The 140,115-nt window shown below is 49.0% G+C and overlaps 3 protein-coding genes and 1 long non-coding RNA gene across 18 annotated transcripts; 3 read left to right on the forward strand and 1 right to left on the reverse strand.

Annotated features, from left to right (window-relative positions):
• Positions 1–15,150: 15,150 nt before the first annotated feature.
• On the forward strand, positions 15,151–52,758 carry CDC16 (cell division cycle 16). 7 transcript variants are annotated; one of them, XR_014303396.1, is made up of 20 exons: positions 16,092–16,228; positions 17,202–17,256; positions 17,368–17,465; positions 18,597–18,635; positions 18,977–19,117; positions 20,820–20,979; positions 21,905–21,996; positions 22,473–22,606; positions 23,691–23,770; positions 25,319–25,368; positions 26,304–26,377; positions 27,018–27,143; positions 34,288–34,440; positions 35,962–36,025; positions 38,414–38,475; positions 39,498–39,633; positions 41,330–41,420; positions 44,447–44,912; positions 52,160–52,298; positions 52,378–52,758. XR_014303396.1 is itself a non-coding variant. In XM_082701155.1 (18 exons), exons 5-18 carry the CDS (start codon positions 19,019–19,021, stop codon positions 44,704–44,706), a joined length of 1,581 nt encoding a protein of 526 aa, XP_082557281.1. In that variant the 5' UTR covers positions 15,151–15,284; positions 17,202–17,256; positions 17,368–17,465; positions 18,597–18,635; positions 18,977–19,018; the 3' UTR covers positions 44,707–44,922. The 7 variants fall into 7 exon arrangements, 3 of the variants coding, with proteins under 3 accessions (XP_082557281.1, XP_082557280.1, XP_082557282.1); XR_014303395.1 differs by having other exon boundaries at positions 52,160–52,758; XR_014303397.1 differs by lacking the exon at positions 52,160–52,298 and having other exon boundaries at positions 52,366–52,758.
• A 375-nt stretch (positions 52,759–53,133) lies between these two features.
• On the forward strand, positions 53,134–72,660 carry UPF3A (UPF3A regulator of nonsense mediated mRNA decay). 6 transcript variants are annotated; one of them, XM_082701166.1, is made up of 10 exons: positions 53,137–53,398; positions 53,789–53,895; positions 55,054–55,160; positions 59,158–59,256; positions 59,381–59,491; positions 62,669–62,724; positions 62,814–62,972; positions 67,544–67,692; positions 68,860–69,157; positions 71,517–72,660. In XM_082701166.1, exons 1-10 carry the CDS (start codon positions 53,192–53,194, stop codon positions 71,667–71,669), a joined length of 1,446 nt encoding a protein of 481 aa, XP_082557292.1. In that variant the 5' UTR covers positions 53,137–53,191; the 3' UTR covers positions 71,670–72,660. The 6 variants fall into 6 exon arrangements, 4 of the variants coding, with proteins under 4 accessions (XP_082557295.1, XP_082557292.1, XP_082557293.1 ...); XM_082701167.1 differs by having other exon boundaries at positions 62,814–62,960; XM_082701168.1 differs by having other exon boundaries at positions 53,138–53,398; positions 68,860–68,972.
• A 7,453-nt stretch (positions 72,661–80,113) lies between these two features.
• On the reverse strand, positions 80,114–93,665 carry CHAMP1 (chromosome alignment maintaining phosphoprotein 1). Of its 3 annotated transcripts, none has more exons than XM_082701143.1 (4): positions 93,377–93,665; positions 91,177–91,242; positions 88,510–88,581; positions 80,114–83,668 (listed from the first exon to the last, which is right to left on the reverse strand). In XM_082701143.1, exon 4 carries the CDS (start codon positions 83,612–83,614, stop codon positions 81,137–81,139), a length of 2,478 nt encoding a protein of 825 aa, XP_082557269.1. In that variant the 5' UTR covers positions 83,615–83,668; positions 88,510–88,581; positions 91,177–91,242; positions 93,377–93,665; the 3' UTR covers positions 80,114–81,136. The 3 variants fall into 3 exon arrangements, with proteins under 3 accessions (XP_082557269.1, XP_082557268.1, XP_082557267.1); XM_082701142.1 differs by having other exon boundaries at positions 88,510–88,628; positions 93,377–93,664; XM_082701141.1 differs by having other exon boundaries at positions 88,510–89,463; positions 89,540–91,322; positions 93,377–93,509.
• On the forward strand, positions 83,667–88,377 carry LOC309849020. Of its 2 annotated transcripts, none has more exons than XR_014303424.1 (3): positions 83,667–85,111; positions 85,646–85,818; positions 87,396–88,377. It is a non-coding gene; the product is annotated as an uncharacterized lncRNA (long non-coding RNA). The 2 variants fall into 2 exon arrangements; XR_014303425.1 differs by having other exon boundaries at positions 83,667–84,723; positions 85,050–85,111; positions 85,646–88,377.
• Positions 93,666–140,115: the final 46,450 nt, after the last annotated feature.

Below are 140,115 nucleotides of genomic sequence, written 5' to 3' on the forward strand. Positions count from 1 at the left end.
TTGTTCCTTAGAGTTAAGAGTCTCTTATGGTCTTTCTCCCTCTCTGGTTTCATCTAGTTTTATTCTTTCCTCTCTTCCCCTATCATCCTCTGTCTTGTTTTGTAAACTCCACATTTGATCAAGATCATATGATAATTGTCCTTCTCTAACAGATTTATTTTACTCAGCATAATACCCTCTAGTTCTATCCACGTCGTCGCAAATGGCAAGATTTCCCTTTTGATGGCTGCGTAGTATTCCATTGTGTATATATACACCACATCTTCTCTATCCATTCATCTGCTGATGGACATCTAGGCTCTTTCCATAGTTTGGCTGTTGTGGACATTGCTGCTATGAACATTGGGGTGCCCGTGCCCCTTCGGATCACTACGTTTGTATCTTTAGGGTAAATACCCAGTAGTGCGATTGCCGGTCACAGGGTAGCTGTTTTCCACTTTTTGAGGAACCTCCACACTGTTTTCCAGAGTGGCTGCACCAGCTTGCATTCCCACCAACAGTGCAGGAGGGTTCCCCTTTCCCCGCATCCTCGCCAGCATCTGTTGTCTCCTGACTTGTTAATTTTAGCCATTCTGACTGGTGTGAGGTGATATCTCACTGTGGTCTGGATTTGTGTTTCCCTGATGCTGAGTGATGTGGAGCACTTTCTCATGTGTCCGTTGGCCATTTGTATCTAACAGGTGATTGATTCTACCTCTGTGTCCCACTTAGTTAGACCTCGTGCTCAGGATCCAGGCTACTACCCATTCTCTGTGACTCTGGGCAAGTTTTAACTTCAGTAAGGCTAACACTAGTACCCAGCTCTAACGGTTAAGTGAGATAACCATAATTCACAGACTCTAAGATATACCACCCACACACACACCCTTTACGGCTCTGAAGTGGGAACACATCTTACGGCATCTGGCAGGGCACGGTTTTGGAGAAGGCAATTTCTCTTTCTCGGTGGCATAGACGGCAACCATGGCAAGCTGTTGTCAGTGAAACACAGTGTGTATAAATGTTCTGAGGATGGCAAGGGTGAACTCGACTGCTCACGCGACTCTGACACGTCTTCCCACACCCACCCAGCTGCTTACACGGCCTGTGCTCCACCCTCCGACAGCCCGTGGGAGCCCCTGCTCCTGCTTCTTCCTCCGACACCTGCTCGCAGCCCTGCCTCCAGCCTTCACATCTCCCACCTGGGCGCCTGCAGCGGGTTCCCATAATTCCCCCCACGCCCCCTCTCCTCTGTTCCCTTCTCTGCAGTGGCAGAGACGTGCCTCACAGCCATTCTGTGGCTTCCCATTGCCCTCCAGGTAAGTCAGAGCTCCTCGAGCTACACCTGGCCCTGCAGAGTCCTAAATGCACTTGCCACCAGGGACCTCCTGCCTCACTCGCCTGCCCCTGTCCCAGCACCACTTCGGGTTGCTATCTCTTCCCAGTGTCCTTGGGAAGCCCTGAGCCTCCCCACCCCGCGGCCCCCAGCGCACTCACTGCACGGGGCTGCCTTTTCTCCTCTGCACCTTCATCGGGTCTTCCCTACCTGCGTTGTGAGGTCGCTGCTCATCTCGGAAGCCCGGCCCCTCCCAAACCCCACACTGGGAGCAGGACGGGCTACCAAACGCGTGTCCAACAAGTGAGCTGAGCAAACACTCCTTTTCTGGGACCCCTGCCGGCAACTGTGGGCACTTAGGCTCAGTGCAGAAGGGGGTTCTGTCAGGATTTCAAGAACCATCTGCACTGCTTTTTGGAGTCTAAACAGGTAGAGGAAAGAAGAGGAACTCCACAGAGTGCAAAGAGAAAACAAAACCACTCTGGAAAGGACCAGAAACCTGAGCCATTGTCACACAGAGCCCAGAGGTGGCAGGAGACCAGGACAGGCTGGCAAGTACCCGGACGCTGGCGGAGGGTGTCCCAGGAGACTGCAGACGTGCACAGTGACTAGGTGCCTGCAGTTTCTGCTTCAGTTTAAATCCGTAGCCACTTGAAATTTGCGTATGCTGCATCAGATTTGTCGCTCATTCGGACTCACTGATTCTTTGCAGTTCTAGGGCATTTTATTCTGTTGTCTGCAAGCATTTGCCAAATGGTCATATCCTAAAAACAGATGGCATGGAACAATGACTCAACTGATGAACACAGCCATTTCCTCACACACAAAAATTATAAGGAGATGAAAACAAGCTCAGCTGATTGATTATAGGTTGAGGGAGAGAGATTTGGTGAAAAGTAATAACTTGGCAGGATAGCATGCATAAAATATCACTAGGAAATCATGTGACAGTCCTGAATTAGCTGTAGCACACTTTGTCCAGAGAGACAGAGAAACTTAATAATTTGAAAAGTTTGCCAGATAATTTAAAAACTAAACTCTCTCTCTTCATCTTATTCTTGCTGCTGGCAAAACCATAATTCTGAACTAAGATAAATAAGATTTTCATTTTATCATTAATTATCCTGTTTATTAATGTCCCAATGAATCATATTACAGACTTGGAAAATCTTCACTTACTTCCCACACCTGTGAGCCACCGTGTTGTGGTACATTTCAGTAGATTGCTTTCCCTTGAAGTCTAGTCAGTTGTAAGACATTGCATAGACACCGAAGTTTAAATAAACACCCTTAGCCCCAAACCCCTGCCCTGAGCATCCCCAGGTCCCACGGGCCCCCAGCCCAATTCCCTCCTTCAAGGGGCCCTGGTCCTTTAGGCAGCTGCTGGCCCCACAGGCATCTGTGTGGGCAACAGTAGGGATGTTGAGAAGTCCCAGCTTCCTGCATACTTGCCTTGGACATGTCCTACACAATCTTGAGGCACAGAGGGAACAAATGCCTTTTCCAAAGATGCATAGCTAGTAATTACTAATTACTGAGGCATTCAGAAAGTCTGTTTTTCAATTTATATTGAAACCCCCAATATTTCATCTCAAATCTTTGTATTTTTTTAAGAATTTTATTTATTTGAGGGCATCTTGGTGGTTCAGTTGGTTAAGCGACTGCCTTTGGCTCAGGTCATGATCCTGGAGTCCAGGGATCAAGTCCCACATCGGGCTCCCTGCCCGGCAGGGAGTCTGCTTCTCCCACTGACCTCTCTCATGCTCTCTCTTTCTAATTCTCTCTCTCTCTCTCAAATAAATAAAATCTTTAAAGAAAAGAATTTTATTTATCTGAGACAAAGATAGAGTGACACAGAGAGTTCACGAGTGGGGGGCAGTGTAAAGGGTGAAGCAGGCTCCTTGCTGAGCGGGGAGCCCCATGTGGGGCATGATCTCAGGGATCATGACCTGAGCCAAAGGCAGACGCTTATCGGACTGAGCCACCCAGGAGCCCCTCAAATCTTTATTTGTAATTATGAGACTAATGTCTGTTTACTGTGAAAAATGAAACATCAAACCGTAAAGTGTGTGAATAAAAGTGGGGATTCTCTCGGACTGAACTTAGAAGTAATCACTGTTGGCTTGCTATTGAGCAGTGACTTTTATTCATTATATTTATTTATTTAAATAAAAATGGGATCATATTCTATTCAGTCCTGGGCCCTTCCTACCGTTTTCTGGGTGCTGCTGCCGCCACTGCCTCCTGTGGTTGATCTCCGCAGGCTCACTTGTTCGATGACGTCACTCTATGCCCAGTATCTGTGCCATTTTATTTCAGGTCTGTGTCCTCAGGCAGAACACTGTGATTTTGCTTTTTACTCTAGTCTCAGAGGCTTTTCCCTCGGTTTCATCCATTTATGTTTATTGATGTAAGTATCCTGTTTGCTCGGTTCTGCCTTTTTCCTTGTTTTGCTTCCTTTCTTTCTCCTCCATTATGTTGTTTTCTTTAGCAAATGTCAAGAAAATGCTTGGAACCTATGTTTCAAATCCATCCTTCATTTATTTGTGTTGACCCTCTTGAAATTCCTCTTTTACATAACAGGAAACAGGTAAAGCCCAAGGGCAAAGGGAGATGTTAAGATAAAGTCAAACAAAGGGAGGGAAAACAGAAGCTCCTAGAAATAGGGTTTCCTGCAGCCCAGAGACCTCACTGTGTTTGAAGTGTCGGCTTGATGCACTGGCTTGATGCTGTCGGGAAACTGGCCCAGGCGCCAAAGCTCTTGGGCTTCTGACAAGACCAGACCCTAGGGATCCAGGCCTCCTGGTGAGGTGATCCCTGCTCTCCATGGAAAGACAAACACGGATAGCTTAAGGAAACAACTCATTGCTTCTGGATCCCAAGTCAGAAAGAACTGTGGTCTGAGTGTCCCAAACCAAAGGAAAGCTCCGTCACAAGCAGCTTGCACCCCGTTTTAAGTTCTCAGAAACTTCAGCCTCCACATGTCTCCGTACAGGAAGAAGAGCACAGGGCAGAGGGAAGGACACCCGCTCTGGGGACTCCTCAGCCAAAAATCCCTCCCCTGCTCTTGGGTCTGAGGGTTTGAAGTAGAAGAACTTTCTCTGAGGGTTTGCTTGTGCTTTTTCCTGACCAGCCCTGCCTCCCAGCCTTGGAAATATTAGGGAATTAGCACGGAGGTGGGGATGGAGGTAGCAGGACACTTTTTATGGGAGGACTCTTTCCTTCAGAAGGAAAACCAAAATCAAGCTATTTGAAAACTGCAGGGTTAGGGAGAAAAGAGCTGTTCCATAGGACCAGAAGGTTAGAAAATGACCCCCAAACCCCCAGTAGCCCTCCTTGACCAGCTGCCTGAGGACACCCCTCCCTAATGTCCGTCAGCTGGGCCTGGGACTCGTGCTCACCTGCTACAGACAGGGAACACCCCAGTTTACCACTGTGGAAATGGGCCTCTCATTGACGTGGCAGAGAAAACTGCTCTTCTCCGGAGAGCCTGCTCCCTTCTCCTGCAGCCACATCTCCTCTGGTAACACTCACCGCCCTAATTCGCTGGATGGCTGCACTGCCAGCCTCCCTGGGAGCTTCAGCATTTTTTTTCTAGTTTAAATATTAGCTTGCAAAATATCTAAAATATTTTCAAGGAAGTATTTCAACTTCCCTCATTCATCCCTAATTCCAAAGAGAAATTACTTAGCTAACTTGGTACTTGTTTTTACCCGGGGAGGATGAGGTTTCTATAAGAGCATCCCATAAAGCTCATTAGCCAAGAAGCAGATTCTTAACTACAGAGAACACACTGGTGGGGACCAGAGGGGAGGTGGGGAGGCTGGGGGGGGGTAGGGGGGAATAGAGGAGGGTATGAAGAGGCACTTGTCCTGCTGAGCACTGACTGCCGTACAGAACTGCTGAACCCCTGCGTTGTGCACCCGAAACTAGCATTACACTCTGTGCAACTAAGTGGAGTGAAAATAAAACCTTAAAAAACAAGAAAACTCATGAGTCACCCTGAAATTTACGGGCACCCTCCACTGACCGGAAGCATGTATTCCTCTAATCCAGTGCTGCAGCCCCAAATAATCACCACACGAGAAGGAAACACAAATGCAACCCACGCCAGGGTCGCGGCAGCATCAGTCGGAAGCTGACACAAACTGCGCAGAGGGGCGTGCTGGGGGCAGGGGGCAGGAGGCGGGCGTCTAATTCGCTCTGCCCGTGAGCCTGCATTTCTCGCCTGCGAGGAGAGGATAGGAACCACTCCCAGAACTCAGGTCAGGGAGAAAAGAGTAACATTTGAAAAAAAATGATGATAAATGGGCCTGACATTTACTTGGCGAGTAGTGAAATACCATTTCTTTCTTTCCTTCCTTGCCATATGCATCTTCACACAGAATAAAAACATTAACTGATAAAAACCCCACTGATTTGAAAATTATTACACTCCCATGGTCACTGCACCATTATTCATAGTAGCCAATACATGGAAACAACCTAAGTGTCCACCAATAGGGGAACAGATAAAAAAAAAATGTGGAATACACAGACACACACACACATCCATACACACATGTACACATACACATAAACACACACACACACACAATGATAGAATATTACTCAGCCATAAGAAAGAATGAAATCTTACCATTTATGACAATATGGATGGACCTCAAGGGCATTGTGTGAAGTGAGACAAAAAAACAAACACAATACAATCATCCTTATGTGTCAAATCTAAAAATAAAACAAAACCAAAAAAATAAGCTAGATGATACAGAGAATAGCCAGGCAGTTGCCATGGTGATGGGGGCGTGGACAGACAGAGAGTCAAAGGTGAAAAAAAAAATAGTAGAGACAGGGCATTTAATATTCCTGCAAACCTAAATTCTGTTCATAGAAAATCATTCAAAGGAACATGTTATAGACAAACAGTATGTTAAGACATTGACTCATCTCAAGGATTTTATAATTTCAGTGTGTGTGTATATGTGCGTATAGACATGTATGTCTGTGTATGGATGTATGTGAGACTATGTGTATATGTGAATGTGTGAGTGTGTGTGCATTTGTGTATACATGTGTGTGTCCATGTATGGGTGTGTGTAACTGTGTGTATGTGTGTGTGTGTGAATGTGTGGATGTGCATGTCTGTGCATGTATGTGTGTTAGAGAAGTGGGTTTGGAAAGAAATGGGATGATGAAAAGCAGGTGTTCTATTAAGGTTATTCAATTTTTTTAAAAAATGTATGTATATGTATGTATGTATGTATTTGAGAGAGAGAGACGGAGAGTGATCATGAGTAGGGGAGGGGGAGAGGGAGAGGGAGAAGCAGACTCCCCGCTGAGCAGGGAGCCCAATGCTGGACTTGGTTCTAAGACCCTGAGATCATGACCTGAGCTCTCAAGGCAGATGCTTAGCCAGCTGAGCCACACAGGCACCCCAAGGTTATTTCTTTTCTTTTCTTTTTTTAAAGATTTTATTTATTTATTTGACAGACAGAGATCACAAGTAAGCAGAGAGGCAGACAGAAGCAGGCTCCCCGCTGAGCAGAGAGCCCTATGCGGGGCTCAATCCCAGGACCCTGAGATCATGACCTGAGCCGAAGGCAGAGGCTTTAACCCACTGAGCCACCCAGGCGTTTCCCCCACCCCCAAGGTTATTTCTATATGACAGAATCAACCCAGGGATAAGGGAACATTTTTACATCAGTAGTAGGAATCAGAATTTAATTACTGAAATATTTCTGCGTCATCATTCAACAATTACGCCTCCAGACCTGGCCATATCACACACTCAGCAGAGCTCCCAGTAGTGACTTCTCAGTTTTGGTTTGCAGTTAGGGGCAGAAGAGAATTCAATAGGTTCTTTTTAAAAGATTTTAACCATTTAAGATATTGGAAAATACTTTAATTTGACTTATTTCAAGCCATAGTGATCTGTTACTGTGTTTATTGAGGTGGCTTTCAACTTACCCTGACTGACTATGTAAGTTCGGATAATCTTTTGTGATCATATTGGCCGTCCCTTGATGGGTTCTTTGCCTGATTATATCTTAACTATATTATGAAATTAAAAAGAGCCATAGGAATTCCACTTCTAGCATTACAGAAGACTTGTGCACTGAAGCCCCACTGCTGCTGCAGGTCAGGGGAATGCAACTATCTCCAGTGGAGGAGGTGGCCTTAATTTTCCCCCGTCCAAGTCCAGACCGTACTACACCAGACTCCAGAACACATAACCCTAAGACCTAAAAGGAATCTGTGGGCCTTGGATGGACGGATTGAGTATTGCCAAGAGTGTCTCTCTGTTATACCCAGAAAAGACCCCTCATCCTGCTCTACAGCAATGAACATCTATCCTATAGTTAATGCCTCAAAAAAAAAAAAAAAAAAAAAGACCGAAAGAATCATACACACTTTGGTAACAGAGCAAGAAACCGTATTCCTCTCTCCCTAAGTGACCCGTACAGCTAGGTCCCACCATTCAGACTTTATCCACAGATGTTTTCCAGACCAGCCTTCACAGAGGATGAAGGAAACAAATGGAAAAAAACCAAAAAACAAAAAAACCCCAAAACCCTGGCCAGTGGTGTCCTGAGACCCGGCGCCACCCATTACCAATAAGCCAATGTGTGTGTGTGTGTGTAGAGAGAGAGAGAGAGAGAGAGAGAGAGAGAATATGTATGGGTCTGTGTGGGTGTTTGGAGGTGTATGGATATATGTGTGTATTTGTGTACAGATGTATGTGTCTATGTATGGATATGTGTGTGGGTACTCAAAGTGCAATTGTGAAAGCACTGATGTGGTGAAAGAGTACTTTAATGCATTTTAGAAAGATATTCAACAACAAAATTAAAAGGATACATGATTATCTGATTATTTAAATAGACGTTACTTTAAAGAAGATGGGCAAATGGCCAGTAAGCCTGTGAAAAGAAGCTCAGTATTATCAGGGAAGTGCAAGTCAAAACCACAATAGGACCTCACTTCACACCCACTAGTTGACCCAGATCAAAAGACAGAAAATAACAAGTGTTGGTGAGGGACATGGAGAAACTGGAACTCATCCTTTGCTGGTAGGAATGTAAATGGTAAATGGTGCAGCCAGTCTAGCTGTTCCTCAAACATAATGTTACCGTCAAGCATAATGTTACCATCTAACCGAAAATTCCACTATTTTCAAGAGAACTGAAAACACATGGCCACACAAAACTTGTATAAGAATGTTCACAGCAACATTATTTATAATAGCCAAAAAGTAGAAACAACCCAAATGTCCATTGACTGATGAGCAGGTAAGCAAGATGTGATCTAACCATCCAAAGGAATATTATGCAACCATGAAAAGAAAAAGACTATATGATTGATTCTAAATGAAATAGAATTGTCAGTAAATTGGAATATTGTATTTCCTTTGCATTCTAGTAAATTGATATTTTACTGTCCTTGCCTAAGGAAAGTGTTATTTCCAATATGTACTTTCAATCCAATGAGAACTGGAACTGATGTTTAGCAAGGCCATGTCCAAGCCTGAACCCAAAGAGTGAAGGGGGCAGGAAGGACTCAAAACACGAACTGAAAAGAAGACAAATGTGACAGGTGTGGTGGGGAAAATGGCAAGTGGCCATGGACTCCTCCAAGTCCTGGTTCTTTTGGGTGCTGGCTAGGTTCTCCCCACTGCTATCACACTGAGGACAGCTGTGTGCATGCGTGACACAGCGCTCCAAGACTACCCCTGACCAGATGATGCAGCAAAACTAGTTTTGTGCTTCTTCAGCTGATAACTGGAAACCAGTTACACAGAGGAGTAATATTGGGAGCTACGGAGGTTTTTCTCTAGCCATGATACTTTATTATCATTGTTGTGCTGTTGGGTATTTGTTTAAAATTCGCAGGTGGATTTGCATAATTTACCTTAAAAATCTGTGATTGTAACTTTAACAAATATCTAAATAAATCAGATTAAAACTCCTCCATGTGAAAAAACTACACCAGACTCCAGAACACATAACCCTAAGACCTAAAAGGAATCTGTGGGCCTTGGATGGACGGATTGAGTATTGCCAAGAGTGTCTCTCTGTTATACCCAGAAAAGACCCCTCATCCTGCTCTACAGCAATGAACATCTATCCTATAGTTAATGCCTCAAAAAAAAAAAAAAAAAAAAGACCGAAAGAATCATACACACTTTCATTTACTCAATAAACTAAATCTAAAATTGAATTTGGTAATGATTGCACAACACTGAAAATAGCAAAACCACTCAGATATATACTTTAAATGGGTGATTTTTATTGTATAAAATTGTCTCGATGAAGCTGCAATTTTTAAAAACGATGATATGGGGGCACCTGGGTGGCTCAGTGGGTTAAGCCTCTGCCTTTGGCTCAGGTCATGATTCCAGGGTCCTGGAATTGAGCCCTGCAGAGGGCTCCCTGCTCATCATGGAGCCTGCTTCTCCCCCTCTCCCTCTGCCTCCTGTTCCCCTGTTTGTGCTCTCTTTCTCTCTCAAATAAATTAATAAAATTAAAAAAAAAAAAAAAGGCTGTCAGATCACTCCACATCGTCAAGAAACAGTTCTCTGTTGGGAAACAGCACAGATCTTCCAACAACATGGTGATTTTGGCTCTTTCCTCTCTGAACTTTGCCCTGAGAGTCTTTAGTTGGCAAATGGGTCTTATTTCACACATGCCTCTTAGGGAGCTTTGATTTTATTTGTATTTTTTAAAGATTTTATTTATGTATATGACAGAGATCACAAGTAGGCAGAGAGGCAGGCAGAGAGAGAGGAAGGGAAGCAGGCTCCCTGCTGAGCAGAGAGCCCGAGGCGGGGCTTGATCCCAGGACCCTGAGATCATGACCTGAGCCGAAGGCAGAGGCCTTAACCCACTGAGCCACCCAGGTGCCCGGGAGCTTTGATTTTAAAGATAACTTGAAAAAGTAAGGTATCAGGTGTGTTTTTAATCCCACATTACACTGTGCATCAAATTAGTTTCAATGTATAGGACTTTGAAATGCTTTACAATCACCATAGTATAATGAGTAGAGATAGTGATGGGTGACAGAGGAGGGGCTGGTGGGGGCAGAGGAGGGGCCGAAGGAGAGGCTGGGTTCATCTGTGCAGCATGCCGCCTGCGCGTAGGGGCCTCCTTCCTTCCTGGCCTTACCTCCCTCCTCTTTGTCACCCAGCCTCTAGCAGCAGTTCCATAATGCAAATGACCATGCGCTGGTTTCTCAAAGATAGTGAGATAGGGGACTGCCAAAAACTCCCAAATCTATTTTGGGACCAGAGTAAATTTTATATAATCCACAAATATACTAAGGGTGAACTACACACAGTACTGACCCTCAAAACAGTGGCTGAAACAGAGAGAACCCTAGGAGCTATTAGTCTGGAGCCTTCCATGATTCTCAGGCTTCTGACATGACAACCTTCTGACATCCCTGGACTGACCAGTCTCCAGTCCTGGGCCAGCCATGGTCCCCTACAGCCCGTGGCGCAAAGCCAAGGATTCATGGAGAAGTGGCGGTCACTAGTGGTGCTCCCTGGTACTGCAGCTCCAGCTCCGGAACCCAGATGCCCAGAGGGGCAGTAGGCTCAAACCACTGGGCACTTCCAAATTGTCCAGGAACCCTCCAGTTAAGATCTTCTCTCTCTGCAAGGGGAATGCTGCTGATGGTCATTTTCCCAACCCTCAAACTCAGCTCCCCAGCAGGATGGCTCCCAAGCAGAGATGGTAATCTCCAGTCAAGTTTCTGTGGGCATGAGTTACTTGGACTCCCACTGACACGGATATGTCCCCGGATCACGTGCCCTGACTTAGGACCATCTGAATAAAACAATCAATGAAGCAACAGTATTCCATGGCTGAAATATGCTCAAATTACGACACCAAACACGCTCAACTGTTAGAGGCCCTGCACAACAAAGAACGAATCAATTCCTCTGTGCTCAAGTGAACACAGGGTCACAGCAGCAAGCGATCAGCAATGTCCTAAAGATTCCGAGATGGTCACTCACCCTGAGCTATTTCCTCCAGAACGTGTAGTTGCCTTAAAGCCACACTTCAGTCACTAACAGATAAAACAACACAAGTCATTGTTGCCCTGAATCCAGCTTTTAGCTGTGGCTTTGTGCGGACTGGCTCTGTGACCTTGAGCAGCAAAATTATCCTTGCAGGGTCTCATTTTCCATGAGAGCCGGTGTCGCAGGCTGTACATTGACTTTTTAAAAAAGTTTTTATTGATTTATTTCGGAGAGACAGCACAAGCATGGTGGAGGGGAAGGGCAGAGGAAGCCACCCACAGCTGAGCAGAGAGCCTGGTTGGAGTGGGCCTGCACAGGGGAGGGGGCTGGGGGCCTTTGATCCCAGGACCCCAGGATCCTGACCTGAGCCAAAGGCAAATGCTTAACAACATAAAACCTCAAGTTAACAAACATTAATCAGACATTACTTATCTACATTGAGGTTAATTTGAAAGACAATTGTTGGGGCACCTGGGTGGTTCAGTTGGCAGAATAACAGCTGCAAAGATGCGGAATTCCTGACCTAGTGAATGTGCTATGCAGGCAGCCTCTAGAATCGGGAAAAGCCAAGGAACTGAATTCTTCCCTGGAGCCTCTAGATGGAAAGCAGCCCTGTCAAACTGTGACACTGGTTTGGGGAGACTCATTTCAGGTACCAATCGAAGGTTAGGAACAAAATTAGAACTCTGCCAAATGTTTGAATGCCGAAGTATGGTTTGATTAATAGAGGAAATTATATTTATTTCCCTCTCCTCACATTCTCCCACAGTATTGGCCTTCAAGGAACACACAGACTACGGGGCAGATGATATGAAAAAGTGAACAGGCAATTACAATCATGTTTCAATGAAGAAAATACAGTGTTACTAAAAAGTGTATGAGGCACACATAAGCTCAACTTGGGGAGCTCAAAGATCTCCTAAATGAAATGGCCATTGTATTAATCTGTTTCCCAGAGAAACTGAACCAATAGGAGAGAGGAGTGTGTGTGTGTGTGTGTGTGTGTGTGTGTGTGCATACATGATTTATTATAAGGAACTGGTTCATACAGTTATGGAGGCTGAGAAGTCCCGAGATTTGCTGTTGACAAGATGGGGACCTGGGAGGGCCCATAGTGTGAATTCCAGCCTGAGTCTGAGTCCCAAGGCAGATCAATGAATGTCTCAGCTTAAGCAGTTAGGCAGAGAGCAAATTCTCTCTTACTCTACGTTTTTGTTCTATTCATGCATATAATGGATTAGATGAGCCCACACTGGGGGAGGGCAATGTGCTTTACTCAGTCTACTGATTCCAATATTAATTCTATCCAGAACAGCTCATGAACAAACCCAGAATCATGTTCCACCAAAGATATGGGTATCCTATGCTCCAGTCTAATTGACATATAAAATTAACCATCACGGACACTCAGGTGTGATCTATAGTGTTAGTTTGTATAGCATCACATCCCAGAGCCTGGTTTGATGAATATAACATGAAACATTTTTCAGTTGTTGGAAAGAACAAAGCAGGTTCTGACAGGGAAAGATCGTTAATGTATACCAGTGAGACAGGCAAATCTCAAAATAATTACGTATCACACCATCGTTCTTTGTAGAAAAGAAAAAGATATTTATAAATGTGTATATGTACATTCAAAGTACAGAAAGGAGAGTATGAAGTGTACAGCAATAGTTGATAGTGATTGTTTCTGGGAAGAGGTGAAGAGAAAGGTATAGGAGAAGAAATTTCAATGTTACCTCTGTGTGTGTGTGTAGAGAAGGAGATGGCAGATTATTCACAAAAGTGCTAAGAAAAGAATTTTTGAGTGGATAGGATTCTTTATGGGAAGTTTTATGTTCTTTTCATTTCTCTGCATTTTCTTTCTTTCTTGGGCTTTTATATTTATAAAGGTTATATCTACCTTTAAAAGGTACTACATGTACATTGTCTGAAATTCAAGGGGTGAAAGAAGACACCCAGGGAAAGTCCTCTCATAGCTTCCAGTGCTCATCCCAGAAGGCATTGCACTGTGGCCAGTTTTTGATTTGTCTTCCAGGGGGGTCGTTTAAAGATCTTATCTATTCGTTAGTTAGTTTCCTGTTTAACCGGAATGGATGCATGTGAGAAACACTTTCCTATATCTTGCTTCCCCCGCCTTAATGTATGTTGGAGATTGTTTTATATCCATACACAGAACTGCCTTGTTCTTCTATTTCTTAATTTCATTTATACATTTTTAAGTTTATGTATTTACTTATTTTTAAGTAATCTGTACACCCAACATAGGACTCAAACTCATGACCCTGAGATCAAGATTTGCATGCTCTTTTGACTGAGCCAGTCAGTCACCCCTGCCTTCTTTTAAACAGCTGCATGGTATTCCACCATGTGAGTACACTGGGAATTCTTGAATCGGTTTCCTATCTGTTGGGTTATTTTTAAAAAATATATTTTATTTATTTATTTGACAGAGACTACAAGTAGGCCGAGAGGCAGGCAGAGAGAGAGAGGAAGGGAAGCAGGTTCCCTGCTGGGCAGAGAGCCCGACACGGAGCTCGATCCCAGGACCCTGGGATCATGACCGGAGGCGAAGGCAGAGGCTTTAACCCACTGAGCCCCCCAGGCGCCCCATATCTGTCAGGTTATTAAAGTGTCCCTAACTTTCTGCTCTGACAGACAGTGCTATAATGACTGTCCTTATGAAGCAGGTCATTCAGCACATGTGCAACATGTATCTCTAGAAGTGGAAACATTAAGGCAGAGTACATCATATTTAGTTTTGGAGACTTTCCAACTTGTTCACCATAGACAGTATACCAACATCACCCACAAAAATAACATATGAGCCTGTTTCCCCCCATTTTTTAAAAAAGATTTAATTTATTTATTTGACATAGAAAGACACAGTGAGAGAGGGAACACAAGCAGAGGAGTGGGAGAGGGAGAAGCAGGCTTCTTGCTGGGCAGGGCTTGATCCTAGGACCCTGGGATCATGACCTGAGCCAAAGGCAGGCGCTTATCAACTGAGCCCCCTCAGGCACCCCTCCCCACAGTCTTGTCAAAAAAGCATCAGCAATTTTTTGACCTTTGCTGATGTTTGAAAAGTGGCACCCCACTATCATTTTAATTTTTAGTATGAATGAAGTTGAGTTTTCTTTCATATGTCTAGACTCTATTTGTATTTCTTTCCTGATGAAGTGTATTTTCAGTAATTTGCTCATTTTAATTCTTGAGCCACTGGTCTTTTTTTTTTTTTTTTTTTTAAGATTTTGTTTATTTTTTTGAGAGAGTGGGAGAGAGACCATGGGGGGGGGGCTGGGGGAGGAGCAGGCGCCCCGCGCAGCAGAGAGCCCCATGTGGGGCTCCATCCGTAGACCCTAACCCAGACCTGGGAGCCAGAGGCAGGTCCTCAGAAGACTGAGCCCCCCGGGCCCCCCGAATCACTGGTCTTCCGACAGTGGCTTTACCTCTGAAGGACCCGGCATGTTATGGTAGGTTTCCCCGTGATTTCTCGGCTTTTGACTTCATTCGCGGTCCGCCCGTCTACATCCTTTTTTCCTTGGTAATGAAGTGCGTCGGCTTTGCTTAAAGAACTAACTTCATCAAGAGGAGGAAAGGCTCAGTGTCATCACTTCTGTGGTCGCGGTCCCCGCGCCCCGTCCGGGACCCTCCACGGGCCGCTGCGCGACTCTCGCACACACTGTCCACCCCGTTCCGCAGGGGCCGCCAGCCGCGCCGCACGCGCCGGGAAACCGCGGGTCCGTTGGGGGTCCTCGTGGCCTCCCGTCCCCTCCCCGGTGACCGCCCGCCCGAGCCCCGCTCCCCGCAGCCGCACAGCCACGTCTACCGCATCTCGCGGGCCGGCCTGGTCTGCGCGGCTCCCGCGCGCGCGGTCGGAGACTCAGAGCACCGGGGGACGCTCGCGCCGGCGGGGGGGTCGTCCGCGAGACCGAGGCCGTCCCGCGGGTGAGGGGCCGCCGCGGGCGGACGAGGGGCGGGCGGGGTCACGGCGGGGCGGGGCTGCGGTCACGGTAGGGCGGGGCGGGGTTCACGGCGGGGCGGGGCGGGGCGGGGCTGCGGTCACGGTAGGGCGGGGCGGGGTTCACGGCGGGGCGGGGCGGGGCTGCGGTCACGGCGGGGCGGGGCGGGGGTCACGGCGGGGCGGGCGGGGGTCCGCCCGAACCCCGCTCGCTGAGCTCCCCGGACCGCGCGCGGCGGAGCTCAGGCTTCGGGTGCGGGAGGGTCGCTCAAGAGGGGCCTCCGGCTCGGACCGCGGGCGCCCCAAGGTCGGCTGGGCCGGACCGCGGGGCTCCGGGCGCCCACGGCGGCTCCGTAGCACCCGCCACCCCCCGCCCGGAATCGGTCTCCGCGGGCAGCCTCCGGGCTTCTCCCCGGGCTTCGGTCGCGGCCTCCTCGACCCGGGGCTTCTGCCTCCGCGGCGGGACGGGGACACGTGGGGCCTCCGGGCCGGCGCCGCCGCCTACACCCCCAGCCCGTCCGCGGTCGCCCCCGCCGGCCGCAGAGCGAGCCCATGAGTGAAGGGCGCACGGACGGCACGACGCGCCCCGCCACCAGGGACCCTGAGGGCAAAGGAAAGGCGTCCATGGCCCCCAATCCGCCGGCAACCCGAGGGTCAAAGAAGCGCCTCGGAACCGAAGGCGCGACCCCGGCTTCTGGCGCCACACGGGACGCGTTCGCGAGCGGCTTCCGGGGCGGGGTCTGGCCGGGAGCGGAAGCTCTGGCGCGGGGCCGGGCGGGGTCGGAGCAGGCGCGGGCTCCGGGCGGGCCCGGCGGGCAGCGGGAAGGCGGGCGCGCGCCGCGGCGGTGGACGGCGCTCGGTCGGGCTCCCCGGCCCCGCGGCCATGAACCTGGAGCGGCTGCGGAAGCGAGTGCGGCAGTACCTGGACCAGGTGGGCGGCCTGACGCGGGGCGCGCGGGAGGCGAGGCGGCTCGGAGCCCGGGCCGCAGGGCAGACTGTCGTCGCGGCCTTGGGGGCGCTTGGTCCGGCCGGGCCTGGGCCTTCGCCCTGGGCTAAAGCCCCGAAGGGACGCGTCCGGCCCCGCGCCCCGCCCGCCCGCGGTGCAGCGGGAAGGACGAGGGACGCCGCGGCGGGCGCCGGCCCCACACGTGCGCGCGGCCCGCTGGGCCGGTGCCCGCGGCGGGCGCGACGCTGCCGCGGGGGACGGCGCGGGGCCGGACTGGAGCCGCCGGGTGGGGAGGCGGCTCGCGCGCGGCGGGTCGGACTGGACGCGGAGCGGGGGCCCGCGTTCTGAGCGTCCCGCTGCCGACGAGTGGCGCGCGCCGGGGGCGACTCCGGAACCCGCGAGGTCGAGCAGGGAGGGGGCCGCGGCGCGCCGGAGCCGGTGCCTCGGTCGGCCCGCAGAACGGCACGGAGGGCCCTGAGCACTTCTCTGGCCCCGGGGACTGGTGAGCGATGAGACGGGCCTGGTGTCCACCCTTGGGGCGCTTAAAGTCTGCAAATTTGAACCCTTCCCTGCGCATTCCTCCTGGCGGACTGACTGGCAACAGAGTTGCAGTTTGCGTTCAAGACCGGAGAACGTTGCTACTGAGGAGATACTGTAAGAGAATCGTTGAAACGGTCTAGTGTTTTAGGGACCTGCTGATAACATTTTTCCGATGTATAAGTTTAAAAAGAAAATCTACCTTCTTGAGCTGTATATTGTCAAAGATCTTACAACAATGTTTTAATTGTACCTGAACCAAGCTCAGCTGAGATGTAAAATGGAGATAGGATTGGTGGACCCCTGCAACGTGCATACAGTTACTGTATTAAGATGTTGATTTACTATATAATAGTCTAATAATATTAGATAATTTGTTTAAAACTATTGAAATAACAGTAATTTTTTTTTTTTAATACAGCAACAGTATCAAAGTGCTCTATTTTGGGCAGATAAAGTAGCTTCACTCTCTCATGGTAAGTGACAACTTCTAATTTTTTTTTTTTCTGATTTTTGTATTTAAAAAATCTTTCTATTTTTCCTTGTACCTATTACTACTTTATGTGATTTTTTCTTTTTCCTTTCAGAGGAACCCCAGGACATTTATTGGTTGGCTCAGTGTCTTTACCTAACAGCGCAATATCATAGAGCGGCTCATGCACTTCGGTCACGAAAACTGGATAAAGTAAGTGTTGGTGTGAATATTAAAGCTTCCCAAAGCTTTTCAAAATTGTCATTAAATGTCAAAATTATTTAAAAGGATCCAGTTTTTCTCACTGAATGTGAAGAGAAATTTTCTTATTCCTAATCTCAGTCACTTTTGCCCCCCCCGCCCCCAATCTAATCTCTAAGTTTTGAAAATTCTTTTTTCTAAATAACCCTGGAATTATGGACATTCCCTTCACTCTCATTACTGCTTATACACGTTGGGTCTTTAATTTGTCTGCTTTCTCTAGAAACATCTATCCATTCTACTTTCCCTCTCTTTTTAACTGTCTTAAACTGTCACAAAATACAGAACCCCAGGCCTGGCTATAGCACTCACAATATCACTCAGTGATCTCTCATCACTTACAGGGTAAAAATCAGATGCATCAGTAGGCACCAAAGGTCCCTTATGATTTCTCTGCAGTCTCTGTGGAACCCACCACCATGACCACCACATGTAACATGCAGCCCAGTCTTGCTGACTACTTGCAGTCCCCTGGACGTGTGACAGCTGTTCATGCTCAGTGCCCGGAATGCTGGCCAACCTCTCAATCTTCTCTCCCTTGCACATGTTTTCTTTAACTGGCTAGTATTTCTCATGCTCTTCTTTCAGACTTTCTGTTGTTTATGTCTTACATATTGCTGTGTTTATGTCTTCCTGCCAAAACCTCCTTGAGGGCAGATCCCAACTCCTTTTTATTCTCAACCATCTTATTGTTTTATTTTGCCTTTTTAAAAAAAAGATTTTATTTACTTCAGAGAGAGAGCGAGCGAGCACACACAAGCATGGGGGGAGTGCCGGGCAAAGGGAGAAGCTGGCTCCCCGCTGAGCAGGGAGCCTGATGCAGGACTATGTCCCAGGACCCTGGGATCATGGCCTGAGGTGAAGGCCGATACTTAATCAACTGAGCCACTTGGGTATCCCTCCTTACTCCTTTTTGAATCATTAGTACCTGATAAACAGATGAATATGAGTTAAAAAAAAAAGACTGTATTTGGATTTTCTGCTAGAGTAAAAGGACATTATGAAAGTAACTTCATTTTATGTTTATAGTTTATAGTGTATATTATCTTGATCTCTTTTTTAATAGATTGATTTCTTTCTTAGCTATATGAAGCTTGTCGCTACCTTGCAGCTAGATGCCATGTAAGTATGCTCTCAGTTGCAGTTTTCTTTGGAAAAATTTAATTATGTGAATGTTACACATCCCTACAGATGTGTAAGGATTCTGATGATCAAGCGTGGCAGTAAAGTAGTTCATGAGGAAATGTTTTCTCTAGTATTGTTTGCTATAAAATATTGATTCTCCATTTACTGGAATCTGACATGCATGAAGAAGATTCTGCTTTAGAATTTTAAATTTTAAACTCTACGTTTTAAATTCAGGTAATGGGTATGATATTATATTGCCCTTTTAAAGTCTACAGTACTTGTGTGTGTACTGTTAGCAGTCATGGGTGATGGACAGGATTTCTGGTTTTACACAGTATGCTGCGAGAGAACATCAGCAGGCTCTTGACATTCTCGACATGGAGGAGCCGATCAACAAAAGGTTATTTGAAAAATACTTGAAGGAAGAAAGTGGCTTGAAAGACCCCTCCAGTGACTGGGAAATGTCACAGTCTTCGGTAAGTCATGCAGTTAGCATGCTGCCCTTAACATCAGTGAGAATTACTCACATGACGTGGCAAACGTAAATCACTTTCATTTATTTCAGTATAACCACATTAAAACAGTTTGGTTCCCAACTTATTTGCAACTGAAATACAAAAAGATCCCGAACATTTCTGTGTCCTTAGTTGGAAGCTGTAGTTATGTCCTCATATGTTTGAATCTGAAAGAGGCTTACCTGAGATCTTTCTTCTCATTTTTGATACCTTAAACCTTTCCCCATCTTACTGTGTTGCAACCCCCCTCCCCCCCAAAATAACCTTGGTTATCTTAGTTTGCTTCTTTGCAGGGAGTGGTCTGGTGTTACTGTGTTATTTAGTATATATTTCAGTCTGTATACTTCATATCTGCCTGAAGTTGTAAATTCCTTGTTGGTGGAGATTATGTGATGTAACATAATAAATAATATTCACAGTTTTTTAATTCGAACTAATCTATTTTTCTTTTTCTTTTTTAACAGCCTTCTTGAGATATCTATGTGCTAAGAAGTGCATTGATTTTTCCACTAAGAAAGATATTTATGAGGGAGCTTGGTGTTAACATTATTATTTTGGACTGCTTATCCATTAATTTCTTGCTAAGAAATCCATGGTTTACTTGTAATGTGTTATTATTTTATGAAATTACTTTATTTTTTTTTTAACAGGTCACAGGGTACTGACTTGGTCTATGTTTAGCTTGTTATATCTTCTAATATTTTTAGGTTTGGAATTCCTGATGACTTTTCTGTGCCTTTCACCCCTTTCAGCTGCCTATTTCTGGAGTTAAGTGTTCCTTGAGGGTCAGAGTCTGGAATATAAGTTGAATTACTCATGTTAACTGTAGTAATGCGGTGTTTACCATTTCTGGATCATCTATAAGTTTAGTTACGTGTTTCTTGAGGGTCAGAGTCTGGAATACAAGTTGAATTATTCATGTTAACTGTAGTAATGCGGTGGTTACGTTGTGAACACCGTAGTATGTGCTAGCTGTGCAGAGAATGATTCCTTCTAGTTCTCAGGCCTTGTAAGTTAGATGGGGAAAGGAAACTTGTCTGGGGTCACTAGTAAGCATCAGAGCTGAGATTTGAACTTAGATCTATCCAGTCCTACAAATCCATGACCATGGTGCTATGTTGCTGCATTTTCCAATATTAACTAAGAACCTTTCATTGAGAGCTGCCTGTCAAACTGCCTGAGTTTAATATTTGTATGCCGTTTGCTATCTAAATCATTACCCTTTTGAGACAGAACAGATAAGGAACAAAGTAGCTGTGGCATGTGCTCTCTAAAAATTGTTAAAATGAGAAGAGCCTGGGAGAAACAGCTTAGAAAATCTTTACTTTGCTTTCCTGTTTCTGTTAATTTATGCCATCTGATGGTTGGGATGGAATAAATCCTTTTAGAGGGTAAGAGTCTCAGTTTTCAGAGAATATATAACTCTTTTTATTTGCACATGGGCGAAAGCACAAGGGTGGGGAGGGTCAGAGGGAGAAACAGACTCTCCACTGAGTGGGGAGCCCGATACGGGACTCGATCCTGGGACTCCAGAATCATGACTTGAGCCAAAGGCAGATGCTTAATCCACTGAGCCACCCAGGTGCCCCAAATAATATATAATTCTTGGTCAAAAGTTAAGCTTAGAAGTATTGATTTAGTGCGTGACTCATTTTCCCAACAGATAAAGAGCTCTATTTGTCTCCTACGAGGGAAGATCTATGATGCCCTGGACAACCGAGCCCTGGCTACCTGTAGTTACAAAGAAGCTTTGAAGCTCGATGCCTACTGTTTTGAAGCATTTGATCTTTTAACATCCCATCACATGTTGACAGCCCAAGAAGGTTTGGAAACTCAGGTGTTTTCATGTTTAACACGATTAATATTGGTTGAATTTTTTTTTCCTCTGAAATCTGTAGAATCAAGAGCAGACTATGTGCAGGTTTAAATGGGTGTATTAACTTCCTTAGCATCTTCAAATGCGGAGCACATTGTTGTCAGAATCTTTAGGGGTTTTGCTATGATGAGACCATCTTTTGGAGAAGTGACTTAAGGTAGTGTAAACTGAGTTCTCGGTATCTGATTCAGAGGTGCCCGACCTGTGTATATCTCAAAGCCCCAAAGGGCTTTGAAAACATCAGTGTGCAGTTCCCAACTCCAGGCAAGTGGAACAGAATCTCTGGTGATGGGGCTTTGGCATCAGATGTTTTAAAGCTCTCAGATGACCTGAAGGTACAACTAGGGCTGAGAGCCATAGACTTAGTATGTGAGCAGTAATAGGAGGAGGAGACATGCAAGAAGCAGAGAGAAAGTGGAGGTGTTGTATGAATGAGGTTCAAGCATAGTTTAGGCTAGTGCCTTGGTTCTCAGCCAGGTTGATTTTGCCCCCTAAGGGTCCATTTTTGATTTTTACAAATTGGGCTTGGGAGTGCGAGGTTGCTACTGGCATCTAGTGGGTAGAGATCAGAGATCCTGCTAACTGTCCTGTGGTGCTAGGACGGCCGACTCTGACCTCACAGAGTGAGGCTGGGAAACCAGCTTGTTGGTCCTTCACCTCGTGATGACCAACATCGCCTAAAAGGCTCCATGGCTCCGCCCTCCAGGTACTTCTCGTCATCTGGGTCTGGAACCATTGTCTTATTTGATCTTGTTATTTTCTCCTCTTGAGTTTGATTTGCTTAGACCAAAAATTATAGAATATTTTTCATTGCTGATGTTTTCCCCCCTATAAATATTGTGAGGACATTCTTTGTTCTTAACATTTTTAAGAAAAAGAACTTCTTGAGTCACTACCTCTTAGCAAGCTCTGTACCGAAGAACAGGAATTGCTACGCTTTCTCTTTGAGAACAAATTAAAAAAGGTAAGTAAAAACACGTTGTTTTTGGTTTATGTAAATATGTCACTGAATTTGGCTTCTGTTCTTTTACTGGTTAAATTTTTAAAAGTTAATTTTTATTAATTTAGCATAATTGCAAGAATAAATTTAGATTACTTAAAATATATGATGTGATTAATAAAAAAGCTTCCAAAACCATGTCTTTCTCCTAGGGACTCGTTATACTAATTAAACTGTCACATAAATGGGATGATGTATGAAAATGAGAACTTTTTCTTATGCTTCCTGAACTTGTAATTTGTAAATTATTTTCTGCCCTGGAATTCCGTGACAAAATTGAGAAGAGAGTTGAGCTAATTGAGAGGAGGGTGGACGGGACCGGAAGTTAGGGCTTCCAGAGGTTCACACTGCCTTGTGCAAGCCCAGGCCCTTGGGCCAAATGGAGTCTGCCGTTTGATATGTACTGCTCACTGAGTTCATGTTTACCTTCTCTGTTGCAGTATAATAAACCTAGTGAAACTGTCCTCCCCGAGTCTGTAGATGGTTTGCAAGAGAATCTGGATGTGGTAGTGTCTTTAGCTGAAAGACATTATTATAACTGTGATTTTAAAATGTGCTACAAGCTTACTTCTGTGTAAGTATTATCTACTCATATCTGTGTGGGAGCATAGAGCCCAGTCCCATTTGTACCTAGGAAGGGTCAGGACTGCTTTCCAAGTAATCTTGAACTAATTGATGATAATTTAAGTTGTCTTTACCTTTTGCTGACTACTAGAGGGTTTCTGTTGTCTTAAAGGAGCAGTTTATAGACACAGGTTTATGCACACTATTGCTTTATTCCATTACCTTGGGAATAGACATGCCCCCATCTGTCTTTTACAATTTGCAAGTTTGGAACTATGATTCTGGCACATAGTCTTATAAAATCCATTCTTTGTTAAAGTAGGGACAGGTGAATTCCTCTGGGTACTGGGTGCTGAGTCAGGCTCACTAAGTAGCCAGTCCATCTCCCCCACCGCACACCAGCCTTTAAGTGCACACGATTCAAGCTTGTCTTTTAGCTAAATTACATATGCTGTTTTTAATGTGTGTGTTGTTGAAGTGAACACACATTTGCTATTTTTAACAGATCTTTGGGGTTGCTTAAAATCCTTGATACCATAAAAATTTAATTGACAAATGCTTATGATCTGTTTATATCTGCTCATATTATTTTTAATCCTTTTAAATAATTGGATTGCTTGTTTTATGTGTTATAGTTCTATTGACTTGAACTAAATACATGTGATAGTATTTATTTCTATTATTAACAAATAAACCAGAATTTTCCCTTTCATCTATAAGATAATCATTACCTTAACTGTGTCAACCTGAAGATGAATAAGTAAAAAAGAGGGGTGCCTGGGTGGCTCAGTGGGTCAAGCCTCTGCCTTTGGCTTGGGTCATGGTCTCAGGGTCCTGGGATCGAGCCCTGCATTGGGCGCTCTGCTCAGCAGGAAGCCTGCTTCCCCCTCTCTCTCTTTCTGCCTGCCTCTCTGCCTACTTGTGATCTCTTTGTCAAATAAATGAATAAAATCTTAAAGAAAAAAAGTAAGGTATTGTAACCCACAGTATTCTACATGATGTTGTAATGAGTATTTAGACATAGCTAATTTTAATGAGTTATGATCTGTTACGAACTGTTTCTGGTGTAGTAAATGTGTTGCATTGACTTTCAGAGTAATGGAGAAAGATCCTTTCCATGCAAACTGTTTGCCTGTACATATAGGAACACTTGTGGAGCTGAATAAAGCAAATGGTAAACATTTTTTTAATTCAAATAATAATTGTTGGGGTGTCTGGGTAGCTCCTTTGGTTGAGAGTGGTTGATGTGCAACTCTTGACTCAGCTCTTGATCTCAGGGTAATGAGTTCAGGCCCTGTCTTGGGCTCTGTGCTGGATGTGGAGTGTACCTAAAACCAAACAATAAATAAAATGATAATTGTTAAGGGATGGTTGGGTGTGGGGTTCCTGGGTGGCCCAGTGGTTAGGTGTCTACCTTTGGTGCGGGTCATGATCCCAGGGTCCTGGGATCAAGCTGTGCGTTGGGGAGCCTGCTGCTCCCTCTTCTTGCTGCTCTCCCATTTGTGCGTGCACACACACTCTCTCTGGCAAATAAAATCCTTAAAAAAAAAATCGTTAACACACAAAAAATTCTGTAACTGGAAGTTTTTCTCTCATAAATCCTGGATAATTGAGATTGCAGGTGACAACATAGTGGAGTTCTTCAGTGAGGGTGAGGAATGAGGGTAAGACAGGCTTATCGAGATGACTGAGGGTCGACCAGGACACTCTCCTTTACCCTTGCCTCGTTCTCTCCAGTGTAGTTTCTGGTTTGGGTCACATAAGCTTTAGAGTACTGGGGGGCAGTTTTCCTTTTGTAAAATCCGTAAGAAAATCGGTAAGACAGCAGGCAGTAACTGGAGGGGGATAGATTTTTTGCTTGTGCTTTCCATATTTTAACATTTCAGGAACATTCAGTTACATTTAGATGCTATTTGCCCTTAAATCTTTTAAACTGAGTAGTGAACTCTGCCAGGAGTTTAAAGAGCCAGACACTCCAGCCCCAAACCCTGCTGCTCACAGCCTGTGGGCCAGCAGCGTCCCGTCTCCTGGAGCTCTCTGCAGATGCCTGCAGATGCTGCCTCTCCTGGTCTAATGAGTCCAAGTCTGCGTGTGGGAAATGTCACCTGGGTGTTTTAGGACTTGGACTTATTTATCAAGAAGTTATCTTGCTGAGTTGGTAAACTGAAGAAAGTTTGGTTATGCAGATTGGTTGTGGGTGATTAAGATGGTCCATAATAAGACCATAAAGTCAGAGACATCAGTTTTTGTTTTTAAGTTTTTTATTTATTTATTTGAGAGAGAGCCTGAGAGGGGAGAAGGTCAGAGGGAGAAGCAGACTCCCTGTGGAGCTGGGAGCCTGATGTGGAACTCGATCCTGGGACCCTGGGATCATGACCTGAGCTGAAGGCAATTGCTTAGCCAACTGAGTCCCCCAGGCGCCCCCAGTTTTTAAGACAGGTGAAGAGCTAAGACCTTTTTAAGCAACATGACAGGCTGTGTCCTGTGCCATTCATCCAGTTCATCCCTGCTCACTTAAGGGGGCAGGAGTGGGGACGGAGGTGAACGAAGCAGCTGTAGCAGCTGCCCTGTGCGGTTCATGTATCTCATTAGGTAGAAAGAAAGAAAAGTATGAAGTTATTGCCGTGAGAACAAAATCTATGTGATTTTGTTCTATGTAACTAGAGGAAAGTTGTATTTTAAAATTCATTGGATGTAATTTTTTTCTTTTTCTCTAATGTAGAACTTTTCTATCTTTCTCATAAGTTGGTGGATCTATATCCTAGTAATCCTGTAAGTACATGTATAATGTATACCTTTTTTTGATGGTTTTTGTTTGTTTGTTTGTTTTCTTTGTTACCTGAACCTTAAAAAAATACTTAATTGGTGTTTAATTAGTAACTTACATTTAAGTTCAAGTGAATAATGTTTCATTTCAAGGTGTTGAAGAACCTCCTAGTGCTATGATAATTAGAAGCAGCATTACATTTTTCAGTCCATGAAGGTTTTTTTTTCTTTTTTTAGATATCTTCAGACAATAACAAAAGACACAAATAAGACAAAAATCTTTTTTTTTTTCTGGTTATGGAAATTATATATACTTCTTTTAGAATACTTGATGTAAGAAAAATAAGATGTTGAAAGTGAAAGTCATATCACCTCTCGCGAGTAATGCTCTTTCATGTTGCACGTGTAAGATACCTAACTGAACTGTGTAGTGATTGAATCTTTGTGTCTCCCACTTTGCTGTGGGTCACAGCCAGGACCCAGAAATTGAAACTGGAATCAGGAACTATGTCTTTAGAGACAGAAGTCAGGGATCAAGGCCTAAGGCCCACATAAGGTACATAATCTGTACCTTAGGCCAGCATGAAAATAATTAAGAAAGAGGCAAAACCAGTGCAAGAGAAGTTAGCTAATGAGGTCGATCCTGGTGAGTGCCTGCTAGAGCCAGGGTCAAGCCAGGGCAGACATGATGTGGACTGGTGTTTGAACTAAGTGTTTAGGAGCCTCATCTTGAATGAATTGAAGGCACTTTGAGGAAGAATCTATTCTTTTTCATCTAGGACTTGATAGATAGCCTGTCTTAGAGAAGTTTCCAACTTGAACTAGAATAACTTGAGCTTGAACATGTGATGGGACATCTAGTCCCATCTCTGGCCTAAATGTTAGAGATTTCCAGTTCCAAGTTAAGCATCTATGGTCACAGTAAATTCTGAATTTTGTAGGTGTCTTGGTTTGCAGTGGGATGCTATTATCTTATGGTTGGTCATAAAAATGAACATGCCAGAAGATATCTCAGGTATGAATCTGTTGTTTTCCTCTGTAATAAGCCTATAGGAACTGAATTTTTGTTCATCCTTTTTAATACAATAATTAGTTAATTAATTTAAAAGCAGTATGAAAGAATGATTTCTTTAGCATATTCAGTTAAGTTATATCAATTATGTACCTTTTATAAGATGTCATGAGGGGAGATCAGTCAGTGGTGTGGACCTTGTTCTCAATAACTTATGATATATTTAAATTATTTATAAATGAGAAGAAATATGAAAGAATAATGTGATTTGAAGCCTGTTTTTTATTTACAGAGATACTGTTAACAGTTGTGAAATTACGTGAAACCACGTGAGATTGGGATCACTAAATGTGACTATAGAACAGAATTCTTGGCATAGTGAGCTAGTTTATAGAAGTATCTGCTGCGTCTTAGCTTTAGGAACTCCATGCAACCCAGTCTAGCTCCTGAACCAGTATTACTCAATTACTGACGTGCAGAAGAATGTCCAGTGTGGGAAGAATAACTGTGGATTTAAGGTTTTATAATAATTGACTTCTTCCATGTGAGCGAAATAGAAAATGGCTCTAAGGGAAAGTGTATAAACTTTGGAGAAAAAATTTTAAGAATGACTGTATGACTAGGATACCATCTCTTGTTTCAGCAAAGCAACAACACTTGAGAAGACTTATGGGCCTGCGTGGGTAGCGTATGGGCACTCGTTTGCGGTGGAGAGTGAGCACGACCAGGCCATGGCTGCCTACTTCACGGCCGCACAGCTGATGAAAGGGTACTGCAGAGCATGTGGTAAAATCCACGAAGGATTGCTTTTGCCCACAGAATGGACATTTCCATGATTTCTGCCACGCCATTGGGTTCCTGAACTAAACAAAAGTACCTTACCTGTGTGTTGTTAGTAGCTTATAATTGTAAAATAACTGGAAATTGAGGGAAAGAGAGGCTGGTGTAGTGATTTTGTCTAGCAGTTCACCTTGACCAGTGCAGAAGGGAACTAGGAAATTAAGCTGAGGGAAGAGATGCGACCCTTCTCCTGCTTATGCAAGAATGAAAGTATTCATATGCCAGTTGTTATTTATGTCCTATTTAAGTCCAAAAGGGATTTGCTGTGGGCTTAGAGGACTGTATTTGCCAGTGTTCTAGATTGATATCAATATTAAGGATATCAATACTCAGTGATGTAAATGTGCCCTAAGAGTATCTTACTTTGGGACGTGAAGTGTTGCTATTGTTCCTGTCTACTCTCTTTGGACTCAGGTGGCCCCAGCCCTAGGCCTGCCGTGCAGTGTTCTTTTAATGTGGGCTGTCTCTGTCTCTGGGGAGGTGGCAGGAGTGCAGTAGCTCAAACTGCTGATCTTGCCCAGTGATGCCCCCTCTCGAAAGACAGATGTAATCGCAGGACCTCCTGCTGGGAATAACTGACAATACGAGTTCCAGACTTTCAGCAACACCTGATGTGCAGAAAGCCCTCGTACAAGTTAGCTACCTTGATTGGTTTGCTGGTGGTATTCAGGAGTGGGGTCATACAGTCATTTGCACTGAATGTTTCCTTGTTAGGTTTGACCCTTTTCAGACTATCAGACTTATTTTTGGTGCCCAGTTTTACATCTAAATTATTAATGATTCCCAGATTTTTTTCAGTTCTGTTCTATTCTGTATGTATGACTTCTATATCTAACTTGTCACCCGTGCGCATCCTGTAAAGGAAGTAGCTTCCTCGCTGCGTCAGTCTCTTCAGACCGCCTTACCAAAGTGCCTTAGACTGGGTGCTTGGAAGAATGAAAATGTATTTTCTCATAGCTCCAGAGGCTGGGAAGTCCCTGGTCAAAGTGCTGGCCCATCGGTCCCTGAATGGGGGCGTCCTTCCGGACTTGCACATGCCACCTTCTCACTGTGTCCTGATGTGGCCAGGAGAGAGCTCTGGTCTCTTCTTTCACAGGGGCACCGGGGGGCCCTTATGTGTCACGTTCCCACCCTTCTGACCTCATTTAACCTTTATTATTTCCTCACAGGCCTTCTCCAAATGTGATCACATCGGGATAGGGTTTAACATGGATTTGGTCAAGGCAGGGGCATATAAATTCAGTCCTAATGCCAACATGTTACAAACAGTCCTCCAGAGACGCCTGGGTGGCTCAGTCGGTTAAGTGTCTGCCTTTGGCTCATCAGGTCATGATCTCAGGGTTGCAGGATTGAGCCCCACCTTGAGGCTCCCTACTCACTGGGGAGTGTGCTCCTCCCTTTTCCTCTGCCCCCCCCCCACCTCAAATAAACAAAATCTTAAAAAAAAAAAACAAACTACAAAACCCTCCAGGTTAAAATTGTTCATCCTGTTATTGATTTACCTAAATGGTCCTTGATATCCCGTCCAGGGTTCTCCGGTTTATCCACCGGGATGTGCGAGGCCTCGTCCGGTGCTTTGCCGAAGCTTGGTTCCCATGTCTACTAACCCCTAATCTGTCAATCTGGTAAATTAGCAGGGAAAAAGTCGCCGTAATGTACCGTGGGTGGTTCCTTACCAGCACAGGCTAGGGTGGTGTGGTACGTGTGTCGTCATCGTCCCCCCCCTCCCCCCGTTCACAGACTCAGTTACTATTGGTTGGTAGTTAATTCCTGCCTAAGAATCAAAACCAATGACAATGTTTCCCAATCTAACAGACTTTATCCAATTAAAATTTCAAATCAGCTCATCAAAATAAGCATTATTCTTTTCTGTTCTTCTCCCTCAGAACAATTTTGCATTCTTTTAACTTGCCCTGTGTTTGGATAAATGTTTGAAATTGTGTAAATATTTTAAAGTTTCCTTTATGATTTTTTCTTTGAGCCACTGGTTATGTAAGAGTATGTTGTTTAATTTCCACATATATGTGAATATCCCACATTTTCTTCTGTTAGGCTTTCTAGTTTGATTCCATTGTGGTTGGAGAACATAGTCCTTTCACATTTATTCAGGCTTGTTTTATGACCTAACATGGTATGTCGTAGAGAACGTTCCGGGTACACTTAAAAATTCTGCTCTTTTTGGGTACAGTGTTGTTGTTGTTGTAATCCCTCGGGTCTGGTTGGGTGATGTGTGGTTCTTACCTTCTGTTTTCTTGTTTGTCTTCTGCCCATTATTCTGTCCACTAAGGCAGGGCGGGGCATTGAAGCCTCCCAACGATTACTTTATGAATTGTCTCTTTTCCCCTCCACTTCTGGCTGTTTTTGCTACATGTATTTTTGGGTCTCCGTTTTTTGGTTCTTGATGGATTGAAGCTTTTATTAGTATTGAAGGTCCTTCGTTGTCTGTAACAGATTTTGTCATAAGGCTGATTAGTCTGATATTAGTATAATCTCACCAGTTCTTTGTTACTGTTTGCGTGGTCTTTTTCCACTCTTTTACTTTCAGCTTCGTGTCTTTGAATCTTAAGTATGTCTTTTCTAGACAACATGTAGTTGGTTCGTGGTTTTATTATCCATTCTGCCAATGTCTTGCCTTTTGATGGAATTTTATCCAGTTATGTGTTAGATAATTACTGAGAAGCTAGAATTTAAATTAGCCATTTTGCTCTGTTTTATATTATATCTTTTTTGTTCTTCCTTGTTACTGCCCTTTGTATTAGATATTTTATAACAAACATTTTAATTCCTTGATTTTTCCTTATACTATGTTCTTTGAGTTGTGGTTTTTTGTTCTTGTTGTTTTTAGTGGTTACTTTGGAGATTACAGTTAACATCTTAAAACAGTCTAGTTTGGATTCATACCAACAAAGGGGTTTACAACACCAACAACCAGTTCTCTGATTCTCTGGACACCAGCTGGGTCCCTAAAAGTCAATTCAGTTCTGATATTACCCAGACTTAGTGGAGACCTTTCACAGGGTGAGCTCGCAGTGCCACAAGACTGCCCCCCCCCCCCCCACTTCAGATGCCAGTGGTAAGTCCTAGGCCACTTTTACTTCTGACTGGCTATGAATCAGAGCTTCCCATGACCCTCTCCTGAGATTTGATGATTTGCTAGAATGGCCCACCAAACTCAGGAAAACATCCTACTTACATTTTCTGGCTTATTATAAAGGATACACTAAGGAATAGCCAGATGGAAGAGATGCACAGGGCAGTGTGTGGGCAGGGGAGCCTACAGCCGTCTGTCCCTTTCCAGGCATGCCACCCTCCCAGCACTGCTTTGTTCTTGCCAACCCAGAAGGTCTGAGGCTCATTGTTCTAAAGGTTTTATGGGGCTCAATTGCCAGCGCTTCCCTTCCTGGGAGGTCAGTGGTGAGGAACAAAAGTTGCAACCCTCTCATCACTTGGTCCTTTTGTAACTGGTCCCATCACAAGGCAGAGCCATACCTGGAGTCACCTTCATTAGCATAAACAGGTATGATCAAAAGGAGTCATGAATAACAAAAGAAATTCCCATCACTCGGAAATTGTGAGGGTTTTAGGTGCTCTGTATCCGAACAAGGGAGAAGACGATTGTCTTATTCTACCATAGCAACTTCCTTCCTGTAGGACGTAAAAACTAATCCCTGTGCAGCTCTGTTCCCTCCTACCTCCTTTCTCCCTTGTACTATGACCATACACATTACATCTTAAACATTGTAAGTCCCTCAACACAAATTAATAATTATTGTATTCAGTTATCTATTAAATCAGATAGAAGATAGGAGTTGCAAACAAAAATACATCTTATGTTTGTCTGTGTGGTCACTTTTTTTTTTTTTAAGATTTTATTTTATTTATTTATATTTTTTATTTTTTTATTTTTTTAAAGATTTTATTTATTTATTTGTCAGAGAGAGAGCGAGCGAGAGCGAGCACAGGCAGACAAAGTGGAAGGCAGAGTCAGAGGGAGAAGCAGGTTCCCTGCGGAGCAAGGAGCCCGATGTGGGACTCGATCCCAGGACGCTTGGATCATGACCTGAGCCGAAGGCAGCTGCTTAACCAACTGAGCCACCCAGGCGTCCCAGATTTTATTTATTTATTTGACAGAGATCACAAGCAGGCAGAGAGGCAGGCAGAGAGAGAGAGGAGGAAGCAGGTTCCCCGCTGAGCAGAGAGCCCCATGCGGGGCTCGATCCCAGGACCCTGAGACTGTGACCCGAGCCAAAGGCAGAGGTTTTAACCCACTGAGCCACCCGGGCACCCCTCTATGTGGTTACTTTTACTAAGCTTTTTTTTTTTTTTAAAGATTTTATTTATTTATTTGACAGAGATCACAAGCAGGCAAAGAGTCAGGAAGGCAGAGAGGAGGAAGCAGGCTCCCTGCCGAGCAGAGAGCCCGATGCGGGACTCGATCCCAGGACCGTGAGATCATGACCTGAGCTGAAGGCAGTGGCTTAACCCACTGAGTTACCCAGGCGCCCCTCTATATGGTTACTTTTACTAAGCTTTTTTTTTTTTTAATGTGGTATTTGAGTTACTGTGTAGTGTCCTTTTCATTTCAGCCTGGGGGACTCCCTTTGGTATTTCTTTTTTTCTTTTTTTTTTTTTTTAAAGATTTTATTTATTTATTTGACAGAGATCACAGGTAGGCAGAGAGGCAGGCAGAGAGAGAGGGAAGCAGGCTCCCTGCTGAGCAGAGAGTCCCATGTGGGGCTTGATCCCAGGACCCTGGGACCATGACCTGAGCCGAAGGCAGAGGCCTTAACCCACTGAGCCACCCAGGCGCCCCTGCCCTGATAAATTCTTGATTTTGCCTTCATTTTCAAGGATCGTTTTATTGGGTATGAAATCTTGGTTCTCTGTTTCTTTCAGCACTTTAAACACTGTCCATCTGCCTTCTTGGCCTCCACATATTTGATTAGAAGTCAGATGTTAATCTCACTGGGCCTCTTGGGTGCTATTAGTTGAGGATTCTCAATGCTTTAAAGATGGGAGGGTCGCCTTTTCAGTGGTCTGTGATTTGTCTAGGTGTGGACCTCTGAGTAGCCTACTTGGAAGGGTTTTTTTTTTTTTTTTGGCTTTGAGGTGTTTGGGCCCAAATATTCTTTGGTTTCAAATATCTTTCTGCTCCTTACTGTTTCCTTTTGCTTTCTGGGGCAAATGCATCATCGTGCATATTTTGGTGTGCTTGGTGGTATCCCCCAGGTCTCTGAAGTTCTGTTCGTTTTTCTTCATCGTTTTATCTTTCTGTTCCTTAAATTGGGTAATCTTCAGTTGATCTGTTTTCATGTTCACTGGCTTTTCAGCTTTTTCAAACTGCTGCCAAGCCCTTCTAGTGATTTATTTTATTTTTCAACTCAAGATTTTCTGTTTATTTCTATTTTCATATTTAAAAATAGGTTATTTAAATTGTTTGTCTAGTACATCCAACATCTGGTCTTTGTCTCAGACACTTTCTATTGACTGATTTCACCCCTCACCTCTGACCCTCAGATTGCTAATTGTTCTGTGTGTCTTTTGTACACGTCAGCTATTTTTCTAGAACAAACACCCCTCAGATTGTTGTAACCCCTTGGTTAACTTCCAGAGTTTTGAAAAAGTTTATTTTGATAATTAGGCAGTGTTCTTGTTTCTTTAATGGAGGAGAGTTTTTTTAAGAGGTCCTTACTTGGCCATTTTGGAAGTACTTTCTCCAGGTAAATCCTTTTAAAGAGTTCATGGTGCGCCTGAGTGGCTCAGAAGCCTCTGCCTTCAGCTAAGGTCATGATCTGAGGGTCCTGGGATCCAGCCCCGCATCAAGCTCTCTGCTCAGCGGGGAGCCTGCTTCTCTTTGTCTCTCTCTGCCTGCCTCTCTGCATCCTTGTGATCTCTTTAAAAAAAAAAAATAAAAAGAAGGGAGTTGAGGGAAATTGGAAGGGGAGATGAACCATGAGAGACTATGGACTCTGAAAAACAGTTTGAGGGTTTTGAAGGGGTGGGGGGCGGGTGGTGGCCAAGTGTTGGGTATTATGGAGGGCACGTATTGCATGGAGCACTGGGTGTGGTGCATAAACAATGAATTCTGTTACACTGAAAAGAAATTAAAAAAAAAAAAGTTCTTCATGACTCTTCTGTAGGTGATACAGTCTGAGTCATGATTTTTTTTTTTTTAAGATTTTATTTATTTATTTGACAGACAAAGATGACAAGTAGGCAGAGAGGCAGGCAGAGAGAGAGGAGGAAGCAGGCTCCCTGCTGAGCAGAGAGCCCGATGCGGGGCTCGATCCCAGGACTCTGGGATCATGACCTGAGCCGAAAGCAGAGGCTTTAACCCACTGAGCCACCCAGGTGCCCCGCTGAGTCATGATTCTTGATTAAAACCGGAGAACATACCATCCAGTTGGTTACTATTTATAGACTTTCTTAGACCCATCTTCAAAGAAATATTATTCTGTTCCTTTTAATGTAATTACTGGTCTGACAAGATGGAGATTCAGTTAAGGGATTGGTACTTAGTTTGTGCCTAGAACTGTTGCAGAGGATGTGAAAATGGGGTATACACGACATACTTCTGAACTCCCTGGCATAGAACTGATAGGAATTGAGATAATAGGAATCAACGCAAGGGAGAGCCATTTAGGTTAGAAAGGCAGAAGCATTTAATAAAGAGGAGTGGAACTTGAACACGTCACAAAGGACACACAGTACCGAATCAGAAGAGGAGAGGAGGGAAGACAGTCCGGGCTAAGGGTCTGACCTTAGCATCATGGAAGAAAACAGGAAGCACACATGCCCTTCTGCTTCAGAGGGTTTTTGATTTTTTTGTTTTTACTGTAGAATGATGAAAAAGATGAATAGGTTGCTGATTGTAGAAGTAGTAGGTAAGCAGTAAAAAACCTGTTAGACCTTGATTAAATATCAATAAAGAAAGTGTTAGAAAAAAAGTAAGCACCTTGTTTTTCGGCTGTGATTAAGTTATTTTGCAGACAGGATTTAAACTTGATAAATTAATTTCTGCCGAATTATAACGTTTTAGGTGTTGAATATGTGAAATTTTCCATTATTTTTAGGTGTCATTTGCCAATGCTGTACATCGGATTAGAATATGGATTGACCAATAACTCAAAATTGGCTGAAAGATTCTTTGGCCAAGCGCTCAGCATTGCACCAGAAGACCCATTTGTTATGCATGAGGTTGGCGTGGTTGCATTTCAGAATGGAGAGTAAGTACCGAGAGGCCCAAAATCCTCCCTTTTTTCTTTTCCGTAAATGAAGTAAAACCTCAGTCACTATTTATTAGATTTTTGTTTATAAATACGTACCATTTTAGGAGATGGAGGCAGACAGTTTGAAAAAAAAGAAGAAAATACAAAGTGTTTTCTTGGATTTCTTTAAATTTGCTAACAGTTTGGTTCCTTTGGACACGGGCTGCACAGGCACATAGTTCCAAAACTGGACAGTTGTTGCCCATGGTGAAGTGACCGTACCCCACGGGGTGGCTTGGAGGCATCCTGGAGCCCTTCTCCTTGATTAGGAGCTGGACTCGTACATTTGAGGAAGATTTCTCACAATTGTGAAACAAAACTGTTGTTGTTCATTTAGTTGGCAGTTAAACCAAAAAGTAAACTAATTAGAATGGCTCAGTCTGAGTTTCCTGGTCACTTGAGACATTACTGTATCCTTGGATATTTGTAGAATAATTCAGTGTCCTACTGTAAAGAGAAAAATATTTATAGTCCTTCGCACTAAATTATACATTAATTTAAAGACAGCGAATCAGTACTACTGTAGTGTTTTTTATGGTGTGTGTGTATATCTTCTAAAAATTGGATGATCTAGTATATATGAAATCAAGTTTGGAGCTGTTTTAATATAATATACAGTGATGATTTAATAGACAGTCTATTGGTTTTGTAAGCCACAGTCAGCACTTTCCTGTTTGCAGACAGATGCACATTCCCAGACGACGCAGAGGTGACATTCTGCTTTCCTATTCGTGCTCTCATACTGTAAATGAGCGTTGTTTTTGTTTTTGTGTGTGTTTTTTTAAGATTTTATTTATTTGTTTGACAGACAGAGATCACAAGTAGGCAGAGAAGCAGGCAGGGAGAGAGGAGGAGGGCCTGATGCGGGGCTCAATCCCAGGACCCTGGGATCATGACCTGAGCCGAAGGCAGAGACTTTAACCCACTGAGCCACCCAGGCACCCGAGCGTTTTGGTTTTTTGCAGTCCATTTTGTGTCACATTTGTCACATTTTTTTGCTTTCTCTTGATGGTGTAACTGTTTAAAATGATCCCAAGCCTGGTATGTGCTGTTTGTGACCCTCCACACAACAGGGCTACAGATGATGAGTTCTGTTGCTGGCTGTGTTCAGTGTCAGTGCATCAGCATGTATGTTAGATAAGGTATCAGTCAACAGAAGCACATGGAAAACAGGTTATATGTTCAGTAGTTGACCACAGGTTTGTAGGAACTTGACCCTACATTCTGCCTGGAGCCATAGTTTAGTATTTGCTAAAAGTGTTCACTGTGACTTAATGGAATATAACTACCAAGAATAAAGAGAATTAACCGTATCTTCTAAAATCTGATGACCTGTGATGTTAATGCTATAAAATTAATCATGTATCTGATTTGAATTTGAATTTTAATAAACTATTTACAGAAATTCACCTCATTTTTCTTACTATGTGTATACTTGCTAATTCTGAATAATCTGCAAACTTTTCCCCTCTATTTTAGATGGAAAACAGCAGAAAAATGGTTTCTTGATGCTTTGGAAAAAATTAAAGCAATTGGAAATGAGGTATTTTGTGTAATATCTGTTACTCTTAAGTGTGTTTGCTGTTGAATGAGAACAATAATAAGGACAGTCTATCTTGCCCAAGACAATGGGCTAATACTTACCCTGGCAAATGGCTTGTTAATGTTGAGATTTCAGGCATTTATCTTGCTACATGGAATAAATTGGGTCTGTTTCTAATTGAGAGGCTAGGTGTCAATTGTTTGCTTCCTAAGAGACTGTAGTTTTGATATGTGGGAGTAATTAGAATATATTTGTTGATTATTTGATATGGGGAGTGTTGTGATCGTGGACACTGGTGGGCACTGTATCCTCTAACATACGATACCCTTCTCTGGAACTGAAGTTGCCCCCTCGTTGATTAATGTGTAGATGGACGGTGCCCAGTGCTGTAGGAGTAGGGCATCCCTTTAGTCAGACCTATCATGGCTCTTTCTTCCCTTGTACTTAAAAATAGATTTAGATCTCTCAGCGTTTGAAATATTTAACTAGGTTTTACCATGTGAAAGATGTGTGCTCACGAACTAACTTTCCAGCTAGCTTGGATGTATAAACCTGGGTATTATTTTGAAATTAACAATTTTAGATACTGTCAGCTTCTGTAGGTAAGGGATTTGCATATTCCTACTCTTCTGGTTCTTGATTCTTCTCATTTACCTCTATTTTGTTTTATTCCTTTCTGACTACCACGTCCCATTTTTACCTTGTTCCTATTGGGGCAGCCTTTTTTGTAGCCCACAATCTTCCTTGGCTGTTGCTTCCTCTACTGACAGACCCAGCTCCCTCTGGAGCCCTGCCAAGGGGCAGTTCACTTGTCCCCATACACATAGCTTTATCTGTTTTGGTCTTTTATTTGTCCCAGGAACTTAAAAACACGGTATTTCTGTATGTTGATACAGTATGTATATAATGAATGTGTTTCTGTTCATACAGGGTTGCCACATGTCACCCTGCCAGTCTTCAGAGTTGAATAGCTTAGAGCTTTGCTGCTCTAACTAGACCAGCTGCCTTAGCATCACCTGGAAGCTGACTAGAAGTGCACAATCCTAGATGCACTGAATCATAGTCTGCAGTTTAGGCAAAATCCCAAGATGATTCTCAGGCACAGAAAGCTTTAAGACACACTATCACAAACCACACTGAGAGTTGAAACTATATTTTTTGATTATCTGAGGGCACTGTGGAGTCTTACAGAAATTTATAGTAATGGGTTTAAGTACAAATGCACAATACTATGAAATTGATAAAATGCCCATTAAAAAGTGAAATGAAGATGGGGAAGTCCTGTTGACTTTAGTTGTTAACTGTAGCAAAGGTCAGAGTAGCCATAGGGAAGCAGTGGTGCCTTAAGGGTCATGAAGGGTGTTTTTTTTGTTCCCATGGGCTCTGGCTTCTGGAGCCAGGCTTGGGGGCTGGAGATTGTGCCTCAGGTCTGTCGTCCTGTTAGCTTAGACTGATCGTGTGTCCACTGTGTGCTAAGCTCTGAGCAAGGTGTTGGGAGCCAATAGGAAACTGGCGTGATAGTTCCTACCCTTAGACCTGTTGGGGATTGTAGATTAAATTGGCAGTAATTTAAAAAATCATAAAAACAGCTGTGATTGAGCAAATAACGGAACCCACCGGGGGCAGTTAACCCAGACTTGAGGGGGGCCAAGAAGGCCTCTTGGGTATGGCATCTTACTCCTCCATCCTAATGCAGGTGCAGACGTCAGCCAGATACAAGTGAGGAAAAGGTTATAGAAGGTTAGAGAACAGTATGTGCCGGCTTGGAGTGAATCCATTACAGCTTGGATTTTAAGTTCATAGAGTTTAAGTTCACAGGATTTACTTCAAGAAATGTGTCAAGAGGGTTAAGTGTTGATCATTAAGGACCTTGTACCTTATCCTGAGGTGGTGGGGCCCAGACAAGACTTGTTACATGGGGGCTGGTGTTACAGTGAGGCAGCTGATGAGCGAGTCTTTGGTGGTTCCTAGGGGTTAGGGATGATGAGGGCACCAGGCACGAGAGGCAGGCGCTCAGAAGGGCCTGAGGTTGGGGAGCTGGGCTGGCAGGATAAGAGTTTAGTGGGCGGTGTACTGGATTTGCAGTGCTTGTGAGCCTTCTAAGTAGGAATATTTAGTAGGCAGATGGAAAGCTCTGAGCTGGAGATACAGAAGTTGAACTTCTTCATGGTGTGGCTCATTAACAAAGTTGTGTTAATAATAATAGTGTCCTCAGAAAGTCTCTCCTAATAGGAAAGAAAGATGGAGAATCCAATGAATACCTCCTTCATGCTGCGTAGGCACTGGGAAAGAGGGCGGCCTTCGTGGGTGTGTGGGATGGTGTGGCTGAATGGGTCCATCTGAAAGGTGGCATTCCTGAGTCATGGGTTTGATGCTGCTGTGTTTCAGGTTACGGTTGACAAATGGGAACCTTTGTTGAACAACTTGGGGCACGTCTGCAGGAAGCTTAAGTAAGTAAAGTAGGACATTTTCAAAAATATTCTCTGTGACTGAAAGTTTACGTAATTTTGTGTAGCCTTCTCCATCCTTTTTTAAAAGATTTTTTATTTGTAATAATCTCTACACCCAGTGTGGGGCTCAAACTAGAACCCCAAGTTCGGGAGCTGCATGCTTCACTGATTGGGCCTGCCGAGTGCTCTTTTCCGTACTTTCATTTTGAGATCTTCCAACTGGGTCCTTTGCTGTTCAGATATAGCAAGCATCAAAATAATTATCTCTAGTGGTTTTTATTACTTCCTTATTTTTATATTCTGGTGATATAATTCTAGAAGTTTAAAGAATTATACTTTTATTTTCTTAGATTAAAAAAATTGGTATTCAAAATTAATTTGGAAGAATTAGGATAGTAGGGTTTAGTTAAAACCATGTCCATATTCTAACTCACTCATTTTCTGTAGGTATGAGTTTTATGGTGTGCTAAACAGCAGCCTTTGAGAAATAGGTTTTTTTGGTTAAATAAGTTTGGGAAACTCTAGGCTACTCAAAATATAACAGGTTTTTCTGTTTCAGGATATCTTGGAGTCTTTACTATTCATTTTGAGCTGCAGCATTTCCCAAACTTTAGTGAACCTTTTTTTCACAAAAGATCTACAGGGCAGGTATTCCAGAGAGCTTTGGGAAATGCTGTCCCAAGTAACTTCTGTGGACCTTTGGTTCTTTTAACCGGTGGTGGTGTGGGGGGTTTTGTCTTGCCATAGAAGAGGCCTTGCAGTGTCGTGGGGCTCCAGCTCCGGCCTGGGTCCCTGTGGGAGTGCCCTCAGCTGGAAGGTCTCTTTCAGGGAGGTGTCCAGGTAGACGGTGGTGGAACCAGCCAGAACTGTTACTCTGATTTCCCAAAGTGTTTCTGATGTTTTTATATGGATGAGTGCTCATCTTAGACCTAGCAAGTCAGTGCTTTCACTGCGCCTACTCACTGTTCCTCTCTTTCTTCCCGCTCTTCCCATTCCCAACTCCCTCTCTCATCCTCTCGCAGAAAGTATGCCGAGGCCTTGGATTACCACCGTCAGGCACTGGTGTTAATTCCCCAGAATGCGTCCACCTATTCTGCCATAGGGTATATCCACAGTCTGATGGGCAACTTTGAAAATGCTGTTGACTATTTCCACACGGTATGTCTAGTTAACATTTACCACTCTTTTTAAAAAAGATCTTTTTTTTTTAAAAAAGATCTTTTCTAGGCAGTGTTGGGGTATTTGTTTGTTTTTCTGGGTAATGTTTATTTTGCCATTTAAAAATTCTTCAGGTGACCTTGTGCTTTCTTCTTTCCTTTGCAGAGAAAAGCATTGTGTGCATTTTGCAGTCTCATCAAATGAGAGATCAATATGAGACTTGTCTTAAATGTACAATGAGACATACATGTATTTGTGATATTTATTGGCCCCGTTTAAACAGAAAAAAAGAAGTTCCACTCTCTCTTTTTAGGAGTTGTAATTAATGCCCTTAGGTCACTTTGGTCAGTGAACAAAACAATCTATGTTCATCACAAGGAAAGAATTTCTCCTAAATCCACATGCCGTATTTTGCCAAATCTAAGACACCATTAATAAGCCAGTGGACTACACACATGCACACACACACTCAACACAGACACACACAAATAAACCTTGAAACTTTACATGATTCTTTTTCTTTTCTTTTCTTTCTTTTTTTTTTTTTTTTAAAGATTTTATTTATTTGACAGAGATCATAGGCAGGCAGAGGGGGAGAGGCTCCCCACTGAGCAGAGAGCCTGATGCAGGGCTCGATCCCAGGACCCTGGGATCATGACCTGAGCCGAAGGCAGAGGCTTAACCCACCTGAGCCACCCAGGTGCCCCTACATGATTTTTTCTTATCTCCCTGTTTTTTGGTACTTGGAAAAAGTGCTCTTTTTGGCCATACTGGGACATACAGATTTTCATCGAGGATGACTGTGGTTATCTACATAAAAAAGAAAATGTAAGTGAAATAGATATTATGGTACTCTATCAGACTTTGGTTCTTCAAAATCACTTGCGTATGACATTGCAGAGCAATGTGTCTGCTCTTGGTGCCGGTACGTAGACTCCGCTCTTGACTAGGTTTCTCCCAAACAAAGACATTGGCTCTGCAGGTCTTAGGCTGCCAGGAAGTGTCCACAACAATGTCAGTTCCCGTGTTTGAGAGTGTTCACGTCTCTATGGCTGCCAGGTCCCGCTGCTCACTGCCCCATCGCAGGGCACTCGTTACGGCTGTGGGCGGCTGACAGCAGTATTAAGCAACCGCCAGCTGTTGGTTGTTTATGACTTCCCAGGTTCCGAAGGGTTACAATTTGAAAAAAATATATGGGTCTTAGAATCAATGAAATCATGGTATCTGGAGAGAAAGATAAAATAGGAGAAAACACACATAGGATCGGTTAAAATGTTCAGGTGAGATCAAGTCCTGTAAGTGCCACTCTGATAACCAGAATTCTGAGCTACTCAGAAGTGTGGACTAACAGCTTTTCCGGTTTGTGTGATCTTTCAAATGTGTGTGGAGATGGGATAATTTGCCTCTCTTATATAATTAACACAGAAGGCTTAGACGTCTCTATGTGGAGATACGGTTTTGAAAATCTTTCTGGACAAGTGGGATTTCAAACATAAAACAGAATGCTGTAATGACCCTCCACGTGGCCATCACCCAACCTCAGCAACATCAATTCGTGGCTGTTCTTGTAGCCCGCCCTTCCCCACTCCTTCTGATTCCCTGGAGTGTTTTGAATTGAGTCCTGCAGGAATATTTTTAAAAGAAAGAGAAGGAAATACATTTTCTTCTAATAACCATGCTGAATCTTTTCTGACAGGCCCTTGGTCTTAGGCGAGATGATACATTTTCTGTCACGATGCTTGGTCATTGCATTGAGATGTACATTGGTGATTCTGAAGCCTACATTGGTAAGATTATAATTACTTTGACTGACATTGTATTCCATTCTTTGGATTGTTGTGTATCTCTGTAAATCTCCTGTAAGGTTCTAAATTATCTATCTAACCATTTAACTCGATCAAGAAACCCCATTTATTTTGTCGAAACAAGTCTGTGGGAATTAAGGACTTACTAAGTATTCATGCATTTTAAAATTGAGCACTTCGTAAATGCAAAATACTGTTATAGAGTATGTGTAAAGTGCTGTGATACAGGAGAATCAATTTAATTGATGGAAAAAATCTTAAAGACTTTTAGTTTCTAATAATTTCTAATTCCTAATAAATGAAAATCTCTGGCCTTAATTCTTCATAAATGGGGTTTATAGGCTATTAATAGCATATTAACTTGTATATTTCAGTGGGATATTAAGCTGGCTTACATTCACATTACAGTGCTCTGTAATTCTTTAAATAATTTTTTTGTAATAATAAGCAAGTCAAGATAAATCTGGATGGAAATGCTGTATTTGGGTACTTACTTAGTTACAAACTTTTTAAGGTAACGAGGGTATAGTGAGGTTAAACCTTGAGACCGAGACATAAAACCATGAGAGGAGAAAAGGGTTAATTAAATTAGCCTTCAATAAAATGAAGAACTTCTGTTTATCAAAAAATCTATAAATCATTAAGAAAAAGTTCAGTTAAAAATGGGTCCATGTTGCACTATATATTTACTAGAATTTAAATAAAAATTTGAAAAGGAAAAAAAAAGGTAAGCCTCTAGCGGGCAAAACACTTGAACAGGAGCTTCAGCAAAGAGATCCACTGATGTTGCAAATGGGTGGGCTCAGTGTCAGTATGCATCATGGAAGTGAGACTAAAACCACACTGGGATGTCACTGCGCACCTGCCACACTGGCTGCAGGTGGAGAACACCAGTAGTGCCGAGCGTCGGTGGTGACACGGAGTAGCCGATACTCTGGTGTATTGCTGCCTGTTAGTGTACTACACTTTGGAACACTGTTGAGCGTGTCTGCTATGGTTAAACAGGCCTGTTCAGTCCGTTATGTGTTGCTGCTTCACAGACTGCTCCAACCCACTAGGCCGTATTATTTCTCAGCGTTCTCTAGGTTGATTGGTGGCCCATTTGCTGGTCTCATTCACAAATGGCAGCCGTGGTCAGCAGACACTTGACACTTGATAGACTGACAAGCCTAAGATGGCCTCATGCATAGATGGGGACCTTAGCTGACACAGCCAGGTTGCCTATGGGTCTCTTATCTCAGGCTTCTTGATAGCATGGAGGTCTCAGGTTCTAAGGAAGAGAATTAAAGCCTCAAGACCTTGAAAGCTGGAAGTGTCACAAATCACTTCGATCACATTCTGTTCAGCACAAGTTCCAGGACTCAGTGCATGTCATCCTGAGTGGGGGGCTAAAGAGGTGTGATTCTTTGGGGTGTTAGGGTGGTGATCTACCATGTTGCTCTTAGGGTGTAGGAATACTGCTTCCAGGTGTGTTCCCAGTGTTCAAGGGCCTCAGGAGGCCAGTGCTCACACACAGGATTCTTTCCAGCAGCTACGTTTGGAATTACACCAACTGGAAATAACTGAATGGCCGTGCATAGGAGAATGGAGAAGGAAATTGCGGCGAGCTCATGCAGTAGAGTACTACACACTTGAAAGGACTATTAAGTCATCCTGTAACATAGATGAATCTCATTTTGACAAAAAGAATATACACTGATTAATACCATTTATGTGAAGATTAGTAATAAGCAAGATAATCAGTGGCGATAGAAAAATTTGAGCAGTGATTACTTCTGACTTGGGAAGGGAAGGTATTCACTGGAAAGGGCACGGGGTGGTTTTCTGGGAGCTGGAAGTGTGTTCTCTTTCGGGCTGGTGGTGGTTATGTGGGTATATGCATATATGAAGATTAGCCCAGTAATGCACACTTTTTAGTGTGTATGTTATAACTCGCTTCCTTAAAGCTAAAGCATAAAGTCTGAACACCCTAAGCTTAAAGCATCCTAAAGACCCTGGGTTAAAATCGCAGCTTTGCCACTCAGCCATGTGGCTTTGGGCAAGTCTGAGCCTCAGGTTCTTTTATTCAAAGAGGATTGTGAGGCTAAATGCAAAATTCCCATAAAGCTAGGGAGAGTCTGGAGGTAGAGTATTGAGTGAGACAGACATTTTGCCTGTTCTCTTGAAGCTAATGGCCTTGCAGAGGACATTCCCGAGTATATCAGTCATCATGTACTATTTTTATTTTTTTTATTCAGGTGAAATTGTCATATTGCATATTAGTTTCAGGTGTATGACATAATGGTTCAGTATTTGTATATACTGTGACATGATCACCTAAAGTCTGGTTAGCGTGCTTCACTGTGCACGCTAGATTAGAAAATGTTTTCTTTTCTTGAGAACTTCTAAAGTCTCTCTTAACAACTTTCAAATACACAGTGCAGTATGAATAATCACCGTGCTGCACTATTTTTATTTTTAGAAGACTTGCATGTCGTCATCTGTCGAAACACCTACTATTGAAAGCTGTTAGTTTGAAAACTGTGTAATCTTACACAGTTCAAACATAAACATACTGTTTATGTCCGAAATGATTGACCTTTGTTGACCTTCTCTGTTGGAAGGCTCTTGTCCATTTGTCTTAAGATTTTGATGTATGGAAAGGGTTTTTCCTTTCACTGTGGTTCCTTTGTGCATAAGGCTTGAGACTGTAGTTGTGCCAGAATGCCGGCCAGCGGTTCTTGGTTCGTAGCAGGCGAGGGCAGGTGCCTGCTGGCTGGCTCCACTCCTGTGTGAGGGCTTTAGGGACAGGCATTGCTGAGCCACTGGGAGCTGAAACCACATGTACTTCTAAGCAAGTCCTCTTGAGAATCAAGGGAAAAGGAAGAGGAGAGTGATTGGCATATTTTTTTCTTCTGAGCTAAATTCATCCTCTTAAAAGTACCATTCGACTAAATGATGGAGGTAGTGCTGTGTAACCATGGAAATGACAGAGTTTATTTTATTCTCCTTGTGTTGTTTCCTTCTAGGAGCAGACATTAAAGACAAGTTAAAATGTTATGACTTTGATGTGCATACAATGAAGACACTAAAAAACATTATTTCACCTCCGTGGGATTTCAGGGAATTTGAAGTAGAGAAACAGACTACAGAAGAAACAGGGCTTGCACCACTAGAAACCTCAAGGAAAACTCCAGATCCCAGACCTTCATTGGAAGAAACCTTCGAAATTGAAATGAATGAAAGTGACATGATGCTGGAGACCTCTATGTCAGACCACAGCACATGACGCAGACAGTTCTCAGCTCCCGTCCTGCGGGAGGTTAGGGTTTCTCACATCCTTGTGCCATCTTCAGAATTCCCCATTTTTTGGCACGAATACAGACTCCCTGCTCCATTTAGGAATGGAGACCTGCAGGAAGAGACCGCAGCAGACACCTTTGCAGCACATGTTTTCTGATCCTACAAAACAGTTCTGTGTAGAGAAATAAAGAGGTAAATTGCATATTATGTCTTTTTTTCCCTTTTTCAATCAGCTTTTCTTTTGGATTGATTTTAGGTTTATGAACAAAAGTTGCAGAGGTAGCAGAGAGAGCTCCCACAGACCCCTCACCGGGTTTCTCCCCATTCACATCTTAAGTGACCAAGGAACCTTGTCATAAAGAAGTGCACGCCGGTACACTACAAGTAATGTAACTGCAGGCTTTACTGGGATTTCACCGTTTTCCCATCAGTGTCCTCATGCTGCCCCAGCGCCCTGTTTAGGAGCCACACTGCACTTGGGCACCTCTCCGCTGTGACCATGTCTCAGGCTTCTCTGGTCTTTCATGACCTAGATGGGTTTGAGGAGGACTGGTCGGCTGTTTTGTAGATTGTCCCTCGATTTGAGTTTGTTTGATGTATTTCTCATATTGGACTAGAGTTCTTGGTTTGGGAAGAAAATACCACCGATGTGGATGATGTACTGTTCTCATCAGGGGTACACAGTACCAACACAACTTACAACAGATGGTGTTAATCTCGATGGTGTCTACCAGGTTTTTCCGCTGTGAGGTTACTGTTTTTCCCTGTCTGTAATGCATGCTTTAGAAGCAAGTCATGAAGTTCAGCCTATCCTCAATAGGACCAAGGGTTTTTTTGGGGGCGGGGGGAGTTAGTTTGTTTATAGAACCAAGGGATTTAAGCTCCACCTCCGGAAGGGTGAATATCTGCATATATTATTTGGAATTCTTCTGTAATGAAAATTTGTTTCCCCTATTTATTCAACCATTAGTGTGGACTTTCACTTTAGGTTCTAATCCTACACAGTATTATTTTAGGGCTTCAGTTTTTTCAGCATTGGCCATTGGGAGCTCCTTCAGCTTGGCTCCTCTGTCCCTGTGATTTACCCCCATCCGTTTTTTTGTTGTTTTGTTTTTTGTCTTTATTCTGGTAAAATAAGCATAACATGAACTAAGGACTTAAGGTAGTAATAATGCGTCATTATTGACACAAATAAACCAGTGCGAGGTATGGATACGGATATGGGCGGGGAGTCCGTGGGAGCTTGTGCTTTCTGTTCCATTTTCCTGTAAATCTAAACTGCTCTAAGAAATTAAGTGTGTGAGTGTTGCTTATGGAGATGGATAGCCATCTTAACCATTTTTTAAAAATTAAAAAAAATTTTTTTATTTATTTGACAGCGATCACAAGTAGGCAGAGAAGCAGGCAGAGAGAGATGAGGAAGCAGGCTCCAGGGAGCCCGATGCGGGGCTTGATCCCCGGACCCTATCATGACCTGAGCCAAAGGCCAGAGGCTTTAGCCCACTGAGCCACCCAGGCGCCCCCATCTTAACCATTTTTAACTGTACAGTTCGGTGGCATTTATTTCCAATTTTTTCTTCATCCCAAACAAATTTTGTACCTGTTAAGCATTAACTCCATATTCATCCTTCCTGCCAGCTCCTGATAACCTCAAATCTTTTTCTTTTTTTTAAAGATTTTATTTATTTGAGAGCAAGAGAGAATGAGCACAAGTGGGGTGAGGGCCAGAGGGAGAAGCAGACTCCCCACTGAGCACAGAGCCTGATGTGGGACTCAATCCCAGGGCTCTGGGATCATAACCTGAGCTGAAGGCAGAGGCTTAACCATGGAACCACCCAGGTGCCCCCTGATAACCTTTCATCTACTATGTGTCTGACTTTGCCTATCTAGACCAGTCCATATAAGTGGAATCTTACAGTATTTGTCCTTCTGTGTCGGACTTTACCTAGGATATTTTTAAGGTTCTTTTACGAGAACTTTGTTCTTTTTTATGGCCGAGTAATATTTCATAACATATACCACCTATATCACGTTCATCAGTGGATGGACACCTGGGTTGTCTCCACCTTTCGACTATGTGAATAATGTTGCTGTGAACAGGAGTGTATAAATATCTGAGCCCTGTTTTTGGTTCCTTTGAGTGTGTACCTAGGAGTGGAATTGTTGGCTCATGTGCTAATTTGGTGCCTAACTTTTTGAGGAACTGGCCAACTTTCTATAGCAACTGCCCATTTTACATTCCCATGACCAGTGCATGAGGTTCCAGTTTCTCTGCATCTTTACCAGGGCTTTTTATTCTTTCTTTGTTACTATAATCATTCTAGTGGGTGGGAAGTAGTAGCTCTTTTAGTTGATTTGTGTTTCCGTAATAACTGGTGATGTTAGCATCTTATCCTGTACTTATTGGCCATTTGTATGTCTTTGGAGAAATGTCTATTCAGATCTTGTGCCCACTTTTAAATTGGGGTGTTTATCTTTTTGTTGCTGAGCTCTTGGAGTCCTTTACCAGTTCTGGATACTCTCAGCTACGTGATTTGCACATATCTTTTTCCATTCTTTGCACTGTCTTTTCACTCTCTTGATAGTGTCCTTTAATACACAAATTTTTAATTTAACGAAGTTTAATTTCTCTCTTATTTTGTTTACTATGCTTTTGGTATTATATTAACAAAACTACTGCCAAATCCAAGGTTATGCAGATTTTCACTTAGGTTTTCCTCTAAGATTTTTATAATTTTAGTTCTTCTTTTTTCTATTTTTTTAAAGATTTTATTTATTTATTTGACAGAGGGAGAGAGATCACAAGTCTGCAGAGCAGCAAGGAGAGAGTGAGGGGGAAGCAGGCTCCCCACTGAGCAGGGAGCTCGATGCGGGGCTCGATCCCAGCACCCTGAGATCATGACCTGAGCTGAAGGCAGACGTCTAACTATCTGAGGCATCCAGGCACCCTTCCAACTTTGTTCTTTTTCAGAATTGCTTTGGTGTTTTGTGGTTTCCTTCAGTTCCATATGCATTTACTTTTTTTTTTCTCTTCCATTTCTGTAAAAGAACAAGAAAAGCATTGGAATTGTCATGGAGATTTCATTGGATTTGTAGATCTTCTTAGTATCATGTAATCTAATCCAGGAACACAGGCTGTCTTTCCATTTCATTATGCCGTCTTTAATTTCTTCCAGCAATGTTTTGTACTTTCATTGTGGAAGTCTTTCACATCTTTGGTTAAATTTATTCCCAAGTATTTTTTCTTTTGGATGCTATTGTAAATGGAATTGTGCTCTTAGTTTCCTTTTTGGATTGTTCATGCCTAGTGTATAGAAATACAACCAGTTCTTGGGTGTTGACTTTATATCCTGAATATGTTTATTAGTTTTTAACAGAGTTTGTGTGTGTGTTTACATACATGTATTTATTTAGAGTTTTCTACATAATAGGATCGTGTCATCTGCATGTAGAGATAGGTCTGCTTCTTTTTCCAAATTTGGATTCCCTTTATTTCTTATCCTTGCATAACTAACTGCTCTGGCTAGAATTCCACGATTACGTTGAACAAAAGTAACAGAAGCAGGCTCCTGTCCTACTCCTGATCTTAGGGGAAGGTTTAGTCTTTCACCATTGAGAGAGGTGCTAATTGCAGGTTCTCACTGATGCCCTTCACAGTGCTGGAGAAGTTCCCTTCTATTCGTAGCCTATTAAACGCTTTGTTGTTACTGCTTTTTATCAGGAACGGTTGCAGATTTTGTCAGATGCGTTTGTGTGTATGTGTGTGTGTGTATGTGTGTGTGTACGCGTCAGTTGTGATGGTGAGTTCTAGGATTTGGGGGCTGTTGAGGGAAAAACATGACCATAAAGTGGCAGTAGCCCATTTCATTTGGGCAGCTGTGTTTGAGCAGCTCTTTGCGGGCAGTGTGGTGGCAGCCAGACAGGAAGTCTCGGATTAGAGAAGTCTAAAGTGCAGTGGCAGTGTGGTCTCTCACAGTCCTGGTATTTACAGGTAGCAGATGCTGGGTGTAGATTTGCCTGGTATGCAAACCAAGCAGGCTCTAGATGGCTAAAGATATGCTTGTTTAAGCTATGTTTAAAACAATTGCATGTGTAAAAACTGGATTTGGTATCGTTGGGCTTCAGCTAACCGTCTCCGCCTGCTGTGAAGAAGTAAACAACACCGAGGTCGATATATGGGGGACATCGGATTCATTTCTATAACGTCATGGAGGTTTTTCCCTTCATTTTGTTATCGTGATATACTAGCCTGATTGATTTTTTTATGTTGAACCAGCCCTGAGATCCAGAGATAAATCCTAGTTGGTCATGTTGTATGGCCCTTCTAGTATAATGCTACATTCAGTTTAAATATTTTTTGTTAAATTTATATATACATTCGTAGAGGTATTTATTGGTCTGTAGTGCTTTTGGATCTTGTATTGGGGTAATGCTGACCTCATAAAATGAGGTAAGTAGTATTCTCTCTTCTTCATTTTTTTGGGGGAAGTTTTAAAAAAATAATTGGTGTTAATTCTTTAAATTAAAGAAATTTGGTGGAATTTATGGGTAGAGCCATCTGGTGCTAGGCCTTTCTGTGTTGGGGGATTTTTGATTACTGATTCCGTCTCCTTATTTGTTACAGCTGTTTTCTTTTGAGTCAATTTAGGTAGTTTGTGTATTTCTAAGAATTTGTTTGTTGGTTCATGGTATCCTGTTATCTGTAACAATTTCTCTTCCTCCATTTTATGATTTTAGTAATAGGAGTTTTTTTTTTTTCTTCTCAGTCCATCTGGCTAAAGTTTCAGCAATTTTATAGATTGTTTCAAGGAGTCAGCTTTTGTACTTACTAACTTTCTCTATTTTCCTAGTTTGTATTTCATTTCCACTTGAATATTTTATTTCCTTCCTTGTGCTAGCTTTGAGTTTAGTTTGCTATTCTTTTTCTGGTTCCTTAAGGTGTAGAGTTTTATTATTGAATTAAGATTATTTTTTTTTTAAGATAAACATTTAGAGGGGCGCCTGGGTGGCTCAGTGGGTTGAGCCTCTGCCTTCGGCTCAGGTCATGATCCCAGGGTCCTGGGATCGAGCCCCACGTCGGACTCTCTGTTGCGCGGGGAGCCTGCTTCCTCCTCTCTCTCTGCCTGCCTCTCTTCCTGCTTGTGATTTCTCTCTCTCTGTCAAATAAATAAGATCTTTTAAAAAAAAAAAGAAGAAGATAAACATTTAGAGCTATAAATTTCTCTCTGAGCACTGTTTTTGCTGCCTTCCATGTTATATTGTATTTTTGTTTTCATTTGTGTTTAGGTATTTTCCAGTTTTCCTTGTGATTTCTTTTTTGATCCGTTGGCTGTTTAATTTCCCACATATTTGTGAGTTTTTTGGTGACCCCTCTCTTATGAATTTCCAGTTTTATTCCATTGTAATGGGAAAGGATACTTTGTGTAAGTTCAGTCTTTCTAAGCATATTAAGACTTTTCTTATGGCCCAATTTATTGTCCTTCCTGGAGAACATACAGTGTTCACTGGAGAAGATTGTGTATTCTGCCTTTATTGGGTGGCGTGGTTTGGTTTATAGTACTTTTCAAGTCTTCTATTTCCTTCTTGATCTTCTGCCTCCTTACTCTGTTACTGAAATGGAGTGTTGAAGTCTGAAATTGTTGAGTGTAGAACTGTGTCTTTCTCCCTTCCATTGTGCCAATTTTGGCTTCATGTATTTTGGGGCTCTCTTACTGGATGCATTTTTGTTGTACTTTCAGCTTCTTGATGGATCGACCTTTTTATCAGTATATAAGGTCCTTTTCATCTCTTAAAACAGTTTTGCCAGCCCAGCTCTCCCCGTTAATATTTACATGGGAAATTTTTTTCATCCTTTTATCCTCACCCTTTTGTGTCTTTGTATCTAAGCAAGTCTCCTACAGACAGCATACAAATGGATCATATTTATAAAATCTATTTGGGGGTTTAATTGGAGAGTTTGATCATTACATTTGAAGTTGTTGCTGATAAGGAACTGAGCTGCCACGCAGCTGTTTTTGATGTGTGTTGTGTATTTCTGGTTCCTCAGTTCCTCTTTCTTTGTCTTATTTTATAGTTGTTTTTTTTTTTTTTTAATGTATTCTGTGTATTTCTGTATTTTTTCATGGCTACCTTGGGGATTACGTTTTCTATCTTAAATTTATAACCACCTCGTTTGAGTAATCCCAATTTAGTGTTAATAGCATCCACACACTGCTGCTATGCGCCCTGCTTTCCCCCTTTCTTAATAGTGCTATTGTCACAGATTACATCTTTATTCATTGTTCCAGTTAACATTGATTTATGATTTTTGCTTTATTCATTTGCCTTTTAAATCATACAGGAAAAAAAGAATTACCAACCAAGAATACATTAATACTGGCTTTTGTATTTACCTGTGTAGTTTTCATTACCTTGTTCTTAATTTCCTGATAGGATTTCAAATTCTTGTTTAACATTCTTTCATTTCAGCCCTTTAGCTTTTTCTGAAGGGCACTTTTACTTGTCTACCAGTGATAAACTCCCTTAACTTCTGTTTATTGGGGATGTCTCAATTTCTCCTTCTTTCTTGAACACTTTTGCCAGATACGAAGTTTTTGGTTGACAGTGTTTCTCATTCATCTAATATGTCATCCAATAGAGATAGGATTGTATGGTTCATTTGTCGAAATCTTGCAAGCCCTCATTCTGACTTCAGCATCTACAGTATCTATTTTTCAATGGATTCTGAGACATTTACTCAGAGCATGATTAACAAAGTATTGTACAGAAATGAATTTTCTGGGGTGCTTGGGTGGCTTAGTTGGTTGGTTAAGCAACCAACTCTTGATCTCAATTCAGGTTTTGACCTCAGGGTCATGAGTTCAAACCCCACTCCCAGCATGGAGCCCACTTAATTTTTTTTTTTCCTGGCATCTGTAATGTTCCCTTAAGCACCACAACTTTTATCTTCACCTAAAATGTATTCTGTATACATCTAACTTAAGCCAAGGCAGAAAGATAATGGCTTGTGTCCTTGAGATTTCGAATTGCTGACTCCAGGAGGTCTTTCAGTAAGGCTTTGTACATTTGACAAGTCCGAATGCAGCTGTTAATGGTTCTGGAGCCCAGCATCCAGGCTGTTCTGTTTCAGCTTACCACAGTGAATGTTGGTTTAATGCAGTGATAATGCACTTGCACTTTAGACTCAAATGCGGAGGTTTTGAGTTTTCATCTTTATTTAATGACTTTTTGGTTTCTTTGTCAGAGATCACATGTGCTTATTGCTAGGCTTCTCCTCTTTAACTAGGGCTAGAAAATCAAATGAATTTAAAATAGTAATTTTTAAAATCGATAAAAATTAAGGTATTTATTAATACTGTTTTCACATTTATTTTGCCTTCCAGACCAAAATATTTCTTTGTGTAATTTCTTCACTGATCATGTGGTATGATTTTTTTTAGGTGTCTGAAAAGCCACAGTCCTGATAAAGGAGCCATTACCATATTGTCAGTGCTTTAAGAAATAAAAGGCAGGAGCCAAGCTGTTTTTCAGATCAGCAGTTAATGCCAATGTTTAGGCTTCAGAGAGTGTCAGAGAAAGGTAATGTGTAGTCGTACTGTCACGTAGTTTTTCATTACTGTCCAATTTTGTACTCTTACAATGGTAGCTTCCTAAACAGGCATCCTTCTTGCCAACCTCAACGTGACTGTGCTGCTGCTTCCAGAGGAATATGGTACCCACTGCCCTACCAGTTCGATGTGCTCCCGAGGAAAATGTGACCAGCATTTACTCCAGGACCACATTCACGTGTGGCAGAGTTAACCTGCTTTATTCGTTCACTTTATTCTCCTGACATTTGGAGATTTTTTGGCTTTATTTTGTCTGTTGTTCTAAGTGTATGTGAAACATTTTAACAGGCTTGGCGATGACGTCTAGGAAGGCAGATTTTGTGATGTACTTATTTCTTACATAAAATCTTAAGCTACGGTACAAGTAGATTTCATTCACTAGATCTTGACATTTGTATTAGTTTTAATTTTCAGAATAATTTCTTCAAACCGGAATTCTCAAATTCTGTGATTTTTTGGGAAGCATTTCTTAGAACCTTGTTAATGAGGGGCACCTGGGTGGCCCAGTCCGTCGGACGTCTGCCTTCGGCGGGGGTCTTGATCTTGGGGTCCTGGGATCGAGTCCCCCGCCTTGTTGGTCACTGATTGCCCGCTGGCCGGCTACTGGGCGAGGCCTTCCCGCACCGAGCCGCTCCCAGACCGTCCCGAGACCCGCGTGCCCGCGCCCCTCGCGGCGCTCTGGCTCCGTGCACTCCGGGTCTGGAAGTCCGGGTCCGCGCCACGCCCGAGGCTCTGGGGCGTTGGTGGGGCGGGGGGGGGGGGTGGACGTGGAGCATCACGGGCCGGGGGGAGGGGCGGTGGCCCAGTTCTCGCGACGTTTCGGCTCCGGGTGGGAGGCAGCGTTGACTCCGCAGCGGGTGCAAGATGCGCTCAGAGAAGGAGGGGGTGGGAGGCTCCGGGGCGGCCGTTGCCGCGCGGGGCCCGAGCGGGAGGGAAAAGGTGTCTGCTGTGGAAGTCCAGTTCCGCCGGGAGTCGCCGCGGCGGGAACCAGAGGTGCCAGCAGCCTCGTCCTTCGGCTGTGGGGGCGGTACAAGCAAGCCTCGCGAGGAGAAGAGGACAGTTCTGAGCAAGGTGGGGGGGCAAGGGGCGGGGCAGGCAAGCCTCGCGATAGGAGGAGGGTCTTCACCAGGGTGGGTCGAAGCAAAAACGGAGAGGTGCGTGCAAACCTCGCGAGAAGAGGTGATCTTGAGCGGGGTGGGGCGGGGCCAAGGGGAGGCGGAGCTAGGGGTGGTGTGTTCCGGAGGCGGGTGAGCGCGCAAACCTCGCGAGAAGAGGGACGGTCCTGCGCGAAGGCGTGGAGGACTCGGGGTAGCCGAGGGGGCGAGGCTGTGCCTGCGGCTTCAGCACCGCGGACAGCGGACTGGCGCGGGCCTTCTCCCGCCCGGCCGGACGCGGCCTTTCCTGGCGCGCGGACCTGTGGGCCTTCCCGACCGCCGAGCCCCGCGTCCGTCGTCTCCTCAGGTGGTGATCCGGCGGCTGCCTCCCGGCCTCACCAAGGAGCAGCTGGAGGCGCAGCTGCAGCCGCTGCCCGCGCACGACTACTTCGAGTTCTTCGCGGCCGACCTGAGGTGAGACGCGCTCGGGGGAGACGCGCTGGAGGGAGACGCGGGGCGGCTGCGGGGCGGCTGCGGGGCGGCTGCGGGGCGGCTGCGGGGGGCGGAAGCCGTGTCCGCGTCTGCCCGCCCGCGCCGGCCGGACCTGGGCTCGCTCGCGCGGTTCGCGCGGCAGAGCGTGCGGCTGCGGGGCGGGCGCCCGTGTCCCGGCTCGGACCCGCCGCCGCCGCCGCCCCGCACCTCCGGCCTCTCGGGCTGCCCGTCACGCCGGGAGGAGGGGGGCGCCGGGGACGCGCCGCCGCCGCGCGCCGCTTCTCTCCCGCGCGGAGCAGCAGACCTCGGGCTGGACGTCGCGCAGGGGCCGTCGGGCGGCTCGCGGTGCGGGTCGCGGTGTCCCCGCGCCCTGGGCCGTCGCGGTCCCTTGTTACCCTCGGAGCCGCCGGTGCCCTGCTGACCCCAAGGGGCCTCGCGCGTCCCGTCGGAGAGACGCGGCGCGGACGGGGAAGGCGGGTCTGGTGCGGAGGAGCCACGGGGGGACTTGGGGGACCGACGTTTGGGAAAACGGGTGCGGCCGAAGAGCAGGCGGTGGCCCCGCAGTGACGCGGGGCGCGGCCCCGGCCCCAGCGTTTACCTGGCTGCGCCCTCGGCACGTGCTTGCCTGAGCCTCCGTGTTCTCCTCCGTGGAATGGGTTGGAAGTTCCTGCCGACGAAGGACGTGGGGTGTGAGGTCGGGGAAGCTTCGTTCGTGCGCCGTCGCCGCGTCGTGCGCCGCCGCGCAGGTCCCGCTCGAGCGCCTCACGGGGTGCGCGGGGGCGGCGGGGACTCCTCTAGGAGTGACCCGGCGCGGTGGTCCCCGGTCCGCAGGTGTGCTGAGGGGTGACCTTGGAATGACCTTGCCTTTGGCTTTCAGCTGCTGCTTTGTAGGCAAGATACTGACCTTAAGCGTCTTTCCCAAGTCACTGAAAAGATCTCGGGTAATGTTTTCCTTATATTTTTGTGTGGGTTTTGCTTTGTTTTGTTTTGTTTTTTTGCTAAAGATGACCCGGGTCATAATCGGCTGAGAGGTGTTCTGTGGCATCGGTTTCAGTTTATTGTGTCTGTAAAAGACACAGAAGCAACATTAAGAAGTCTTACATTTTTACTAACTGTTTTCACTGTTCTCTCTTATTTCAGTCTTTATCCTCATCTTTACTCAAGAGCATACATAAATTTTAGAAATCCTGATGACATCCTTCTTTTTAGAGATCGTTTCGATGGCTATATCTTCATCGACAGTAAAGGTTGGATCTTTGGCTTTCTAAACTCTTTACTATGATCTCCGAGTCCGTTAATTAAGTTTTGCTGGAAATGTTTGTGAGTTATAATAAGTTCTCAGAAACCAGTGTAAAATAAGCTCATAAATGTCAGTTGTATCGCTGTGGTTCTGTGCTTACGTTGAAACTTAAGATGCATAAACCAAAGGACTCCCATTCCTTGTATCAGAGACAAGCTATATATATATATTAAGATTTTCATATAAGTGAGTCTTCTGGGTACGTGAACTTCACTTTCTTATGTTCCAAAACCAAGTGACTTTACTCTTGTGCAACAGAAATTTTCTAAAGTATATTATTCAGTTACATTTCTGTCTTTTGAAACAGAGTCATTTTGGGGCACCTGGTGGCTCAGTGAGTTAAGCATGTGATTCTTAATTTTGGCTCAGGTCATCAGCTTCTGCATTTAATGAGGAGGCTTCTTAAGATTCTCTCTCTCTGCCCCACCTCCCACACTAAAATAAGTAAATAATCTTTTCATTTAAGATTTTATTTATTTGATAGAGAAAGAGCACGAGCAAGGGAATTAGTAGGCAGAGGGAGAGCGAGAAGCAGGCTCCCCACTGAGCAGAGAGCCCCATGCAGGGCTCGATCCCAGGACCGACCTGTGGTGAAGGCAGAGGCTTAACCAACTGAGCAGTCGAGCACCCGTAAAATAAGTAAACTTACATCTTGAAAAAAATTTAAAAAATAAGAATGTTAAACAGAGTACTTCTCATAATTATACCATTATTGGACATGTAGGGGACTGTAATAACGAACTTAAGTTTCTGACTCTTGAACAGCATTGCCTGCTGAGACAGGGACATTTCCCTCTACTCTAAATGGTTCTGGTTCTCTGTGGTTTTTGGATCTTGCCTTTGTCTTCCTTCCCGTCAGACTGTCACCTGTTGTTGTCCGTTGTGACCAAGCCTCTACACCTGTAAGAGCGTATTCTCTGTATCTGCCTCACCAACCAAACTCCTCCCACTGCACCCAGCCCCACTGGTGATAAGTGTTTTCTTCCTCACTGAGAGCCAACAAAATACCCTTGAAGAGTGACTAGGCTGAGGCCAAGGGAGTCTTTCCTGTAAGGAGAAGCAGATCTAATCTTGAACTAGTCAATGTTTGTGTTGAATCCTTCTTTATTCAGGTGCCTTTTTCCTTTATTTTTCAAAAAGTTATGGTAAAGATAACATAAATTTATCATCTTAGTTTTTTTTTTTTTTTTAAGATTTCATTTATTTGAGAGAGAGCACACACGTGCGAAGGGAGAAGCAGAAGCGAGGGAGAGAGACAAGCAGACTCTGTGCCCGAGTGCAGAGGCCAGTGCCTCAATCCCACGATCCTGAGATCATGACCTGAGCCCAAACCAAGAGTCAGATGCTCTATGTGCTCAGCTGATGGAGCCACCCAGGCATTCCTCACAGTTCAGTCGTGTTAAGTACATTCACACTGTTGTGCAGCCCATCTCCAGAACTCTCTTCATCTCACAAAACTAAAACTCTGGACTCTTTTTAAATAATTCCCCATCTCTCCCTGACCCCTAGCCCTTGGCATTCTTCTTTCTTTCTTTCTTTTTTTTTAATGAATTTCCTAGTCTACATACCTCATATAAGTGGAATCAAATAGCATTTCTCTTCTTGTGACTGGCTTAGTTCATATCACATGGTGTCTTCTATGTTCACCCATACTATAGCATGTCTCAGAATTTCCTTTTTAAGGCTGAATAATACTTTACTGTGGGTATATGCCACATGTTGTTTCTGTCAGTGGACACGTTGGTTGCTTCCAGCTCTTTGCTGTTAGGAATAGTGCTGCTGTGAACATGGTGTACAAGTATCTCTTTGAGACTCTGCTTTTAGGTTTTTTGGGTATAACCATAGTGGAATTGTTAGACCATATAGTAAGTATGTTTTTAATGTTTTGAGGAACTGCCATACTGTTTTCCTTAGAGGCTACTTCATTTTGTACCCTCACCGTCTGGGCATGAGGCCTCCAGTTTCTCTTCCCACTACTGCTGTTTGCTGTTTCTTCGATAGCAGACCTCATAATAAGTATGAGATAGCGTGTCACTGGGATTTTGACTTGTGTTTTCTTAATGCTTAGTGGTTTTGAGTATCTTTGTGTGCTTTTTGGTCGTCTGTATGTCTTTGGAGGAAAGCCCATGTTTAAATTGAGTTGTTTCTTGTTAAGTTGTAGATTTTTTTTGTTTTTTGTTTTTTGGGTTTTTTTTGGTATATATTATAGATCGTAACCCCTCATCAGATGTATGATTTTTTTTCCCCACTCCATAGGTAGCCTTTATATTCTGTTGATTGTATTCTGTGACAGATGGTTTTAATGTGATGTGGTCCAGTTTTTCTGTTTTTACTTTAGTTGCCTGCACTTTTGATGTTACATCTAAGAAATCTTTGCCAAATTCAATGTCAAGCTTTTCCTCCATGTTTTCTTCCAAGAGTTTTATAGTTTTAGGTCTCATGTTTAGGTGTTTGACCCATTTTGAGTCAGCTTTTGTCTGTGGTATCTGGAAAGAGTCCAGCTTCATTCTTTTGCATGTGGATATCCAGTTTCTTGAGCAGTATTTTTTTTTTTTTTTTAACGATTCTATTTACTAGAGAGAGCATGCACGTAAGCGAGAGAGAGAGGTAACATGAGCAATATGAAGGGCAGAGGGAGAAGCAGACTCCATAGCGAGCAGGGAGCCTGACACAAGGTTTGATCCCTAGACTCTGGGACCATGACCTGAGCAGAAGGCAGACACTTAACTGACTGAGCCTCCCAGGTGCCCTCCAGCAGTATTTGTTAAAGAAGACTGTCCTTTCCCTATTGAATAGTCTTGGCACCCTCATGGAAAACCATTTGATCATGTATGTGAGGGTTTATTTCTGGGCTCTCTGTTCTAATCCATCAATCTGTTTCTTCTTTTATGCCTGTACCATACTGTTTTGATTACCATAGCTTTGTAAGAAGTTTTGAAGTCAGGAAGTGTGTCAACTCCTACTTAGTAAATATCTATGTACTAGTCGTGTGGGTGCAGCAGGGGATCAGACATTGTTCCTGTCTGTCCAAAGCCCTGCTCTCCTGCTGGTCCTTGACTTTCTTCTGAATAGTTAAGGTTAACACAAAATTATTGTCCAGATAAAAAAGAGTTGCAATATCATCGTCACCTGACCATTCCTGACAAGGATAAAGGATTCAGTACCGACATGGAAGTGTTCCATCAGTTAAGTAAATAGTGAATGTTTCTCGTTATGTTCCTGAACCCCTCTCCCATGCACCCACACGTAATAACCAAATCAGTTTCTCTTGGCTTTTGTTCTGAACTTTTCTGTTTGAAGCAAACCTTGTCTGAGTATTGGGTGTCCCCTCTGAGGCCCCTCTTTTAGCCAAGTATCTCTTCTAAGCATAATAATTCCCTTGAACTCCTATAACAGATTGATGATTTGAATTAACCTTTTAAAATTTTAAAAAAATATGTGACTAAGGAACCTAATTAAAGGAATGCTATGATAAACTCTTCAGGAATGGAGAGAGGGTTTATTGACATTTTAAGGTATGCAGCTTGATGAATTTTGAATGCATTCAGTTATGTAACCACTACTGCAACATGAGAAATCATTTTCTTTAATAAGTAAGTACTCGTCCTTTGTTCATATTTGGAGTTTGATATGCTAAGTTTGCAGGTACTTGAAAATAATAGTTTAAATGTAATGTTGTTATGGTCAGTCTTTAAAAAAGCTAGATCACGGGGCACCTGGGTGACTCGGTCAGGTAAGCATCTGACTCTTGGTTTTGGCTCTGGTCTCAGGGTCATGGGATTGAGCCCCATGTTGGGCTCTGCTGGGTATGGAGCCTGCTTAAAATTCTCTCTCCCTCTGCCTCCCCATCTCCCCCCAAAAAAGAAAGAAAGCTAAATCATTATTTTCCAAAATGAATATAGTGGAATTTTAGAGTGGTTTTTGCAATTTGTTTTCTGTTAAAGGCCTAGAATATCCTGCGGTGGTAGAGTTTGCCCCATTCCAGAAGATAGCCAAAAAGAAAATAAAGAAAAAAGATGCCAAAACTGGAAGCATTGAAGACGGTGAGTCCCTTTACAAAGGCTGCATTATGAAACCGCCAGAGTAAATACACCTATCAAATAGAATTCCTCTCCCATATGTGGGAAGGAACATGTTTCTTTTCTTTTTTTCTTTTTTAATTTACAGATCCAGAATATAAGAAGTTTTTGGAAACTTACTGTGTGGAGGAAGAGAAACCTAATGCCAATCCTGAAACTCTCCTGGGAGACATAGAGGCAAAGACTAGAGAACTTATTGGTCTGTTTGCTCATTTCTTCTCTTTACTTGACTGAGCTATATATTTACTTCCTTTTCAGGATTATTTAAAAATTCACACTTGTGACAGGCTTAGCAGGGTAGAGTGTTTTCCGGTTGTAAAAAATTATGGCAACCTGGAAAAATTTCTGAGCATCTGTCCAGTCCACTAAGGGAGAGCACCAGAGGTTTTAGTTCCATTTATTTGTTCACAGTTATGATGCTCTCAGGTGAGGAGTGGAGAATGGAGTTTTATATTTTGTAGCAGCTGGTTTACTGCGTGTGTAGTGCAAAGGATCTTTTAATCGCTAAAGTTAATATTTATAAAAATCTGCTTAGCATGCATGTGACTATTTTTGGTCAGCACATGTTGAGTGGATACTGACTCAGCCTAGGTGTGCAGAGTGAGCATGAATGGGACACATGAGGCCTGTGCTGTCAGGTATCTGCCCTGCTCATGGGGAAAACTGAAGTAAACACCTGCAGCAGTAATCAGGCTTTAAGCCAGGGCATGTCCGTGTGATCAGTGCCACAGTGTGATGAAACAGTCCTGGGAGGGAGAGCCCTCTGAGAGAAGCCCTGCTAAGACATGGAAGGAGAAGGGGCTAGAGACAGCTGGAAGCTGAGCTGCGGGCCTGTAGGAACAGGAACAGGGTCGGGGGCAGGTGGGGAAGAGATTTGGAGTTTGGGAGACAGCTGAGACTGCTAAGGGAGCCTGATTAGTTTCCCCGTGTCACTCCAGGCATCACTCCAGGCACTCCATGCCTGAGGAAACACCAGGCTTTGGGGAGTGTGGGGAGACTTTGCTCCCGTTCAGGGAGGGCTTCTTACACTAGCTGGCAGAGTCTGCATATGCTCTGGCAGATTAGGTGTGGGAAGAAAGGAAACAGAAAGAATTCAGGCCTCCAGGAGCTTGACTTGAACGGATCAGTGGGTGGAGGCACCATTACTGGCAGGGCAGACTGGGGAGGGAGGAAACACTACTGGAAGTGAGTCAAGAGATCACTGTAGAACATGTTAAATTTAAGAAGAGCAAAAAAAAAAAAAAAAAAAAAGCAGCTTAGAAATTATTTATAGTACACACACCCCCCCCCCCCCCCCCCCCCCCGCCGCCACCCTGCACCTTGCTGTAAATTCTCTTGTACAGGATAACCACAGAAAAGGACCAGGGTCTTCCACTTCTGGGCAGTTTTGAGATAGTCCTTGGTGGCCAGACACCCCCACACTGGAGGGATATCCTCTCCCTTCCCCAGCCCCTTTCCCAGTGCCTGGTGCACAGTAGGTGCATTGTAGTGCTTTATGGGATAAGTAAGTGTTATTCACAATTAGTAGCCCAGAATGAGGCTGTGGAGCTTTGTCTCTGTGATCCTGTTTGCCCATCAAAGTTTGGATCTTAATCTGGCAATTCAAGGCAATTTGCCCTTTTCTTAAATTTTGGCCTTAGAATCCAGTAAGTGATCTAGTCAGAGCAATGAGGGTTGGAAATACTAACTTCCATAATTGAAATTCCATAATTTCCTTTCATTAATTTAATAAATGGAAATATTAGTTCCCTCTGAAGCTGCAGGTTAATGCAGTGGCATAGCAGGGTCTGTAGAGCAGACAGACCTGGGCTCAGCTTCCTGCCCTGAGACTTAGCATCCCCGTGTCGTCCTAGGTCATCGTGACAGTGCCCAGGATGCAGCAGCTGTCTGTAAGTGGTAACAGTTAGGTTGTTAGTTAAATTAGCATTGTATTACATGGCCAGGCACCTTCTCTTTAACAAATGATACATTTTTATGGTTTGTAAAGCACTTTCTAATACAAGGTCTCATTTACCCTTTTCCTATTCATCCTTTGGGGTAACAAGGCAGGTAGTTCATTGGCGAAGGGAGTAGATGGGTGGCGTCTTGTCAGCTCCTCCAGTCACCCGGCGAGGTCTTGTTCCTGCTCTTTGCCGACAAGTCCCAAACTCCCATGGTGCAGAGCAAGAGTCCTCCCTAATTTGAGGCAACTGCCTGTTCCAGAGGGCATAAGCTGTGCTCATCCTGAACCAGAGTTCGTGATTAGCATAGGAGACGTCCAGGGAGGTAATGGGCTCTTCTTGGCCTCTGCACCTGTGATGAAATGTGGACGTTTACACAGCCCTAAATCTGGGGCAGAGCTTTCCTGGCAGAAGCCATATGACACATTATGTCAAGGTGTTTAGGAGTCCTTAATTCCAAGTTAAGAATCCCTGCCTAGGGCTCTTTTATAGAATTCCTGATTAATTCCTGATCCTCAGAATTCGAGAAATGTCATGGCCAGTCTTCAAGTGCATCCAGGGATTCTTCTTTCCCTCATTTAATCTAAGGTCTTGAAAGAGCTATGGAAGAGACCTACACCATCTTCCACCTTCCCACCTGCATTGTGAGCCACTGCCATGGAGAAGACAAAACCACTCTCCCCAAGAGACTGCCTTGAGGCCCACCATATTTGGTATTTGGGCACCAAATTCCAGGGCAGATCAGATACATCCGGGGCATGAAAGCTGAGCATTGAGTTTGAGTTTACAGAGAGATTATTCCTGGGTGGTTAGTGTTGCTTAGATGAAGTACCCTGTGGGGTCACTGTCTAAACTTTTACATCTGGTTATTTTGGTTTGTGGAGTGTATACAAGAGATGACAAGAATCTACATTGTTTAACATCATTGTCTGGAAAGCAGAAAAGGAAGAAATTTCCAGAATATGTGTTGAATCAAAGTGAATCTATAACCAGGTTATGTAATGTTTTAAAATATCCGCAAAAATGGGAAGATGCTCATAATGTTTGGGAAGTCTAATGTGTGGTACTCATTCTTCTTTTTTGCTTTTATAGCATCTTTGTAAGTAATATGGAGATTCCCTTGAGAATCAGGAATTCGTTGCCTACTATTTGTAGAGTTGTCAGTGCCTCCAAATGACTTGACTTTATAGTGATGAAGTAGGAACTCCCCCCAATACAATGTATGCTCATCTAAATTTTATTTATTGGTTTATAAGATTATATTTTTAAGTAGTCTCTGCACCCAACATGGGGCTTGAATTTACCACCTCGAGATCAAGAGTCGCATGCTCTTCCGAAATAGCCAGGCTGACTAAAGATTAAATTGGAAACAAGTATTTAAGATGAAGAAAAGAAATCTTAAAGTTCAATACTATATTATAATTTTTGTGTTTTAGCTAGAAGAACCACACCTCTTTTGGAATATATTAGAAATAGAAAATTAGAGAAGCAGGTAGGTCCACCCTTCACCTGATGAGGACCCTTCCTGTCCCTGCCGTGTCCCCAGAGATAATTGATACACACACTTTTCCACATCTCTAGAGGATTCGGGAAGAGAAGCGAGAAGAGCGAAGGAGAAGGGAGCTGGAGAAGAAGCGTTTACGGGAAGAGGAAAAGAGAAAAAAGCGAGAAGAGGAGAGGTGTAGGAGGAAAGAGGCAGACAGACAGAGGAGAGCTGCTGAGAGAGAAGTAAGGATTAAGGTAATTTTGAGGAAACCGCTCGTTTCTTTTTTCCAAAGCTAGTTCTGCTATAGTTGTGCTTTTCAGGTATTTAGCTCTTCCAACTTGTATGGACATTTTCAGTTAGCCTCCGTTTGCTATTATGGTTCCATTTCTCTGCAGTACAGCAGTGGTTCTCAAACTGTATTCCCTGAGCCCTGGGGGTTCCTTGGACATACTGTTGGGGAGGAGGCCCAGCCTCTTGGGTGTGATGGCAGCACTTCATCCAAAGGAACCCCACACTTACTTGTCACAGGTTGGGCTTCTGCTTACATTTTCTTTTAGAGAAAAGACTCCCTGCCTAAAATGCACACATTTGGAAACTGCTGGCTCAGTGTATACTGGCCTTTCTACGTGAAGGTTCACTCTTGGGATTGGGTTTTACCTTTTTTTTTTTTTTTCTTTTTACAGTACCAGCTGTGGTTTCTCTTGCCCAATTTCTCCTTTGACTAATATGTTCATTTAGAAGGGTGGGTTAGTGCACAGAAGTAGTTCTTCCCCATGTAAAATAGGGTGCTCCAGTGTGAGTCCCCCCTCCTTGTTAGTATCTGCTCAGGTGACCTTAACAAACCTAGATTTCAACCTAATACATATTTTCCTTCATTTCAAGAAGGCTTTGAAGTACTTTTAGGGGTTTATTAAAATTGTATCTTAGAAAGAAAATAACAGATCAGGACTTGAGGGAAGATAGAGTAGGAAGGGAGAGGATGGGGAAGAGGCCAGAGTCGGCATAACTGGGCCACAGTTTAGTTTCTTTTTTATGTGTGTATATTTTACTCAGTTGACATATAGTGTATTGTGTTTCAGAGGTCGAGGTCGGGGATTCATTCGTCTTAAATTACACCCAGTGCTCGTTGCATCCGGTGCCCTCCTCACTGCCCATCCCCCGGTAGCTCTCCCCACCCCTCCCCTGCAGCGGCCCTCAGTGTGTTTCCTATGATATTCTCTTATGGTTTGTCTGCCTCTCTGATCTCATCTTGTTTTATTTTTTCCTCTCTTCCCCGTGATCTTGTTTTATTTCTTAAATTCCGCATGAGTGATACTATATAGTCATAGGATCATTGTCTTTCTCTGATTCACTTACGCCGCTCAGCATAATACCCTCTAGTTCCATCCACATTGTTGCAGATGGCAAAAATCTCAATCTTTTTGATGGCTGCATAGTATTCCATTGGAGATAGATATTTTCATGCATATATATATGTATATATAAACATGTATTCATGTATACATATATTGAATGTATGTATGAATATATAAATATACATATATTAATGTATATATACATGTATATATAACATATACATGTGTATATAAACATATGTATACATGTATATTGAATGTATATATGAATATATATGATTATATAAATGTGTGCATATATTCATATAATGTATACGTGTATATAAACATGTATACTTGTATATATGTGTACATACATACATAAGTGTATATATATTTGTTTTACATCTTTATCCATCATAGATTAGTTTCTGATGTGCTTGATGGGAAACAGTTTCATTATCTGTGAGGAACAACATGCCATTTCTTCAAGGGAGGTGAAGCTTTTTTCTAGGCCTTTGCTTCTAAATCAGTTTCTCCTTATAGTTGGTCACATGGGGCTCACTAGCTGGAGGGATGTCTGATATACAAATCATTTTGAGAATTAAAATTTTTTTAACCTGAAAAATAAAATCAGTGAAGAAATGCTAAAAGAGTTTGTGTTAATATCATAAAAATGACAGCTGCAGAGAGAGAGCTTCATGGCTATTTTTAACAATAAAGAAAACTATTATATAAGCAACCCAGCTGTTTTTATTTTCCTCTGAGGACTCTAAAACTAAGTAATGAGCTTAAGTTGAAGTAGGAAGTTAGTTTACCAAAGTTACAAAAAAAATTCCTGAATATACACATCGTATAGGAAATAGATTACATTATTAACAAAGTTGTGTGATTTTTTTTTTTAAGATTTTATTTATTTACTTGACAGACAGAGATCACAAGTCGGCAGAGGCAGGCAGAGAGAGAGGAGGAAGCAGGCTCCCCGCTGAGCAGAGAGCCCGACACGGGGCTCGATCCCAGGACCCTGAGACCATGACCTGAGCTGAAGGCAGCGGCTTAACCCACTGAGCCACCCAGGCGCCCCTTGTGTGATCTTTTTCACAAAACTTATTAAAAACAGATGTGGGCTGGGTGGACACACAGAAAACATGGCATCTGCTTCCACCTCCTCCCGTGCCTGGCTCCGCCCCCTCCCTCTTCCCTCCTTCCTCCACTTTCCCCTCCCTCCCTCGTCCCTCCTCCTCCCTCCCTCGTCCCTCCTCCTCCCTCCCTGTCTCCTCCCTCCCTGTCTCCTCCTCCCTTTGCCAGTCTGATTTCACGCTAGGCTTCTGCTTGCTTCCTTCCACCGGGAGCTTTCTCCCAACACTTAAGTGTTCTTAAAAGTGTTTCCTCATCCTGTCTCCATAGAGAGACCTCCCTGAACCCCTTGAGAAGCCATCACTCCTCACCCTACATCTCTCTGTCCTTTTTTTCTTTTTGGTAGATGTTTGTAGCATGACACCTAAGAATATCTGGTTCACTTTTTTTCTATTTTGTCACTGCATACTCCCCTCCCCCCATGGCGACCACTGACTCAGCTAGAACGTCCTGTGAGTTCCTTCATGGTGGGCACTTGTCTCTTATTCACAACTATATTCCTAGTACCCGACATAGTCTTTTTCCCCGGTTCCTGGCACATAGCTCTTAAAATCCTTGCCATCTCTGGAGTGTCTTCCATATGCCAGTGAGACGACAGGTGGCTGAGGCCATGGGTACCTTCAGACGTCTGAAGTGGGGACAGGTTTGTGTAACCCGACATTAATTCCAGCTAGCTAGTGTCAAACTGAATAGAATTATAGGACACCCAAGTCTGTGTTGGAGGGCTGGAGAAATGGTGTTGGAAAGGACACCACACATTTGGTTTCAGAGGTGTTGGAGGTAAAAAACGATTCACAGGTGCACAAAATTATTTGTTGGATGGATGGGTGGAAACAAACTATTACACTTCCCTGTGGTTTACTTTTATTACCAGCATATGTTACCTTTTTAATTAAAAAGTATGTCGGAGCACCTGGGTAGCTCAGTTGTTAAGCGTCTGTCTTCAGCTCAAGTCATGATCCCAGGGTCTTGGGATTGAGCCCCACATCGGGCTCCCTGTTCTGTGGGGAGCCTGCTTCTCCCTCTCCCACTCCCTCTTCTGTGTTCCCTCTCTCACTGTGTTTCTCTCTGTCAAATAAATAAATAAAATCTTTAAAAAAATATATATGTCAATAGGGGTGCCTGAGTGGGTCATTCGGTTTAGTGTCTGCCTTTGGCTGCGGTCATGATCCCAGGGTCCTGGGATCTAGCTGCAAGTAGGGGCTCCCTGCTCAGCGGGGAGTCTGCGTCTCCTTCTGCCTGCCACTCCCTCTCCATGTGCGTGCACTATTGGATAAATAAATAAAACCTTAAAACATAAATATCAATAGATATCTGAAAGGAGATGTTTAAATTCACAGACCCCACAGGCAGAAGAAGAGCATGTACATTAGCATAGTGCACATCTGTGATGAGAAGCAAATTTCCATATTTGGTCTTCCCTTTTCTGTTTCATTCTTTTTTTTTTTTTTTTAAAGATTTTATTTATTTGACAGAGATCACAAGTAGGCAGAGAGGCAGGCAGATAGAGAGTGAGAGAAGGAAGCAGGCTCCCTGCTGAGCAGAGAGCCCGATGCGGGGCTCAATCCCAGGACCCTGAGATCATGACCTGAGCCGAAGGCAGCGGTTTAACCCACTGAGCCACCCAGGCGCCCTTAAATGAACTCATATAGTTGAAATTTATCTGTGTGTAATTTTGCTATAGTACAATTTAAAATATGCTCATTTTTATAAGTTAGAAAAAAATGTTCAGAAGTATGCCTTCTACTTTTGTTTTATAAATTGACTTACCTGTGGCACTTGAATTTCAAAGAGTAAAGTATGCAGAGAATTGGGGGAAGGCCCAGATTCAAAGACAACAACCTGCTCAGGCTGATTAAAGTAAGAATAAGACGTGTTTTCAAAAAGGTTATTCTAAAAGCCATCGGTATAGAAGCAACATATTAAACAATATATTTTTACATATTACAAAAGCAGCACTTGTTCATTTTAGAAAAAACTAGAACTTGGTGACAAAAGGAAAGATCATTGCAATTCCACCACCGCCTAAAAATCATCACTATTAACACAGTGTTGCCAGCATTGGATGTTTCTCTGTGTGTATAAACATAGAGACCAGGACATTCATTTGTTAATAAGAGCATCTTCTCATCACATCAGCTGTCCTAAATTGTTCTTCATAACTATAGTATTTCATTGACTGAATGTTCCCCTCAGTATTTAACCAAAAACCTGGTTGCTGCACCTTTAGCTTACATTTTTTTGCTATCCAGACATTTGCACTCAGTGTTGTTTTCTATTTTTAATTATTATTAAACATCCTCATTTATAAAATACTCCAAAAGTGACATTCTCCTGACATTATAATTTCTTAGCTTCTTAAGAAACCAGAAAAGGGGGAGGAACCAACTGAAAAGCCAAAAGAAAGAGCAGAGGAAGTGGAGATCGGAGATGGAAAATGGGAGCCCTGTGCTGTCCTGAAGCCCACGCCCTTTGGGAGCTTGGTGGAGGAGCCCAGGGAAAAGTAAGCCCACGCTTCTGTTGCTTTGACCACGTGAAGGATCACAGACTGTCCTGTCTTGGCACAAGTGCTTGTATTTCATACTGCTTATGGAATTCAGGGATTTTACCACGATATGCTCCTCCACACCTTTATTTCTCCTTGATCATACTAGGAACTTAGTTCCTTTTATCTGCAGCTTCAAGTCTTCGAAGCAGGGACACATCCTTCTCCTGGTTCCTTAGCTGTGCCTGCCCTGGCCTCTTCCTTTGGATTCCCGTTACCACCCTTTAGGTCTTGAGGATCTCCTTCGCACTCTCTTGTCCAAGTGCTGGGATTCTGAATGACTTCTTACTGTCTTTCTTCCACACAGACTTGTGATTAAAAAAAAGAAAAAAGTTTCCTTCTTTTTGGGGGTTCTGGTTTATTGGTTTGTTTGTAAAATTAATTCATACATGATTATGAAATCTGTGATCTGTTAGCACTGTGGTTTCTGCTGGAGGTGTTTGTATCATTGCTTATGATACTGTAGCAGTGCCTTTTGTCATGTTTCTGGCATGAATTTACATTTGCTTATGGATCTGTTTCTCCCCACCAATCCTGCTGCTTTTGTTTTGAGGGGAAGCCACAGATAGCATGTGAGGATTTTTACCTGTGGGTTGTGAAGGGAAAGACTATAAGAACCAAAGGAGCTAAGCAGCCACTTATTTATATTTTGTGCATTTACCAGTGTAATTTTATATGTATAAAAAGGAGTAAATTTCAGTTAATTTGAGTTACACCTGAAGCAGAAACCAAGCCATCAGTATCAGCTCTGTGTCTTGATGGACGTGGACTTGGGCCACTAGGAAAGTCACTTGAGCCGTTTGGTCTCCTGGACTTTATCTGTAAAGGGGGGAGTTATATTTACTTTGGGGGGTTACTGAGAATTAGAAAACTAAGTACATATGCCTGTTAGGTATGTCGTTTAGGGTTAACAGTAGATACTGTGGTTACTATTATTGATTCATCTTTCAATAATTTTTTCTTGAATGCCTGTGCTGTGCCCATTACGCGCATGCCTGTGATGCGCTGACAAGCAGACTTCGGTATTCCCTGCCTCTTTGGTAACTTGTAGTCTGGATGGGAAGATAGGTACTCGACAAGCAGTATACCTAACTAAGGTTACTGAGAATTTGTATTGAATCACAGGTCACAGAATGACAGTGATAAAGAGCAAAGGGAGATGGAGAGAAGATTTCGAGAAAAAGAGCCTGAAACACAAAGATGCCACATGGACGACAGCAGAAAGCACAGAGCTCCCTGTGAGTTAGACAAGTTTTCAAGGAGAAACGAAGAAGAGCCAAAATGGGGGAAAGGAGTCCCCCCAGACACAGGGAAGAAGGGGAACCAGGACAGTGGCGTCCCTGTGGAGGCAGCAGAGTGGCCCTGGAGAGAGCACAGGAGTGAAGGCGGCCCAGCACCCAAAGCAGAGCGCCTGGGAAACAAGGTTCTTTTGTTCGTTCATTCATCAGCCTTAAAAGTATAAACTGCACATCTGTAGGCTTACACCTGCTTTGCCAAACAGAAGTTCCTCTGTTTAGCCGAAACAGAGAAATCTACATTAGGAGTCTTGAGATTTCGGATCACACACTCAGACAGTGGAAAGTCTGCCCCTACTGGGTTCTGCGCTCTCAGGGAGTGCATTGCCCAGGGGCTTGCATTTCATGACACTCTGGAGCTTTCTCTTACACTACTAGTAACAAACTGGTTATCAGGAGACAGTCAGTGGCTCATAAATATGCGTCAGATGCGAGTAGGTGGCGAAGGGTTGGAATTGTCCACTTAGTCCACCAAATGGCTTTCTTTCCCCTTAAGAGTTTGAGGTTAATTTTTATTCAGATCACATTGTTGCAGAGAAGCACTACTAATGGAGTCCCCTCCCTTCCAGGGCCAGGCTCCATGATGCGACCAGTCCCCCACCACCCAATCGCATGATGATCGAGGGCTCCGAGGCTCTCCGGGCTGGTGTCCACACCCTCCTGCCACCCCATCCCTGACCGCAGCAAGCACGCTGTCCTCTGTCTGCATGATTTTGTCATTTCAGGGGTGCTTTAGAAGTGGAAGCACACAGTGTGTGACCTGAAATTGGCTTTCTCACTCAGCAGAATTCCCTTCAGATCCACCCAAGGTGTTGCTGGTGTCAGTAATGTGGTTTTTTTAAAAAATATATTTGATAAAGACAGTGAGAGAGGAAACACAGGGGGGATGTGCAGGGGGAGTGGGAGAGGGAGAGGCAGGCCTCCCGCAGAGCAGGGAGCCTGACGCAGGGCTCGATCCCAGTTCCCTGGGATCATGACCTGAGCTGAAGGCAGATGCCCAATGACTGAGCCCCCTGGCACCCTGAGGGGAGCCGTCTGCAGCCTTGACTAACCACATCTGTATCACTCAGAGGTTTCTGTAGTTACCTGAAGTGCAGGAACAGCAGGTCTAGCCGTGGGTCTTTTGGGTAGAAGTTGTTTTTGAACACTGTGGCTCAGCTGCCTTCTGATGCGGCAGTGAGTGGTCTGTACTTGCATATCTTTAGGTGCTGGGCCTCCTCTCAATTAACTGTGAGGCTCTGGAGGTAATAAGGTGCCTTGTGCATAATGGTACCTTTTGTATGAGGCCTGGCTGGTCTCCGTCTGTGCAACCAGTATTGTCCTGGTGAAAAGCAGGACTGTGTGTGTTGGCCACAGGCAGGAGATAGCATGGGACCCCTGTACCCCTGTGTGCACAGGGATTCAGACCCGCTGCCCCCGCCCAGACCTCTCCCGCTCTCTTCACCGGCCAGGCTTCCACTAAGGGCCAAGGGCATGCCGGTAAATGCCCTGGTGGTGACTGGGGGGCCTGCGGGTGGGTAGAGGTGAGTTGGTGAGCGACATCTTGTGGGATGTGTCTGGGCCCCCAGGTGGCCAAGGGAAGGGGTGCAGGTGCAGGAGGCTCCCCTGAGCCAGGGGTTGGTTGGTCCCCCTCTCCTACAGGACAGAGCTGGCTGGCTTCCCGCTGGTGCTCCTGGTCCTTGACCTTCAGTGTCCCTTGGTCCTTCGCTGGCCTCACCCTCCTGGTGTCCTGAAACAGTTTAGTAGTATTTTACGCACTTTATTCTCTTTCAAAGATTTTATTGATTTATTTGGCAGACACAGCAGGAGAGGGAACACAAGCCGGGGGTGTAGGGAGCAGGGAGCCCAACATGGGACTCGATCCCGGGACCCTGGATCATGACCCGAGCTGAAGGCAGACGCTCAGTGACTGAGCCACACAGACGTCCCTTTTACACACTTTATTCAAGCATTGTTGTGTTCCTCTACCTCAGAGTTCAGTCAGGTGGAGACAGTTCAGGAATAAGCCACATGGAAAGTGCTCCTTATAGATGTTATTAATTCGGCTCATGGCCCTAAAAAGCCACCTCTGGCCATGCCTTGCTTTGTCTCAGGCTGAGTGTTTACCCTGTCTGATGAGTTGGAGGGGCTGAGACGTGTGTGCACATCTTCACCTCTCCACCCGGGAGGGGAACGCCAGGACTCCACTGGCTCTGGGGATGTTCTGGGTTTGAGCGTGACATTTTCCCAGATACTAACTTTACCTTCTTTCAGGTTATTTTAAATATTAACTGTCTTCCTTTTCGTGGCTTTTTTTTTTTTTTTTTTTTTTTGGCTTCAAAATGCCTGGTGTCTGAGATAGTGATGTGAAAAAGGCAGATTTTTAGCTGCAAGATGATTTCCTTTAGCTAATTAGGATCATCAGATCCTGGAAGTAGAGGCATTTTGCTCCCTCCTATATTGCCAGCCTTTGGAAGGGTAACTGCCCCCCCGCCTTTGTCCTGGCAGGACCGGCCAGCCTTGCAGCTGTACCAGCCAGGAGCTCGTATCCGAGCACGAGAAACTGGTGGGGGAGTCTCCGTGGAGGGCCGTGATGGGAGCCGGGGCGAGGCTGAAGATTCGGCGTGGGCTGGTTCCCAGAAGAGTGAAGAGGCAGGGTGAGTCAGCGCGCACGCTTGCTCGGAAGCTCCCCTTCAGCGTTTTATGGGTTAGGAAGGGCATCCAGAAGTGTATCAATTAGCCTCGAGTAAAACTCGCAAGGTATATTTACTCCTTATAAAGAAATCAGAAACTAGAACTATAAATGTGGTATAGAAACATCTAGAAACCATTCTTAAGAAAGAAGCAATCTGTTAAAAAATTGAAAGTTGAGTTGTCATAGATCTTACCGTTTTTAGTTTAAACTAGTATATACTGTTTAGCCAAAACAGAACAGATAATCTGTTTTAAAAAGTAGAAAGTATGATTAAAACAGGGAAGAAAATTAGTATTGTACCAGTGTGAACTCTGAAGCACTTGAAACATGTTGTGGGAATAACCTGTTCTTTGAGTTCTACACAGTTGTAAGTGATCTGTTGGGATCTGGATTTTGTGTGTGTGCGCATCACTGTAGTTTAAAAAAGGGGAGGGAGCCGCGCTCATGCCATTGTAAGCTGGTGATCCAGACACCTGTGCCCCGTGCCGGGAGCATTCTCTGACGTCTGCGTGCTGTAGCCCCTAGCACAGGAGCGTTGCCACCATGTGAACCACAGCTTGAAGTATTGCCCCTTCAACAGTTTGGCCACTGACTTTTTTCACAGTCTCCTGATGGGTGTGCAGCCCGTGGTGTATAACCGCTGTTACGTAAGGGCTGCTGAGGTAACAAGGGCATTATTTGGGGACAGGAATAACTTAGGTACAGCATCTGGGGTTTTCCTTTTTGCAGTCTGAGGCCGTTTTATTTTTGAAAGGACTTAATGGAGCTTTCTGCAATTATGTGTTCACAGTATTTTTTAATGTTTGTGAAATTTTTAAACATTAATGTATTTTGGTACTATGCTTTGGACCACATATTAAATAATTTTAGTTGCTATGGATTTGAATTCCAGTTACAGTACTTTTCCTACATTGAATTTTACATAATAAAATATTGCTTTTCAAAATGTAGCTTTAATTACCTGAGTACTTTGTTGATTATTCCTAACTAAATATGAAATGCTTATCAAAAAACTGAGAATTTGGGGCACCTGATGGCTCAGGTCATGAACTTTGGGTCCTGCCATCAACCTCCGTGTCAGGCTCCCTGGTCGGTGGAGAGGCTGTTTCTCTCCCTGCCTCCACCCTGCTTGTGTTTTCTCTTCCTATCCCTGTTTCTCTCTCTCAAATAAGTAAATTAAATCTTAAAAAATAAATAAATAAATAAAATAAAAACAACCTGAGACTTACTCATTTATTGTTAAAGACATTTGGCTTTTGGACATATACTCTGTCCCATGGCATTGCTGTGCTCTTGCTCTTGACTCTGGGACTCCCAAGAATTTGGTGGGGGAGGGGTAAGAAGGACTTGCTGTGATGTAGTGACATCCATGTGACCCAGCACAACCAGCACCGATGGAAAAGAGAGAGGTAGTAACTATTTTAGACTTTGCAGACTCTCTGGTCTCCGTTACAAGTTGTAAACTCTGCCATTAGGCAATACATAATGGACAGGGCTGTGTTCCAATAAAATTTTCTTTACAAAACATGCAGTAGGCCGTCTGTGGACCATAGTTTGCTGACTCCTACTTAGAGTATGGATCAGAGTGGAACTCCCAATGAGTGAGCCACTGTGTTCTCAGTGCTTATTATATATAGGGCTTTGATCTGGAAACACAAGTGGAACCAAGATGGACTGAAGACTCAAGCACAAGACCTGAAAGCATAAAATTCCTGGAAAGAAACATAGAAGATTCAATCCTTGTCACCAGTCTTGGAGATCATTTTCTGTATTTAACATGAAAAGCAAAGACAACAAAAATAAAAATAAACAAATGGAACTACATTAGGACTAAAAAAAGTTTCACATGAAAGGAACCCATTTATAAAATGAAAATGCAGCCCATGGAGAGAGAAAAATATCTTAACACAAGATACCTAATAAGGGGTTAATATCCAAAATATGTGAGGAATTCATACGACTCAACAGCAAAAAACCTACAAATTACCCAATAAAAAAGGGGGCAAAAGACCCGAATAGATCTTCAAAGAGGACATCCCAGATGGCCAACAGGTACATGAAAAGGTGCGCAACACCATTGCTCATCAGAGAAATAGAAGTCAAAACCCCAAGGAAGTATCACCTCACACTTGTCAGAGTAGTTAAAATCGCACAGACAAGAGAGCAAGTCTTGGCAAGGTTGTGAAGGAAAGGGAACCCTTGTGCACCATTAGTGGGAACGCCAAGTAGTAAAGCCACTACGGTATGGCAGTGTGGAGATTCCTCAAATTAAAAATAGAACTACCATATGATCCAGTAGTGCCACTGTGGGCACTGTTTACACGTTCATCACAGCATTATTCACAGTAGCCAACGTATGGAAATAACCGCAGTGTCCACAATGGATGGGTGGATAAAGAAAATGGAATATTATGTGGCCTCATAAAAGGAAACCCTGCCATTTTCAACAATGTGGATGAACTTGGAGGGCATTATGCTAAGTGAAGTAAGCCAGACAAAAAAGACAAATACTGCATAGTGTCACTTACAGGTCAGTTTGAAAAAAAAAAAAGTCCAACTCCTAGAAACAGTAAAATGGTGGCTGACAGGACTAGTGTGTGAGGGAAATAGGGAGAGGTGAGTGAAAGTCCTTATTCAAGGATCTTATGTATGGCGTAATGACTGTTGATAACACTGTATTGTGTAATTGGAATTTGCTAAGAGTAGAATTTTCTCATCAAAAATGCAAATATGTGAGGTGACACAAACTCATTGTAATCCTTTCATAATGTGTACATGTTACAAATCAGTATGTTGTACACTTTGTTACAGATCTGTCAGTTATACCTCAAAGCTGGAAAGTAAGTAGCTAAAAACGCAGTACTCCCTCTGAGAGTTTCCTGAGATCTGTCCCCAGGGCTTCCCGAAAGTCACTTTGAGATTACTGATTTAAAACAATAATACATCTGTATGACGGGTTACCTTGGTATAAAGCACTTCCATATACACTTCCCAGTTTTGGCTTAGACTCACTTTTAAGATTGGTTGGGTAGGACATAGATGAACTCCCTTTTATAAACTAGGAAACACGTTTAGAGATGTCTAACACCTGTTGCTGGCAAAGTCAGAAGCTGCTTTCATATCTGTAAAGTTTTTATTAATAATTACCCAGAAAAAAAGGTTTCTGAGTTTGCCACATGTCTAAGAGATGGTAGAAATGTTCTTCACATGGACATACCCCATGGGAGTTGCAGCCTACATCACGGGGAGGGGATACAGTGCTCAGTGTGACTGAGGGGCGGTTTGGGGCTGGCCACCTTTTGGTTTGCCTTCTATATTTGCCTTTCAAAATTTCTTTTTTTTTTTTTCTATTGTTTCTCATTTTAGATTCCAGTCTGGTATTATTTGGCTATCTAATAGTTTTAATAATTATATTCAAATGTGAACCTAGCAAAGCAGAACATTAACTATCAGTATTTTAATGGATCTCAGTGTTGCTAGTAAATTATAAACACCAGCTAACTGAAGGAATTCCTCAAATCTGACATGAATTAGGCATTCTGAAGAATCTCATTTACATCTTTGGAAACAAGTTTTCACTTGCTTGATAATAGTGCTTACCAAGGCATCATCTCCCACTTCTTGAGTCATGTGACAGTGAGACCCTTGGGGTAAGATGAGGCAGCTCATGGGCAACAGGTTCTCTGTACAGATCTTCACAAGGAAAGCGGGGTGTGTGGCTGTGGCCTGGGGGCACCTCGTAGGGGACCCAGCTGGTGAAGAGCGTCGGCTTCTTCACATCCCACCACGAGAAAGGATCTTTTAGGTTCGCCTGTCATGGAATTCTCATTTGTATCTGTTTTCTCAACTCTGATAAAAGGAGAATTATCTACACTTTAAGTGGATTCGTTTGCTATTCTGTTCTTCCTATCTTTAGAATTAAGGACATGTCAGAGATTAAAGTGAAGAAGTAAGTAAAGTGAAGAATTAGGTATTTGATTTGTTTGATCTGTGGTAATAGCAAAAAAAGAGAAAAATGACAGAAAATAAGTTTATTTTCAGAACAGTATTCAGTCAACAGGGTTTTTTTTTTTTTAAAAGCAAATTAGCCTACTTCAATCCACCAGTTAATTGTTTCAACCCAGCCCCAGCTATAGCAAGTTTGAATGATAGTAATTGCTATATGAAGATTCAGTTTTAATTCTTTATTTTTAAAATTTTGTCACTTCAGTGAAGTTTAGAAAAATGCTGTCTTCTCTGTGTGAGCTTCTGTTGGGCTGTATTTTGGTGGAAAGCTAACAGCTTCTTGTAAGTGCTTCTCCTTTGTATCAAAAGCATGTTTATCATGTAATGTTTTAAATTTCTCCCCAAATTCTTCACTGTTACACATCTATAGGAAAAATAATTACATCAGTAACTTTGTATCACAAAAGATTGTCCTGGCAGACTTAAGCAGTCTATCCCTTAGAGGAATGGCATTTTTCAACAATAATAGCATTTTTAGTAAAACAGTTCAAATTATTGTCATGGTAGAAATTATTGTCATGTCAAGGTGCCAAACTGAGAGCTGTGTTGCCTACATATAATTACCTGGCCACACACGCTTGAGGTAGCCATTTCCTACATCACTTGGACTCTACTTTTCCGAACTAAAAAGTGGAACAACTGATTTGACAAAGGATTCTTGTGCCACTCTAGGGTGTGAGGGCCAATGTAGGAGATGTTTGGGTAACAAACTGGCAGTTATTGGATGTCTTAACAGCTGGTAGAAACCATGATATCCAGACTCAAGCCTTGCTATGGACTGAACTTTGTCCCCGCAGAGTTCATGTATTAAAGCCCTAACTCTCCTCCCTCCCCCGTGTGAGTGTATCTGGAGTGAAGAAGTCATCAGTGTTCAATGGGCTCATAAGGATGGGGCCCTGATCTGGTAGGATTAGTGTTCTTGTAGGAGGAGACACGAGAAGGTGGCCATCTGCAAGCCAGGGAGTCTTCACCGAAATACCTGGCACCTTGATCTTGGACTTCTGGCCTCCTGAACTGTGAGATAAGGATCTGTGTCTGAAGCTGGAGCTGAGTGAGACAGGCCTGTCCCAGGAAACCTGAGGACTGAGAGGGTGCAGGAAGGAACCCAGTGGTGGCTCCCCTCTCCTGGATCATCCCAACAAGATTTGGTCATTCCTCAGGCAAAAGTGCCACATCAAAACATAAAATGGAAATGTCCTCCAGCTAGCATTTGAACTCCTAACACTACATCCACACAAGTACAGACAGTAAGCACACCAGCTGTCCCCACACCCTGCTGTAACAGGAGAAATGGGAAATGTCTGGCTGGCAGAATACTGACACTGAAATGTCCACAGTGTGTTACAAAGTTAGAATTGCAAGATGTGCTTTAAGAAAGCACACATTGGATGTTTAATGTTAAACACATTGGATGTTTGTGTGTGCTAGAAAATATCTGAAAAGATGTGTACCAATGTGAAGTAGAGGGTCAGTTGTTCTACAACAAAGGAAGAATACTCAGCGGGGAAAAGATCTCCCCAGTGAATAGTGCTGCGTTCTGGACAGCTGTGGGCAGAAAAATGAAATCAGACCACTTTCTTACACCACACACAGAACTAAACTCCAGACAGATTAAAGACATAAATGTGAGACCTGAGACCGTAAAACTCCTAAACCATAGGCATTAATCTTGTAGAAACCAGCCTTAGCAACATACTGGTTGGGTGCTGCATCTCAGGCAAGGGAAACAAAAGCAAAAATAAACTCTTGGGATGACACCAAATGAAAAGCTTCGGTACAGCAAAGGAAACCACCAACAAAACAAAAAGCTTACAGAATAGAAAATACTTGCAAATGACATATCTGATGAGGGGTTAATATCCAAAATACATAAAGATTATATCAGTTCTGAGAAAAACAACCAATCTGATTAATAAGTGGGCAGAAGACCTGAGAATACATTTTCCCAAAGACATGGATGGTCAAAAGGGGGCACATCGGTGGCTCAGTCTGTTAAGCATCTGCCTTTGGGACCTCATGATCCGAGGATCCTTGAATTGAGCCACACACCTTGGGCCCCTTGCTCAGCCGGGAGCCTGCTTCTCCCTCTGCCACTTCCCCTGCTTGTGTGCTCGCGCTCTCTCTCTCTCTGACAAATAAATAATCTTCCAAAAAAAAAAAAAAAAAAACCATGAAAAGGTTCACAACATCCCTAATCATCAGGGAAATGCAAATTAAGACCACAATGCGAGATCACACTTCTATTAAATTTAGATTCTATTCAGAGTGGGTAGAATAAAAAAGACAAGAGGTAACAAGAGCGGGAGAGGATGTGAAGAGGGAACCTTTGTGCACTGCTCTAGTGGGAGTGTAAATTGGTGCAGCCACTGTGGAATATGGCATAGAAGTTCCTGAGAAAATTAAAAATGGAAATACCATATAATTCAGTAATTCCACTGCTGGTTATTTTCCCAAAGAAGACAAAAACACTAATTTGAAAAGATACATGTACCCCTGTGTTTATTGTAGCATTATTTACAATAGCCAAGATACAGAAGGAGCTTGTGTCCATCCACAAATGGATAAAGATGTTACAGATATATATATGTGTGTGTGTATGCACACGCGTGTATATATGCAGACGATGATTACTCAGTCACAAAAAAGGAATGAGATCTTGCCATTTGCGACAGCATGGATGGACTTAAAAGGGTTTTATGCTAAGTGAAATAAATCAGAACAAAAGCAATACAAATGATTTCACTTCTATGTACAATCTGAAAACAAAACAAACAGAAACAGACTCCTAAGTACGGAGAGCAAACCAGTGGTTGCCGGAGGGGAGAAGCGGCTGGAGGGGCTGGGCAAAATGGCTGAAGGGAGGTTAAGAGGTACAAACATAAAAATACTCAAGCTTTTAGGAAAAATACAGGAAATATACCACAATTTAATAGTAAATGCAGGTAGGGTTAAGATGATTTTTAGTTGTTTTCTAATTTTTAAAAGGATTTATGTACAAAAATAGATTTTCATCTCATTCCAAATGAATTCAGATCTGAGTTAGTAAGCATCCTTCTGTCTTCATCTAAGACAAAGCTGTAGAATATTAAAAACAAAAGGAGTGTGGTGCCTGTTTGGCTCAATTGGCAAAACATGAGGCTCTAGATCAAGGATTCAAGTCCCACGTTGGGTGTAGACCTTAAAAATGTAAAAAAAAAAAAAAAAAATCTTAAAAAACAAAAACAGTATCTGCTACAGACAGATCCCAGGTAAGTCAATAGGTCACCTAAAATATAAGTGTCAGGCCCATGAATGTTGAGTGAAGTCTAGTAATCTTTCATATTATATAAAACTCACTGGACTGAGCTCATTTAAAATAGTTGTAATTACAGAGGAAAATAGGATCACATTGACTAGAAATGAAGACGTAGATAGGGTCACAATGACTAGAGGGTCACACTGACTAAAGCTACTGTATAGGAGGCAAAATTGCCAAGGTTAAAAAAAAAGGGGTGGGGTAATCTTGATCCTGAGGTAACATGAGAAAAAAGTGGAAAGCCATTAAGTGAGGTGAGCCAAGGACACACCGGCTTGACCAAAGGCCAAAACTATGCATCCATCTCCTACTCTGGCATAGTATTTTCTGGATTATGAAAAACCCACAGTAGATGGCAAGTCATCTGGGATCTGGTTGGCTCCACCTTGAGCAAAGGTCTAGGAAGGATTCTGTGAGAAGTTTGCACCAGAAGTGCAAAGTCCTAAGGAAAACAATCTGTTACACTTAACAGCTGGTTTGAGACCGAAGGCCTCCAAAGGGTTTCTGGGTGCTGCACACCTTTGTCTTTTCCAGTCCTCATTTTGAGTCAGTTTAGATGAGAACAAGACCACCGTCTTATCCAAGGAATCCTACTTATCCTTCTTGTTGGCCTAGAAGGCAACTCCAGTACTGAAAGGTTTTTCTCAAGGGGCCCAATGTAAACTGACATCAACTACTCACCAAAGAGGTGTGGCCTGGAGCTTGTAACATCCTCCCAGGAATCTATAAACACCAACAACATCTTCCCAGGATTCTATAAACACAGTGTCTTCTCAATTGGCATATTAATTTGGATGTTATGAAAAAAAGTGCTTGCTGTTCAAAAATGTCTGGGAACAGCTTCATTAAAGGCAGTCTCTCAGCCCTTGGCTGCATAGGAGAACCCTCATGGCACTGAATGCTTCACATGGGTTTTACCAGTCAGCCAGGATGTGGATCTCTCACAAAATGTAGTGTTTCCCTCATGTACCCGACCACAGAGCTGAGAAAACACAGCTTAGAAACTGCTGCTCCAGATGGGAAAATTAGCATGCTGAGAACAGGGGGAGAATCATGGGCTCTCGGTATCACACAAGGAAAATTACACAAAAGAAAACACACACATAAGGGTGCTGCTGACATGAAAGCCTTTGTTTTAATTTGGTTGATACACATTTGACAAAATATTTTAGAACAAAATGATCCACAAACAGGCACAAGGTATTTACGGCAACAACTGTGGAAAACATACAATCGACATACTCTCAAACAGAAATGTCTCCTTACAAAAGTTTCTACTGTGAATCTGGAAGACTCTCAGGTCCTACTCATTACTAGGTCTGAACCCCACCTAGAAGGCGCGTTAGGCCCAGGAGCAGGAAGTGCAGTTCCGACAGGTTTGGCAGTTAAGGATCATCTGTTGGTGTGAGCTCACAGGGAAGCAAAGAGACAGACCCGGGAGTGGGGTGGCACGGGGGAAGGCGGTGCAGAATGGAAGACTCGGAAGGAACAACTAAGGATAGGACCTAAGTCACACTCATCTTTCCCAGTTTCCTAGAGAAAGCCACAAATCTTCTTAAATTTACTCAACATCTCTTTTAGCAGAGAATCAGCAACCCTGAGACTCCAATTTTCCATGACATAAAAGCTAATAAACATCTAGAACTGCTCAAGATTTATAAACTAACTTTATATGATCAAAAAGGAACTTAAGATCTGAAAATATATTGAAGAGAAAAAAATTTCTCAAATTTTTCATGCCTAATTCTCAAACATTCCAACTAATAATTTCCACTGTCTGAAGTTAGTTTCACAAAAAGATACACTTTGACTAGATGTTTTAAATTGAGTACAACTTGCTCTTGGTAAGTGAGCCTCCGACATCTTCATAGGATTCAAATATATTCAAAAGAAATTAGAGAAATTTTATCCACTGGAATAAAGTTACAAATTTATTGACTTACAAGATAGCCACAGAGACATGAAAAAAAAAAACAAACCCAAAATGTTCATTCTCTGTAGTACTACTGAGACAATTAAGCACAGTACAGCATACACATCAACAACTACTGATCCAACTATGCTATCTAACTATGCTTTACACAGTTTCAACAAACAAAACTGTAGATCACATACCCACACCATGTGTAAAAATCAAATCGGCTGCTCCTCCAGTGGCTGTTCAAGAGCTTCCATCAGCTTTTTATTTGCCTCCTCATTATGCCGGCTTTGACAGTGAGTTAAATGTTTCTTAAAGCCTCTTGGGAAATTTGATTCAAAATTACAACGTGGACATTTAAGTAAACTCTGCCCGTGGGCTGCTACATGATTTTTAAGGAGAGATTCCAAAAGGAAAGCCTTTCCACAAATTGTACATTTGTAAGGGCTATGAACATTATGCTTATTAACCAAATGGTGCAAAACTGCACCTTTTTTCATAGCTCGACAGCAACAAATTTTGCAGTAATACTTTCCTTTTCCACGCTTCATATACTTTGCAATCTCTTCCTCAGAGATAAAAGCCTCTTTCTCTTCAGTAAATTGTAAGACATTTTTGGACTGCTCTGGACTAGTCATGTCCATTTTGTTCTCTTTACTAAAATCAATAGATTCTACATCAACCTGTTCTTGATCACTGCTTGATTCTTGGCCCTTGCTGTCTAGCACATCTAAATCTGCTTTTATATACTCACTGCTGCTCAGCTCAGCATCTGAGTTCTCTTGGTTGTCCCTCTTGAGCTTCTTTGAGGAAGGAAATAAGGTGTCAGAATCTAAGAGTTTCTTAGGTGTAGCTAGTAGTTCTTCCTGAACCAAAATATCACACTTTTGATCATCTATGGCATCTGTCTGTAGTTCATCACCAAGCTCCACTCCCTTCTGAGATTCTGAGAAGAGAGCAGATTTGGGAAGTTCAGGGAAAAGGGTGTGTTTCCGGGGCTCGGGAAAAAGAGCACGTTTTCGTGGTTCAGGAGATGCTGGAGGGGCTGTTTTGCTGGGCTCAGAAAACAGGGTGGGTTTTCTAGGTTCGGTATCAAGAGAGAGAACAGGTTTCCATATATCGGAGGTTGCCTTAGGGGACTCAGATGGTCCAGAAGGTTTCCGAGGTTCAATAAAGAAGGAAGACTTCCAGAGGTCAGGGGAACCACCACGGGAACTTTTCTGGGACTCGGGAAAATCAAGTGAAGCAGGGGAAGTTTTTCGCTGATCAGGAGAAAGCTTCCAAAGCTCTGGAGACCCTGAAGGTTTTCTGAGCTCTGGAGATCCCGCTGGACTGTGGATCTCTGGGGACAAGGGGGGGCCTGGTTTGCGAAGCTCAGGAGACAAGGGCGGTCCTGGTTTGCGAAGCTCAGGGGACAAGGGCGGTCCTGCTTTGCGAAGCTCAGGGGACACCGAGGGAACTGCCTTCCAATGTTCAGGTGACAGGGTGGGAGCTGTTTTTCGGAGTTCTGGAGGGCCAGACTTCCACGACTCAGGAGACCCAGGGGGAGACTTCCAGGAGCCCGGCGAGACTGACGAAGACTTCCAGGATGCAGGGGACACAGAGGAAGTTGGTTTCCATGGTCCAGGTGAGATAGAAGGAATAGGCTTCCAAGGACCAGGAGACACAGACGGAGCAGGTTTAGCTGGCTTCCAAGGTCCTGATGATGCGGAAGGACTGGATTTCCAAGACCTTGGGGATCCAGGTGGCCCTGGCTTCCAAGAACCTGGTGACACAGCTGGGGCTGGTCTTCTGGGTTCTGGAGAGACAGCAGGGAATGGCTTCCAAGGTTCCGGAGACTCCGATGGGGATGGCTTCCTTGGCTCAGGGGAGATAGTCCGGGCTGGTTTCCGAGACTCTGGAGATGCAGTCGGGGATGGACCCCAAGGGTCAGGGGAAGCAGCCAAAACTGGTGACTCTGGAGATGAGCCTGAAGGTGGGCCCAGTGTTTCTGGGAAATGGGAGTGTTTCTGGGGTTTAGTAAGAGAGGCCTTTACTGGCTCAGGAGATATAGGGGCAAGTTTCTGTGGTTCTGGAGAAGGAATAGGGACTGGTTTCTGAGACTCAGAAACAACAGGGACTGATTTTGCAAGTTCAGGAGAAGAAACAGAGGAAGATTTTGGAGGCTCAGGAGAAGGAAGAGAAGGTGTCTGTGGCTCAGGAGAAACAACAGCGCCAGGCTTCTGAGGCTCCAGGGAAGTGAGAGGTGTAGGTTTTGGGGATTCTGGAGATAAAATTGGGCCAAGTTTCTGTGTTTCTATGGAAAGGGCAGGTATGGGTTTTGGGAGTTCTGAATTAGAGGGTGTTTTCTGGTGTTCCGAAAGAGGAGGGCTTTTCCCAGGATCTGTTTCTTTGTTTAGCTGATTTTTTGGTTTCTCATTCCACTTCTCTGGGCCTGCATGTTTAGAGGTGATGTGATAGTACACATTGGAGTACATCTTGCTGGTGAAGAAGCACTTATGGCAGTGGAACAGCTTTGCACTTTTCTGGTAAAATATCATTTTACCCAACCCACCAGCATCCATTTCATCACAAAATTCTGGATGGGCGGTGCCCATGTGGATCTGCACATTTTCATAATCTGCGCCTCGGAAACTGCAGTGGTCGCACTCCAAGCGTGATGGTGGTTTACGGATTTCCTGGAATACTTCCATTTCTCTTTCTGTCACAACACACGCGATTATCTTCTGTAAAACCTTTCAGCAGTACTGCAATAAAGCAGAAATAAATTATTTTCAGGGAATACAACTTTGAAAAAAAACACTGTTCTCTATCCCTTCTGTAACTGCGTAATTTTAAGTCTGGAATAGCATGTGTATTTATCAGATACCTCAATAAAGATTTTGAAGAGAAAGGAAACATGGAACTAACCTTTAACTGAGATCCAGGAACTGTGACTTTTAGAGGTATCACCTCATGTAATCCTCCTAAAACCATGACTCAGTATTATTTTTATTTGTAGATGAAGAAACAGGTTCAGAGAGACGCCTCACCCAGGTTATAACGGTGACCCAAGCCTGACCCCAGAATCACCTACCATGTGCCTTACATCTTGACTCTGAACCCCAGAATCAACAAGGTAGCTGTCAGCATATAAAGCTTAGCCAACACCGAAATTAACGGTAGGCAATTTAAGGCTGAGCAAGGAACTAGCTCCACTTCAGAGAGCATTTGTTCAACTAAAACTAAAACATGAAAAGATGACTTTTTAAAAATATCAACACATTTTGTAATGTTTTATCCATCCTAATATCAAGTATTTTATTTATTCATTTAATAAATGAACTATTTTCTGTGCCCTGTTTTTCTGGGCACATGGGTTTAAAGAGAGGTCTTATACTATGGTGCTTAGCCACATGTGCACAGATGGCTCTCAAGGAAAGACGCTCAAGCCTAGATCCGGAATGATGTAAAGGCAGTTTGTCTGGCAAAGGGCCATTCGGATGGATGACACCCTTGAGTCAGGAGCCTGCCTGCCAGTATTAGAAGTTAGGGTTAGGGTTAGCAAGTCTTCGAGGGTGGTGGAAAGTACAGGAGCTCATAGTTAAAAATGTAGTCATTTATGCAGAACAACATATTTACACAGTATCACTTGTTCTATGCATACACAATCTTGCACAAACACATCCTACACAAATGAGATATTAAACACACTGCTTTCATTTCAGGAAGAGAAAGTGGCTCTGGAGAAAGAAGACCAGGCTCCTGAGGCTTCAGGGCGAGAAGGTTTCAGAGATTCTAGAAACCAAAGTAGGCCAAGTTTGTATGTTTCTACTTATATAGAGAATAAGCACTAAATTTCCTTGCGTATCCTGAATTGGGGGTATTTCTGAAGGAAAATTCCTAGAAGTGAATTACCTGGTTCAAAGGTGATTTAATTTAAAATCGACACATTTCATAAAACTCTCAAGAAGTACATACCAAGCAACAGTGTATATACCAGGGATCATTCCCCAACTCCCTCATCAATACTGAGCATTATTAAACTTCTAAGTAAAAGCTGGAGTTGCAGCATTATTTTAAGGTGCTTTTCTTTAATAAGAGTGAACATTTTCCCTTATTTATTAGCTGTGTGTATTTCTTTTGTAGGATGTGCCTTGTCCATTTACTTATCTGTAAATAGTCTGCATAAAAGAAATTATCCCTTTACTGTAAGTATTCTCCTAGTTTATCATGTTTATCATGTCTCTTGACTTTATGGTATGTATGTTGTACATATATATGTGCTAGTTTATGACGGTTATATATTATGCTTTCCCGCTCCATTACTTTTTAAAGCAGTCAATATTTTTTTCCTATGATTTTGAGGATTTCATTCTTTTTATATCTGTACTTTTTTGGGGGGAGAGGCAGAGGGAGAGAGATCCTTAAACAGGCTCCATGCCCTGGGTGGCAGAGCTCCACTTGGGGCTCAATCTCACAGCCTTGGGATCATGCCCTGAGCTGAAACCAAGAGTCCGACGCTTAACCAACTGAGCTGCCCAGGTACCTCTTTATATTTGTATTTTTACTCTATCTGGTAAAAAGAGACAGGGATTCAGCCTATTTTTTTCTACTCCAAATGGATAGTTCAGTTGTCTCTGCAACTTTTTTTCTCACTGATCTGTAATGTTCCCTTTAGCATTACTAAATTTTGTGTTTAGAAATCCATTCTGGACTCTGTTTTATTTTTAAATTTTTTTTAGGCAATCTCTATCCCCGACATGGGGCTCAACTCGCTCAACATGGGGCTCACACTCTTCCAACTGAGCCAGCCAGGCACCTTGGACTCCCTTCGATTCTCTACCGGTTCCATCTGGTATGCTCCCCATAACGTGAAAACTCAACAAGTGCTAAAGGAGATTCTGTAACATACACAGTGAGTTTATCCAAGTGAATGAATCACAAAGTCCTTCCTCATTAAATTATGTCCTATCCTTCACCAAAAGTATCAGCTACCACCAAGAGCAGACACTGTTTTCTGTGCTAATAGTAATTACAAGGTTAAAACGTGTTCCTTCCACATTACTGCTCCTCAAAATACAGTAAAGACTAGAGACACTTATCTATATTCAGTGGCTCCCGCTTTAATAATTTCAAAAATATTAACTTAAAAAATTTAACATTTCTAATTTTGATAACTTGTTTTTAAAATGTTATTATTGACACTGTTTTCTATCACCCATATCACTGGTGTTTCATTTGCATTTTGGGGGTGCGGTCTAAATTTAAAAAGGTGAGAAGACAGTTGAGGAAACAAGTGCTTTTCAGAAAGTAGTAGACCCTTCTGAATTACCCTGCAGCCATCCTGGCTTTTAGAAAATTGTTTTTAGGGCTATACAGACTAAAAAAAGAACATGATCACTTAGTACCGAAGAAAAAATCTCTGAAAAGAATCTTCAACTAACAAACATAGTGAGGAAAAGGTGTAGAAAGAACATGTAGGTTAATGACGCCCCTCAGGCCCAATGTCTCATAGAACTAGAAGAATGTTAAAAGAAAAGGCTGCAGTATCTCAATAACCCCATCTGGCCATAAGTGGCCATAATGAACAGTCCAGGGATGTTCCTATTAAATAAGGTGGACATCAGATATTAAAGCACATCATTATATTACAATATGCCCTACATCAAATATATTATAACACAGAGGTTAAGACCTCATGCTTGCTGGGTTTGAGTGAGTCCTGTTTCACTCCATGGCTTTGTTAAGTTGCTGAATCTTTCTATGCTTCAGTTTCCTGGACTCTCCAATGGTTCTGTAGCATATTTAGAACAGTATCTGGTGGTGAGCCCTCAGTGTCAGCTATGATTATTAAACTAGAAACCACAAGGGTAGCATCTAACAAATACTTTACTTTCTGGTAAGTAAATATTCCACAATGACCATGGTAAAGTTCGGGCTGACCAACACGCAGTATCTCATCTGAAATATATTCAAGTCCTACTCACTACAGAAGCGAGGCTTTGTACTTTCATGATTTGAGTTTCTTAAGCTTAAATGAACTGCTAACTATGGAGACTTTCCCCACCTTCTCAAGAAAGTGGGGTATAGGGGCACTTGAGTGGCTCAGTCGAGCCACTTAAGTGGCTGCCTTCGGCTCAGGTCATGATCCCAGGGTCCAGGTTGGGCTCTCTGTTCAGTAGGAGTCTGCTTCTCCCTGCTGTTCCCCCTGTTTGTCCTCTCTCTCTGCCAAATAAATAAAATCTTAAAAAGAAAGAAACAAATTGGTGTTACAGTAGGAGAAAATATTTTTACTTAGTGACCTCTTTCCTCACTTTGCCTGATTTAAAGTCCCATCAACAAAACAACTTTTTTCATTTCCTGTATGTTAACTCATCAACTTTTTACCGATACTAACTCATAAAATAGAGGGTCATCAATAAGCCCAGTGAGCACAATATAGGAATCAGATTACGAACTGTAAGAGTAAAGCATTTTCTTTTATTCCCACAGAAATTACTGGGCACACTATTCGATCATCAGGAAGGTTTTTAAAAAGTGTTTCTGGCAAACTTACCCAATGAAAAGTTGACCTCTCTAGAAGTGCAACAAGTCGAGAGCTGGTCTCCTCTTCACCACACCCTCTATCCCGACGGCTGCCCAAGCGTTCCGGTGCCTTTCTACAGGCAAAGCTCTACCCTGTTTCTCCCTATTTCTACTTTCCATTGGCTATATCTGCTTCTTGCCTCTCTGGAAATCCTACACTAACCCTACATTTTACAGCTGCTCCTGTAAATTACTCTATCTTTGATGAATATCACTTGGGCTGATTCCTGCTGCTTTTGCCTCCTGCAGCCTCCAGCTACCCCAGCTTCTCAGATCGGACGGACTCCTTTTGTTCTTAATTACTGTTTGTTGAATCATCAGCTTTCTCACCCCTTCATCCAGTGCCACTCAGTCAGTTCCTCAACCATCCTGTTCCCTCTGGTCTGTGTTAAACCCCACGACTCCTCAGACTTCAGTGCTCCCATCTCTTCCACCTGTCCCTGCCTATTTCCTCTTCCTACCATCACCTCTTCTGGCCGGTCTACCCAAACCTGCCTGCTCCCAGGCCTCATTATCATACCCTAATAACCTCTTACTTAAAACAAAAACAAAAACAGGAATTGTACAAAATCCACTTCTCAAACCCCGAACTCTATTATCTATGTGCGTATCTAGTACACATTCGTGTACTACTATGTAGGAGTGCATGCATCTTCCTTGAGTATAAGCACTTTAAAAAAATGTTCACATCTTAAAAATATTCTCCTAAATGTTAAAAGGCAAACAAAAACATATGGAAAATTGTTAGAGTAACACTATAGGGGCTCCTGGGTGGCTCAGTGGGTTAGGCCTCTGCCTCTGGCTCAGGTCATGGTCTCAGGTTCCTGGGATCAAGCCCCACATCGGGCTCTCTGCTCAGCAGGGAGCCTGCTTCCCCTTCTCTCTCTGCCTACTTGTGATCTCTGTCAAATAAATAAATAAAAATCTTAAAAAAAAAAAAAAAATAACACTAAATCCAGGACAAGTACATCCAGAGCAGGAAAGAGATAAAGATCTGCAGGCTTTTCTCTGGCAGACTTACCAGCTTATCTTCCTAGAAGTCTTAAGAGTATGTCTTCCAAGGGCAGGCAAGTCTACATGGCTTCTGAATGAACTACAGAAAACAGCCTGTAGTACATAAAGGACAAGGATGAGTTGGACCTGGGAAAAATAAATAAATAAATAAATAAATAAAGGAAGTGTAACCAAAACTACACTGTGCTAATCTGTAGCCTGCAGAAGAATTCTGCCTATTTCTCTCATTGTTCTGCTCCCTCCGACAGCGGCAGGGATCCAATCCACTTGCTTAATGAAATACCACCAAAGATGACCACGGATCCTACCCATGATACCAAGCACATCTAACTCTGCTTTAAAACCTACTATGGAATTAATGTCCTTGTCTAGAACCGCAGCACTCTCAAACCCACTATTTCACTTCAGCTGACAGGACAGCACTCAGCAGACTGCTGCTGTGACCACAGACTACAGGAACAGCTGATGTTCTGTCCATTATCCACACTACACTGCAGGGCAGCAAAGTACCAGGCAGTGAGGAAGGGACAAGAGAATCAACAGGACTAAAGGGCAAAGGAAAAGGCTTCGAGCAACAAGGAAGGAGAGGGGTGCTTCAGTGACGACTCCAGGACTCAAGTCTCTTCACACGTGGATTTCAAAGAGAAAGTATCAGGGTCTGGGTAAGTTTTTAATTTGAAGAGAAAGGAAGAAAACTGGCCACAAGCAAGCTAGGTAACAGCTCACAACACACTTCTGCTGGTAAGTTCCGGCACATTCCTCAGCCTGTGGTCATTCTGATAGCTGTGCTCTCCCCGCCTCCAGTCTCCCTTCCTGGCAATCCACTCCATACAGTTTCTAGCCACGTCCCAAACACAAAAACTTAATGGCATTTGCCTACCCACAATTCCTCAAAGTATCCCCAATATCACAGCATATGGAGCTCTTCACCATCTGTCTGGCCGTGACCGGACCACATTCTCTAAATACTGATCCACCTACAATTCCACTACAAACCAAGCCTCTGGACCTTCACACAGGCATTTCCTCCTCTTTACGCTCCCTATCTTGCCACCCAGCCCTCTGGCAAGTCTTTCCATCCTTCAGGCAGAATTACTTCTTAAAAAATGGCCCACAGGCTCTGCTCTCTGCACCGTCCCTCTTCCGTCCCCCCTGTCCCCAACCCTCTTTGTGTGCACACCCCCCGTGCAGCCATCACTCTTTGGTACTCTAAGAGTCTGGCTCTTAGAGGGCAGGGGCTACCCATTCATCCCTGCAACCCTTGCACATCCCTGGCACACGGTATATGCTCAGAAAGTACCTGTTCATTACCTCTAAAACATCCCATCATGAAGACTGGAGACCTGACCTTAGAATCACAGGATTTTAAAACTCAGAGAGACCTAAGCTACCATCTAGTTTTCAGATCACTGGGATTTGAAGCAGAAAGACTTCAGGGATCACCTACTTCAAAACTTCATCCATAGCCGAGGAAATGCAAACCTAGACATTAAGTAGAGTGATCAGGATGAAGCAAATAATCAGCTTCTGACCGAGGACCAGATTATCTATGTTCTTTCTACTTTATCTTGACTAAACTAATGCACTGGAATCTATAAGACCTTGACAAGGCAGTATAATGGGCAAAATCAAGAAGATGAATCCACAGAAAACTGCACTCCACAGTCTACACGGGAAAGAATGTCCCAATGGATCCACTGTCTCCAGTTCTGGGCAGGAAGGACACTTTGAGTTCATAACACTAAGCAACATGCAAAAGAAAGTAGCCAGGATGGCAGTCAGTCTTTAAAAACATGTCTTTTGTGAGTAAAGAAACTGATCAACTTCAAAATTGGAAGAATTGTGGATAATACATAATGTGTCCTAGGAGCAACAAGTGGAAACTAGCAGGAAAACAGATTCTAGCTCAAGATAAAGTTTTACAAACTACTCAATCATGGACTAGAATGAGCTGCTTTGCCAGGTAGGAGCCCTCTGTAATTATAAGGCAATGGCCAGTACAGGACTGAAAGAATCCTCAAGGGACTCAAGTCCAAACTCTTCACTTTACAATTGAGAAAACTGATGCTGATGGAGAAAAGTGGGCCTGAGATCACAAGAGTTAGGTCAGAGGAAGCCACAGAAGACCCTGATTTCCTGATTCTGGATCTCTGCTGAAACATCATGAGGTCTTTCCCATGGGCACGCTGCAACAATGAGTCCAGAATTCGGCTCCTGGGTAGAGGCTAGACAGAGATTCCTCCCAGCTTTAAGATCCTACCATTCCCCACCCCCCACTAAATTTCAGAGCTCCTAAGCCTAAATATAAAAGTAAACTCTACACAGTCCAGACTAAGAACAGTTTCTCTGATCCTACCTTCTGCCTCTACAGACTATATGCTGTCCCTAAAAAAAGTTCTAAGTGGTTTGCCAGCCCATCACCACATCACACCTATCTCCTATTCAGTAGCTTCCTTAAAGCCTAACACCTGGTCTTCATTAAAAACTTTGATGCTCTAGCTTTTAAAAACAAAACTCAGTATGGATAGCATGTTCAAGGCTAACTGGGTTCAACTAGTATATACCCACTAGCACTGCTCTTTACCACTAAAACTTAATTAAAAATTAGTAAGCTTTATTTTTTAGTTTTAGGTTAAAGAAAATATTGAAAGGAAACGTCTGTCCCTTTATTTACCTTCTTTCCTCCTCTGCACACGATTTTTCCCGTTATCAACCTCCTGTATTAGTACATTTGTTACAACTGATGAAGAAATACTGATATATGACTATTCACTGCAGTGCAGAATTCAGTTAGGGGATCATTCTATCTGTTGCACAAGCCTATGGGTTTCCACAAATGCAGTGTCACATACCCAGCATCACACAATGGAACAGAATAATTTCACAGCCAGAACAGTTCCCTGTGATCCTCATAAACACAGGTCTTCTTATTGTCTCTGGTTTTGACCCCGTCCCTCTTTTAAGACTTTACGTATTCATTTGAGAAAGAGAGAAAGAGAGAAAAGGAGAGGGACAAGGAGACTCCGAACTGAGCGCAGAACCCGATGTGGAGCTTGATCCCACCACCCCGAGATCCTGACCTGAGTAGAAACCAAGAGTCAGAGGTTCAACTGATGAGCCACTCAGGTGCCTCCCCCCATGTATTTTTACAATTATGGTTAAATAGGGGTGCCTGGGTGGCTCAGTTGTTAAACGTCTGCCTTCAGCTCAGGTCATGATCTCAGGGATCGAGGACTTGGCTCCAGCCCAGGTCCTGGGATCGAGCCCCGCACTGGGCTCTCTGCTCTGCGGGAAGCCTGCTTCTCCCTCTCCCACTCCCCCTGCTTGTGCTCCCTCTCTCACTGTGTGTCTCTCTGTCAAATAAATAAATAAAATCTTAAAAAAAATTATGGTAAAATTCAAAGTTTACCATTCTAACAATTTTCAAATGCACAATTGAGTGGTACAGTATATCACAATGCTGTACAACTAACCCCATTACCCATTTCCAGAACTTCTCATCACCAGAAACAGAAATTCTGTACCCATTAAACAAGAACGCCCCATTCCCGTCCTCCCACTGGCCCCTGGTAATCTCTATTCCGTTCTGTGCCAGTGAATGGCATCACACACTTGTCCTGTGTGCTGGCTTACTTCACGTCCAACGTCTATATATAGCACAGCATGCATTAGAATTGTACTCCTTTTTGGACGCCTGGGTGGCTCAGTGGATTAAGCCTCTGCCTTCAACTCAGGTCATGATCCCAGGGTCCTGGGATCGAGCCCCACATGGGGCTCTCTGCTCAGCAGGGAGCCTGCCTCCCCCTCTCTCTGCCTGCCTCTCTGCCTACTTGTGATCTCTCTCTCTGTCAAATAAATAAACAAAATCTTAAAAAAAAAAAAAAAAGAATTGTATTCCTTTTTTTTTTTTCTTTCTTTTTTAATGATTTTATTTATTTGAGAGAGAGAGCACGAGAGGGGAGAAGGTCCTTCCCCGCTGCGGAGCTGGGAGCCCGATGCGAGACTCGATGCCCGGACTCTGGGATCACGACCTGAGCCGCAGGCAGTAGCCAACGGAGCCACCACCCAGGCGCCCGAATCCTTTTCCTTTTTAAGGATGACCCCAGCCACGGTGCACCAGTTTCCCTCCCGTCCGTCTGTGGATGCGCATTCGGAGTACTCCCTCCCTCGCTCTTCCGAACAAAGCTGCTGCTCACACCGGCGTACGACGAGCGCTCCGAGTCCCTGCTCTCAGCCCTTCGGAGTCGAAGCCCAGGAGCGGAGCCGCTGGATCCCACGAACTCTGCTCAGGTCGGAGGAAGCACGACCCCCTTTCCTGCCGCCAGCCCCGCGCCCCGCCAACACCTGCGGTCTGCGTCCGCTCGCAGCCCCCGGGGGCGGGCGCCGCACCCCGCTCCGCCGCTCCTTCCCGGGCTCCGCGGCTGGGGCGCGCCCTGCGCGGTGCGCACGGCCATCGGATGCCTTCGGCGGAGAAGGCCCGCTGGCAAGCCGGCTGCTCCTGTCGCCGGCCGCAGGAGCTCTTCCCGTAACCCGGACGGCAGCCCCGGGCCGGCTCCGGGGTCGGGTCTCGTCCGGCTGCCCGGCCCGTTCCCGAGCAGCAACAAGGACAAAAGCGCGCGCCGACGCGGGGCAGCGAGAACCCCGTCCCGGACGCAGGCGGAACGAGCGCCGCCCTCGCGCAGCCAGCTCCGACCTCCCCGCGGCGCCCCGCACGGCGCCTCCCGCCTCCCGCCGACGACGCGCGGCTCGCCCCCCGCCCCGAGGCCCACCCCGCGGCGCGCCCGGCGCAGGCCTGCTCCTCGGTGCGCGCCCGGGCCTGCGGGACGCCCCGGCCCGCGCGACGCCCCTGCCCGCCCGCGCGCCCCGCTCCTCACCGGTGGGCCGCGGCGGCGTCCACACTCGGGAAGGACGGCGGGAGCCGCGCTCGCGGTCCCCGGCTGCTCCGCGAGGCCCGGCGGCACGGCGGCCTCCCCAATGGCTGCGCGGCGCAGGCGCAGGCGCGGGCAGCGGGCGCGCGGGCGTGCGCGCGGCCGCCGGACGGGCCGGCGGGGGCTGATGGGAAGCGGGTTTGGCGTCCCGCGCCCTCCGGCGCGGCCCAATCCGGTTGCCGATCGCCGGGCGCCGCTTTGCCGGAAGCACGCTCGCGCGTCGAGCGGCCCGCCCCGCCTCCGGAAGTGACGTGACCGGTCCCCCCCACCCCCCTCGCCGAGGTACCTGGGCGCCGAGCGGGGCCGAGTCCCGGGTCGCAGGGCTCGCGGAGCTCGCGTCCGGCCGCGCCGCGGGAAGCGCTGCAGACCCCGAGGGTGGGCTCCGGGGACGAGCGGCCGACGCCGCTGGGAGGCCGCCCCGCTCCGTCGTCGGCGGCGCCGCTGGCCTCTCGGGGCTCTGTGCGCGGAGCGGGTGGCGCCCGTTTGCCGGCGCGTGTGGGCCGCCGCTCGGGCTCCGCGTCGTCCCGCTGCGGCCGTGAGCCGCGGCCCGGCCTCGCTGTCCGTGAGCCGACGCCGTCCCGGGAAGGCCTCGGGGTGTTGGTTCTCCCCGCGGAGGCCGCCGACGCCGTCCCGGACTGGAAAGGGCGGACGGTGCCGCGGGGCCGAGGCCTGCGGGGGCCGGAGTGCGGGTGCGGCTCGGCCCGGCTGAGGCGATGCTGCGCGGGAACCGGGGCTGCCGGGCCGGGGCGGGGGGCGGGTCCCGACCTCTGGGGCCCCGCGTCGTCCTCCGCCGCCAGGCCGCACGCTTGCTGCTCCCGGGGTGCCGCGGCCGCCGGGGAGACGCGTCGTTCCGAAGGCCTGAGCGGCGGCGGCGGGAGCGGCCCGGGGACGAGGCCGCGGGCGGGCGGGAGCTCGGGGAGGCCGCTTCCCGTTGGAGGCCTCCGGTCGCGCTCCCCGAGGCCCGCCGGCGAGGGACGGCTGCCTGGTGTGCCCTCGGGGCGCCGTCCGGCGAGCGGCCCCGGGAGGCGTCGTGACGGGGGCTGCGCCGACCTGGAGGCGCGGAGAAGGCGGCGCGTGGGCGGCGCGGGCGCTGCTCCTGGGCCGTCGTGGCCGGTCCGCGGAGCCCGGTGATCGTGCGGTGGCTCCGCGCGCGGCCGGGCTGCCGGGAGCGCGCCCGAGCGCCTCCGCGGGGAAGACCGCGGCTGGGACCTGGTTTCGATCCCCGGAGGCCTCCGGGGTCGCTCGATACTCCCCTGCTGCTGGGTTGCGGCCGCGGGACGTGCCCTCGCAGGGCGAGGAGCCGGAACACCGCAGTCGCTCTCCTGGGGCCGGCGGGAGCAGGGGCAGCCCCGGAGGCCGGGCTTAGGGAGTGGGGCCGTCCCGGTTAGGGTTAGGGTCCCGTATTCTGCGGGAACACGGTGGAAGCCGGCCTGGAACGGAGAAGGGGAGGGGCTGGGCCTGCGGCTCACCGGGGAGCCCTGCGCTTCGCCGCGTGTCCTCGCACAGCCGAAGGGGATGCCTTCGGGGCGGGTATGGCCAGACACTTGGCAGTCGGTAGAGGAGCGAGGGAGAGGCCTGCCAGGGCCGGCGGGAGACTGAGCGCTCCAGACCGCGTTGGCTGTCGTAGGGCTCCCCTGCAGCCTGCACACAGGACTGACGGAGGAATAAAAGTCTTGTCCTGAGCATGGCGTCCAGGGAGAATGTGGTGACCCCTGGGACCCTGGGAACAGGACACATTGGGGTCCACTCTGGAGTTGCTCCGTGATCTGCAGCATCTGGCTGGTGGGATGCGGGTCTTTTTTATGAAGTTGGGGCATGGTTTCTGTGACTTAGTTCCGACGGCTGGAACTTCCAAGATACCTGTACCTGTAAGGGTGGGTTCCCTGGGGTGGGCCCGTCCTGCAGTGTTGCTGAGAAGTGTGTCTCTCTCTGGTGATGGGACTGTGTACTACAAGCCTGTAGGTAAATGGTTACAGAGGCCAGCAGGCTGTTGTCCTGGATGAATGCCTTGTGGTGAGATGTTAGCTCTTACGGATAGGTGTCCTCCTAAAATGCCCATAAACGTGCTTTTCCCGAATGTAAGGGTACATATACTTTTATTGCTTCTCTTAGCCCTCCTTGTAGTTGGTACTCGAGTGAGGCTGTGTTACAACATGACCTGCATTGTATGGATTTGCATATTGAAAATGTTGGTGACACCCCCGCACACTGTATACTGGCATCTAATTATTAGTAATAAAATTTTATTTCTTTTCTTTTCTTTTCTCGTTCTTTATTGGAGTGAGCGAGAGAGAGAGAGCATGAGAGGGTCAGACTCCCCACGGAGCTGAGAGCACGATATGGGGTTGATCCTGGGAGTCCAGGATCATGACCTAAGCTGAAGGCAGTTGCTTAACCCACTGAGCCACCCAGGCGCCCAATAAAATTTTATTTTTGACAACAAAAGAAGTATCCTCCTGTGATTCTTAGTTTAAGGCAAGGTGGGGGGGGGAGGTGATCCTCTTTTGGTACAAGTAGTGATTAATGATAAAGGAAATTTTCCTTTTAAATGTTTGTGGGCCTTGTTCTTGGACTACCAGAGAAGCTACACTTACATTTACCAAGGTCAAAATGACCTAGTGGAACTTCAAAGCATGGGCTCTATTTCTGCCCTGAGCACACATGGTACATCTGCTTCATCAGACAACCAACCAAAAAGGAGCATTCTGAGCACAAGATAAGAAAAAGAAACTTCCCTGGTTCCCATAAAATTAAAGTCACACAATCTGGCATATACTAAAAACATAACGTAAAGGTAAAACTGTCTGGAATGTCCTTGGTCATGATGATCTGTAACTGTAAAAAAACATATGTAAAAAACATAGGTAACCCCACACCAAATATCCCCCGCCCCCCAGCACACTCTTCTTTGTGAAGATTGTATATGCTTGGCAGCTGTCCTAACTTGGGGTCAAATAAAACTTTTTCTTTCTTTTTAAAAGTTTTTAAAAGAGTTTCTTCATTTTTCATCAATACTACCATAGTCCTTCCTGAGAAACATTATCAGATTCTTTGGGAGCTAAACTTGATCTTTGTTATTGTGGAAGAATAGAGTCCCTGAATTATCTGTCTCCTGTTTCATATTCCACGATTCCTGGTTTTGGTTCCACACCTCCATGAATCACACAATGATCCTGGGTTTAGCATTGGCGCATCCCTCTCTGCAACAGGTGTGTTTGAGAGAAGAGGCAGCCTCTTCACCTCGCAGGTGAGCATCAGGACACTTTTGGTAGGGACTTAATGGGACCCTAATTCTGAACCTGCTTATGGCACCCAGAGGAAATAGATTTCAGATTTAGACTTTAGGAAGAAATTTTTTATCTGTGATGACAAACCGAAGAAAATTTGTAACCTCTAACCTTTACCCCAACCCTTAACCTGAATTCTGAACTCTGAACCCAAACCCCAATCTAAACCTCTAGCCATGAATCTTGAACTGCAAACCGAAACCCCTAATGCCAACCCTAAACCTGAACCCTGAAGCCCAAATCCAAACCCAAGCCCTGAATCTGGAACCCCTAACCCCTAGCAATGTTAACAAAAGCCAAAATGTAAGAACTATGCAAATGTCCTTTATGTGGTGAATGTGTAAACAAAATGTTAAGATTTAGGGTTAAGATTTTGTGGTTTATGGGTTAGGGTCAGGGCCAGGCTGGAGATGAGGGTCAGGGGCAGGGTTAGCATAACTGGCTTTCTCCACCCTCTCCCCATCTCTCTGGCCCTCCTGGTTGGGCAGGACTCACCCAGGGTCACATGTGCATCAGATATTGAATTGGAGCATGGGTCTTCAGCCCCTCACTCCTGGGTATTAACAGGAGAAGTGTGAGGTGTCTGCCTGGTCACTGACTGTTTCAGATCCAACTCAACTGCAGTCAAGAGTGTGGAAAGCCTTAGAGGTCATACAAGGTTCTTCTACCCTCTCACCTGGGAAGGATGCCACTGGCCCCACTCTGCCTGGACAGCCCCAGGTTTCAACATGGCCCTGACCCACATGGGCACTCAGTACACAGATGGGCTTACATATGACTGGTACAGTGGCCTACCGCCCCCATGCACAGCCCTCTTGTGGGCTGGTGGTCCTCTCCTGGCGCCAGCTGGATCCTTTGTCCCAGCCAAGCAGTAGCAGTAGGCAGTTAGGTCTCAAGACTGTCTTTGGCCTGTGACCATCCAGGCAGGATCTCTGGTCCTCCAGTTTAGGTCCTGATAACCCCATGATCATTCACTGAGCTGACTGTGCTCTTGACAGCTTAAAAGGTCCATGGGCATTGTAGACAGCTCCTAGGGATGTTTCCATTCCCAATGTCTGTGTGGTTGAGACCAGCAACTCCTCCTTCATGGCCTCCCAGCATTCCAAGAGAGTAATAACCCTCCAAACTTTGAATGTGGCCTGTGGCTACAACAGTCACACAGCACACTGGCCCTGCAGTCCTTTGGCCTCTGGTTATAATGGAAATATTTGATGTGCATGTTTGCTGGGAATTAAGGATATAGGAGAATCTGTGTCTCCCAGTGGGCAGTTTCTGGCTGAGGCTGCATGGTCTTGGACAGCCACATGCATGACCCTAGAAGGCCTGCCAAGTGTGGATTTCATGCTGTGGAACGATCTTGAGTCTTCTTCCATGGCTTCACTGAGCAATAATTTCCTTACCATCCTCACATTTGGTCTCTACTCTGTAAAGGAGAGAGAAGAAACTGGAAAATGAGCTGGTGTGTTCTTTGGGGATGGGTGATTAATGTTGGCGGGACGGGGGTGGCGGGTGTGACTCCTGTGCTCCCTCCTCCCAGGGACATGAATGAGGTCTGTGTGCCTTCCAGTCTCTGAGATGTGGGGACCCAATGCCCAGGGAAGGAGCCTTGAGTTTCCCACCAACAGCAAAGCTGCTTTTTCAGCAGTTGGAAGAGTGTCTTGCCATTGTGGGAGGACAGGAAGAGTACTGGATGGGCAGCTGCAGCCCCTGACCCTCAATGCACCCCTTCCTTCCTTGGGCTTCCTATGCCACAGCTGTGGAGTCACCCACCAGTGATGTGGAATCTACTGCTTTTCTAACCCAGCATCTGTTCTCATGTCCAAATGCAGCATCTCAGCTTCGCTTTGGAAACCACCTCTTGCCTGCCTCCCATCCAAACAGTTCCAGAGGGCAGACCCCACATTCCACTCACCTCAAAGATAGACATATGATCCAAGTATACCCAACCTTGTGCTCTTTCCTCTGGGGGCTCTGATGGCTTCAAGGATGAGAGTGTGACTCAAACCAGGCCCCAAACACTTAAAGCCTGACTTTTCATGGAACCCAAGAGAGGGAAGCCCTTCCCAGTAGAATGGATGGTGAGTGGATATCAGCCTGGACTTGTGGGAGGCCCCAGATGCCGTGAGAGAGACTGTGCCTGGGAATGGGGCCTCCCCAGAGCCTTTAGCAGGATGGAGGCCTGGAGGGGGTCCAGCTCACACTGAGAATGCGAGCCCCTGGGCCTGCCAGGTCCAAACCCACTCTTAACTTGTCTCTTGCAAAGATTAATGTATTTTTACCATTAAAAAATACTGATTTATTTTACTTTGGTAAGTGTGTCCAGTCCCTTGCCATTCAATAAGTGCTGGCTTAAGCATCAGGTTTGACAATCTGAAACTCCCCATGCACTGTGCTCTCACTGGGCAGGTCATCGCTGGGGCAAGGCAAGACAGTGGGGTCAGGCCTCCGGGGAACTCTGGAATGGTTCTGTCCCAGTTCCTTCTCTGTCCCAGGAGAGGAAAACCCCAGAACAGTAGGGGAGAACCAGCAGGAGGGAAAGGCCCCTGGACGGTTAATTGGTTTGTTTTTTCCTTATTTCAGGGTCCATTTTGTTAATGTGCATTTTTATTAGGAAATTTCCCATTTCTTCTAGGCTCCCTGTTCGATGCAATAAGATTCTCTTACTTGACCTTTAATTTCTACTCTCTTTCTATTTTCTTAACACGGACGAATCTTTTTTTAAAATTAACATATAATGTATTATTTGTTTCAGGGATGCAGGTCTGGGATTCATCAGCTCCACAATGCACAGCACCTGCCATAGCATGTACCTTCCCCATGTCCATCACCCGGCCGTGCCATCACTCCCACCCTCTCTGTTTTTCATCAGAATCGTCACAATTAATGAGCAAATATTGGTATGTTATTATTTACTAAAGTCCATACTTAACTCAGGTTCCTTCTGTTCTACATTTTCCAGCTTGTGGGAGGCCACGATAAGGCTTGAGACGAGGACCAAACCAGGCCCTGACTTGTGTGTCCTTTAAAGGCTGAATAGCCGAACAAAAGGCTAAGGTCGAAAAAGTCGAGTCGCACTGAGAAAGGGTCTGTGCTCTGTGTTGCGTGCTCGCCCACGTGACTTCCCACACGTTTGCTAGTCAGCTAGAGATGGTTTGGCTGGGGTCAGACATTCTTGGCTGGTCCTTGCTGCCCTTGCACAGGCCATAAACTACACCGTTGTAAGACTGAGCTGTGCTTACATGAACTATGCCTTGAGTGGCCTTGAAGTCAGTACATCTGGCTCTAGAAGGTCTGCTATTGGTGCTTGGGAGATACATAATGGGAAAGCTTGAAGGATTTTCTGTGCATGTTGCAAGCTCTTTTGTAATCAGTTAAAAATAGTTACCTTTTCGTAGTTGTTTCTGTTAGCCATACAATGCCTCGCTGCCTTGAATGAACTCGGCACTGTTGGACATCCTCCTTGGTGCTCCTCCTGCCCCCATCTCTTTGTCTCTTCATTTCTTTTCACCATCCTCTTACCCTTACGTTCCTGATCGATTTGTTGTGCCGGCCACGACACCAGCTCCCAGGCAGGCTCCCAGGCAGGACGCCACTTGACATCACGTCTCTTTAGGCTTCTCTTGTCAGGGACAGTCCCTCAGACTTGTCTTGTTTCACTGACTTTGGCCATGTTGAGGAGGACTGATCAAGCATTTTGTACATATCATTGGGATTTACTTGTTTTTCTCATGGTTAGATGGGGTTGTAGGTTTTGAAGGAGCAGATCATAGAGGTGAAGTGTTCTGTCATCACTGTATAACAAGGGAACACTTGTCACTGTCTGTGTTAACATGGTCATCTGGCTGAGGTGGTGTTGGGCATGCTTCCCCACCATGAAGTTACTCTCTCCCATGTGTGTATGGTGTGTCTTTGTGGGCAGGCAAACACTGTGTGGAGCCCACACGCTTTAGGAGAGAGGAGTTAGCTTCTTCTCCTTCACAGGTCTTGACAGTGTCTACATCTATTATTTGGAATTCTGTTAGGTCTATTCAAACCCAATTGTGAAAAAAAAATACTGTGACACCTATTAATAAAAACATACAACTGAGGGCGCCTGGGTGGCTCAGTGGGTTAAGCCGCTGCCTTCGGCTCAGGTCATGATCTCAGGGTCCTGGGATCGAGCCCCGCATCGGCCTCTCTGCTCAGCAGGGAGCCTGCTTCTCTCTCTCTCTCTCTCTCTGCCTGCCTCTCTACTTGTGATCTCTCTGTCAAATAAATAAATAAATAAATAAATCTTTAAAACAAAACAAAAACATACAACTGAATAATTTAAAAGATCACATTGGTTTTATTGAACAATTGGGCAGCTTCCCATCTAGCAAATAGGAAGGACCTCCATTGCCCTGCATGGAAGGAAAAGCTTTAAAAGCAGATGGGGTGGTATCTCAACGTGGTTGTGATTTGACTCTCCCTGATGGCTAATGATGATGAACTATTTTTCATGTGTCTGTTAGCCATTTGTATGTCTTCTTTGGAGAAGTGTCTGTTCATGTCGTCTGCCCATTTTTTGACATGATTATCTGTTTTTCTTTTTTGTTTTGTTTTGTTTATGTTTTTTTTTTTTTTTGGCAGCGCGTTGGGAATGCACTTCATGCTCATGACGTGTTCAAGGGAAAACAATAACTTTTATTTAAAATAAATAATACACAGCATAGAGGAGATGGATGGCGACGAGAACGGTGACTCCATACAGGAGAGGAAGAACACAAGGGGAGGGGATGGAACATTCTGGGGGGATGTCGGGGTCAGGGGATGGAACTGACGGCGTTTTTCTGGGGAGATCTCCCCGCCGAGTTGTGGGCTCTGGATGACAGTCTGTGGGCCACGCAGGAGAAGGTATTGGAGCAAGGGTTGGACTAGGGGTGGGGACAGGGTCAGCAGTAGTGGCCAGTGCAGGATCCAGAGCAGGAGCTACGTCAGAGGCAGGAACAGGAGCACAAGCAAGGTCAGGAAAAGAGGCAGGAGCAAATGAGAGGGACTGGGTCTGGGGCAGGAACAGGGGCCTAGGCAGGGCCAGGGGAAGGGGCAGTGGTCCTGGCAGGGCCAGGGGAAGGGATGGTGGCATTTGAAGGGGACGACGCAGGGAAAGGGGCTGGGTCTGGGGCAGGAACAGGGGCGCAGGCAGGGAAAGTGGAGGCCTTCCTGGCAAGGGCAGGGGCAGGGGCAGGGGCAGGGAGAGGGTCAGGGGCAGGGTCAGGGCAGGAGCAGGGGCAGGGGCAGGGGCAAGAACAGGGTTAGGACTTGGATCAGGGGCAGGAGTAGGGGCAGGTGCAGGGGCAGGACCTGGGTCTGGGGCACGTGCCGGGGCAAGTGCAGGGGCAGTGGCCATGTCAGGGAAAGGAGAAGGGATAGGAGCAGGGGAAGTGGCACGGGCAGGAGCTGGGGCAAGTGCAGGGGTGATGGCTGTTGCAGGGTCAAGGGCAGGAGCTAGTTCTGGGGCAGGAACAGGGGCACAGGCAGGGGAAAGGGAGGTCGTCCTGGCAGGGGCACAGGAAGGGGCAAGGGGAAGGGCAGGAACAGGGTTAGGACCTGGGTCTGGGGCAGGTGCAGGGGCAGGTGCCAGGGCAGTGGCACTGGCAGGGGAAGGAGAAGGCATAGGGGCAGGGGCAGGAGCTGGGGCAAATGCAGGGGTGATGGCCTGGGCAGGTCAAGGGCTGAGGCTGGGTCTGGGTCTGGGGCAGGAACAGGGGCCCAAGGAGGGGTCAGGGAAGTGGGAGTCCCTCTGGCAGGGGCAGGGCAAGGGGGAGCTGCAGGAGCAGGGGTGGGGGCAGGAACAGGAGCCAGCTCTCCCTGACAGCATCAGCATCTCCGAGGGCAGGCGCCCGGACACCTGTGGGCTCCCGGTCTCCCGCCGAAGGGACTCCAGACACCATGTGCCCCTCCGGAGTTGCTGAAGTTGGGAGTGGGTCTAGCTCCTTGGCTGGAGAAGCTGGGAGAGGAGAGAAGGTCACCCGCGGGCCTGCCTCTCCCTGTGGCTTTGCAGAGACAGAGCCCAGCCCGGGGCCTTCCGCAGAAGCCGCAGCCACGAAGGAACCCTCCCGGGGACGTCTCCCCGACTACAGTCCACCCCCTGGGTGCTCCGAGCCAAGTCGTGGCTCCTGGCTCCACACCAGCCTGTGGGGGCTTCTCCCTGTGGGACCCAGCACCGACCCCTCCCCACACAGCCACAGGCACCCCACCCCAGCCTTCTCACCCTTGGACTTGGCCTCCATGGGCTCCGTGTCCAGGACCACAATCCAGTGGAGTACCGCGGGCAGTGGTCTGGGATGTAGCGGGGGCCTTCCCAGGACCGGGGACTCCGGGGTCGGGGAGGAGTGCGTGTCTTCCCGCCTCCTTCCTAGTTCATCCGTGGCCTGCCAAGGCAGAGACGGGGAGTGTGCAAGAGGCGTCAGAGCCCTGCCCGGCTGTACCCACCGTGCTCCTGCCCAGTGCCCCTGCTTCTCCCAGATTCCACGCAGACCTGTGCGTGCACAGCCCCGCACCTGGGTCAGTGACCCGTCCCTGCAGGGTCTCAGGATCAACCCTGGGCAGAAGGGTGCAGCCCCCACACTCCGTCCCACCTAGCCAGCCTTAACCTGGGGTGTGAACATGACCTGCCCACCAGGCATCTGACCCCTCATCAGCCTGCTCCTGCTCGGGGCGTCTCCATCCCCGATGAGCTCTCTTTACACACACACGCACACACACACACACACACACACAAACACACGGGGAGGAGACCTAGGCCTACACGGGTCGTGTGGGGCTGTCTGACTCTGAGCCTCCCGGTGTCACCTTTTGATTCTTTTTGCCAAAGGGCCAGAGTCGTCGGGGAAACCTGACACGACCTGCCCAGTGAGGGGACGTGTTTGGCGGGCGAGCTCTCCTCTGCCTGCATCCTCTGGGCTTCGGTAGGCAGCAGCAGAACATGTCGCTTCCTTCAGGATCTGCCCAGAAATGAGCTGGGCCGGGGGGTTTTCTCTGGAATGTGGGTGCCTGGATACGTGGGTTCCAAGTCCGTTGGGCTCTGTCGTCGGGGAAGTGAGGTCACCACTGCCTGGGGGCTCCTTACCGGACTTCCTGCTCCCACCAGAGCTCCCTGAGGGTGCCCCTCCCCCAGCTGCTCAAGGCTCACCCTCCACCCCGTGCCCTGTCCATCCAGTGACCCCCACACAGCCTCCCCACAGCCCCTGGGAGGCCTGGGTGCAGCTGTTGTCCCCGCTGGGAGGGCCCAGAGCTGGGTTCAGACCGGGCTCCTGCACCTGCCTAGGACTGTGAGCCCGCACACACCCTGTGGCTCTCAGGGCCTCCCCAGTCTCCCCGTCTGCACACTGGGGGTGTCCTGGCTTCTCCTGCTAGGGATGGCATCAGGGGTAGGACCCCTGCATACGTTCCATCCCCGCTCTCCCAGGAGGCTGGTGCACACACTTGGCCGGGCACGGGTGAGCCAGGGGCTGGGCGGGGGCATGGAACACAGCCCAGAGGGGCCTGGATCTGCTCTGGGATCCAGGCAAAGGCACCGTCCTCCTGCCTGTGTCCCATCCCCCGTGGCAAGGTTGCAGTGCATGGCTTCTGACCTTGGTGACACAGGCTTCCCGGGGCTCCCATTAGGTGGAGGTCCAAGGGCCTCGTCTGCGCCCATGTGCTGACCAGCCCCAACAGGGAACCCCGGGCATTCCCGTATCCGTCCTCCCAGGGTGGATGGCCCGTGGGACTGAGAAGGGGACACAATGTTTGGCTGCCATTTCCCAGCCGATGGAGGAAAGTCTGGGACTTCTCCTGGTTCCCTCTCTCCTGGGTTCAGTGTCTGTCTCTGTCTCTGTCTTTGTCTCTGTGCCTGCGTCTGTCTCTGTTCGTGGGTGTCTCCCAGGAGCCGGATCTGGGGGCTCCAGGGCTGAGGGGAGAAACCTCCGAAGTCTCCCTTGTCCCTGTTTCCCTCTCCTGGGCTGGTGCTCGGTTCCTTGCTAAGTAAGGCCTTCTCACCCCGAGCAGAGCTCTGACTCTAGAACCTCTTCCCAGTGGGGGTCCTGAGGCCACAACAAGGAGGCTCCTGCCCCGTGTCCCCAGACCAGGGGTCCAGTGCTCTGCCACATTCTGCAAGCCCACAAGGTCAGTCCCCAGGCTGTCTTCTGCTCAGAAGGACCTCGAGGGAGTCCAAAGCATTTTCCCACGACTGGGAGCACAGTGGGTCAGGGACAGAGATTCAAGGCCAACAGGCTCTTCTGCAAGCCTGAGGGAGACTAGGGACACCCTGTCTCTATGGCCCCACTGATAGAAGAGGAAGGGGAGGCCTTCAGTGTTGTAGCCCTGTCCACACTGGGGGTGGGGGATGCCTCTTCCTACTTCCAGTAGTCCAGGGTGGTGATGGACACCAGGCCCCAGACCCTGACCCTACCCAGTGCCCTGGCAAAGCCCCTGGGCCCCTTGGGGACCCCTTGACCATCAGCCTGTCCTGTCTCCCCTCCCCATGCTTTGGATCTCGGCCCTTGCCAGGAGTCCTGATGCCCCCGACCCCATGGCCCAGCTGTCTCCAATCTCTTTCTTCTTTCCCCCTTGTTACCCACCATTTTCCCAGGGTGTCTCCCCCTCTGACCCCTATCTGGGCAGAGTGGGGTGTGTGTGTGTGTGTGCGCGCGCGCACACACACACACACGCGCGCTCAAACACATATGCTTCTAGCTGTCTGGGGATGCCCGAGGTCATGTCCCCCCATGGGATGGGGTGGGTAGCTCTCCCCAAGCATCTGAGGAGCTCTCACCCTCAAAGCATACCTCATGGGAGGGTCAGGAATTGCCTAGGCCTGGAGGGAAGCTCTGCTCCTTGGACTCTGTACCCGATATTTGTCCTGGGCCAGTCGCTGCCTCTCTTGAGCCCAGGTTCCCAACTGACCCTGAGGGTTGGACATGGAAATGCTTGAACCTGGCCTTTGCTCCAGGGGTAGGTGGAGGTGGAGGAGAGGTGCACCAGGCACACAGACCTCCATTCCGAGAGGGCCAGGTGTGCCCAGGAGACCTGCACACAGCACCTGTCCCCTGACCCAGCCTTGTGGTGGATGCGGACCCACCATGGCGCTGTCCCCGACTGGTCCCCCATGTTCCCTCACCACTGCCAAGTCCTCTGTGGCCCCAAAGTCTGCTGAGCACCGGAACCGTGCCTATCCTGGGAAGCAAGGCTCAGGGTGCAAGGCCAGGCGGGTTGGACATCTGGGGATGCAAAGGTCATCGAGTACCCCCCACCCAGCTGGCCTGGAATTCAGAATCCGTCCCAGGGTCCTGCTCAATGCAGGCTTGAGCCAGAGGACTTGGAGACGTAGGTGGAGGCCAAATCAGGACAGGGAGATCAGTGGGCCCCTTCCACTTCTCTCTCCCTCTGCTGGGTCTTCCTGGTTGTTCCCTGGGACAGAGGTCCAGCCTGTCCTTGGATAGAGCCCTGGCTTGAGTCGGTGAGTGGGAAGGAGGACAGGGAAGGTTAGGGTTTGAGTTAGGGGTTTGGGTTAGGGTCAGGTTCAGGGTCAGGTTCAGGGTCAGGTTCAGGGCCAGGGTTAGGTTTAGGGTTAGGGTTAGGTTTAAGGACTGGGTCAAGGTCAGGGTCAGGGTTCAGGTCAGGGCCAGGGTTAGGGTTAGGGTCAAAGTCAGGGTTCAGTTTAGGTGCCAGTTTAGGGTACGGTCAGGGTTAGGGTTAGGGTCAGGGTCAGGGTAGGGTCAGGGTTAGGGTTTTGGGTTAGGGTTAGGGTTAGGGTTAGTGTTGTGGTTAGGATAGGGATAGACAGGTTTAGGGTCAGGGTTAGGGTAGGGTTTGGGGTTGGGGTTAGGGTTAGAATCAGGGTTAGGTTTAGGGTCAGGGTCCTTGTTAGGGTCACGGTCAGGGTTAGGGTTAGGGTCTGGGTCGTGGTCAGTGTTACGGTCAGGGTTCGGGTCAGGGTCAGTGTTAGTGTTAGGGTCAGGGCCAGCGTCACGGTTAGGGTAAGTTTTAGGTTTAGGGTTAGGGTTAGGGTTAGTTTTAGGGTCAGGTCCAGGGTGGGTTAGGGTATGTTTTAGGGTTAGGGTCAGTGTTAGGGTCAGGGTCAGGGCTAGGACTAGGGTTAGTGTTACGCTCCGGGTTAGGTTTAGGGACTGGGTCATGGTCAGGGTCAGCGTTCTCATCAGGGCCAGGGTTAGGTTTTCGGTCAGAGTCAGGGTTCAGTTCAGGTTCCAGTTTAGGGTCAGGGTCAGGGTCAGGTTGGGTGTTAGGGTCAGGGTCAGGCTTAGGGGCAGGGTTCGGTTTAGGGACTGGGCCAGGGTCAGTGTCAGGGTTCAGGTCACGGCCAGGGTTAGGCTGAGGGCCAGGGTCAGGATTCAGTTTAGGTTCCAGTTTAGGGTCAGGGTCAGGGTTAGGGTTAGGTTCAGGGTCAGGCTTAGGGTTTGGGGTTACGGTTAGGGTTAGTGTTAGGGTCGGGGTTAGGGTAGGGTTAAACAGGGTTAGGGTCAGAGTTAGGGTTAGGCTTGGGGTAGGATTAGGCTTAGAATCAGGGTTAGGTTAAGGGACTGGGTCAAAGTCAGGGTCAGGGTTCAGGTCATGTCCAGGGTTAGGCTGAGGGCCAGGGTCAGGATTCAGTTCAGGTTCCAGTTTAGGGTCAGGGTCAGGGTTAGGGTTAGGGTCAGCGTTAGGTTAGGGACTGGGTCAGGGTCAGGGTCAGAGTTCCGGTCACGGCCAGGGTTAGGCTGAGGGCCAGGGTCAGGATTCTGTTTAGGTTCCAGTGTAGGGTCAGGGTCATGGTTAGGTTTAGGGACTGGGTCAGGGTCAGGGTCAGGGTTCACGTCACGGCCAGGGTTAAGCTGAGGGCTAGGGTCAGGATTCCGTTTAGGTTCCAGTTTAGGGTCAGGGTCAGGGTTAGGGTTAGGTTCAGTGTCAGGCTTAGGGTTAGTGTTAGGGTCTGGGTTAGCGTAGGGTTAGACAGGGTTAGGGTCAGGGTTAGGGTTAGGCTTGGGGTTAGGGTTAGGCTTAGAATCAGGGTTAGGTTTATGGTCAGGGTCCCTGTTAGGGTCCGGGTTAGGGTTAGGGTTAGGGTCAGGGTCCTGGTCAATGTTACGGTCAGGGTTAGGGTCAGGGTCAGGGTTAGTGTTAGTGTCAGGGCCAGGGACAGGTTTAGGGTACGTTTTAGGGTTAGGGTCTCGGTTAGGGTCAGGGTCAGGGTTAGGACCAGGGTTTGGCTTACGCTCCAGGTTAGGTTTAGGGGCTAGGTCAGGGTCAGGTTCAGGGTCACGTCCAGGGTTAGGTTTTCGGTCAGAGTCAGGGTTCAGTTCAGGGTCAGGTCAGGGTTAGGGTAAGCTTCAGGGTGACGGTTAGGGTTTGGGGTTAGGGTTAGCGTTAGTGGTAAGGTTGGTGTTAGGGTAGGGTGAGACAGGCCTAGGTTCAGGGTTTGGTTAGGGTAGGCGTTATGGTTTACTTAGAATCAGGGATAGGTTTAGGGTCAATGTCGTCGGTGTTATGGTCAGGGTAAGGGTTAGGCTCACCGTCAGGGTCAGGGTTAGGTTTAGGGTCAGGGTCAGGGTCAGTGTTAGGGTCAGTATTTTTGTCTGGGTTAGGGTCAGGGTCAGCATCAGGGTGTGGTTAGGGTTAGGGTTAGGGTTAGGTTTAGGTTTAGGGTTAGGGTTCGGGTTCGGGTTTGGGTTCAGGTTTAGGATTTGAGGTTAGGTTTGGGTTCGCGTTGAGGTTCGGTGTTAGGGTTGTGGGTTAGGGTTCGGGTTCGGGTTCACATTCGGCTTAGTATTTGGGTTCTGGTTCGGGTTAAGATTAGGCCCTGAATGGTGGCTCGGGGCTGCTCCATCTGTCCTCCCAGGGCCGACCTTCCTTGTCCTTGGCCCTCTGTCATCCTGGATCCTCTCTACGTCCTCCTTAAACTATTATGAATGTCCCCAGGAGCAGGGTGGCAGGAGTGGGGTTCAGGAGGGCCTGCCGCGATCCTGTGCCCCAGACAACACTGAGAAAGGAGCCCCAGGACATTGTGTCATGAGGACTGGGATGAGGATCCCCTCCACCTCCTTGGGCATGAACACTGTTCCATTCCCTGCTGTCTCACCACTGCTGGGCCCAATCCTACTGAAAACACATCCGTGGCCAACCGAGCCAGAGTTTCTGGGGGTGAGTCCTAGGCTGAGCCCTGCTAGGTGACAGGTGCACCTGTGGCCTGGGATGGGTGCCGCTCACGGTTGTCTCAGACAGGGGTGCCTGTCTGCCTTCTCTCCAGGGGCCCTGCATTGGACCTCTGCTTCCTCACGTTCTCCCCAGGGCTGCTGGTCCCCAGACCAGACACCTGCCAGTCTGAGGGTGACCAGCACTGCCTCCCCAGGGTTTCCTTTGCCTGAGTCCTTCCCCGGGAGCTCCTGCATCTCCTGACACATACTCCCTGTGTGCCTCTCCTCCCCCTTGAACTTGCACGTGTCTAGTCTCTGTCCCTGTGGGACCCAGTGACTTGGAGCATGGATTGGAGCAGACCCATGGGAGACCTTTCTCTGGCCTAGGGTTGTGAGCGATGCTTTTGCGCTCCGCGGTGTGTCTTCCAGCTTTCTGCATTTCCTTGGTTTCTGTGTGGGCCACAGGAGGAAACAGTCGTGTCCTGTCTGGGGCCCGACTGTGGTGTCCCAGCAGGAACAGGGGCCTTGGCCCCGAGATTGTGCCCAGAATTCCTAAAGGGGTCCCTAGGATGACATCTCCTCTGTAATCCATTGGGCACCTCAACAACCAAGAAGGGAAATTCTATGTCAAACAGAGAGAAGAAACAAAAACCAAACCTAACCAAACCAAACCAAACCAAACCCCAAACAAGGGCCCTTTGAAAATAGGTGCAGACACAAACGCACCTATTGAGGGATTCCACTTCCAGAAACCTCCAGAACACGTGCAGGAACAGCTTGGGGCTTGGGAGGGGCCAGGCTGGGGGAACAATGGGCAGGAGGGCTTGGGCTCAGGGTCTCGTTTGGGGAAGGAGGTATCCTGCAACGATGTTCTGGGGCGTGGTGGCACAGCGTTGGGAATGCACTTCATGCTCATGTCGTGTTCCAGGGAAAACAAGAACTTTTATTTAAAATAAATAATACGGCATAGAGGAGATGGACGGCGACGAGAACGCTGACTCCATACAGGAGAGGAAGGACACAAGGGGAGGGGATGGAACATTCTGGGGGGATGTTGGGGTCAGGGGATGGAACTGACGGCGCTTTTCTGGGGAGATCTCCCCGCAGAGTTGTGGGCTCTGGATGCGGGTCTGGGAGTCCCGCAGGAGAAGGTGTTGGGGCAGGGGTTGGGCTAGGGGCGGGGACAGGGTCAGCAGTAGTGGCCAGTGCAGGATCCAGAGCAGGAGCTGGGTCAGAGGCAGGAACAGGAGCCCAGGCAAGGTCAGGGAAAGGAGCAGGAGCAAATGAGAGGGACTGGGTCTGGGGCGGGAACAGGGGCCTAGGCAGGGCCAGGGGAAGGGATGGCGACAGTCGAAGGCGAAGACACAGGGGCAGGGGCTGGGTCTGGGGCAGGAACAGGGGCGCAGGCAGGGAAAGTGGAAGCCTTCCTGTCAGGGGCAGGGGCAGGGGCAGTGGCAGGAGCAGGGGCAGGGGCAGGACAAGGGTTAGGACCTGGGTCTGGTGCAGGTGCAGGGGCAGTGGCCCTGGCAGGGAAAGGAGAAAGGACAGGGGCAGAGGCAAGGGCAGACGCAGGGGCAGGGGCAGGGGCAGGGGCAGGAACTGGGGCAAGTGCATTGGTGATGACTGGTTCATGATCAAGGGCATGGGCTGGGTCTGGGGCGGGAACAGGGGCCTAGGCAGGGCGAAGGGAAGGGGCAGTGTTCCTGGCAGGGCCAGGGGAAGGGATGGCGGCAGTTGAAGGGGAAGACGCAGGGAGAGGGCCTGGGTCTGGGGCAGGAACAGGGGCGCAGGCAGGGAAAGTGGAGGCCTTCCCGGCAGGGGCAGAGGCAGGGGCAGGGGCAGGGGCAGGGGCAGGGGCAAGAACAGGGTTCGGACTTGGGTCTGGGGCAGTTGTAGGGGCACGTGCAGGGGCAGGACCTGGGTCTGGGGCAGGTGCAGGGGCAGGTGCCGGGGCAGTGGCCCTGGCAGGGAAAGGAGAAAGGACAGGGGCAGGAGCAGGGGCAGGAGCAGGAACTGGGGCAAGTGCATTGGTGATGACTGGTTCAGGGTCAAGGGCAGGAGCTGGGTCTGGGGCGGGAACAGGGGCCTAGGCTTGGCCAGGGGAAGGGGCAGTGTTCCTGGCAGGGCCAGGGGAAGGGATGGCGGCAGTTGAAGGGGAAGACGCAAAGACAGGGCGTGGGTCTGGGGCAGGAACAGGGGCACAGGCAGGGAAAGTGGAGGCCTTCCTGGCTGGGGCAGGGGCAGACGCAGAGGCAGGGGCAAAGCCAGGGGAAAGGCCAGGGGTAGGACCTGGGTCTGGGGCAGGTGCAGGGGCAGTGGCCCTGGCAGGGAAAAGAGAAAGGACAGGGGCAGGGGCAGACGCAGGGGCAGGGGAAGAGGCAGGAGCAGGAACCGAGGAAAGTGCATTGGTGATGACTGGTTCAGGGTCAAGGGCAGGAGCTGGGTCTGGGGCAGGACCAGGGGCACCGGCAGGGAAAGTGGAGGCCTTCCTGGCTGGGGCAGGTGCAGACGCAGAGGCAGGGGCAAAGCCAGGGGAAAGGCCAGGGGTAGGACCTGGGTCTGGGGCAGGTGCCTGGGCAGTGGCCCTGGCAGGGAAAGGCAAAGGGATAGGGGCGGGGGAAGGGGCAGGGGCAGGAGCTGGGGCAAGTGCAGGGCTGATGGCCTGGGCGAGGTCAAGGGCTGGAGCTGGGTCTGGGGCAGGAACAGGGGCCCAGGGAGGGGTTGGGGAAGGGGTGGGACCAAGGGAGGATCTGGGTCAAGGGCCAGAACAGGAGCCCAGGCAGGGGCAGGGGAAGTGGGAGTCGCTCTGGCAGGGGCAGGGCAAGGGGGAGCGGCAGGAGCAGGGGTGGGGGCAGGAGCAGGAGCCAGCTCTCCCTGGACAGCATCAGCATCAACACCTGTGGGCTCCCGGTCTCCCGCCGAAGGGACTCCAGACACCATGTGCCCCTCCGGAGTGGCTGAAGTTGGGAGTGGGTCTAGCTCCTTGGCTGGAGAAGCTGGGAGAGGAGAGAAGGTCACCCGCGGGCCTGCCTCTCCCTGTGGCTTTGCAGAGACAGAGCCCAGCCCGGGGCCTCCCGCAGAAGCCGCAGCCACGAAGGAACCCTCCCGGGGACGTCTCCCCGACTGCAGTCCACCCCCTGGGTGCTCCGAGCCAAGTCGTGGCTCCTGGCTCCACACCAGCCTGTGGGGGCTTCTCCCTGTGGGGCCCAGCACCGACCCCTCCCCACACAGCCACAGGCACCCCACCCCAGCCTTCTCACCCTTGGACTTGGCCTCCGTGGGCTCCGTGTCCAGGACCACAATCCAGTGGAGTACCGCGGGCACTGGTCTGGGATGTAGCGGGGGCCTTCCCAGGACCGGGGACTCCGGGGTCAGGGAGGAGTGCGTGTCTTCCCGCCTCCTTCCTAGTTCATCCGTGGCCTGCCAAGGCAGAGACGGGGAGTGTGCAAGAGGCGTCAGAGCCCTGCCCGGCTGTACCCACCGTGCTCCTGCCCAGTGCCCCTGCTTCTCCCAGATTCCACGCAGACCTGTGCGTGCACAGCCCCGCACCTGGGTCAGTGACCCGTCCCTGCAGGGTCTCAGGATCAACCCTGGGCAGAAGGGTGCAGCCCCCACACTCCGTCCCACCTAGCCAGCCTTAACCTGGGGTGTGAACATGACCTGCCCACCAGGCATCTGACCCCTCATCAGCCTGCTCCTGCTCGGGGCGTCTCCATCCCCGATGAGCTCTCTTTACACACACACGCACGCACACACACACACACACACACACACACACACACACGGGGAGGAGACCTAGGCCTACACGGGTCGTGTGGGGCTGTCTGACTCTGAGCCTCCCGGTGTCACCTTTAGATTCTTTTTGCCAAAGGGCCAGAGTCGTCGGGGAAACCTGACACGACCTGCCCAGTGAGGGGACGTGTTTGGCGGGCGAGCTCTCCTCTGCCTGCATCCTCTGGGCTTCGGTAGGCAGCAGCAGAACATGTCGCTTCCTTCAGGATCTGCCCAGAAATGAGCTGGGCCGGGGGGTTTTCTCTGGAATGTGGGTGCCTGGATACGTGGGTTCCAAGTCCGTTGGGCTCTGTCGTCGGGGAAGTGAGGTCACCACTGCCTGGGGGCTCCTTACCGGACTTCCTGCTCCCACCAGAGCTCCCTGAGGGCGCCCCTCCCCCAGCTGCTCAAGGCTCAACCTCCACCCCGTGCCCTGTCCATCCAGTGACCCCCACACAGCCTCCCCACAGCCCCTGGGAGGCCTGGGTGCAGCTGTTGTCCCCGCTGGGAGGGCCCAGAGCTGGGTTCAGACCGGGCTCCTGCACCTGCCTAGGACTGTGAGCCCGCACACACCCTGTGGCTCTCAGGGCCTCCCCAGTCTCCCCGTCTGCACACTGGGGGTGTCCTGGCTTCTGCTAGGGATGGCATCAGGGGTAGGATCCCTGCATACGTTCCATCCCCGCTCTCCCAGGAGGCTGGTGCACACACTTGGCCGGGCACGGGTGAGCCAGGGGCTGGGCGGGGGCATGGAACACAGCCCAGAGGGGCCTGGATCTGCTCTGGGATTCAGGCAAAGGCACCGTCCTCCTGCCTGTGTCCCATCCCCCGTGGCATGGTTGCAGTGCATGGCTTCTGACCTTGGTGACACAGGCTTCCCGGGGCTCCCATTAGGTAGAGGTCCAAAGGCCTCGTCTGCGCCCATGTGCTGACCAGGCCCCACAGGGAACCCCGGGCATTCCCGTATCTGTCCTCCCAGGGTGGATGGCCCGTGGGACTGAGAAGGGGACACAATGTTTGGCTGCCATTTCCCAGCCGATGGAGGAAAGTCTGGGACTTCTCCTGGTTCCCTCTCTCCTGGGTTCAGTGTCTGTCTCTGTCTCTGTCTTTGTCTCTGTGCCTGCGTCTGTCTCTGTTCGTGGGTGTCTCCCAGGAGCCGGATCTGGGGGCTCCAGGGCTGAGGGGAGAAACCTCCGAAGTCTCCCTTGTCCCTGTTTCCCTCTCCTGGGCTGGTGCTCGGTTCCTTGCTAAGTAAGGCCTTCTCACCCCGAGCAGAGCTCTGACTCTAGAACCTCTTCCCAGTGGGGGTCCTGAGGCCACAACAAGGAGGCTCCTGCCCCGTGTCCCCAGACCAGGGGTCCAGTGCTCTGCCACATTCTGCAAGCCCACAAGGTCAGTCCCCAGGCTGTCTTCTGCTCAGAAGGACCTCGAGGGAGTCCAAAGCATTTTCCCACGACTGGGAGCACAGTGGGTCAGGGACAGAGATTCAAGGCCAACAGGCTCTTCTGCAAGCCTGAGGGAGACTAGGGACACCCTGTCTCTATGGCCCCACTGATAGAAGAGGAAGGGGAGGCCTTCAGTGTTGTAGCCCTGTCCACACTGGGGGTGGGGCGTGCCTCTTCCTACTTCCAGTAGTCCAGGGTGGTGATGGACACCAGGCCCCAGACCCTGACCCTACCCAGTGCCCTGGCAAAGCCCCTGGGCCCCTTGGGGACCCCTTGACCATCAGCCTGTCCTGTCTCCCCTCCCCATGCTTTGGATCTCGGCCCTTGCCAGGAGTCCTGATACCCCCGACCCCATGGCCCAGCTGTCTCCAATCTCTTTCTTCTTTCCCCCTTGTTACCCACCATTTTCCCAGGGTGTCTCCCCCTCTGACCCCTATCTGGGCAGAGTGGGGTGTGTGTGTGTGTGTGTGCGCGCGCGCACACACACACACACGCGCGCTAAAACACATATGCTTCTAGCTGTCTGGGGATGCCCGAGGTCATGTCCCCCCATGGGATGGGGTGGGTAGCTCTCCCCAAGCATCTGAGGAGCTCTCACCCTCAAAGCATACCTCATGGGAGGGTCAGGAATTGCCTAGGCCTGGAGGGAAGCTCTGCTCCTTGGACTCTGTACCCGATATTTGTCCTGGGCCAGTCGCTGCCTCTCTTGAGCCCAGGTTCCCAACTGACCCTGAGGGTTGGACATGGAAATGCTTGAACCTGGCCTTTGCTCCAGGGGTAGGTGGAGGTGGAGGAAAGGTGCACCAGGCACACAGACCTCCATTCCGAGAGGGCCAGGTGTGCCCAGGAGACCTGCACACAGCACCTGTCCCCTGACCCAGCCTTGTGGTGGATGCGGACCCACCATGGCGCTGTCCCCGACTGGTCCCCCATGTTCCCTCACCACTGCCAAGTCCTCTGTGGCCCCAAAGTCTGCTGAGCACCGGAACCGTGCCTATCCTGGGAAGCAAGGCTCAGGGTGCAAGGCCAGGCGGGTTGGACATCTGGGGATGCAAAGGTCATCGAGTACCCCCCACCCAGCTGGCCTGGAATTCAGAATCCGTCCCAGGGTCCTGCTCAATGCAGGCTTGAGCCAGAGGACTTGGAGACGTAGGTGGAGGCCAAATCAGGACAGGGAGATCAGTGGGCCCCTTCCACTTCTCTCTCCCTCTGCTGGGTCTTCCTGGTTGTTCCCTGGGACAGAGGTCCAGCCTGTCCTTGGATAGAGCCCTGGCTTGAGTCGGTGAGTGGGAAGGAGGACAGGGAAGGTTAGGGTTTGAGTTAGGGGTTTGGGTTAGGGTCAGGTTCAGGGTCAGGTTCAGGGTCAGGTTCAGGGCCAGGGTTAGGTTTAGGGTTAGGGTTAGGTTTAAGGACTGGGTCAAGGTCAGGGTCAGGGTTCAGGTCAGGGCCAGGGTTAGGGTTAGGGTCAAAGTCAGGGTTCAGTTTAGGTGCCAGTTTAGGGTAGGGTCAGGGTTAGGGTTAGGGTCAGGGTCAGGGTAGGGTCAGGGTTAGGGTTTTGGGTTAGGGTTAGGGTTAGGGTTAGGGTTAGGGTTAGGGTTGTGGTTAGGATAGGGATAGACAGGTTTAGGGTCAGGGTTTGAGTAGGGTTTGGGGTTGGGGTTAGGGTTAGAATCAGGGTTAGGTTTAGGGTCAGGGTCCTTGTTAGGGTCACGGTCAGGGTTAGGGTTAGGGTCTGGGTCGTGGTCAGTGTTACGGTCAGGGTTCGGGTCAGGGTCAGTGTTAGTGTTAGGGTCAGGGCCAGCGTCACGGTTAGGGTAAGTTTTAGGTTTAGGGTTAGGGTTAGGGTTAGTTTTAGGGTCAGGTCCAGGGTGGGTTAGGGTATGTTTTAGGGTTAGGGTCAGTGTTAGGGTCAGGGTCAGGGCTAGGACTAGGGTTAGTGTTACGCTCCGGGTTAGGTTTAGGGACTGGGACAGGTTAAGGGTCAGCGTTCTCATCAGGGCCAGGGTTAGGTTTTCGGTCAGAGTCAGGGTTCAGTTCAGGTTCCAGTTTAGGGTCAGGGTCAGGGTCAGGTTGGGTGTTAGGGTCAGGGTCAGGCTTAGGGGCAGGGTTCGGTTTAGGGACTGGGCCAGGGTCAGTGTCAGGGTTCAGGTCACGGCCAGGGTTAGGCTGAGGGCCAGGGTCAGGATTCAGTTTAGGTTCCAGTTTAGGGTCAGGGTCAGGGTTAGGGTTAGGTTCAGGGTCAGGCTTAGGGTTTGGGGTTACGGTTAGGGTTAGTGTTAGGGTCGGGGTTAGGGTAGGGTTAAACAGGGTTAGGGTCAGAGTTAGGGTTAGGCTTGGGGTAGGATTAGGCTTAGAATCAGGGTTAGGTTAAGGGACTGGGTCAGCGTCAGGGTCAGGGTTCAGGTCATGTCCAGGGTTAGGCTGAGGGCCAGGGTCAGGATTCAGTTCAGGTTCCAGTTTAGGGTCAGGGTCAGGGTTAGGGTTAGGGTCAGCGTTAGGTTAGGGACTGGGTCAGGGTCAGGGTCAGAGTTCCGGTCACGGCCAGGGTTAGGCTGAGGGCCAGGGTCAGGATTCTGTTTAGGTTCCAGTGTAGGGTCAGGGTCATGGTTAGGTTTAGGGACTGGGTCAGGGTCAGGGTCCGGGTTCACGTCACGGCCAGGGTAAGCTGAGGGCTAGGGTCAGGATTCCGTTTAGGTTCCAGTTTAGGGTCAGGGTCAGGGTTAGGGTTAGGTTCAGTGTCAGGCTTAGGGTTAGTGTTAGGGTCTGGGTTAGCGTAGGGTTAGACAGGGTTAGGGTCAGGGTTAGGGTTAGGCTTGGGGTTAGGGTTAGGCTTAGAATCAGGGTTAGGTTTATGGTCAGGGTCCCTGTTAGGGTCCGGGTTAGGGTTAGGGTTAGGGTCAGGGTCCTGGTCAATGTTACGGTCAGGGTTAGGGTCAGGGTCATGGTTAGTGTTAGGGTCAGGGCCAGGGTCAGGTTTAGGGTACGTTTTAGGGTTAGGGTCTCGGTTAGGGTCAGGGTCAGGGTTAGGACCAGGGTTCGGCTTACGCTCCGGGTTAGGTTTAGGGGCTAGGTCAGGGTCAGGTTCAGGGTCACGTCCAGGGTTAGGTTTTCGGTCAGAGTCAGGGTTCAGTTCAGGGTCAGGTCAGGGTTAGGGTAAGCTTCAGGGTGACGGTTAGGGTTTGGGGTTAGGGTTAGCGTTAGTGGTAAGGTTGGTGTTAGGGTAGGGTGAGACAGGCTTAGGTTCAGGGTTTGGTTAGGGTAGGCGTTATGGTTTACTTAGAATCAGGGATAGGTTTAGGGTCAATGTCGTCGGTGTTATGGTCAGGGTAAGGGTTAGGCTCACCGTCAGGGTCAGGGTTAGGTTTAGGGTCAGGGTCAGGGTCAGTGTTAGGGTCAGTATTTTTGTCTAGGTTAGGGTCAGGGTCAGCATCAGGGTGTGGTTAGGGTTAGGGTCAGGCTCACAGTCAGGGTCCGGGTCAGGGTTAGGCTTAGGGTTAGGGTTAGGGTTAGGTTTAGGGTTAGGGTTAGGGTTCGGGTTCGGGTTTGGGTTCAGGTTTAGGATTTGAGGTTAGGTTTGGGTTCGCGTTGAGGTTCCGTGTTAGGGTTAGGGTTAGGGTTCGGGTTCGGGTTCACATTCGGCTTAGTATTTGGGTTCTGGTTCGGGTTAAGATTAGGCCCTGAATGGTGGCTCAGGGCTGCTCCATCTGTCCTCCCAGGGCCGACCTTCCTTGTCCTTGGCCCTCTGTCATCCTGGATCCTCTCTATGTCCTCCTTAAACTATTATGAATGTCCCCAGGAGCAGGGTGGCAGGAGTGGGGTTCAGGAGGGCCTGCCGCGATCCTGTGCCCCAGACAACACTGAGAAAGGAGCCCCAGGACATTGTGTCATGAGGACTGGGATGAGGATCCCCTCCACCTCCTTGGGCATGAACACTGTTCCATTCCGTGCTGTCTCACCACTGCTGTGCCCAATCCTACTGAAAACACATCCGTGGCCAACCGAGCCAGAGTTTCTGGGGGTGAGTCCCAGGCTGAGCCCTGCTAGGTGACAGGTGCACCTGTGGCCTGGGATGGGTGCCGCTCACGGTTGTCTCAGACAGGGGTGCCTGTCTGCCTTCTCTCCAGGGGCCCTGCATTGGACCTCTGCTTCCTCACGTTCTCCCCAGGGCTGCTGGTCCCCAGACCAGACACCTGCCAGTCTGAGGGTGACCAGCACTGCCTCCCCAGGGTTTCCTTTGCCTGAGTCCTTCCCCGGGAGCTCCTGCATCTCCTGACACATACTCCCTGTGTGCCTCTCCTCCCCCTTGAACTTGCACGTGTCTAGTCTCTGTCCCTGTGGGACCCAGTGACTTGGAGCATGGATTGGAGCAGACCCATGGGAGACCTTTCTCTGGCCTAGGGTTGTGAGCGATGCTTTTGCGCTCCGCGGTGTGTCTTCCAGCTTTCTGCATTTCCCTGGTTTCTGTGTGGGCCACAGGAGGAAACAGCCGTGTCCTGTCTGGGGCCCGACTGTGGTGTCCCAGCAGGAACAGGGGCCTTGGCCCCGAGATTGTGCCCAGAATTCCTAAAGGGGTCCCTAGGATGACATCTCCTCTGTAATCCATTGGGCACCTCAACAACCAAGAAGGGAAATTCTATGTCAGACAGAGAGAAGAAACAAAAACCAAACCTAACCAAACCAAACCAAACCCCAAACAAGGGCCCTTTGAAAATAGGTGCAGACACAAACGCACCTATTGAGGGATTCCACTTCCAGAAACCTCCAGAACACGAGCAGGAACAGCTTGGGGCTTGCGAGGGGCCAGGCTGGGGGAACAATGGGCAGGAGGGCTTGGGCTCAGGGTCTCGTTTGGGGAAGGAGGTATCCTGCAACGATGTTCTGGGGCGTGGTGGCACAGCGTTGGGAATGCACTTCATGCTCATGACGTGTTCCAGGGAAAACAAGAACTTTTATTTAAAATAAATAATACACGGCATAGAGGAGATGGACGGCGACGAGAACGCTGACTCCATACAGGAGAGGAAGGACACAAGGGGAGGGGATGGAACATTCTGGGGGGATGTTGGGGTCAGGGGATGGAACTGACGGCGTTTTTCTGGGGAGATCTCCCCGCAGAGTTGTGGGCTCTGGATGCGGGTCTGGGAGTCCCGCAGGAGAAGGTGTTGGGGCAGGGGTTGGGCTAGGGGCGGGGACAGGGTCAGCAGTAGTGGCCAGTGCAGGATCCAGAGCAGGAGCTGGGTCAGAGGCAGGAACAGGAGCCCAGGCAAGGTCAGGGAAAGGAGCAGGAGCAAATGAGAGGGACTGGGTCTGGGGCGGGAACAGGGGCCTAGGCAGGGCCAGGGGAAGGGATGGCGACAGTCGAAGGCGAAGACACAGGGGCAGGGGCTGGGTCTGGGGCAGGAACAGGGGCGCAGGCAGGGAAAGTGGAAGCCTTCCTGTCAGGGGCAGGGGCAGGGGCAGTGGCAGGAGCAGGGGCAGGGGCAGGACAAGGGTTAGGACCTGGGTCTGGTGCAGGTGCAGGGGCAGTGGCCCTGGCAGGGAAAGGAGAAAGGACAGGGGCAGAGGCAAGGGCAGACGCAGGGGCAGGGGCAGGGGAAGGGGCAGGAACTGGGGCAAGTGCATTGGTGATGACTGGTTCATGATCAAGGGCATGGGCTGGGTCTGGGGCGGGAACAGGGGCCTAGGCAGGGCGAAGGGAAGGGGCAGTGTTCCTGGCAGGGCCAGGGGAAGGGATGGCGGCAGTTGAAGGGGAAGACGCAGGGAGAGGGCCTGGGTCTGGGGCAGGAACAGGGGCGCAGGCAGGGAAAGTGGAGGCCTTCCCGGCAGGGGCAGAGGCAGGGGCAGGGGCAGGGGCAGGGGCAGGGGCAGGGGCAGGGGCAAGAACAGGGTTCGGACTTGGGTCTGGGGCAGTTGTAGGGGCACGTGCAGGGGCAGGACCTGGGTCTGGGGCAGGTGCAGGGGCAGGTGCCGGGGCAGTGGCCCTGGCAGGGAAAGGAGAAAGGACAGGGGCAGGGGCAGGGGCAGGAGCAGGGGCAGGAGCAGGAACTGGGGCAAGTGCATTGGTGATGACTGTTTCAGGGTCAAGGGCAGGAGCTGGGTCTGGGGCGGGAACAGGGGCCTAGGCTTGGCCAGGGGAAGGGGCAGTGTTCCTGGCAGGGCCAGGGGAAGGGATGGCGGCAGTTGAAGGGGAAGACGCAAAGACAGGGCGTGGGTCTGGGGCAGGAACAGGGGCACAGGCAGGGAAAGTGGAGGCCTTCCTGGCTGGGGCAGGGGCAGACGCAGAGGCAGGGGCAAAGCCAGGGGAAAGGCCAGGGGTAGGACCTGGGTCTGGGGCAGGTGCAGGGGCAGTGGCCCTGGCAGGGAAAAGAGAAAGGACAGGGGCAGGGGCAGACGCAGGGGCAGGGGAAGAGGCAGGAGCAGGAACCGAGGAAAGTGCATTGGTGATGACTGGTTCAGGGTCAAGGGCAGGAGCTGGGTCTGGGGCAGGACCAGGGGCACCGGCAGGGAAAGTGGAGGCCTTCCTGGCTGGGGCAGGTGCAGACGCAGAGGCAGGGGCAAAGCCAGGGGAAAGGCCAGGGGTAGGACCTGGGTCTGGGGCAGGTGCCTGGGCAGTGGCCCTGGCAGGGAAAGGCAAAGGGATAGGGGCGGGGGAAGGGGCAGGGGCAGGAGCTGGGGCAAGTGCAGGGCTGATGGCCTGGGCGAGGTCAAGGGCTGGAGCTGGGTCTGGGGCAGGAACAGGGGCCCAGGGAGGGGTTGGGGAAGGGGTGGGACCAAGGGAGGATCTGGGTCAAGGGCCAGAACAGGAGCCCAGGCAGGGGCAGGGGAAGTGGGAGTCGCTCTGGCAGGGGCAGGGCAAGGGGTGGGGGCAGGAGCAGGAGCCAGCTCTCCCTGGACAGCATCAGCATCAACACCTGTGGGCTCCCGGTCTCCCGCCGAAGGGACTCCAGACACCATGTGCCCCTCCGGAGTGGCTGAAGTTGGGAGTGGGTCTAGCTCCTTGGCTGGAGAAGCTGGGAGAGGAGAGAAGGTCACCCGCGGGCCTGCCTCTCCCTGTGGCTTTGCAGAGACAGAGCCCAGCCCGGGGCCTCCCGCAGAAGCCGCAGCCACGAAGGAACCCTCCCGGGGACGTCTCCCCGACTGCAGTCCACCCCCTGGGTGCTCCGAGCCAAGTCGTGGCTCCTGGCTCCACACCAGCCTGTGGGGGCTTCTCCCTGTGGGGCCCAGCACCGACCCCTCCCCACACAGCCACAGGCACCCCACCCCAGCCTTCTCACCCTTGGACTTGGCCTCCGTGGGCTCCGTGTCCAGGACCACAATCCAGTGGAGTACCGCGGGCACTGGTCTGGGATGTAGCGGGGGCCTTCCCAGGACCGGGGACTCCGGGGTCGGGGAGGAGTGCGTGTCTTCCCGCCTCCTTCCTAGTTCATCTGTGGCCTGCCAAGGCAGAGACGGGGAGTGTGCAAGAGGCGTCAGAGCCCTGCCCGGCTGTACCCACCGTGCTCCTGCCCAGTGCCCCTGCTTCTCCCAGATTCCACGCAGACCTGTGCGTGCACAGCCCCGCACCTGGGTCAGTGACCCGTCCCTGCAGGGTCTCAGGATCAACCCTGGGCAGAAGGGTGCAGCCCCCACACTCTGTCCCACCTAGCCAGCCTTCACCTGGGGTGTGAACATGACCTGCCCACCAGGCATCTGACCCCTCATCAGCCTGCTCCTGCTCGGGGCGTCTCCATCCCCGATGAGCTCTCTTTACACACACACGCACGCACACACACACACACACACACACACAGACACACGGGGAGGAGACCTAGGCCTACACGGGTCGTGTGGGGCTGTCTGACTCTGAGCCTCCCGGTGTCACCTTTAGATTCTTTTTGCCAAAGGGCCAGAGTCGTCGGGGAAACCTGACACGACCTGCCCAGTGAGGGGACGTGTTTGGCGGGCGAGCTCTCCTCTGCCTGCATCCTCTGGGCTTCGGTAGGCAGCAGCAGAACATGTCGCTTCCTTCAGGATCTGCCCAGAAATGAGCTGGGCCGGGGGGTTTTCTCTGGAATGTGGGTGCCTGGATACGTGGGTTCCAAGTCCGTTGGGCTCTGTCGTCGGGGAAGTGAGGTCACCACTGCCTGGGGGCTCCTTACCGGACTTCCTGCTCCCACCAGAGCTCCCTGAGGGTGCCCCTCCCCCAGCTGCTCAAGGCTCACCCTCCACCCCGTGCCCTGTCCATCCAGTGACCCCCACACAGCCTCCCCACAGCCCCTGGGAGGCCTGGGTGCAGCTGTTGTCCCCGCTGGGAGGGCCCAGAGCTGGGTTCAGACCGGGCTCCTGCACCTGCCTAGGACTGTGAGCCCGCACACACCCTGTGGCTCTCAGGGCCTCCCCAGTCTCCCCGTCTGCACACTGGGGGTGTCCTGGCTTCTCCTGCTAGGGATGGCATTAGGGGTAGGACCCCTGCATACGTTCCATCCCCGCTCTCCCAGGAGGCTGGTGCACACACTTGGCCGGGCACGGGTGAGCCAGGGGCTGGGCGGGGGCATGGAACACAGCCCAGAGGGGCCTGGATCTGCTCTGGGATCCAGGCAAAGGCACCGTCCTCCTGCCTGTGTCCCATCCCCCGTGGCAAGGTTGCAGTGCATGGCTTCTGACCTTGGTGACACAGGCTTCCCGGGGCTCCCATTAGGTGGAGGTCCAAAGGCCTCGTCTGCGCCCATGTGCTGACCAGGCCCCACAGGGAACCCCGGGCATTCCCGTATCTGTCCTCCCAGGGTGGATGGCCCGTGGGACTGAGAAGGGGACACAATGTTTGGCTGCCATTTCCCAGCCGATGGAGGAAAGTCTGGGACTTCTCCTGGTTCCCTCTCTCCTGGGTTCAGTGTCTGTCTCTGTCTCTGTCTTTGTCTCTGTGCCTGCGTCTGTCTCTGTTCGTGGGTGTCTCCCAGGAGCCGGATCTGGGGGCTCCAGGGCTGAGGGGAGAAACCTCCGAAGTCTCCCTTGTCCCTGTTTCCCTCTCCTGGGCTGGTGCTCGGTTCCTTGCTAAGTAAGGCCTTCTCACCCCGAGCAGAGCTCTGACTCTAGAACCTCTTCCCAGTGGGGGTCCTGAGGCCACAACAAGGAGGCTCCTGCCCCGTGTCCCCAGACCAGGGGTCCAGTGCTCTGCCACATTCTGCAAGCCCACAAGGTCAGTCCCCAGGCTGTCTTCTGCTCAGAAGGACCTCGAGGGAGTCCAAAGCATTTTCCCACGACTGGGAGCACAGTGGGTCAGGGACAGAGATTCAAGGCCAACAGGCTCTTCTGCAAGCCTGAGGGAGACTAGGGACACCCTGTCTCTATGGCCCCACTGATAGAAGAGGAAGGGGAGGCCTTCAGTGTTGTAGCCCTGTCCACACTGGGGGTGGGGCGTGCCTCTTCCTACTTCCAGTAGTCCAGGGTGGTGATGGACACCAGGCCCCAGACCCTGACCCTACCCAGTGCCCTGGCAAAGCCCCTGGGCCCCTTGGGGACCCCTTGACCATCAGCCTGTCCTGTCTCCCCTCCCCATGCTTTGGATCTCGGCCCTTGCCAGGAGTCCTGATGCCCCCGACCCCATGGCCCAGCTGTCTCCAATCTCTTTCTTCTTTCCCCCTTGTTACCCACCATTTTCCCAGGGTGTCTCCCCCTCTGACCCCTATCTGGGCAGAGTGGGGTGTGTGTGTGTGTGTGTGCGCGCGCGCACACACACACACACGCGCGCTCAAACACATATGCTTCTAGCTGTCTGGGGATGCCCGAGGTCATGTCCCCCCATGGGATGGGGTGGGTAGCTCTCCCCAAGCATCTGAGGAGCTCTCACACTCAAAGCATACCTCATGGGAGGGTCAGGAATTGCCTAGGCCTGGAGGGAAGCTCTGCTCCTTGGACTCTGTACCCGATATTTGTCCTGGGCCAGTCGCTGCCTCTCTTGAGCCCAGGTTCCCAACTGACCCTGAGGGTTGGACATGGAAATGCTTGAACCTGGCCTTTGCTCCAGGGGTAGGTGGAGGTGGAGGAGAGGTGCACCAGGCACACAGACCTCCATTCCGAGAGGGCCAGGTGTGCCCAGGAGACCTGCACACAGCACCTGTCCCCTGACCCAGCCTTGTGGTGGATGCGGACCCACCATGGCGCTGTCCCCGACTGGTCCCCCATGTTCCCTCACCACTGCCAAGTCCTCTGTGGCCCCAAAGTCTGCTGAGCACCGGAACCGTGCCTATCCTGGGAAGCAAGGCTCAGGGTGCAAGGCCAGGCGGGTTGGACATCTGGGGATGCAAAGGTCATCGAGTACCCCCCACCCAGCTGGCCTGGAATTCAGAATCCGTCCCAGGGTCCTGCTCAATGCAGGCTTGAGCCAGAGGACTTGGAGACGTAGGTGGAGGCCAAATCAGGACAGGGAGATCAGTGGGCCCCTTCCACTTCTCTCTCCCTCTGCTGGGTCTTCCTGGTTGTTCCCTGGGACAGAGGTCCAGCCTGTCCTTGGATAGAGCCCTGGCTTGAGTCGGTGAGTGGGAAAAAGGACAGGGAAGGTTAGGGTTTGAGTTAGGGGTTTGGGTTAGGGTCAGGTTCAGGGTCAGGTTCAGGGTCAGGTTCAGGGCCAGGGTTAGGTTTAGGGTTAGGGTTAGGTTTAAGGACTGGGTCAAGGTCAGGGTTCAGGTCAGGGCCAGGGTTAGGGTTAGGGTCAAAGTCAGGGTTCAGTTTAGGTGCCAGTTTAGGGTAGGGTCAGGGTTAGGGTTAGGTTCAGGGTCAGGCTTAGGGTTTGGGGTTACGGTTAGGGTTAGTGTTAGGGTCGGGGTTAGGGTAGGGTTAAACAGGGTTAGGGTCAGAGTTAGGGTTAGGCTTGGGGTAGGATTAGGCTTAGAATCAGGGTTAGGTTAAGGGACTGGGTCAGCGTCAGGGTCAGGGTTCAGGTCATGTCCAGGGTTAGGCTGAGGGCCAGGGTCAGGATTCAGTTCAGGTTCCAGTTTAGGGTCAGGGTCAGGGTTAGGGTTAGGGTCAGCGTTAGGTTAGGGACTGGGTCAGGGTCAGGGTCAGAGTTCCGGTCACGGCCAGGGTTAGGCTGAGGGCCAGGGTCAGGATTCTGTTTAGGTTCCAGTGTAGGGTCAGGGTCATGGTTAGGTTTAGGGACTGGGTCAGGGTCAGGGTCCGGGTTCACGTCACGGCCAGGGTAAGCTGAGGGCTAGGGTCAGGATTCCGTTTAGGTTCCAGTTTAGGGTCAGGGTCAGGGTTAGGGTTAGGTTCAGTGTCAGGCTTAGGGTTAGTGTTAGGGTCTGGGTTAGCGTAGGGTTAGACAGGGTTAGGGTCAGGGTTAGGGTTAGGCTTGGGGTTAGGGTTAGGCTTAGAATCAGGGTTAGGTTTATGGTCAGGGTCCCTGTTAGGGTCCGGGTTAGGGTTAGGGTTAGGGTCAGGGTCCTGGTCAATGTTACGGTCAGGGTTAGGGTCAGGGTCATGGTTAGTGTTAGGGTCAGGGCCAGGGTCAGGTTTAGGGTACGTTTTAGGGTTAGGGTCTCGGTTAGGGTCAGGGTCAGGGTTAGGACCAGGGTTCGGCTTACGCTCCGGGTTAGGTTTAGGGGCTAGGTCAGGGTCAGGTTCAGGGTCACGTCCAGGGTTAGGTTTTCGGTCAGAGTCAGGGTTCAGTTCAGGGTCAGGTCAGGGTTAGGGTAAGCTTCAGGGTGACGGTTAGGGTTTGGGGTTAGGGTTAGCGTTAGTGGTAAGGTTGGTGTTAGGGTAGGGTGAGACAGGCTTAGGTTCAGGGTTTGGTTAGGGTAGGCGTTATGGTTTACTTAGAATCAGGGATAGGTTTAGGGTCAATGTCGTCGGTGTTATGGTCAGGGTAAGGGTTAGGCTCACCGTCAGGGTCAGGGTTAGGTTTAGGGTCAGGGTCAGGGTCAGTGTTAGGGTCAGTATTTTTGTCTGGGTTAGGGTCAGGGTCAGCATCAGGGTGTGGTTAGGGTTAGGGTCAGGCTCACAGTCAGGGTCCGGGTCAGGGTTAGGCTTAGGGTTAGGGTTAGGGTTAGGTTTAGGGTTAGGGTTAGGGTTCGGGTTCGGGTTTGGGTTCAGGTTTAGGATTTGAGGTTAGGTTTGGGTTCGCGTTGAGGTTCCGTGTTAGGGTTATGGGTTAGGGTTCGGGTTCGGGTTCACATTCGGCTTAGTATTTGGGTTCTGGTTCGGGTTAAGATTAGGCCCTGAATGGTGGCTCGGGGCTGCTCCATCTGTCCTCCCAGGGCCGACCTTCCTTGTCCTTGGCCCTCTGTCATCCTGGATCCTCTCTACGTCCTCCTTAAACTATTATGAATGTCCCCAGGAGCACGGTGGCAGGAGTGGGGTTCAGGAGGGCCTGCCGCGATCCTGTGCCCCAGACAACACTGAGAAAGGAGCCCCAGGACATTGTGTCATGAGGACTGGGATGAGGATCCCCTCCACCTCCTTGGGCATGAACACTGTTCCATTCCGTGCTGTCTCACCACTGCTGGGCCCAATCCTACTGAAAACACATCCGTGGCCAACCGAGCCAGAGTTTCTGGGGGTGAGTCCCAGGCTGAGCCCTGCTAGGTGACAGGTGCACCTGTGGCCTGGGATGGGTGCCGCTCACGGTTGTCTCAGACAGGGGTGCCTGTCTGCCTTCTCTCCAGGGGCCCTGCATTGGACCTCTGCTTCCTCACGTTCTCCCCAGGGCTGCTGGTCCCCAGACCAGACACCTGCCAGTCTGAGGGTGACCAGCACTGCCTCCCCAGGGTTTCCTTTGCCTGAGTCCTTCCCCGGGAGCTCCTGCATCTCCTGACTCATACTCCCTGTGTGCCTCTCCTCCCCCTTGAACTTGCACGTGTCTAGTCTCTGTCCCTGTGGGACCCAGTGACTTGGAGCATGGATTGGAGCAGACCCATGGGAGACCTTTCTCCGGCCTAGGGTTGTGAGCGATGCTTTTGCGCTCCGCGGTGTGTCTTCCAGCTTTCTGCATTTCCCTGGTTTCTGTGTGGGCCACAGGAGGAAACAGCCGTGTCCTGTCTGGGGCCCGACTGTGGTGTCCCAGCAGGAACAGGGGCCTTGGCCCCGAGATTGTGCCCAGAATTCCTAAAGGGGTCCCTAGGATGACATCTCCTCTGTAATCCATTGGGCACCTCAACAACCAAGAAGGGAAATTCTATGTCAAACAGAGAGAAGAAACAAAAACCAAACCTAACCAAACCAAACCAAACCCCAAACAAGGGCCCTTTGAAAATAGGTGCAGACACAAACGCACCTATTGAGGGATTCCACTTCCAGAAACCTCCAGAACACGTGCAGGAACAGCTTGGGGCTTGCGAGGGGCCAGGCTGGGGGAACAATGGGCAGGAGGGCTTGGGCTCAGGGTCTCGTTTGGGGAAGGAGGTATCCTGCAACGATGTTCTGGGGCGTGGTGGCACAGCGTTGGGAATGCACTTCATGCTCATGACGTGTTCCAGGGAAAACAAGAACTTTTATTTAAAATAAATAATACACGGCATAGAGGAGATGGACGGCGACGAGAACGCTGACTCCATACAGGAGAGGAAGGACACAAGGGGAGGGGATGGAACATTCTGGGGGGATGTTGGGGTCAGGGGATGGAACTGACGGCGTTTTTCTGGGGAGATCTCCCCGCAGAGTTGTGGGCTCTGGATGCGGGTCTGGGAGTCCCGCAGGAGAAGGTGTTGGGGCAGGGGTTGGGCTAGGGGCGGGGACAGGGTCAGCAGTAGTGGCCAGTGCAGGATCCAGAGCAGGAGCTGGGTCAGAGGCAGGAACAGGAGCCCAGGCAAGGTCAGGGAAAGGAGCAGGAGCAAATGAGAGGGACTGGGTCTGGGGCGGGAACAGGGGCCTAGGCAGGGCCAGGGGAAGGGATGGCGACAGTCGAAGGCGAAGACACAGGGGCAGGGGCTGGGTCTGGGGCAGGAACAGGGGCGCAGGCAGGGAAAGTGGAAGCCTTCCTGTCAGGGGCAGGGGCAGGGGCAGTGGCAGGAGCAGGGGCAGGGGCAGGACAAGGGTTAGGACCTGGGTCTGGTGCAGGTGCAGGGGCAGTGGCCCTGGCAGGGAAAGGAGAAAGGACAGGGGCAGAGGCAAGGGCAGACGCAGGGGCAGGGGCAGGGGAAGGGGCAGGAACTGGGGCAAGTGCATTGGTGATGACTGGTTCATGATCAAGGGCATGGGCTGGGTCTGGGGCGGGAACAGGGGCCTAGGCAGGGCGAAGGGAAGGGGCAGTGTTCCTGGCAGGGCCAGGGGAAGGGATGGCGGCAGTTGAAGGGGAAGACGCAGGGAGAGGGCCTGGGTCTGGGGCAGGAACAGGGGCGCAGGCAGGGAAAGTGGAGGCCTTCCCGGCAGGGGCAGAGGCAGGGGCAGGGGCAGGGGCAGGGGCAGGGGCAGGGGCAGGGGCAAGAACAGGGTTCGGACTTGGGTCTGGGGCAGTTGTAGGGGCACGTGCAGGGGCAGGACCTGGGTCTGGGGCAGGTGCAGGGGCAGGTGCCGGGGCAGTGGCCCTGGCAGGGAAAGGAGAAAGGACAGGGGCAGGGGCAGGGGCAGGAGCAGGGGCAGGAGCAGGAACTGGGGCAAGTGCATTGGTGATGACTGGTTCAGGGTCAAGGGCAGGAGCTGGGTCTGGGGCGGGAACAGGGGCCTAGGCTTGGCCAGGGGAAGGGGCAGTGTTCCTGGCAGGGCCAGGGGAAGGGATGGCGGCAGTTGAAGGGGAAGACGCAAAGACAGGGCGTGGGTCTGGGGCAGGAACAGGGGCACAGGCAGGGAAAGTGGAGGCCTTCCTGGCTGGGGCAGGGGCAGACGCAGAGGCAGGGGCAAAGCCAGGGGAAAGGCCAGGGGTAGGACCTGGGTCTGGGGCAGGTGCAGGGGCAGTGGCCCTGGCAGGGAAAAGAGAAAGGACAGGGGCAGGGGCAGACGCAGGGGCAGGGGAAGAGGCAGGAGCAGGAACCGAGGAAAGTGCATTGGTGATGACTGGTTCAGGGTCAAGGGCAGGAGCTGGGTCTGGGGCAGGACCAGGGGCACCGGCAGGGAAAGTGGAGGCCTTCCTGGCTGGGGCAGGTGCAGACGCAGAGGCAGGGGCAAAGCCAGGGGAAAGGCCAGGGGTAGGACCTGGGTCTGGGGCAGGTGCCTGGGCAGTGGCCCTGGCAGGGAAAGGCAAAGGGATAGGGGCGGGGGAAGGGGCAGGGGCAGGAGCTGGGGCAAGTGCAGGGCTGATGGCCTGGGCGAGGTCAAGGGCTGGAGCTGGGTCTGGGGCAGGAACAGGGGCCCAGGGAGGGGTTGGGGAAGGGGTGGGACCAAGGGAGGATCTGGGTCAAGGGCCAGAACAGGAGCCCAGGCAGGGGCAGGGGAAGTGGGAGTCGCTCTGGCAGGGGCAGGGCAAGGGGGAGCGGCAGGAGCAGGGGTGGGGGCAGGAGCAGGAGCCAGCTCTCCCTGGACAGCATCAGCATCAACACCTGTGGGCTCCCGGTCTCCCGCCGAAGGGACTCCAGACACCATGTGCCTCTCCGGAGTGGCTGAAGTTGGGAGTGGGTCTAGCTCCTTGGCTGGAGAAGCTGGGAGAGGAGAGAAGGTCACCCGCGGGCCTGCCTCTCCCTGTGGCTTTGCAGAGACAGAGCCCAGCCCGGGGCCTCCCGCAGAAGCCGCAGCCACGAAGGAACCCTCCCGGGGACGTCTCCCCGACTGCAGTCCACCCCCTGGGTGCTCCGAGCCAAGTCGTGGGTCCTGGCTCCACACCAGCCTGTGGGGGCTTCTCCCTGTGGGGCCCAGCACCGACCCCTCCCCACACAGCCACAGGCACCCCACCCCAGCCTTCTCACCCTTGGACTTGGCCTCCGTGGGCTCCGTGTCCAGGACCACAATCCAGTGGAGTACCGCGGGCACTGGTCTGGGATGTAGCGGGGGCCTTCCCAGGACCGGGGACTCCGGGGTCAGGGAGGAGTGCGTGTCTTCCCGCCTCCTTCCTAGTTCATCCGTGGCCTGCCAAGGCAGAGACGGGGAGTGTGCAAGAGGCGTCAGAGCCCTGCCCGGCTGTACCCACCGTGCTCCTGCCCAGTGCCCCTGCTTCTCCCAGATTCCACGCAGACCTGTGCGTGCACAGCCCCGCACCTGGGTCAGTGACCCGTCCCTGCAGGGTCTCAGGATCAACCCTGGGCAGAAGGGTGCAGCCCCCACACTCCGTCCCACCTAGCCAGCCTTAACCTGGGGTGTGAACATGACCTGCCCACCAGGCATCTGACCCCTCATCAGCCTGCTCCTGCTCGGGGCGTCTCCATCCCCGATGAGCTCTCTTTACACACACACGCACGCACACACACACACACACACACACACACACACACACACACAGACACACGGGGAGGAGACCTAGGCCTACACGGGTCGTGTGGGGCTGTCTGACTCTGAGCCTCCCGGTGTCACCTTTAGATTCTTTTTGCCAAAGGGCCAGAGTCGTCGGGGAAACCTGACACGACCTGCCCAGTGAGGGGACGTGTTTGGCGGGCGAGCTCTCCTCTGCCTGCATCCTCTGGGCTTCGGTAGGCAGCAGCAGAACATGTCGCTTCCTTCAGGATCTGCCCAGAAATGAGCTGGGCCGGGGGGTTTTCTCTGGAATGTGGGTGCCTGGATACGTGGGTTCCAAGTCCGTTGGGCTCTGTCGTCGGGGAAGTGAGGTCACCACTGCCTGGGGGCTCCTTACCGGACTTCCTGCTCCCACCAGAGCTCCCTGAGGGCGCCCCTCCCCCAGCTGCTCAAGGCTCAACCTCCACCCCGTGCCCTGTCCATCCAGTGACCCCCACACAGCCTCCCCACAGCCCCTGGGAGGCCTGGGTGCAGCTGTTGTCCCCGCTGGGAGGGCCCAGAGCTGGGTTCAGACCGGGCTCCTGCACCTGCCTAGGACTGTGAGCCCGCACACACCCTGTGGCTCTCAGGGCCTCCCCAGTCTCCCCGTCTGCACACTGGGGGTGTCCTGGCTTCTCCTGCTAGGGATGGCATCAGGGGTAGGATCCCTGCATACGTTCCATCCCCGCTCTCCCAGGAGGCTGGTGCACACACTTGGCCGGGCACGGGTGAGCCAGGGGCTGGGCGGGGGCATGGAACACAGCCCAGAGGGGCCTGGATCTGCTCTGGGATCCAGGCAAAGGCACCGTCCTCCTGCCTGTGTCCCATCCCCCGTGGCAAGGTTGCAGTGCATGGCTTCTGACCTTGGTGACACAGGCTTCCCGGGGCTCCCATTAGGTAGAGGTCCAAAGGCCTCGTCTGCGCCCATGTGCTGACCAGGCCCCACAGGGAACCCCGGGCATTCCCGTATCTGTCCTCCCAGGGTGGATGGCCCGTGGGACTGAGAAGGGGACACAATGTTTGGCTGCCATTTCCCAGCCGATGGAGGAAAGTCTGGGACTTCTCCTGGTTCCCTCTCTCCTGGGTTCAGTGTCTGTCTCTGTCTCTGTCTTTGTCTCTGTGCCTGCGTCTGTCTCTGTTCGTGGGTGTCTCCCAGGAGCCGGATCTGGGGGCTCCAGGGCTGAGGGGAGAAACCTCCGAAGTCTCCCTTGTCCCTGTTTCCCTCTCCTGGGCTGGTGCTCGGTTCCTTGCTAAGTAAGGCCTTCTCACCCCGAGCAGAGCTCTGACTCTAGAACCTCTTCCCAGTGGGGGTCCTGAGGCCACAACAAGGAGGCTCCTGCCCCGTGTCCCCAGACCAGGGGTCCAGTGCTCTGCCACATTCTGCAAGCCCACAAGGTCAGTCCCCAGGCTGTCTTCTGCTCAGAAGGACCTCGAGGGAGTCCAAAGCATTTTCCCACGACTGGGAGCACAGTGGGTCAGGGACAGAGATTCAAGGCCAACAGGCTCTTCTGCAAGCCTGAGGGAGACTAGGGACACCCTGTCTCTATGGCCCCACTGATAGAAGAGGAAGGGGAGGCCTTCGGTGTTGTAGCCCTGTCCACACTGGGGGTGGGGGGTGCCTCTTCCTACTTCCAGTAGTCCAGGGTGGTGATGGACACCAGGCCCCAGACCCTGACCCTACCCAGTGCCCTGGCAAAGCCCCTGGGCCCCTTGGGGACCCCTTGACCATCAGCCTGTCCTGTCTCCCCTCCCCATGCTTTGGATCTCGGCCCTTGCCAGGAGTCCTGATGCCCCCGACCCCATGGCCCAGCTGTCTCCAATCTCTTTCTTCTTTCCCCCTTGTTACCCACCATTTTCCCAGGGTGTCTCCCCCTCTGACCCCTATCTGGGCAGAGTGGGGTGTGTGTGTGTGTGTGCGCGCGCACACACACACACACACACACGCTCAAACACATATGCTTCTAGCTGTCTGGGGATGCCCGAGGTCATGTCCCCCCATGGGATGGGGTGGGTAGCTCTCCCCAAGCATCTGAGGAGCTCTCACCCTCAAAGCATACCTCATGGGAGGGTCAGGAATTGCCTAGGCCTGGAGGGAAGCTCTGCTCCTTGGACTCTGTACCCGATATTTGTCCTGGGCCAGTCGCTGCCTCTCTTGAGCCCAGGTTCCCAACTGACCCTGAGGGTTGGACATGGAAATGCTTGAACCTGGCCTTTGCTCCAGGGGTAGGTGGAGGTGGAGGAAAGGTGCACCAGGCACACAGACCTCCATTCCGAGAGGGCCAGGTGTGCCCAGGAGACCTGCACACAGCACCTGTCCCCTGACCCAGCCTTGTGGTGGATGCGGACCCACCATGGCGCTGTCCCCGACTGGTCCCCCATGTTCCCTCACCACTGCCAAGTCCTCTGTGGCCCCAAAGTCTGCTGAGCACCGGAACCGTGCCTATCCTGGGAAGCAAGGCTCAGGGTGCAAGGCCAGGCGGGTTGGACATCTGGGGATGCAAAGGTCATCGAGTACCCCCCACCCAGCTGGCCTGGAATTCAGAATCCGTCCCAGGGTCCTGCTCAATGCAGGCTTGAGCCAGAGGACTTGGAGACGTAGGTGGAGGCCAAATCAGGACAGGGAGATCAGTGGGCCCCTTCCACTTCTCTCTCCCTCTGCTGGGTCTTCCTGGTTGTTCCCTGGGACAGAGGTCCAGCCTGTCCTTGGATAGAGCCCTGGCTTGAGTCGGTGAGTGGGAAGGAGGACAGGGAAGGTTAGGGTTTGAGTTAGGGGTTTGGGTTAGGGTCAGGTTCAGGGTCAGGTTCAGGGTCAGGTTCAGGGCCAGGGTTAGGTTTAGGGTTAGGGTTAGGTTTAAGGACTGGGTCAAGGTCAGGGTCAGGGTTCAGGTCAGGGCCAGGGTTAGGGTTAGGGTCAAAGTCAGGGTTCAGTTTAGGTGCCAGTTTAGGGTAGGGTCAGGGTTAGGGTTAGGGTCAGGGTCAGGGTAGGGTCAGGGTTAGGGTTTTGGGTTAGGGTTAGGGTTAGGGTTAGGGTTAGGGTTGTGGTTAGGATAGGGATAGACAGGTTTAGGGTCAGGGTTAGGGTAGGGTTTGGGGTTGGGGTTAGGGTTAGAATCAGGGTTAGGTTTAGGGTCAGGGTCCTTGTTAGGGTCACGGTCAGGGTTAGGGTTAGGGTCTGGGTCGTGGTCAGTGTTACGGTCAGGGTTCGGGTCAGGGTCAGTGTTAGTGTTAGGGTCAGGGCCAGCGTCACGGTTAGGGTAAGTTTTAGGTTTAGGGTTAGGGTTAGGGTTAGTTTTAGGGTCAGGTTCAGGGTGGGTTAGGGTATGTTTTAGGGTTAGGGTCAGTGTCAGGGCTAGGACTAGGGTTAGTGTTACGCTCCGGGTTAGGTTTAGGGACTGGGTCAGGGTCAGGGTCAGCGTTCTCATCAGGGCCAGGGTTAGGTTTTCGGTCAGAGTCAGGGTTCAGTTCAGGTTCCAGTTTAGGGTCAGGGTCAGGGTCAGGTTGGGTGTTAGGGTCAGGGTCAGGCTTAGGGGCAGGGTTCGGTTTAGGGACTGGGCCAGGGTCAGTGTCAGGGTTCAGGTCACGGCCAGGGTTAGGCTGAGGGCCAGGGTCAGGATTCAGTTTAGGTTCCAGTTTAGGGTCAGGGTCAGGGTTAGGGTTAGGTTCAGGGTCAGGCTTAGGGTTTGGGGTTACGGTTAGGGTTAGTGTTAGGGTCGGGGTTAGGGTAGGGTTAAACAGGGTTAGGGTCAGAGTTAGGGTTAGGCTTGGGGTAGGATTAGGCTTAGAATCAGGGTTAGGTTAAGGGACTGGGTCAGCGTCAGGGTCAGGGTTCAGGTCATGTCCAGGGTTAGGCTGAGGGCCAGGGTCAGGATTCAGTTCAGGTTCCAGTTTAGGGTCAGGGTCAGGGTTAGGGTTAGGGTCAGCGTTAGGTTAGGGACTGGGTCAGGGTCAGGGTCAGAGTTCCGGTCACGGCCAGGGTTAGGCTGAGGGCCAGGGTCAGGATTCTGTTTAGGTTCCAGTGTAGGGTCAGGGTCATGGTTAGGTTTAGGGACTGGGTCAGGGTCAGGGTCCGGGTTCACGTCACGGCCAGGGTAAGCTGAGGGCTAGGGTCAGGATTCCGTTTAGGTTCCAGTTTAGGGTCAGGGTCAGGGTTAGGGTTAGGTTCAGTGTCAGGCTTAGGGTTAGTGTTAGGGTCTGGGTTAGCGTAGGGTTAGACAGGGTTAGGGTCAGGGTTAGGGTTAGGCTTGGGGTTAGGGTTAGGCTTAGAATCAGGGTTAGGTTTATGGTCAGGGTCCCTGTTAGGGTCCGGGTTAGGGTTAGGGTTAGGGTCAGGGTCCTGGTCAATGTTACGGTCAGGGTTAGGGTCAGGGTCATGGTTAGTGTTAGGGTCAGGGCCAGGGTCAGGTTTAGGGTACGTTTTAGGGTTAGGGTCTCGGTTAGGGTCAGGGTCAGGGTTAGGACCAGGGTTCGGCTTACGCTCCGGGTTAGGTTTAGGGGCTAGGTCAGGGTCAGGTTCAGGGTCACGTCCAGGGTTAGGTTTTCGGTCAGAGTCAGGGTTCAGTTCAGGGTCAGGTCAGGGTTAGGGTAAGCTTCAGGGTGACGGTTAGGGTTTGGGGTTAGGGTTAGCGTTAGTGGTAAGGTTGGTGTTAGGGTAGGGTGAGACAGGCTTAGGTTCAGGGTTTGGTTAGGGTAGGCGTTATGGTTTACTTAGAATCAGGGATAGGTTTAGGGTCAATGTCGTCCGTGTTATGGTCAGGGTAAGGGTTAGGCTCACCGTCAGGGTCAGAGTTAGGTTTAGGGTCAGGGTCAGGGTCAGTGTTAGGGTCAGTATTTTTGTCTAGGTTAGGGTCAGGGTCAGCATCAGGGTGTGGTTAGGGTTAGGGTCAGGCTCACAGTCAGGGTCCGGGTCAGGGTTAGGCTTAGGGTTAGGGTTAGGGTTAGGTTTAGGGTTAGGGTTAGGGTTCGGGTTCGGGTTTGGGTTCAGGTTTAGGATTTGAGGTTAGGTTTGGGTTCGCGTTGAGGTTCCGTGTTAGGGTTAGGGTTAGGGTTCGGGTTCGGGTTCACATTCGGCTTAGTATTTGGGTTCTGGTTCGGGTTAAGATTAGGCCCTGAATGGTGGCTCAGGGCTGCTCCATCTGTCCTCCCAGGGCCGACCTTCCTTGTCCTTGGCCCTCTGTCATCCTGGATCCTCTCTATGTCCTCCTTAAACTATTATGAATGTCCCCAGGAGCAGGGTGGCAGGAGTGGGGTTCAGGAGGGCCTGCCGCGATCCTGTGCCCCAGACAACACTGAGAAAGGAGCCCCAGGACATTGTGTCATGAGGACTGGGATGAGGATCCCCTCCACCTCCTTGGGCATGAACACTGTTCCATTCCGTGCTGTCTCACCACTGCTGGGCCCAATCCTACTGAAAACACATCCGTGGCCAACCGAGCCAGAGTTTCTGGGGGTGAGTCCCAGGCTGAGCCCTGCTAGGTGACAGGTGCACCTGTGGCCTGGGATGGGTGCCGCTCACGGTTGTCTCAGACAGGGGTGCCTGTCTGCCTTCTCTCCAGGGGCCCTGCATTGGACCTCTGCTTCCTCACGTTCTCCCCAGGGCTGCTGGTCCCCAGACCAGACACCTGCCAGTCTGAGGGTGACCAGCACTGCCTCCCCAGGGTTTCCTTTGCCTGAGTCCTTCCCCGGGAGCTCCTGCATCTCCTGACTCATACTCCCTGTGTGCCTCTCCTCCCCCTTGAACTTGCACGTGTCTAGTCTCTGTCCCTGTGGGACCCAGTGACTTGGAGCATGGATTGGAGCAGACCCATGGGAGACCTTTCTCCGGCCTAGGGTTGTGAGCGATGCTTTTGCGCTCCGCGGTGTGTCTTCCAGCTTTCTGCATTTCCCTGGTTTCTGTGTGGGCCACAGGAGGAAACAGCCGTGTCCTGTCTGGGGCCCGACTGTGGTGTCCCAGCAGGAACAGGGGCCTTGGCCCCGAGATTGTGCCCAGAATTCCTAAAGGGGTCCCTAGGATGACATCTCCTCTGTAATCCATTGGGCACCTCAACAACCAAGAAGGGAAATTCTATGTCAAACAGAGAGAAGAAACAAAAACCAAACCTAACCAAACCAAACCAAACCCCAAACAAGGGCCCTTTGAAAATAGGTGCAGACACAAACGCACCTATTGAGGGATTCCACTTCCAGAAACCTCCAGAACACGTGCAGGAACAGCTTGGGGCTTGCGAGGGGCCAGGCTGGGGGAACAATGGGCAGGAGGGCTTGGGCTCAGGGTCTCGTTTGGGGAAGGAGGTATCCTGCAACGATGTTCTGGGGCGTGGTGGCACAGCGTTGGGAATGCACTTCATGCTCATGACGTGTTCCAGGGAAAACAAGAACTTTTATTTAAAATAAATAATACACGGCATAGAGGAGATGGACGGCGACGAGAACGCTGACTCCATACAGGAGAGGAAGGACACAAGGGGAGGGGATGGAACATTCTGGGGGGATGTTGGGGTCAGGGGATGGAACTGACGGCGTTTTTCTGGGGAGATCTCCCCGCAGAGTTGTGGGCTCTGGATGCGGGTCTGGGAGTCCCGCAGGAGAAGGTGTTGGGGCAGGGGTTGGGCTAGGGGCGGGGACAGGGTCAGCAGTAGTGGCCAGTGCAGGATCCAGAGCAGGAGCTGGGTCAGAGGCAGGAACAGGAGCCCAGGCAAGGTCAGGGAAAGGAGCAGGAGCAAATGAGAGGGACTGGGTCTGGGGCGGGAACAGGGGCCTAGGCAGGGCCAGGGGAAGGGATGGCGACAGTCGAAGGCGAAGACACAGGGGCAGGGGCTGGGTCTGGGGCAGGAACAGGGGCGCAGGCAGGGAAAGTGGAAGCCTTCCTGTCAGGGGCAGGGGCAGGGGCAGTGGCAGGAGCAGGGGCAGGGGCAGGACAAGGGTTAGGACCTGGGTCTGGTGCAGGTGCAGGGGCAGTGGCCCTGGCAGGGAAAGGAGAAAGGACAGGGGCAGAGGCAAGGGCAGACGCAGGGGCAGGGGCAGGGGCAGGGGCAGGAACTGGGGCAAGTGCATTGGTGATGACTGGTTCATGATCAAGGGCATGGGCTGGGTCTGGGGCGGGAACAGGGGCCTAGGCAGGGCGAAGGGAAGGGGCAGTGTTCCTGGCAGGGCCAGGGGAAGGGATGGCGGCAGTTGAAGGGGAAGACGCAGGGAGAGGGCCTGGGTCTGGGGCAGGAACAGGGGCGCAGGCAGGGAAAGTGGAGGCCTTCCCGGCAGGGGCAGAGGCAGGGGCAGGGGCAGGGGCAGGGGCAGGGGCAGGGGCAAGAACAGGGTTCGGACTTGGGTCTGGGGCAGTTGTAGGGGCACGTGCAGGGGCAGGACCTGGGTCTGGGGCAGGTGCAGGGGCAGGTGCCGGGGCAGTGGCCCTGGCAGGGAAAGGAGAAAGGACAGGGGCAGGGGCAGGGGCAGGAGCAGGGGCAGGAGCAGGAACTGGGGCAAGTGCATTGGTGATGACTGGTTCAGGGTCAAGGGCAGGAGCTGGGTCTGGGGCGGGAACAGGGGCCTAGGCTTGGCCAGGGGAAGGGGCAGTGTTCCTGGCAGGGCCAGGGGAAGGGATGGCGGCAGTTGAAGGGGAAGACGCAAAGACAGGGCGTGGGTCTGGGGCAGGAACAGGGGCACAGGCAGGGAAAGTGGAGGCCTTCCTGGCTGGGGCAGGGGCAGACGCAGAGGCAGGGGCAAAGCCAGGGGAAAGGCCAGGGGTAGGACCTGGGTCTGGGGCAGGTGCAGGGGCAGTGGCCCTGGCAGGGAAAAGAGAAAGGACAGGGGCAGGGGCAGACGCAGGGGCAGGGGAAGAGGCAGGAGCAGGAACCGAGGAAAGTGCATTGGTGATGACTGGTTCAGGGTCAAGGGCAGGAGCTGGGTCTGGGGCAGGACCAGGGGCACCGGCAGGGAAAGTGGAGGCCTTCCTGGCTGGGGCAGGTGCAGACGCAGAGGCAGGGGCAAAGCCAGGGGAAAGGCCAGGGGTAGGACCTGGGTCTGGGGCAGGTGCCTGGGCAGTGGCCCTGGCAGGGAAAGGCAAAGGGATAGGGGCGGGGGAAGGGGCAGGGGCAGGAGCTGGGGCAAGTGCAGGGCTGATGGCCTGGGCGAGGTCAAGGGCTGGAGCTGGGTCTGGGGCAGGAACAGGGGCCCAGGGAGGGGTTGGGGAAGGGGTGGGACCAAGGGAGGATCTGGGTCAAGGGCCAGAACAGGAGCCCAGGCAGGGGCAGGGGAAGTGGGAGTCGCTCTGGCAGGGGCAGGGCAAGGGGTGGGGGCAGGAGCAGGAGCCAGCTCTCCCTGGACAGCATCAGCATCAACACCTGTGGGCTCCCGGTCTCCCGCCGAAGGGACTCCAGACACCATGTGCCCCTCCGGAGTGGCTGAAGTTGGGAGTGGGTCTAGCTCCTTGGCTGGAGAAGCTGGGAGAGGAGAGAAGGTCACCCGCGGGCCTGCCTCTCCCTGTGGCTTTGCAGAGACAGAGCCCAGCCCGGGGCCTCCCGCAGAAGCCGCAGCCACGAAGGAACCCTCCCGGGGACGTCTCCCCGACTGCAGTCCACCCCCTGGGTGCTCCGAGCCAAGTCGTGGCTCCTGGCTCCACACCAGCCTGTGGGGGCTTCTCCCTGTGGGGCCCAGCACCGACCCCTCCCCACACAGCCACAGGCACCCCACCCCAGCCTTCTCACCCTTGGACTTGGCCTCCGTGGGCTCCGTGTCCAGGACCACAATCCAGTGGAGTACCGCGGGCAGTGGTCTGGGATGTAGCGGGGGCCTTCCCAGGACCGGGGACTCCGGGGTCGGGGAGGAGTGCGTGTCTTCCCGCCTCCTTCCTAGTTCATCCGTGGCCTGCCAAGGCAGAGACGGGGAGTGTGCAAGAGGCGTCAGAGCCCTGCCCGGCTGTACCCACCGTGCTCCTGCCCAGTGCCCCTGCTTCTCCCAGATTCCACGCAGACCTGTGCGTGCACAGCCCCGCACCTGGGTCAGTGACCCGTCCCTGCAGGGTCTCAGGATCAACCCTGGGCAGAAGGGTGCAGCCCCCACACTCCGTCCCACCTAGCCAGCCTTAACCTGGGGTGTGAACATGACCTGCCCACCAGGCATCTGACCCCTCATCAGCCTGCTCCTGCTCGGGGCGTCTCCATCCCCGATGAGCTCTCTTTACACACACACGCACGCACACACACACACACACACACACACAGACACACGGGGAGGAGACCTAGGCCTACACGGGTCGTGTGGGGCTGTCTGACTCTGAGCCTCCCGGTGTCACCTTTAGATTCTTTTTGCCAAAGGGCCAGAGTCGTCGGGGAAACCTGACACGACCTGCCCAGTGAGGGGACGTGTTTGGCGGGCGAGCTCTCCTCTGCCTGCATCCTCTGGGCTTCGGTAGGCAGCAGCAGAACATGTCGCTTCCTTCAGGATCTGCCCAGAAATGAGCTGGGCCGGGGGGTTTTCTCTGGAATGTGGGTGCCTGGATACGTGGGTTCCAAGTCCGTTGGGCTCTGTCGTCGGGGAAGTGAGGTCACCACTGCCTGGGGGCTCCTTACCGGACTTCCTGCTCCCACCAGAGCTCCCTGAGGGCGCCCCTCCCCCAGCTGCTCAAGGCTCAACCTCCACCCCGTGCCCTGTCCATCCAGTGACCCCCACACAGCCTCCCCACAGCCCCTGGGAGGCCTGGGTGCAGCTGTTGTCCCCGCTGGGAGGGCCCAGAGCTG

This window comes from Mustela nivalis (genome assembly GCF_964662115.1).
Source record: "Mustela nivalis genome assembly, chromosome: 15".
Classification (NCBI taxonomy): domain Eukaryota; kingdom Metazoa; phylum Chordata; class Mammalia; order Carnivora; family Mustelidae; genus Mustela; species Mustela nivalis.

Coding starts and splice junctions, on each gene's coding strand:
- CDC16 (XM_082701154.1), top strand. CDS start 16,181: ATGAACCTGGAGCGGCTGCGGAAGCGAGTGCGGCAGTACCTGGACCAG. Junction 17,257..17,367: donor AGTAGCTTCACTCTCTCATG/GTAAGTGACAAC, acceptor TTTTCCTTTCAG/AGGAACCCCAGGACATTTAT. Junction 25,369..26,303: donor ATCTATATCCTAGTAATCCT/GTAAGTACATGT, acceptor TGAATTTTGTAG/GTGTCTTGGTTTGCAGTGGG.
- UPF3A (XM_082701166.1), top strand. CDS start 53,192: ATGCGCTCAGAGAAGGAGGGGGTGGGAGGCTCCGGGGCGGCCGTTGCC. Junction 53,896..55,053: donor TTCTTCGCGGCCGACCTGAG/GTGAGACGCGCT, acceptor CTCTTATTTCAG/TCTTTATCCTCATCTTTACT. Junction 62,725..62,813: donor ATAGAAAATTAGAGAAGCAG/GTAGGTCCACCC, acceptor CCACATCTCTAG/AGGATTCGGGAAGAGAAGCG.
- CHAMP1 (XM_082701143.1), bottom strand. CDS start 83,614: ATGGAAGTATTCCAGGAAATCCGTAAACCACCATCACGCTTGGAGTGC.